Below are 123292 nucleotides of genomic sequence, written 5' to 3' on the forward strand. Positions count from 1 at the left end.
GCGAATTTATGCCTCCTCTCAAAGTAAACTCATCCGATGGGACTTGACTTTATTGAATGTACGGGTACGAGCGGGTTTATGGAATACTCTACGATTTGACGGTACTCGTCTTACCAGGTAGCGGCTGTTTCTACTAGCTCGTCCAAGACGTCGTGGAGCGCGTCATCCGTCGAGCATATTGTATAGGGAATTTTATTTCAAAGCGAGGCAGGCACCGCCCACTTTGGACGCGTCAGAGAAAAGAGGAAGAGATCCGAGAGAAAGAGAGCAAGGTCAGAGTCGCGTTCTTGTCAACGGCGTGCCACTTGAATCTCTCGTCTTCCTTGGCCCGTCTGTTTTGCAGGTACTGCGTACACTGGATGGATGGATGGGCGGTGGGTAGACGACAGACGGACGGACGGGAGGCGACAGGCTCTCGATGCGTCAAAGAGAAATATAACCCGCGTCGACGCGAGCCAAGAACCTCATTAGCTCCGCTTAGCCGCGAACGCGTGTCCTCCTCGCCTCGCCTGTCACTTTTCCATTTTTTTTTTTTTTTTTTTTTTTTCACCCACCGCCTCCTCCCCCTTTTCTTCTTCCTCCCTCCTCGTGTTTATCCTTTGCCGGTGGATTTCTCTCTTTCTCCGGTTGTTTCCTTCTCTGCACTTTTTTTTCTTCCTCGTGACCGCTTGCATCATCTTACGTAGGTACATATAGGTGTGGCTCTTCCTGGTTATTTGTTGCACATCGGGCAGATATTTTTTTGTTTTCATTACTATATTGTTATCTTCGATAACTAACAGTTACTTTTTTTTGTAAATCGTTTTCTATTGTAAATTATCGAGTATCTGTTATCTAAAGATGTTTTAAAGAAAAAAAGTTTTCAAGCTACGAAAGATCTTGATAACGATTGTAATGGGGGAAAAAAAAAATCAATCCCGACACGTGTGCTCTCATTAAAATACAAAACTAAAATTTTTAATACGCCTCATCAAATTTTTCCATTGTTTGTACAAGTGCTTTTTCTAATGCAATTGTAAACTCATTGGATTAACTTTTCCTCAAGCGATTAATTGATCGAGAGGAAAGTGTATTTCAGGAAGTATCAAGTGTGGAAAAAAGCTGACGCACGCACTATTTCCACTATCGATATCTGTTGAGTGTATCGTTGAACAAATCGACAGTAGACTATGATTCGTCGTAAAATTACGGAATTTTAATGAAACTCATCTTTTTTTTCGAAACCCATAAAGTATTCTTGCGCTGAACAAACGTGGCTGGTTACGTAATCGCACATCGTACATTCTGTACTTGTAAGAGAGATAAAAATTTTTTTTTTTTCTTTTCTTGAAAGTATAATCACGTACACGGAAATTTCACATGTAATGAGCAAAGACGACGTAGAATTACTCACAACTGTACGAACGTTATCGCGCACTAATAAATATAAAAGAACACGTGCCAATTAATCGTACGTTACCGTATCAGTATGCTTTTGTTTGTAGGTGGTAGAAATTTATTTAAAGAAGCAAAGGAGTCCAAAAAGTTTTTAGTTTAGTTTTTACAGTATAAGCATCATCGTTTTTTTTGTATGTATGTATACGTTCAAAAATCTGAATACTAAGTTTCCGTAATTAGAACATTAATGAACAAACATTTTCTGTGAAAACTTTTCAATTAAATACTAAAAAAAACAAGAAAAAAAAAAAAACTTGACACGATTCAACCATGGGATTACCAAAAGGAGGACTGACACTCCTAGTACTCACTGTCATAACATTCTGCAGTCGAGCGAGTTCTTTCATTGACAGCGAACGCCAAGAAAACACACAAACTAGCATCAGCCCCAAGGAAAACCAGGAAATCGTCCAGGGCACACTATTCACCACCGATCATCCCAGCTACCCTTACGCAATATGTCAGTGGACAAAGCCTGAGGTGGAAAAAACGTGTCAAATAAACTTAATCAACAGTCCACGCAAGAAACTCGTATGCGACGGAATTAAAATATTTAGGGAAGATCCGGAAAAAGAACTTTTTTACAACGGCTACTTCCAAGTGATGCCCTTCAGCAATGATCATGTCGTTGTAGCCTGGTGGGACACTTTGAAGAACAAAACAGCTCCAAAGGTATTTTTTTTCTTCCAAATACGTGCTACCCGTCACGGCTGTTGTTTAATCTCACAGTGTAAATAGCTTCGTCCTCTTCCTACAAAAGACAAATTTGCATTTACAAAGATTTTCTTGAGCAGATCAAGTTACCATTCTCTTTACAACTAAACTCTAATCATAAACAAAAGTTCAACTATTTAAAAAAATTGTATTTCAAGAAAAAGTCATGGACAACTTTGATATCCATCCACCGATTAGAATCATAACCACCCTACGTTGTAAAGACATGTTAATTGTAAGTTACATGCAAAAAGAGCTACAAACACAACACACTAAATTTTCCGATTAACTTTCCCAACAGAAGCAAAACTTCAAGGTCAGCATCGTGAACATGCAGAGCTGCAAGGCCGCCCATATGGACTACCCCATCGACAACTCGGGCTACGGTCGTTTCCCTAGTCTCCTGCTGTTCCCAACACAGGTGGACGTGATCGTCAACAGCAAGTCGGCTTGTGCCGGTGAGGCCCAGTGCCGACTCTCGTATGACCTCGACGGAAAACAAACCGGCCAATTCCCGTACACCAGTGAACTCCTGGGCTACTCGAGTCCGGTGTCCGGATCAGGGCCCGACAAGGGCTTCTTTGTGAATGTACAGGATCAGACGAGCCTGAGAGTATTGCTCGTCAATGGCGAAGGGAACGGGAAGCTCCTGACGACGGACAACTTTGAACCGGAAGCTGTTAAGCAACGCGTCGCGTTCAGTAGCGCCCACGAGAAGTTCACCATCTGCAGGATGCCCGACATGGTATACAATATAAAAAAAAACTTGAAAATTTGCACAGCCAATTTGTTATATCTATGATTTTTGTGTTTACGTGATGTCTCAGGGGTCCAAGAAACCGACAAACATCTACTGCAACCAGTACAACAGCACAGGGGAAGTCACGATCAAGAAGACAACAACCTTCCAAGAAACCGTCAATTGGTTAGCGGTGCGTAGTTTGGCCGAAGGTGGCTTTTTGCTCGCCACGTCAGGCTGTGACATTGAAAAATCGGCAATGAACTGTCCATATTTCCGCGTGTGGAAGATACAGGATAACGGTCAAGCTGGGAAAATAAATAAAATCACCGGACCGAACGTTAACTGCAAGGATATGGCGAACGATCTGCAGGTGCGAATCACCGAAATGGATGGCCAATTTTGCTTTGATTTTTCATGTGTGGAGGAACGCTCGCGTCTAACTTACAAGAGAAGATGTCTGTCCACAAATCGTCTCACGTAGGATCAGAATTGTTGGAAATATTCGATATGCCCAACAAAATGAAGAAATCGGTTTGTTGGGCTAATCTAGAATATGTAATCAGGCGAGATAAATCGCGCTATTCATGTAATTAATGAATCACTTTGTGCATACATGTATAATATAACATTATGACTATCGTTAGCAAATCTTTGTACTTATTTTCACTGTTAATAATAAATGAATTATTGACATACCCACCTTATTTTTTAATTGTAATGGCTAATTATAAATTGAATATAAACTCAATATTTCCCTGTATTTACTCAAACACTGAAACGAAAATGAGGTCATTGAGGATAGTCACACAAATATCGATAGTACGTCAGATAAAGTCAACTCACTATTCGTTGCATACGTTGGTAGGGATGTAAACTACATTTTAAAGATAACACCTGCAGGTGTAAAACGAGCTATAAGTAAGACCAATGTAAGAAAAGCTTCTGAGCTTGTAGTTCTGCGAAAGGTTCCCTCTTCTTCAGTGGTTATCGTTGTAATTTCGTGAGCATATCATAAAAATATCTAGCACTGATTTAGAATTGACTAGATACAAAGAAAGTTATTTTTATTCCTTTTGTGAACAAGAAATACAATATATCCTACCCCGAAAACGTATACCACAGCATGCATGGCGAGCATTAGTGCTATGAGGAAAAGGGCAAGATTTATAAAGTAAATCAGTTGCAACATTAAATCTCCTGGATATCCGATGGAATAGTTTATTCTTAAATACTGGGAGATATCGATCGTGTAAACTAACTTATTGACTCGACTATCCACTGGTTCTCTTGATTTTAATTGCCCCCCCTAGCCTTGTCTTGTTCTCTTCAAAACTGAATGAGCAACCAAATACAGGTGATTTGATGTTTCCATCTCATGTGTCTAGATGCGCAACTGAGGCATTAGAAAGAACCTTGAAGGTTTAAATTTGGATGAACTCAATTAATTATACCTGTGGTTATCACGAAGATAAGAAAAAATCGTATGTACACTGCATAAATTATCAATCAACACTCACTCGCATGTTGCTACACAATTGGTGATCAAGTATTATTTATTTATTGATTTTTTTACACTCGAACTTTCGTGAATTGTTTGATATCAAAATCAATCAAAACAGTACAGGTTTATGGTTGAGTGCTCTTGGTGCACTGTCATTTTTAATATCAAAACAGTGCAGGTGTATAAATCAAAACATGAAAATTAAACCATTAAGTAAATACAAAGTACTAACAGTATGAATATAACATAAGTATGAATATTGTTATAACAAGAGAAGTTCAAAATTAAAAAATTCAAGTATACATTCATATTAAAGGATGGATAATAAATCGAACGTATTTATCAGTATTTTTACTACAAAATTGAGATATTCCATAAAAAAATGTATTAGATCCGTCAGGTGGGTTATCAAAAAATGTTGCACACGTATTTTGTCTTATTCACGTAAATCAAAAAGTGGCTGAGACAGAGCGTATTGGAGAATTTTGGTTACATGATACATTGAGAAAATTTGGCAAAAATAGTTTCTTAAAAATTGAAAATTTAGTCTTGTAAAAAGTAGCACTTTTTTCGATGTTACTTGCAAAAAATAGTAAACTCTTCAAAAACTTTGTCAAATAAACAATGTATATAAAGATAGCTTTTTTATTTTTTAACACTTGAAGATTTTGAAACATACAGTTGAAGCGATATTTATAAAAGATCGACGAAATTGCAGACATAAACACTACCATTGGCTATGCTAAAGACGTGAGCCTTAAGTGCGAACGTTTTAAAACGATCTAATAAGTTGGGTGCTCTTGGCGTACTGTCATTTTTAATATCGTTAAGTCGTTCATATTATTTATACACCAATGCCATATGATACACAATCACGGCAAAATTAAGTTTAGATTTTTCCAGATATACTCTGTTAAATTTATTAATAAAACATTAATATCGATATTCTTATGAACTATTAAAGATTTGTATGCAAAAATTCACATCCATACAGATGTTTTCAGCATAAAAATAAAATATCTATTCGTGTGCTCCAACTTTTTCCAATGTTTACACGCTACAATACACCATTGAATTAAAATTTTTTTGTAACAACTTACCAAGAGAAAAACATGTTTTCAGTAAGTATGAATGAAATGGGGTTACCTCTATATGGACAGCTTACGTACATACTACTCTCATCACCAATAGCCCGCACTACTGTTTTTAAGTTTGATGAGCGATTGTAAATTATTCGACAGAGGATTAATAAGGAAATTTATTTTTGTCACGAGACTCGGAAAATATTAATTTTTCAAACAAACAACAACGGTTGATTATAAAAGCGCGCAAGTTAAGTACACGATGTATCCACAACGAAAACAAAAAATGATTATCTTTCGTACTAAACAAAAATAATCCAGTTTACGAAAATCTTAAACCTATTGAGCAAAGAAAACGTGTAGTAAGAGTCAAAACTGTGCAAACGTTGTGGCACGTGAATGATTAATAAAGAACACTCAAGTCAGTTAACCTTGGCTTTTCATAAACAATCATGTTTCGACGCAGTAGAATTTCATTTAAATAAGCACGGAAGAGCCAAAGTCAGTAGTTTAGCTTTAATCGTCGGAGATACGAAATCTTGTATATAATTTGCATCGTGGAGTAAATTTTTCATCCGTATGCTCGAGATATTGAAGTAATCATTAACACAGATTAGTAAAAAGAAAAAGCAATGGGATCGCCAAACGGAACATTGATGATTTTAGTGATATTCTGCTACTTTGCGGGTTCAATTTCTGAAAGTATACACAACGAGCATTTAGAAGTGGGCATTGACCCCAAGGAAAATAAGGAAATCGTCCAGGGCACACTGTTCACCACCGATCATCCCAGCTACCCTTACGCGATATGCGAGTGGACTAAACCGAAGGTGGAGAAAACGTGTCAGATACAATTGGTCAACGTTACAAGCAAAAACCTTGTCTGCGATGGGATCAAGGTATTCACGGAGGATCCGGAAAAAGAACTTTTTTACAACGGCTACTTCCAAGTGATGCCCTTCAGCAATGATCATGTCGTTGTAGCCTGGTGGGACACTTTGAAGAACAAAACAGCTCCAAAGGTACTGCAAGAATCTATAAGATATAACTTCTACATTGTAAAAGAATTTAATAGTGTTGCAAAATAGAATACTGTAATCTATTGCGTGTTCAAATCAATTGTTAATAGTATGTTGTTTTACTTTATTCCTTTGTCTGTATACTTTTCGTACTTACCTCGACATAAACTCAACTTGATACAAACAATCAATGTATAATGTGCTTTTTGTTGAATTTAAAAAATCGTTATATAATTTTTATAATACTTACTATTTTATATACATAAGACACACTGTTACTGGTGTACTTCTTTTTTTTTTTTTTTTTTTTTTTTTTATAACAATTACAGAAATTCCCGCGAGAGCTACAAACACAACACACTAAATTTTCCCATTAACTTTCCCAACAGAAGCAAAACTTCAAGGTCAGCATCGTGAATATGCAGAGCTGCAAGGCCGCCCATATGGACTACCCCATCGACAACTCGGGCTACGGTCGTTTCCCTAGTCTCCTGCTGTTCCCAAAACAGGTGGACGTGATCGTCAACAGCAAGTCGGCTTGTGCCGGTGAGGCCCAGTGCCGACTCTCGTATGACCTCGACGGAAAACAAACCGGCCAATTCCCGTACACTAGTGAACTCCTGGGCTACTCGAGTCCGGTGTCCGGATCAGGGCCCGACAAGGGCTTCTTTGTGAATGTACAGGATCAGACGAGCCTGAGAGTATTGCTCGTCAATGGCGAAGGGAACGGGAAGCTCCTGACGACGGACAACTTTGAACCGGAAGCTGTTAAGCAACGCGTCGCGTTCAGTAGCGCCCACGAGAAGTTCACCATCTGCAGGATGCCCGACATGGTATACAATATAAAAAAAAACTTGAAAATTTGCACAGCCAATTTGTTATATCTATGATTTTTGTGTTTACGTGATGTCTCAGGGGTCCAAGAAACCGACAAACATCTACTGCAACCAGTACAACAGCACAGGGGAAGTCACGATCAAGAAGACAACAACCTTCCAAGAAACCGTCAATTGGTTAGCGGTGCGTAGTTTGGCCGAAGGTGGCTTTTTGCTCGCCACGTCAGGCTGTGATATTGAAAAATCGGCATCAGCCAATTGCCAGAGTTTCCGTGTGTGGAAAGTAAAAGAAAATGGTCAGGTTGGCGAACCATTCACTTTTGGTGGACCCAACATTAGCTGCAAGAACACGACGAATAACCTGCAGGTGCGGATCGTAGAGGTAAATTTGATAGAAGATCAGTTCTGCTTTGATTTCTCGTGTGTGGAGGAACGCTCGCACTTACTCTTCAATAGGAAATGCCTGTCGAAAAATAATCTCGAGTAAGTCGAGAAAAGTTGGAGATTGACGACAAAATGAAGAAATCGGTTTGTTATCTAATCTAGAATACGTAATCAGGCGAGAAAAATCGCGCTATTCATGTAATTGTAATTCATATGCCTTACACTTTATCTACGACTTTGTATCTGTCATATATACTTAATCTATGCAATCTGCAATTTTATTAAATTACTCCACTACTATTGTACTTATTATTGTACTTTTTTTTTTTTTTTTTTTTGTCATGTACAAATGGCCAGATGGGGTCCTACCCGTTAGATCAATAAATATTATACCAAACACCATATGTATGTTCATAATCGACATTATAACTATCACTGCAAAACAATAAAAATCACAAAAATCGCTACTAAACATATATGATTGTATTTATTATTGAGAGTAAGTGAATCGTTTACATAATTGTCTTAAATTTTAATTCCAAACAGCTAAGTCGAATCATTGTAGGACAGACGTGTGTGCGATTTTCAAGTAAACAGTGCCCACGTCTATGTATTGGTAAAAGAAAACAAAAAATTCCTGCAAGTCACGGGCCATTAATTCTCTGCCGTTTACACCGATCAGTGTAAAAAGTTCTTTGGAATGATGCACCAGTGACGTGCGCTAATTTAATGAAACCGATCGCAGAGTCTATGAAATTATTCATTGCTCTTTTGGGGCGTTCCGCGTCGTGAATGAGGTATACGACATGAGAGACTGCCAGAAAAAAAATTTGCAAAGTCAAATCCATTAAAATGCTAATAACTGTCGCTTGCACGATACGCATGTATATACACGAGAAAAATACACATCGGAGATCGTTAAGTGCTCTCGCAAAATACGACAAGCCAGAATCAATCTTCATTGTCTTTTTTTCTTTTCTTTGATAAAAACAAAAAAAAATACATTTGTATATTCAATGACAACTGAATCAACTATGACTCATCGTCGTCTATATTTAAGGCTGATTGTAACTTTCCAATATTATTATTCAATAATATTTTTACAGTAAAAAAGCCTTGAAGTAAAACGAGTAAAATTCAATTTCGATCGCTTTGAAAAAGTAAAAACACAAACAGCTTGTAGTATCTCGCAAAGTGAAATTGGTATTTTATGCGTACGCTTGCGTGTAGCTTCACACCGGGTGGCGTGAAACGATCGCGAGAAACTACACAGAAAAAGTGAAAAAAAAGGAGACGCGAGAAGGCCACCCGCGGCGAGTCTCGCGAGCGCCGATCCATTTTGCCGGTTTTTCTTCGGTTATCAAGAAACCATCAATCTTGGCTCGGCTTTTGCTCTCTTTTTTCCTCTCTCTCGGACGTCCAATAGACTCTGATCGTTTCGTCGTTGTCAAACATGATGCAGCGTCTATTTGTACTTTTTAGCCGTCGAAACGTGTTTATCGACACTTGAGTACCGTAGTAACTGGTTATTTTTAATTCATACTTTTTTTACCGTTTGCCGAACATAAGACTTATTTTTAGATCGATATTTTAATACTTAACATCAGTAAACTCGGACAAATTTTTTTACACTCGACTCATGTCATTTGCACAAAATTTTTCTCACCTAACATTGGGTATTCGATAGTTTCACATCACAATTTAAATCCTCGACTGGCGTTTAAAATCGTTTTAAAAACCACCACGAAACACACGTATACATATATACAAAACAGCACGCTTTAATCGGCTACGTTGTTGCCCCTCCGAGATATTTCAATTTTTTTTTTCTTCCCCCTCTTGCTTTGCGCCTCAACTTCGACCCTTTCTCATCTTTTCGCTCACGCTTCCAAGCAACCTCGAGCTTTTAAAGGCAAGAGTAAAACGATAAGCGCAAAAGAAGTGAAAAAAAAAAAAAAAAAAAGAAAGAAGAAACAGCAACTCTCCCAGCATGCAGTACACGCAGTCTTGCGCCTCTCTCGTCTCACCTTCACCTCCCTTTGGCCGGCGAGCGCATTACGTGCGAGCCATATGGATGCATTTGTCGGAAGTGGCGTTCTTCGGCACTTTGCTTTTGATCATCGCCGACGCCTCGCACGCCGGCACATACAAGTACTGCAGCCGCAACACCGAAATAAAAGAAAATAAGCTGCACGCACGTGTGTGTATATTATTAAAGAGAGTCTGCAGCTGCCGCAAAAAGAAGAAACGGCCGTCTCGATTGTTACCCGCGCGTGAAATTTTTTCATCGACTCCTACTATGATGCTTAGTGTACTATGTGTACTCTCTTTGAAGAGTATGTACAGATACATGCATCACCTATGCGCTGGCCTTTGCACTTGACTCAAAGTGACCTCGCGCGAGTACGCGTATACTACCTGTACCATCGCCAAAGATCGGATGGTTCGAACAGCGAAGCTGAGATCGCCGATCGGTGTGAGATCGTTTAATCACTCTTCGATCACGCGAGCACGAGCCCCTTTATTTATATATATGATCGGGCTGACTGGCTTACGGATTGTAAGTGTGGCCGAGACCGACGCGCGGACTGAAAACGTAATGTCATCATTACGGCGGCGCGATCGGGCCCGCCGATCTTTCGCTGTGTTCCATTATTCCTTGGCGCTCGCGATGTCCGATCTGATGATGTCTGAGTGAAGCCTTGCTTGATGATTCAATACGTTGGAATTTTCTTTTCTTTTTTTGTTTCCAGAGAACATGCTCAAGGTGGCAGTTCCTTTTATATTTTATCGTGTATACAATCGGGTCAGAGAGAGAGAAATTTGGAAATAGTTATCTTATCGACGACTTTAACGTTACTATGAGGTACAGTGTTTTTACACGATCGCCTAATTTTCTCCATCACCGCGAATACTATCACTGAACCCGATAAGAGAATGGACAGTCCATAATGCCCCGAAATCCATTTCAACCCACAGGCACCAAAGTACCTCTTTGTACAGTTTGGCGGCACTTTTTGTTCAGCTCGCGGCTGACCTCAGCCGAAAACCGCAAGGTATGATTCATATACGTGCACGTACGACAAGCGACTGTGCGAACTCTGTGGCGGCACAGATGAAGCAATCATCGTAACATCTCGAGGTCTTCATTCCCCATTACACGCTCGTAAATTTTTATCTTCCACTCATACGGTATCTCCGAGTTTTTTAATCGGTAAACTTTCCCCCCGCAACATGGAAAAACTGGAAAGAAAAAAAATAATCCAGAATTTTAAAAATCCCAGAGCACGGAGCAGGTGTCGAAAGTCGAAAACGCTGTAGAGCACGTGTAGGAGTCATGAACAGCAGCAGCTCCCGAGTCGTAAATCCATCGGAACGCGGGGAGGCATATCGGCGGCGTCTCGCCAAAGAGGCCAAAATCTCGCTCCCCGTGTATTATTATAATACGCACCTCCCCACCGGCCCAGCCAATCCCGGGGCCTCGGCACAATCGACTCCCATGCTAATTTCGCAACAACGGCCCCGGCTCCAATGAGCTCCGGCTCCCGTGAATGCAGTTCTCCGAGACGGGCGCGAAATGAGGAAGACGGGGCAAAAAAGGAGAAGCCAGAAAAATGGCTCGGACGGCCATGGGTGCCATAAGGCCGATTCGCGTGGGTGAGGGGTCCCTCCTGCCAGTCGTAAACTCCCTTGGGTTTTGTTTACGATCGACCGTCCATTAACGAGCTCCGATCCGATACTCGTGTATATACCCGTAGGTATTTGAGATTCCAGAAAAATAATGACTCGCGATGTCCGATCAACCCAAAAATGGACGCGAGATCGGTACATAATATATACGTGACATTGATTTTACAAGTCAGCAATAACCGATTTATCTTGGCACGAGTCGAACGAAAATAGAGTTAAAAGTGCTTAGACGAAGAGGGCGGTGCGAGCTGTTGAGAGGCGAACAACGGGGCGTGAAGGTCCGCTGATTTATTAGACGTGATGAATCGCCATTTCGAGAAATAATTTTGTTTGCTCGAAACCTTAAATTTTCCATATTATCTTGCATTGTTTCGGCATCGTGATGGTCTTAGTCGAAATGACCAAATGCACAAGTTTTTCTGCAAACTCCGCGAGCGTAATTATTATTCGACAATAGCCCAATACAACCAAACGATCGCCATAAAGTCTCGGCGCACTCGCGTTAATATTAAGGAAAAAAAACATCCAAGAAAAAGGGCAGCAGAAGGAGAGAGTCAGGTATACTTACAATACACTGAAAATGAGCCACGAGGCTAAAAGCAATAGCGTTTTTTGCACCCGCGTAGGTACCTATACATATAATACGAGCGAGTCCCTCAGCGGGGCGGGGAGTCGCTTTAATGCGAAAGTCGTGATGCCACTAGTCTCCCCCCACCCCTCTATTCTACTTTCGTTATTAAATCCAAGATGAGCAAAGAGAGAAAAAGGACGAGGCGAGCAGGAGGAAAAAGTGAAAAAAAAAAAAAAACAGCTCTGGAGGTGCGCAGCCAGCAGCAACAGCGGCGATGAAGGAGTACGTATTATATGAAGAAGGGAAAGAAGAACGAGAGAATGGGACAAGAGGAGAATCAAGAAATGAAGAGGACGAGCGTCTATGAGATGAGAAAATAATAATAATAATAAGCGAGCCCATCCATAAATTGCTGCGCTCCTTGTTAATGGTCCGAGGGGCCTCCGGGCGACCTCCTCCATATATATATCCATACTTCGTTGCTTCTTCTTCGTTTGCTCTGTTTTCCTCCTCACCGCTCGATCTCTATTTAAAATTTTTTGCCATTCCCTGCTGTGGTGACGTTACATCTTGGGTGGATGATACATTTTCCAAGAACTCGCGGTTTGCCTAAATTATCGCGAGAAATTATTTTTATTTTTATTCTCAATTTTCTTCCTCGATTTAATAAAAAAAAAAAAAAAAAAACTTGTTATTGGCTTCTCAATCGACGCTCTACGTCTTTGCACCCTTGGCACTATCTTACAAGTATCCCCTTTATTTGCAGCGCGCACGCATGGAAGCCTCAATTCCGCGTTTAATGGACGTACAATGCGTCGGCAATGGCCGGCGCAAGGGAAGGGAAGGGCAAAAGAAAGAGGAAACAAAAGGGAGCATCGATCGGGCGTGGCTCCGTTTCGGCGCCCACCTGACGATTTGCGAAAAGCACATATACCTGTTACAGGTATAGGTACCTATACTCGATGGGCTCGCCTTCCCTTCATCAGCCTTATCCGAAATTAGTTTAAAAAAAAATTTTTTTTTGTTTTTCTTAATGAAACTCGTGCTCTTAGTGATTCTGTATTCAATTTATGTTCATATGCATGAGAGGTCCAAGGTATGATGACTAATAATGAAGAAAGATAATGAGTATTGTAGGACATACAAGGTGTTGTCATGGAAATGAGCACGTAATTGTTTTTTTTTGTTGTTCACATATTTTTTTTAAATCTATCAAAAATTTACACCCAATGTATAAAATTGTAAAACGCTTTTTATTACGATTCTAATGAAATTTATCCTTGAATTTATTATTTTACAAATTTTTACAATACTAAAACTTAAGCTTTAAATACGTTTAAATTACTATTTTTATCTCTTTTTACAAGATTTGTAACAGTTTGGATTTTAAAATGTTATGTGACTCCTCAAGTTTCGGCATTAAAAATTTAATACAATATACATAAGCAACCGAATACTTTAAAACCTGTTCTATTTTACATATTTTTTTTTATACACATACTCTGAGAGATAATTGAATTATCCTTCAGATTTGAATTCGAATGAATTTGTACCATTGCATTTAATATTTAATATAAAACTATCGAATTCTCTGTATAGATACTGTCCACTCTGAGCTTCAGGTACCTCGAAGACACTCACTGGCGTGGTATTCGTGACCTGCTACCCCGAAAACCCCCGAGAAAGTACTGATTAGCGACCTTATAAAATTTCGAGCAATGGCAATCGCCTCACTTGCTTCATTAATCATCGATTGGTATTGTCATTGCATTTTGTAGTTTGTAGGTACGGCATACCCTATTGATCGATAATTTGGTTATGGTACAGTTGCAGCTGGTCCGTCATTATGACTCGATGTTTGGGGCATTATGGGTTTTTTACATTAATTCCTTGCAAAAGCCTATTCATTTAAATAGTAATGATAAAGTGTATTCCACGTTAAAACTCAACGAAAAACACGAAAATCATAAACAATTTAATATTTAGACAATGTACGTGAAAATAATTCTTTTATTTTTTTAACTAGGATCCTCACATTATTTTTATTAATTCCATTAAAAAGAGCATCCTCAAATTATCCTAAAGCGACATTTCTACTATAGTATTAATTCTTGCTCAACTTACAATAGACTGTCCAACTTGAATATGTCACTTTTTGTATAAACCATGGAACCATGAAACGTACGTGAGCTCTAATAGTTTGTACCGACTAAGAACTAGCCTAAATTGCAGTAGCATACCTTTTAACAATGTCTCTATAAAAATCAAATAGATGCTGACTTGCCTCTTTACACTTTTCTACAGCTCCTATCAATTCTTCCTCTTTAAATTTTCCACTTGATTGACAGCAGATGAGTTCTTTGTTGAGACTATCAAAGGCAAATGTGAATGTGGCTTTGGATTTCTAAAAAAATTATAGTGATCAATAAACAATGTGCATTAATAATGAGACGATTAATATTTAATATTGTGTACACCTACTTTCAATTGTGTTGAGGATGGATCTATGATTATACTACCCGACTCTTTGTCAATCATACAACACACTGCTGCAAACGTGTATTTCATTGGCACACTAGAATTGATCAAAGCTAAGCATGAAGCATTGATAGCACATGCCAGCAGCTAAAAACCGCAAACCCAAGATTATGTACACGATAAAAATAAATAATTTAATCAACTATCGATTTTACTAACTCCACCACAGTCTTGTAATTCCTGTATATTTACTGTAATAGTAGATGCTGGGTGCAATGCAGTAAGTATGGATCCTTCGCACGTATCCCTAATATACAATTCCATTAATCTGTCATTTATACCTGTTGGTTAATGATTTCATATCATAAAAAAACTGATACACGCTTGCTCATATTGATACGGTATGTGATTAAATTCTTACTTGGAGGGCCTTTAATTGGACCAAAGGTTGCATCCACATTAGCTTTGTTGTAAAACATTTTCTGCTGTTTACCTTCCACAGGACCAAAAACACCAGCTACCACAGTTGTGTCACCTATAATTTAGTTTCAAAAAAACGAAGACAAGTCATTCATTGGAATGAATTATCAAATACAATAACTCAAAAATTCAACAAAAAATATCAACACTAAAACTTTTGCTTTCAATGTCCCATACCTTGCATAAACATCGTCGAGCCATCGGAAACTGTCAAGTAATTTAACTCACAATTCAAGGGACGAAAAGAACACTCTGTTTCACTCATCTTTGCAGTTTATATTGTTTAAAAATTGAACCGGCATTAAAATAAAGCAGGGAAAGGTTAGTTTACGAAGCACACATGCTTTTGCAGCAAAACACGATACAGCGACTCTGCTGCTTTTAAATTCGCATCGTCAATCGGTCGAACTACGAACGATTTTTCAATCGAGCAGCTACCGATAAGAGTTTTCAGACACTGTCTACCGTCGATAAGGCAGATTTTGTTTTTAACCTCTCACCATTCATAGGTAAGCCGGTAAGGTTGCAAGCCCGCCTCTTTCAAATAAACCACCATGTACAGATAAGCTAAATACCTATTTATGGCGCAGCCGGTAAGTAGAGATCACTGATAGGGTGCGTTGCCACTGTGAAAAAGCGCTTATAGGTACGGTAAATAGAAAGTACAAGTATCAGGATTCAATGAGGCTGAGGAATTGACTTTTATTCGGCAGAACGCACCGTCGAGCCGCCAAAATCAGCATATCACAATAGTCACGAAACTCGGTTCGATGAACGTATGTATGGTTAAACAAAAGTCGTAACAAAAGTAAAACTAAACAAAACAAAAAAGTCCTAAAAACTCTTTTGGAATAAGTCAACGAGGGAAACATTGTTGACGCGGCTCATTAAAGTTGCTCCTCCTCGGTGTCCCCGTCCTCCTCTTCGGTCTCCACCTCATCCTCCTCTTCAGCGTCATCTGCCGAAAAACAAGGGACGCGGTGAGCGAAAGCATAATTAAAGGACCTCGGCTCCAAAGTCCATTGTTATACAGCGTACAGTAGCCTTGGGGGGGGGGGGGAGACAGGAGCACTTACCATCCTCGCGAGGCAAGTGGGCGATGCGATAAGCCTCTTCCTCCTCGAAACTCGGATCCCGGGCCTCGACGAGCTCACAGCCGATCGGCACGTACTGCTCCTCCACTTCCGGCATCACCGGGGGACTGTAGTTGTAAGCGCTGCGCTTGTGGCCCCAGCCGATGTACACGTTGCCGAATTTCCTGACGTTTCCATCAAATTATCTCACTCGGCTGTACTCCCCATCGAGTGCGTGACCCATCCGATCCTTTTATGACCGGCAACAAAATGGGAGGAGAAATAAAAAAAAAAAAAAAAACTAACTTGTCAGCGGCAAAGGCAAACGCCCCGGGCCAGACGTTGGAGCGAAGGAGAGCGGCCGCAGCGTCCGGATGGACAGCGGCCGAGGAGAGCCGCCCGCACCAGGCCGGTGTCGCCGCGAACTCCGCGTCCTCCGACAGCGGCCTCAGCAGAGCCGGCCCGACCTCCCCCACGAGCCCCTCCTGCCCCAAAGCCTCGCTCTCCTCCTCGAACTCGGCCCCATCCTCCTCCTCCTCCTCCTCCTCGCTCTCCTCCACGCCCCTCTGGAAAACCAGGTCATTTTCATAGGGCGCAATTTCGAGCTCGACTCCATCTCAATATTGACTTTCGATAAATCCTCCGGATTAACTCGCTCCGAGTGATTCCTCCACGGTAGGGGGGGGGGGGAGTTTTAAATTTACAGTGCTCGGCTCCAACTCGGGGGGAGCTTTTTGAATAATTGATCGGGCCCCGGAGGAACTTTCCGTCTACGTGGTAGGTATATGTAGGTACTCACGTCGCTCGCGTCGTCCGTCTTCCCGGGCTCGAGCCACACTTCTCGGCCTTGCTCCAGTATGGGACGGGCGTGATGACACCAGTTGGACGGCTCGATCAGCTCTTTGGCGGGCAGGGGCTGGTAGCGACGATTGGGCTCGAGGGGGCCTGGAACAATAAAATTTCAAAATCTCTTCTCTTATGTTTCCAGTGTAACGGATGAACGTGTAGTCGGTGCATCGTGTGCTCCCCGGGCGATAAGGTGTTCCTCGAAATTTCGTGCAACGCGTAGCATATATTATCATTACCTTCCCCCCGTTGGATGCTGCCCTCGGTCGCCTCTTCCTCCTCGTCGTCGTCCTCCTCGCGACCGTCTTCCTCCTCTCCTTCCTCGTCGGCCGGAGCGTAGTAGCCAATCGGAGAGACTTGCGTGGCAGCGCCGATGCGCGCTATCTGGGCACGTAGATAATTCTTCTCGCATCCGGGAAACGGCGGAAACGTATGAATCTAGAAAATCGCCCCGGGAGAAAATCATTCGAGCGACTCTGTTGACCGTCCATGCGTGTACCTCCGATTTACGAAGCAACGTTTATTTTTGTAAAATTTTACGATGGTTGCGGGTATCGGAAAATTTTCAAATTTTCGAGGAAAATAACAAAAATGCGGTGTATTTACGTCTGCTTCCAATTCCCCGGTGAACGCGTGGACGATTTGCCGAGCGAGCACAATCTGCTCGGGCATAACTTGGGGTAATTCCACCCAGTCATCCAGCCCCGGGGCGTTGCACACAAAGTATACCTGTAATTTGTCCAATTATCCGAATATTCGAATCCCTCGGCTTGCATTATTTTCATAACCCTGCGGTACAATGTAAAATAGGGGGGAAAGCGAAATTACTTTAATCGTAGCAGAGAGTAAAAAAAAAAAAAAAAAACCGTCAACCCGACGTTGTTTGGTTTGAATGAAAAATAAAAAAGATCATAAGGGTCGTTGACGGTCCGACCTTGGCGTTGAGGCCGGTGCCAAGTTTTTCCGGGGACACTTTTGGCGGTGGGCTCCACGTGTTCACCGGCACGGGAGGCAACTCGAGTTTCAGAGTCTCGCTGTCCTCGGTGCATGCCTTCTCCACTCCCTCGTCCGATAATTTGGCCTCCAGCAGCGATTCGGAAGCCTCCGATCTTTCCACGTCCCCTCCCGTCCTCTGCTCTTCCTCCTCGCGCAGCTACACTAATATCAATGGCACCGATGACCCCTTGTGGCTCGCAACAAGAAACAAAAAAAGGGCCAAATTACCCGCAGCCTGCGCTCTACTTCGTCGCTCGGCAAACTCGCCTCCACCACGTAATAGTTCCTCGATCTGCCGAGTATCTTGCCCCAGAATCTGACCAAACGAAAATACCGATTCCTCGCCTCCTTGTCGGATAAAAAGGACCTGATGACCTTACCGCGCGTCCTCGATCCTCGTGTTGGCGATCAACGTCCGGAGGCTCAAATTCAAGAGCACCACCTCCGCTCGCGGCAGCCCAATGCCGACCAGCTCGAAATGGTAAAACAACTCGAGCAAGTTGGGGGACGCGCACCTCGCCCCTTCAGAGTACTCCTCCTCCTCTGCTCCCGAGTCGTCCTCATTAAGGGCCAAGGTTTCCTTGATACGGCAGATGCAAATTTCTGAACAAAGTGTCCAACGAGATGTTGCAAACACCGACGAACGTCAGCTCACCTTGAACACGTTGACGAGCACCCTGGCCTCCTCGAGCCGAGCCGGGGGCACGTACAGGTCGAGCAAATGGTCGTCCTTCGCCCGGAACTTGTCCTCCCGCAATTTCCTGCTGTACTGGTCGAACGACGCGAAGGGGTTCCTCGGCCGGTCCACTAGTATTTTGCCCAGCACCTCGCTCAGGTGGTCGTACCTGAAGGAGGAAAAAAGAAAAATGCTCTTACGAGCCCCGTATATATATATACACGTCGTGGGGTCGACTCACAGCGTGTCCCCAGCTTCGGGGCAGAACTTTCGCAGGTAGAGCTTGGCGTTGTCGATCTCGCGGTTCACGCAGGGGGTCTCCTCGGCCGGGACCTCGTTCGCGTCGTACGACTGTGCCATCTTTTTTTTTCTTTTTTTTTCGGGGCTTCCCCGCTCACGGCATTTCCTGTCGGCGACCGCGATCGTTACGGCAGAGCCGGATAAAAAAAAACACGATGTTACGGGAGTGGCGTAACCGATTGGCTTATCTAACCTCTTAATGAGCCACCAGGCCGCGACAGCCGGCAGATAAACATGCCGATTTTCGGCTGTTTTCGCACAACGCGTCTCTTGAATGGCAAATTGTGTGTGTGTTTTTTTTTTTTTTTTTTTCATCCTACAGCCCAAAGGAACCTTATCGTTCGTTAATTAAAAAAAAAAAAAAAAAAAAGGATTTCACGATGGGGGGGGAGGCGTAATCGCGAGGCCGGCACTAAAAATAATGCGCCGCTGCTCTATGATAGGGTACCCGATAAGACAGACCCGCGACCGTTTCCGCTGTGCGCGGGCATTCTACAATAACAGCCGGCCGGGGGGGGAAGGCGTTTTTTTATAACTAGGTATCCCACCGCATCCTGGGTACCACGAATTTCGTAAGCTCCACGGGCTCGTGAAACGCGCACACGCATGGAGGGTAGAAAAAAAAGAGCGGAAGAAATCGGCAGCTCGAGTTTAGCCTTTTTTTTTTGCGTCCGTGGCGATAAGGCGATCGGACGGATGTGAACAATTAAAGAATGCCAAGCCCGCCGTTCACGGAAAATAACAATTTTAATAACCAGAGAAAGAGTGTATTACAACATGTTGTATGTATATACTCTATGTAAGAGCGACCATATACGCGGGTGATGATAACACACAATCAGTGTATCCCTCTTGTTATTTTTTTTTTTTCTCATGAATGAATAGTTTCTGAATGAACGCGTCGCATCCTGAAGCTCGTGGCCGCGTGCGCGCTCTGCATCACCACCACGGCGCGCATCAACAGATACATATATATTTACGCGCGAGTGTATCGGAGATGGCCTAAATAAATGCTAGAGAAGCTCGAGGTCGCTGCTCGTTTCCTTTTTACACCCACTCGCGCGTCTACCTATATGTATAAAATACACTTACACTCACACCGGGTTAACACCGTGGTAGCTATCGATGTGACGACGTGTTGTAAAAAATCACGTGAGAGCCGGATGGTGGAAATGAGGGATCAAGTGGCATTTTTCATCGCAGCCGAGTTGAATTTGTTTTTCGGAGATCCAATCTACCTCGACGAGCAACGAATGTTTTTTACCCTGGTGCAATCGCGATCTTTCCACTTGGATAAATAACTGGCAACAGTCGGAAATAAAAAAAAAAAAATAGATTTCCGATCGGGGTCGAAAGCACATCGAGAGTTGGTCAAAGCTACGTGGCTACAGGGCGATGGAGTCAAAAGTCAAAACTAGCTGTTGCCAAAATCACTCGCTGATTGGATTAACTTGTGCCCACCGCAATCGTCGTCATCGGACGCTCGGAGTATCCAGATACCTATGTTTGATTTGTTACTATTAGTGCATTGCTGGGGTCGAGATTTTGATATATTACATGTACACATGTGTGTAACTATTTGCTAAACCACGGGACAAACGTGGTATGTGCAACGATTGCGAGTGATGGGGTGCATTTCCATGTACTCGTATGTATCTTGTTTCGGGAATGGCACGATAAATGCCCCCACCCCTTTTTCGCTCGAGCCGTGCCTGATTGTGATATTATTCATTTAGCTGGTGATGTGGTGGACAATGGATGTCTCCACGCCTTTTGGAACACAATGCCAGGAGTACTTTCTGTATCCTGTGCTGCGGAGAGAGCGGTTTTACTGCTAAATGGTCATCATATATAAATAAAAGAAGAGGCTGGTATATTGATCGGGTAATGATGGATGAGCTTTTAGGGTCGTGTAATTATGTTGCGGAGCCGATTGAACGATTTACCTGAATATTGCCATTTGAAACCGCAACAATGTTCGCCTATACCATAAGAAGGATCAATTATCACACTGGCAAAGTGAGTCAAAGTTTGAGAAGAAAAAAGAAAAGAGATACACATTATTCGCTCAGGAAACAGGAAGCAGTTGCATGCGTTAACTCAAACGTGGCAGATGAAATGTTTAACGCCAACTCGGAAGCTGCCCGTAATAGGATGTACATACGTACAACCTGCGGCGTGTTGGGTGTCAATTTCCAATGTTTGCCTTAATGGTGTAAATTATTTACATGCTCGTTGGTATTAACGCGCGTATAATATACTAACGGAGTCGTTACATTTTGTAAATTAAAAAAAAATAAAAAGACGAAATGATATCTAAAGAGAGGTAATAGGTCCTACATTTTTCCTTTATGTTTGGCCGCTTACACGTATAAAAATAAAGGATAGGTATAGAATTCGATGAACATAAAACATACTTTGTCTTCCCAGGTAGGTATACAAAAAAAAATGGAAGCCAACCGTATGACTTACTTTGCCATGCCTGTATAATAATAAGGAACAGTAGCGAGAGGATCGAATATCCTGCAGTGCCGCGATCTCCCATCCCCGGGCAAATAGCCGATAAAACTTCTGGCCCGGTTATCAAGTCCGTTTTCCCCGTTTCGCGCACGTCTGCAGTTTCACGGAAAAAGGAAAAGTCGGGAAGCAGAGAGTGAAAGAAATAAAGAAAAGGCAATATATACGAACACAGATGATGGTACATATGAGCACGGGCGGGGGTAATTAGTATAGCGAGTCGTCGCGCCACTCGAAAATGCAAAATCGATCCTCAGCATCGCTCTATTACCACATACGGATGCATCATTATACCCCCCACGTAATATATAGATGCAGTTGTATACCCATACATGCAGTACTCTCTCTCTCTCTGCTCTTTTGTGTTCCCGCGATTTCTATAGTTCTGCTCGTGTGTCGTATATACATACATATATAGCTGCATCGGACCAGTCAGCGTGCAGAGAGCGCGGCGCATAATAACCAATGTATAAATCACTGTTGCGCTATCTCCCTCTCTCTCTCTCTCTCTGATGCCTGCTGCAGCCCCCCCGAATCACTTCGACTCGCGGGCAAAAAGCTCTGGATGGAGTGTACGTGTATAGGTGGGTAGCTTTGCCCTCTGAGTGTGTATGTGTGCGGATGTACGATGCAGGCGAGTGTACGAGTTCAGGGATCGCGGGGAATTGAAATGGAGAGAGAGAAAAAAAGGGGTAGAGAGAGAGGGGGGAAAAAAAACGGTTGACTATTGTTCTACGCCGTGCGCTTGGACGCGTGAGGTTTTGTCCCTCTCTCAAAGGACCGCGGGGGTGGGATTAAATTCTCGCTCTCTTTCTGCACGAGCTGTTGGGGACGGAGTGGTGCGTTCGGGGCCTTTTTCCTCCAGAAAATCGAGCCGGGGGTATAAGGAATTTTTGATACATCGCCGGAATTTCTTTTTTTTTTTTTTTTTTTTTTTTCTGGACGTCGAGTGATGTGTAGCTCGGACCGGTGATGGTGAATTTTTCGGCCGCGAGCTCTTTTGTCTGGCGCTTTCTTGTACACATCATCCATCCGGTGATCGCGCGGTGATTGTTGCAGAAGAGCTTTAGCTCGCCTGACTCTTTTTGATTTCGAATTTTAGGTGGAAAAAATATACCCATTAATGTAATTCCCAACTAGAAATCGGTAAAACTCGACGTCGATCGATTTTGAGGGTTTAAACGAGTTTTCGAGATTTGCTTGAAAATAGAACTACATTAATTAGTTTATCAGTTGAGAGCTTTTAAAAATTAAAATTTCCTCTTCACGCTTCAACCATATTATTTCAATACATCAGCATTGAAGGTGTAAGGGTAATATATTTATAATTTTTTTTCTCACTCCGCATGCTGTCGAAATGTGCTGAGCATATGGCAATAAATTCTTGGTGATCATTGAACTCAAAGTTCAGGCAAAATTAGCCTACTTTAAAATGAATCAAATACCGTAGTAATGAAAACTCATAGTTATCATCACTGTGATTGCATTTGCACGTTGATATCGAAGCGAGTTTTGAAAAAAAGTTTTCATACGAATCCGAGAGATATGTTAAATTTGTCTCGTCCATCGGAATTTGCACGAACGCAAATTGGACAGATGAAAAAATATTGAAACAGCCAATTTTAATTAAACTACGGAACAACTAGATTGTACGAAAAAAAAAATGTTTGTACAACGAGAGTTTTTCAATTTTCGAACGAGAATTTCGCAAAAAGGACGAATCGACGTTTCATTCGGAAAATTTTCCACGAAATCGGTGTTTGTTTCCATTTAACCTGAAGCCAAAAGCCCTCGAGAGAAATTAAAATCATCAATAAAAATGTAGATGAAAAGTTGTCCATTAAAAAAACCGTAAATCAAGCCTCGAGCTGACGAAAAAGATGGAAAAAAAAAAAAAGAACAATGTAAAAGGGCCCACACAGCACACTTGGAGCAACTATTTTGACGCGAGTGTCCGCTCCAGCAGACACTCCATCTGTCTAGGGCCCATCCATCGGATTCAATGATCTCGGAGCCAACCGATTCAACCGAGCCAACAGCTCCGGGGTCAAAAATGTGTACACTATACGCTCAAACACCCGAGCACGAGAGGAGGGGGAGGAGCAAGAGAAGAAGACGAAGGAGGAGGAGGAGGAGGAGGTTCGCGGGGGCGCTATGAATGAGAGTCCTCGCGTCGTTGTTCCCTCGTCTCGCTCTCTCTGTCTGTCCCTCCGAGGAAACCTCTCGTCGTCCGAGTGTGTACAAGAGCGGGTCAGTTCCTCGGCGGATCGCCGCATGTACGCGTGCTCGAGACTGTACAAGCGTACCCGCGTTTTTTGTCATACACTCGCTCGGGATAAACGGAGCTGTATACTCGTTGACCAGTGCTCCGCGATTTACATAGATTTCACACGCGAGTATTCAATTTTCGTTGTTACTGCCACTAAGGAGAGTCGAAGGGGCTTTTAAGAGGTGCATATCCTGCTCCTCGGAAGGCAGGATTGCGGACGGACCGAGAACTTTGTCCGCCAGTCGGACTGCTTCATCATGCTTCGCACGCGACCATTCTTTGGGTGAGTGATTTTATTTTCTCAGTAATTCAACTCAGTAATTTTATATTTTTTTAACTAAAGACAAAAGAATAACGTGAAATGTACAGAAAAACAACAAGGATATGTTTAACGACTAGGAACGTGTTTCAAAATCTTGTTTACATTAGCTGTGGTATCTTTTCGTGTCGGAATCAGTTCACGCGGGGCTTGTAAAATACCGATAATAATTTCATCCGTCGCTCTGTTTTCCCGTAAAGAATCATAGTCAAAATAAGTTTATCTCTGCTGTTCAAACCATAGGGGACAAAATATAATTTTAGCTTCAAGACATCCAAATTGGCCACAGCATCCAAAAAACCTCGAAAATTATCACTCGACCGTAACAAGCCTGTACACATGAAACACGCATAATTCACCCTTATGTTTCTTGATTCTACGTCGCACTTTGTTTTTTTAAATTTATACAAACGAAAGTTTCACTAACCACCGTTAAAACGCCCCCCAAATGTTATCAACACCCTGGGTTCGGGAGCAAGACGGACCTACCAAATGGCCTCTTTAAAGTCTCCTACGTCTCCATTACTCCCGAATCAACAGCAAATGCAAAAGCCATCAGTAGCTTTAATTCTCCCTCTCTCTTTGCTCCCATCCACCCCAGTAACCCAAAGACACACTTGTCCCCCTCGCATCGGCCTGTAAATTCGGCGGTGCGCTCGAGCCCGGCAACAAAAACCTCATGCTCGTGCATAGGTAGTATACCACGGCGAGAGACGACAAAAAACGTAACCAGAGAAAGAGAGAAGAAGCGAGGGCCGAGAGCAATTAGCCCGTGTGTGTGTGTGTGTGTAGGACATAGGCAAGGGTCCACGGTCATATGTGTCAGTAGTGTAGGTATAATACATCACGCGGCAGGCATAGAGCGCGCGCAGCATCCCGATCTCTCTGTCGCTGCGACCATGCCGTGTATACATGTATAATACCGGCCCGGCTCTCCTCTCCGCGGTCCTCGGCTCCGGTAGTCGCTCGCCGACCCCCGTCCGCGAAGGTGCTTCGCGCCAAACACACTTCACCCGCGCAAATGTACCTGCACCTTCCACGCGAACGATAAACAATAGCGCGCGCGATATATACCTTTTTTACGAGTGCTCTGATTTTCCATTTTTTCCCCCCCCTTTTTTTCGTTCTCTGGTTTTTACCATTTTTTTTTTTTAATTTGAGTTTCTGAAGTTGAGGGATATACCGAGGTGAGGGGCTTTTTTTGAGTGCCCGGTACGAGAGGAGCCGAAGGACGAGGAGGAGGAGGAGGAGGATTGCGATTAGCCGGAACAGTTTCAGGAGAGAGGATTTCGAGGAAGAGACGGCGGCGCCAGGGGCCCGTCTTCGACGTCAGGTCATGACGCCGGTTCGAAGCACGTGGTTAGTCTTCTTGCTTGCCTTACCGATTTCTTCTGCCTTCCGTCAATGACGATTTTTAACTTTTTTTTTTTTTTTTTTTTTCAATTTCCACTGAGTGGCGTAATTTGTTTGCCTAGAGTAGTTTTTATGCTTAGCCGATTTTAATGAAGGCCAATATATGTATACGGTCTTTTATACCGATTCAATGGAGGCTGAGAATTTCTTATCAAGTGCATCTACGATCGCCTGTTTGCTATGCGATTTTATGGCCGTATAGTGCAAACAATCGGTAATTGTTCTCGATTTTAATTAGTGGTCCATCCCGTTTTATTTTTTTTTTCAACCTTACGTATACGCATAACGATGTTTACACATCTTTTGTAAACTTTCTCGTGTATACCCATCACGAGGTTGCTGTTAGTTTGAAAATTGTGGAGAAAAAAAAAACCCGCTAAGTTTATCGAGTTATTTATAGTTAGAGCGCAAAATCGTTTTTTTCCAAAATTATCCTCCTGACGTTGTCCGCGCCTTTCCTTGAAAGCAAAAAGAAAGAGCGCTTTAACTTTACAGCAAAATTAATTCAGCGCGATTTATTTGACAAGAGGGGAGATTAAATTTTCCGGGGCCAGGTAACAGAATGGCTAAATAAATTCAAAGCGAAGCACCTTTTGCACCGCCTTATCCATAAAGAATTTTAAGCTCGCGGTCTGGCTTACCTCTCGTGTTCTGACTTTTTTTCCGCTCAACCACGTCCTCGTTGGATAACTTGGATGTACACTCTTCGGGAGAAACCGCGTATATTTATGTATTTTCCTGAAACTCTCTGCTGAAAAAATTACTCAAAGTATGACGTTCAGAGCAACTTTCAAAAGAAAAAAAAAAGCAACATCTCCAGACTCCTCCATCGATCCGGAAAACTAAATCGGTGAAAGGTAAATGTTTCTTCGGGGCAAATACACAGCCTGAGTAAAGGGAGAAAAAAGGATCCACGGCGCTCGCATAGTACAAATACTTTTGTCAAAACTTCTTTCTCCCCTACCGGCGGTAAATTCCATTCCGATCGAAATCGATATTTTTACGATATCAGCCGGTGGCCTAATGAAATTCCTGTACCTCGGGCCCTTTCCCCGGAAAGCCGTTCAAAAGCCGCGACAAGAAAATCATCGGGTCTGTCGCGAACAACCGTAATCGTATACACGCACACGCAGCCCCGCGACACCGTCCTTGTCACTCCCATCGCTCGAGAAAGTTTCAAAACACCCTTCCTCTCACGGCCATCGGAGCCGCATACCAAAAAGACCCTATTGTCTTAAGGTGTGCGTATGCGTGTACCCCGCACGATTATACGTCACGGGAGGGCCTAAAACTCGTCGGCTCTGCCGTCGGCTCGTGCTAAATAAAAGACCGCAAGCAAGGAGGAGGAGGAGGAAGGAAGGAAGAGACCCGGAGGAGATCGGCGATCGCGTGTTGTGTGCGCGCGAAATTCCTTGCTCCATTAGCGAGTCTCTCGATGCACGGCCCAATGCGTGTATACACGTAAAAGTTCACCGCGTTGCCTCGCTCGTTTTCGTGGCCGCGCCAAAAAGCAGTCGGTGATTCTCGTCCCGCAGGGATCTTCTCTCACGGGAGGATACACAGATCGATCGGACGTTCGTGGGTGTATAGGTGCATGTACGAGCGGAGCGCTTCAAAGACGCGAGTCCGCGGGGTAACGCGATTTGCGCTCGCGGGCTCGTTAGCGATAACGCGACGAGTCCGGCGAGTCGGTATGGGTGTATACGTACACATGTACATGCACGTGGAGGGCGTGCGGGAAAACGAGTTACGTCGTCGAAGGGGAGATGATCCGTTCCGCACGACTCGGCTCTGATTGATTTTATTATGCACCGCGTGCAGCGGGACTGTATCTCGCAGGAAAGGGACGGCTTGGGAGAAGGGGGCTCTTTAATGCCGCTAATTGAAGTCGTTTTCGTTCGATTATTCGCGTGTCAAGTCGGTAATTCGATCGGTCTACTTTCATTATCGGTAGCCGGTGCACACGTATAGCTTATACATACACTTATGCAGACTCGGTTCGTGATTAGAGTCCAACAACGATTGAGCTGTGTTTTTTTTTTTTTTTATTTCTTCCTGGTGGCGATGACGGTGATCTCTCAACCGAACCATGCAGAGGAGTACACTCGTGGGTACATAAACGGTCGGTTTGATTTTCTTTGAAACAAAAGTCTCTGTTCGACAGGGGACAGCCAAGTCCCAGAGCATTGGTTTTCGGATTCCTCGAGAACACGTGTTCCCAGCCTATAATCGAGTGTCATCCGTCAAAGCACTCCCCCGTTGGGAGAAATCGAAAAGTGATTCTTTATTTTTAGAAAATTCTCTTTAACTCTCGGTCGCACGTGACTTTTTCTTCGTATAAATAGACACATCTTTATTTCTTTTTTCACCCCAAGTTATATACTATTACTGACGAAAAAAAAAAAAAAAAAAACCAACTGGGCCGCACTGGAGCTTCAGCCCCGGAGCGACTGAATTTTCCCGTGAACGAGCGAGGGTGCGTGTAATACACCGGGGCGCCACGGCATCCCTGAAATTCCGCGGCGCACCGTTCCAGCATCCTCCGGAGGGCTCTAATGGACTCGCGCGCTCTTCGTTACGACGTCGTATACCTGTACGTAAACGTGTACCAGTGGTACAAATACCTGCCGTACATTAAGGTATCGGCAGGTATGGGTATAAATATGCCTACCGTGTACGTAATACACGCACGTATACACACTAAATCTCTCGCCACCTGTGGTGCCTGCATATAAAGACTCATTGTCGTCGTCCGTGTAGTAGTGGGGTCCCTTTCTTGTACCATTGGCAGAACAATGGTGCATGTTAATCCAAAGGGCCACGGAAGCATCTCTTGTACGCCCCGTCCTTCCTATGCTGCTGGAGCAAAGTGCGCGTGCTGTGTTTGCGCGTGTAAACGCTCCGCGACAGAAATGCAAATCGTTCGCATGCAGATGTGGGGGCGTAAAAAAAAGTCCGTATACGACGAAGCAGGTATAGGTGTGTACGCGGCCGGGAGGAAATTAAGATATCGCGCTTCTTTTTATTTCATTTCTCTCTCTCTCTCTCTCTCTCTGTGCACCTTCCACTGCAGCTGCGTCCGGCTTCGTTCCCCCGTGCCTACGGGACAAAGTTTGCGGAGATGGGGCCAACTTTTAGCCGATTTCTCGGATGATTTCTTTCGAGAGGAGCCGGAAAAAAGTTCCTCCGCGACACGGTTTCGGGACGCAGTCATCCGGGCGCCTTTTCTGAAAAGGAAGACGCTTCCTTGATACAAATGAAATTTCAAAACTTTCGGAGATGGGGCTTCTTTATACCAGGTAAACGCCGATGACTTTTTTTTTCAAATCAAAAGATAATGCAAAATAATCCGCACTCCGTGTCGGGAGCACTTTGAAAAGTAAATTCCGATCCGCGGACCTCCATGTATACCCTTGTCTTGGTATACCTATGTTGTACATGTGTCTATGAGAGAGCAAAAAGGTACACACATAACTACCGATCTCGTGTCCGATGATCCGAGAAAATAACAAATGATGGCCGATTAATCGGGACACCCACGCCTATTCTCTCCATCGCACGTGTATAAATATACTTGAGCTCAAACCCGACAAAAAACACCTTCCACGGAGTTTTTCACCCTCTAACTCTTCTTCTCCCGCGCCACAAAAATCGCAGATTTATTCTCCGGGTCATTCGGCCGCTTCCTTTGTTCTCACGCAGTGGGACGACGAGGGGGACAATAAAACAGGGCCCCCGAATATGTTCCCCTCGACTACTTTTTGCACGTACCTTCCAACCCGGTCCTCCCTCTTTCTCTGCTCTTCTTCCGACGCACCGAGCGGGCTTTATCCAAACGTGTAGGGCTTTAGCCTCTGGATTACGCATTCCACTCGTCTTTCGCACAACACCCAGTGAGAGTGTGCGTTTCGCTGAGACGGAGCTTCACGCGGCACGAAATTATTTAGGTAAGACGAGTAAACGGAAACCAAGTGCTTTTCGAGTCCCGAGGCGCGTCAAAAGGACCCAAGAGCCGAGAATTCGTAAGTTCTTCCTGAAAAGGATTATACGTGCGTGACACGAGAGAGCTTGCAGAGAGGCTGATAGCACGAGCTTTTCGATGAACTTGCATTTTCACCGTCGCTGACTCTCAATGCACCGAAGCTACAATAAAAAACGTGTAACAATTTTACGACGGATCGTACGGCCGATCTTTTTTATATTACGTACTTTTTTACCCCCCCCCCTTCAACCGTCTCGTACCGTACACCCGGGGCCCAAGATCCGTCCCAAAATTGCTCGCGTTGGGGTTTCCATTACGTCAAAAAGGCGTACCAGAAGCTCAAGGGGATGGGGGGTGGAGTCGTTCTTCTGCAGCGCGTCTGTGCGATACACCGGATATAACTTCGATCCGTCGGCTCGGTCGGGGATTTATGTCACTTCCGCGAGCCAACCGACACACAGAAAACTCGATTTTGCTTTTCCCTCGGCGTCGCTGCGCGTCGGGCCCCGCCTCTATCCTCCGTACGCGCGAATTTAACGAAGCCGCGAGACGAGCTTATTATTGCCTCGGAGCTTCGGAGAAATCCACGGATTACGGGTGATGTTTGGGAAACGTATCGCGAGCCTCGAGGTGTTCCATCCGATGGCTTTGATCTCGGCCCGGGAGTGCGCCCTCCCTTCGACGAGGTGCCATTGGATGATTATTTTTGCACTTGCCTCCGGACTACTATTTTTTTTTCTTTTCTTCTTCAAGCGTTTGCTTCAATCGCAAAGTGCTGTTTTGGTCGAATGATTTTTTGTTTCTTGAAAATGACGTTGGTAATCTGCATCAAGGGATGAGAATTTTCAAGGTGAAAAATAAAACCGTAAAGGCCTTAAAACGCGTTTTCAGTTGGCGCTTAAAAAATTCATCGTTCACGGGTATTTGAGCTCCAAGCACGAGGGAAATTCATTTTTTTTGCAGTCAAAAAGTCCAATCACCCTGACCAAAAAGAAAGTTTCTCTCACCCTGGACCGGAAGAAGCATCCGTATCTCCTCGACCTGTGTGAGCAACAGAGAAAAAACTCTTCCCTTCTCCATCGAGAAACTACACCCTAATACATCTCCGTACGTATATGCTTCGTGGCTCCTTTTCCTGCTCCTTCTCCCATCGGAGTACACACGCAGGCTAGTCTCTCTGTAAGAATAGAGAGGAGGTGCCCAACCCCCTACGGTCCCCCCTATAGGCTGTGTACGTATACCCAACGACTAATGAGCTTTTTCTTGCTTTTAATGTTTCTCTTTCTCCGATGCTTGAACGTATATGTATGTATACCTTTCGATACAGCACACAAGTACGTGCATATATTCCCTTGGCGTACATTAAGAGAACCTACGCGTGCACTTGTGCGCAATACGGCAGCGTGGGAAGCAAAATATTACGTACCTATACAGTATTATGTTCCCTAGCGCGTACACGTGCGCTATAAAAAAATGTGTATAGGTAGCAAAAGGCAAATTAAATAGTACGCGTGTGTAGGTGTACGTGCGAAACGGCGTGCATATGCGGCTTGCGTAAGAGGTAAGTAGGTGACGAGCCGGTGCGAATTTTTTGGCGCAACCGAAGTGTGTACCGCTACTTGGTCTTTTCTTTCAGCTATACCGACAGCAAGCGCTACTACTTTGACGAGCTTGAAAGTGTATACAGGTGTCATAATTGCTAACAGGACAATGGTACCGGTTACTTTTTTTTTCTTTTTTTTTTCAATCAGTGGTCATACAATTTTATGGGTACTCATATCACAATGGGTGTATTCGAGGCAAAATTTTGGATTGCATAGATAGATATTCATACTACATGTCAGTTCTAAATATGAACAAATACCTATCATATGACCTTTCAAAGTCCAGAAAGAGCAATGTCAACGTTGTTGTTGGCATCTAATAACATTTTTTCCATATAATATATCTTTTTTACCTCATTCTGTAATTTTTTTACGTTTTTTGAGATGATTCTTGTAGGACACACAAATTTCATTTGAGTCATGTCCAATACACACCTACGTCAAGTCATCGTAGTCTAATTAATATAGTTGAAGACCCTTGGATCATCTTTTAAAAGTTAATTAGTACTCCGTGCCTACAGGAAATTTTTTGCTATCTTTTCTTAAATATATCAATCATTTGTGATAACCGATCAAAATTCATAAAAAAAAACTCTCTTTTGTAAAATTCAGGAAACTTTTTATTAGAAAACTACATTTACTACTACTGGGTTCTACAAAAACCAAATACATGTTGTGAGAAACTGAAAAAACGAAGCTTTTTCTGTAGCATTTTCCACCTAAATTCATTAGAACTCAAAAAACCAGAGACCATTTAAAAACTTCCCAAAATGTTTGAACCGATCACTCAAAATACACAGAAGAAGCCGAAGGTACCGTAAAAAAAAAAAAAAAAAAAACACAAGGCCCTCGCACATCCCCAAACCTAAGTCGACCCCGATCGTAAACTGTCCATCAACCGCGATCATCACCCCATGCAATATACCGATCCTCGGAAGGAAAAAACCGATTTTCTCGTCAATTATTCTCCCATGTAACCATAAACCGACGTAAGTACACGATGATGCTCACATAATGTATAGAAACACATGTTGCATTCGGTGTCGGCTTTTCGGCGAAAAACGAGCTCCTTAACGACTCCTCTTTCCGATGGAGGTTTTTCTTTCCCCTCCCCCTCTGCACCCTCCACCGCCCGCACACACTTATACCCTTGCACGTATCCAGAGCTGCTCCGTGTATGTATTATGTAATGGGCCGGATATGCCGGGGACTCTTCTCTCCCGGCAAATTTGAATTTACGAGGAGAGCCGAGGCGTATTTATTGTGCCTTCGGTAGGGTTTAGTGCATATACCTATATGCAACAGCAGTAGTGTCAGCTACGTCGCACTGCAGTGGTGCGTATGCACGTACGTAAAGACCGGAGGTCGCCGATACGGGAAACCAAAGGCAAAGTCGGATTTCAAAAGTTTTAGGGGGACCTCGGCTGCGTCACTATGTTCCTCTATGTGCCTCCGAGAGAACATATACACCCCAGCTAGCTGCAGCCGAGAGATGGAATTGAATTGTTCACGAGCCGGATGCCCGTGTGCGTGTTTAATACACCTGCTCCAGCGTCTTTTTTCTCTCTCTCTCTTTCCTCCTGCGATTTACTCTTTTCCGCATTTCTTCGCGGATTGCCGATGCAGCCGGGCTGTTGGAAATTTCATGGCGCTTCTTTTCTTTTTTTTTTCCTTTCCATTCGACTCAAAGTTCGATTAATCATTGATTTTTTCGAATCATCGATTTTTTTTTTTTTTTTTTCGTCATTGCAACTTCGTGTACAGATCTCCGTGTACAGATTTGAAGCATATTGTAAGATACGAGAACTCTGCCTTTTGACAATCCATATCCTTGCGTTGAGTTTATTTGGCATTAGGTGATTTTGGGAAAAAATCCAATTTGTTACATGATTGTTGTATCAAGATGTACGTTTGACGAGTACCGTGAAAAAAAAAAAAAAAAAAAAAGAGAAAAGTTTCATCAGCCCGCAGGCTCGCTGTGAACAATTCAATTGGGCTTGGATGCCCTCGCATCCATTTTAATTGATACATCGCGCGAGATAAGCCGATTTCTTTGAGCCGCAGATAGTACAGGACAATAGGGCGTATCATCAGTCGTAAATGCACGTGCCTCGATTACATTTTATATGAGTTATCTAATGCACGTACATACATGTATGATTATGTGTACATAGGCACATTGAATTTCTAGTTGATATTGTTACCCGATTAATTATTTATGGGCAGATCTTATCGGCAATGCTCCGTCTTGTTTACATGTGTGTATATACATAACAATGCCCCACTCGGATAATGTACTTCGACCTAGTGCTCATTAAAATTTTTCAAGCAGTGCTCCATTGATCGGTTTGCGCTCTCCCTTGTTATGTATAGTGACAATGCGTGGGAGTAACATTAACGTGCTTGCAATTAAATTGAAACGACTCAGGCACGCGATTAAAAAATTCGAGTTGGAAAACCGATTGCGGGGCTGTCGCAATTTACCCATTTTTCCGTCCCCATCAGCATTTCGACAATCCTATCGCGGCTCTTCCGCGCCACTAGCTCGTACAGACTCCCCCTGCAAAGTATAACTGCATGATACACGTGGTGTATTTGTGTGTGTTCTCGGGTGCTGTCGAGATTCGGTGTCGCGTCTCCTTGTGTACTGCAGCATAAGTATTGTGTGTCAATAAGATAGTGTTGTATACGTACACCCAAGGGGGTAGATGACGCCAGAGCACACGACACGAAAGTATCAAGTTGAGTTTTTTATTTTTAGGAAACACTAATGTACTTCGTTACAACTCGCAAGTAATTTTCTCGCTTTTCATTGAAATAATGGGACTTGTGAACAATTAAAAAAAAAAGAAAAAAAAAAAAGAAAAAAATTGCACCGATCCCGTTATTTATTCATCAAGCGATAGGATGCTCGATTGCCTACGGAGCCAAAACCTCCACGTGCCTACTTGCCACCGTACTCGCGTACACCACGGCGCGGCTAAAAAAAAAAGAAGCCGGAGAGGAAAAAAAGACGAACGGGACGGGACATTATGCAAAAACTACGCCCGCGAGTACTTACAGGATACGTATATATATATGTATGGCCGTCGAGAGAGTCGTGTGCTTGCGGGTGTACATCTTACTATGGGCCGTGGAGAGGAGGGTCCCCGCGCGCCCACTTTCCACTAATCTGCCATCGTGTATGTATAAACAAGCTCCTCGTTTGTATGCTAACCGCGCGAGGACTCGAGGGGACCCGCTCTTTCAATCGACTCTGTAGGTATATATAAGGTACGTGTTGCCACGGGCTAGTGCACGTGTATACGTATATATGCACCACAACCCGGAACAATCAAACACGAGCTCTCTGCGTATACTGCATAACATACATCATCACTTACACAGCTGATACACCTACAATAAAATTAAAAAAAAAAAAAGCTGTATAGATAAGCTTCCGTTGTATTGTTTTATTCTCGCGGTTACCCACCCGCAATTGCATGTCTCAAGAGCTTGCAGCGATATCACTTGTAAATATATTTTCCACCCCGTTGGGCGTACATTGTTTCACCGGACTCGTATTCTCTTTGATAATTACAGTATGTGTATATCAGAGTTGTACATGCCAGAAGAGAGAGAGAGAGAGAGTCACCGATCAATTCGATGCCGAGCACGCTTCGGGGCATCCCTGCATCGGGGCATGGATGAACAACAATGCGAGTTTCGCACTAGTGTGTAAATATATAGCTGTAGCTGCTCGGCTTGTTAGCCCTTTGGTATTACAAGTCCGCTGCAGTTGACGCTCTGCAGGACTATGGTATATGTACGTCTCTCCAATGTACCCCCGGCAGTGTGTGCGTGTGTGCATGACATGCCAGCCGATTCACCGACGACGCCCTGGCATGGCATTGTTTGATCGTGGCAATTACGAGTCATGATGCCAGTCGGGCACGGGTATACTATACAGGTGTACATCGTGTCTTCGTCCACGACCTTCATGGACTCGTGGACTAAAGGAGCTTATTCGGAAGGAGACAGCTCGAAAGGGGTGGACGCGCATTGTATACATATATACGGGTACGGGAGGTTGTATCACATAATATGCGGATTACGAGCTGACTCTCTTTGGTTGGAGACGCTATTTATCAAGAGAGAGAGAGAGAGAGAGGCCGATGCTGGGAGAGGGCTTGTACGAGGCTAATACTTTTCACGGTGATAAATGACGACGAATGGGACGAACGTGTGGGCTCGTTTTGTGTATTAATGGGGCTTGTGGCTACGGGACTGCCGGTCACTTTGTAAGTGTGCGTTACGTCGGGCTTTCTTCTTCTTCTTCTTCTTCTTTTAGAATATCTACATGACAAATACGAGCATCGGTATACTTTGGACGCGTGTGTTTAATGTTTTGGATTGTGGGGGGTACGGTGGTTTATAGGGTCCTTCGCGCCTATATATACACCTGTATAAATGTATAAAAGGGCTTACCCATGTCCGGGGTAGGCTGAAAAAGCGATACTCGAGATGAATCGTTGGAAAATTTCATGCGCCATCGAGTCTTTTTTGCGGTGTAGGTTGCTTTGACAAAATGTTTTTTTTTCTTCTATTTTTCTCGATGACAAATTTGAATACTTTATATTTGATGCAAAGATCAAGCGAGAAGATCGTCGAGCTATTCCTTTGACGTGCGGGGGGTCCTATAATACTTAGAAGATTGAACGTGATGGCTTAGCTGCTTCCTAATTGAACGGTAATTGACCAATGAGCAGTAAAGGTCTAGGGAGGGGCCGCGATTAATTTGTCCAATCATCGATTTGTTTGTAAAAGATATTCCTCTCCCACTTTTTTTTCAATCAAACAAATGGTTGGGTGATTTTAATATTATTTTTATATCGCGCGAAAGAGACAGTATAGGTATTGTTGTTCCACGCGATTTTTCCATGAATATATGAACTGCCCGGGGAGGTAATTTGAAACCGTCCTGCATTTTATAAATTAAACTTCCACATAAAACGCATTTATTTCACGATTATTCGATCGAATGATTTTAATTGCGAAATTATTAAATAGTAGCGACATGATGATGACAATTTCATTGTTTACGTATAACGAAAGATGAATTATTACGACGATGAGACGCTCGTCACAGTCCTTGGGATCCTTTTCCATAATATGTTCCTCTCGTACCATCACGTAGCAGGTATATATAGGTATCGTTGAAACAACAGCACGAACAGCTGATAGAATCATGACGGGGTAACACGTAAGTAGACAAAGGGTGGATCACCGCTGTGTAATGTACATGCACCTTATTTCCATTTTCTGGTTTTTGCTGCAAAGGGAAAGCAAATAAAAGGACCTCCCACATCAACACGGGGGTAGGTATACATACTCCCAGGGAGCTGGAACAAAGGGAGAAAGAAATTCGAGGTGCGAGCATGGATGTTTCAAAGCAAAGCCATAGGCCTAATGTATATCCACGTGTTAAAACAAGAGCCGAGACATGTATACACATATATAGAGAGAGAGAGAGATGAAAAGCGTTATATACAAGAACAAAGTCTCGCGAGGTTTCGCAGCCTCCCCCTGGAGATACGCCGCTCTTTAACCCCCGCTCCGCCTTTTTTTTTCGCGACTGCACCGGCAGCACGCAACCTGTTGCCCATCACGGCTCTTTCCCCCCTTTTATATGGGTACACATCAGCCGACTCCACTATATGGAGTCCCGCATCGATCTACTCCTACACACACATCTCTTTCTCTCTCCTCTTCTTGTCCGCAGCACATTCTATACACGCCAATATACATCTCTTTCCCTTCCGTCTCTCTTTGGCTTCTCTTTCTCTCTCTTTTGCAATGTATATATATAGGTACACGTACGTCGGGGTGTAGGGTGGCTCGCTCCCCGCGGGCGCTGCTCGCCTGGTGCCGCGAAGGCCTCAGACGTTGCACTCTGTTGCTCCGCACGGTCGTGCTGGCCTCCTCATCGCATCACCCCACGACAACCAACTCTATCTCTCTCTCTTCCTCCGCGTTGTCCTCTTCTTCTTCTTCCATACTTATTCCCCGGAACTTCTCTCTCTCTCTCTCTCTGCTCCTCTTGTTCTCGTGTGTGTGCGTGTCGACCTGCATATGCACGATATCCTTGTGCTCTTCTCCTTCTACTTTCCTTCGTGCAATATGACGTGTGGAGCTGTATAGGCTCGCTCGCCTCCTCCACTCCGCTACTGATCTCTTGATCCGGGCTCCGATCCTGCAGACGAGAGCGGACACGCCGAGGGGATATTCCACTCTCGCTTTTGTGGTTTCTCTCTATCTCTCTGCTAATACATACATAATATATACTCACCATCGGAGTTTCGGTTATCCCCTGTATACACGTATATACTTTTATATACCCCGTTGTGGGTGTACCCACGAAGAATAGTAATGAGGATCCCAACCCTTTGGCTCTTCGAGGGCTTTTTTTTCTCTCTTTTTGGGCACTTTTCGGATGGCGAGTTTCAAAGCGAAGGATTTATGTTTGGATTCGTGAGGAAGAGTTGGTTTGTTGGTTTCTTTCTTTGCTGATAGATGTATAGGCGGTGGTGCGTCTGTTTACGGGACTCGCGACAGGAATGGCTAATTTGTTTTGCTCAACTTGTATTTAACTTTTTAGCTAAAAGTATCGATAAGTGTGTACATACGTCTTGGTTATAGCTTTTCCTCGTCTATGTAAAATAGAACTTTGGCCGGCGTGTATACGCGAACGTGGATGGTATAGTTTGGTTCGTCTATACCATTGACAACTGGGCGCCACCGAGAGAAAGAGAAACATCCGGGTGTGTGTATGTATAGGAGGCATCGGTATAATAGCTGATGAATATAGAGGTGGACGGAGGGTACAGGGATTAAAATGTAGGAGAGCGACGAGATATTTAAATGAGGGAGGATGAAGTTTTTTTTTTTTAAACGCCAGGAGTTTAAGGATGAACAAAAGGTGGAGGGTCTGTTGCACGAGGGTTTCAATTTTGTACGCTAGATCGGTGGAAATTGACGGCGTCGAGATGACGAGCAGCTCTATCTTTTTTTTCTTTTTTTCAACTGTTGCGGCTTTTCTTGAGTGTCCGTTGTTGGGATCTGTACTGTGTTGACGGGTGCCCGATGGCAACAGCATATCCATGCCTTGGTGGAAAAAAGTGCTATCTCGGTGTAACACTTGAGGGAAAAAAAATCTCAAGGAAATGTTAAAAAAATACACGATACGCTTTTATCTTAACATGTGCTTTACAATATGTAATATTCTTTCAGGCTATGAGTTTTCGGTAGAAATTTTGTTTTTTTTCATCGTATCAATAGCGCGTTTCCCCATTTTGTACGATTTCATACCTAATGAAACTTGTATTTTCTTTTTGTTGCAGGTGAGTCTCGTTTGTCGAATCAATTTCATCCACCATTACACGTGAGAGTAATATTTATCTAAAATATTCATCAACCAATCAATCTCATAACAAAATATACAATATCGGTACACAACCGTAGTGAAACTTTTCTCATCAACTACTATCCAATTTCGACGAGCGATAAAAAACGAACCGACTCATCCTCCCTCGATTCGAAGCAAGATCGAAGAAGAAAAAAAAATTCCCTCAAAGAACTCCCAATGTAAAAAAAAAGGCTCTGTGTTGCAACCACTGGCCAATAGAATCGAAAAGCCCCGCATCACTCACGTGTACCCATAGTCTACACTCACACAGTTTGACCCCAACGCCACAAACACACGTGCGGTAAAACACAGCCGATAAGAGCGCACGGGCTAGATTTGCACTTTTGTTGTATACGGAGCCCCGCAACACCCGTAACAGCTTTTAACATCCACCCGCGCGCACCGCAATCTCGATAAAACGCGCCACAATAGGGGATTACCGGTCCTACACTGGAAATTAAAAACTTTCAAAACGCACTGGTACCTACACCACGAGGGCATCGAAACAGCGCACACACGGATGGCGAATGAAGAGTCCTTCGAGGGAATTTTAATGATAAATTCCACCCAAGTATGGCGATGGGCAGTAAAGGGCCACAAGTGGACGCGGACGCGCGTGTAATACCGGCCCAAATAAACCGATGAAAATCCAATAGCCTCTCGGCAGCTGCGGTTCGAAGCGTCGAAGCGATCGGCGGCCACACGTAGCGGCTATTAAAATTTTAAGAGCCGTACTATACAAGCGCACGTTCATCCTCCCAAGGACGAAAGTCATCGCCGATGTATATACGTACATATAATCCTCTCGCTTCCTTCCATCGCGGGCGTTTTATTTCTCGAGCGCTTAACGCCTCCCATTTCACGCGCACAGCCGCGCTCTTCAATCTCTCAATTCTCGGTTTATCTCGCGCGCCCCCACGGCGTGTTAATCAACGCTTTTAAATTATTCGAGGATGCGCGAGGCCCTCGTCCTTTGCTGCGATGCTTTTAATCAATTCGAGAGCGAACGCGTGATGCGCAAAAAACCTGGTAAAGCAATTTATTTACACGTTGGTTCACCTATATAAATCTCGATGGAGAGAGAGAGCGGTTTTATCGGAAAATTAATTTTCATCGCGTATCCTCTTTCAGCGGTAACTTTAACTACAAGTGCCGCGATCTTATACTTTCGATTACAACAACTATTGCGTCATTGCCGGTAACTCGAATTTTTTTCCACGATAATAACGTATATACACATACCATTGAGGTTACAGAAAAAAAATCCACTACACGTCACGAATATAGATACACCGATTGGTGTATATATTTGTGTACCCTCGAAAAAAACCGCAGCCCATCGGGGACGAGGTAAAAGCGATATTTGTTTGTACGATACCTCATTCGCCCAACACCTCGGATCGGTTTATTTTTCTTCGATACACACATGAGAAACAGCATCGTCATTTCAACTGCTAAGCGATGAGTAGCAGCAATCGGTCCTATACATCGGCTCCCTTCCGTCGCACCTCCGCACAAACGAAACGTAGCATATACACGAACCGTGACAGCTTGGCTCTGTACTATAATATACACTCGATCTTGGCTCGGTGCAACAGATTTTTTCGGGGCAGGTCGCAGGGATTATCGCGCGTGTCTGGCACCCAAGCAGCTCCAATATCCGCATTCTGTGGATACAGGTATATATATACATTACCGAAGGCTTTCCCGAACCCGAAGGAGTCAAAGTATATATACCATCGGGCCGATTAATAAACGTTTCATTAGCCTCGAGATTAGCCGGTCCCTCGTAAATCTCTACTCTCTCGGGCTGTTTGGCAGGGGGAGAAAAACATGGGCCAGCGTCTGTATTGATCACACACGTGTATATATGTATACACACATTAGTTTCGTGCACGGAATTCCAGCAATCGGCAATCGAACTTTGATATAAACTGTATATATACGCGAGCGAAACTTGGCTCTATCGGACAGGAGGAATTCGAGTGTGTGTATGTATACAACATCCTTGCCAGACTCAGGTACAATATATAAACTATAGACGTACGTCTCGAGGTCCATTAAATTTATAATCAATCCCTTGTACATTCAAGAGCTAGCTTTCCTAGAAGAGGAGTCTGTCGCACGCGCATGAACACCCTTATAATGCGTGTATCCGTCGTCGCAGGATCTCGATGTCGAACGTCCCTCGAGCGCCAACGGAGAAAAACAAGGGGCCATCGCGTGTACAACGCACTCATTTGTTTCTTTTTTTTTTTTTTTTTTTTTTCTCTCTTCACAGTGGCTCTACCTCGGGGTCCTGTTTCTCGCCCCTCTGACGCCGGCCCAAAACAACTCTCTGAGAGCTCGTCTCCTTTGACGAGCGTCGGATAGGCAGGAGCGAAAACAGAGAGACTTGGAGCTCTTTTTTTCTTCTCGTGTTTTCGGTACCATCTCCGGGAGTGTTTAACGCGAGGGAAGGAGCTCGCGCGAAACAACTAAACGACAAGAGAGATTTTTACTCTCTCGAGGATGTGGAACAGTAGGACCTGTTTCTCGTGGAATGCTAAGGATATCCCATTACGCCGATCCCCTCGTCCCCCATCGGTGTTGAGTTCCGTGTGTGTACTATACGTGCTCCTCGGCCCCGAGACCCCACTGTCTCTACCCGCGTGATCGACATCCTCCTCGCGCACTTACTTTCACTTTGTTCGATACTTTGGCACCCCGTGCTCGTACATGAATATTGGCCCTTTAAGCTATGGCCCATTGATTTACGGATGCGGTAAAGCGCTGATTTGATTAACAGCCCGTGAAAATTATTAATAACAAGCGGCTTTGGGATTTTCGAAAAAGACCCCCATAAATCTCTCGGCGCGCGCGGGGCGATTTAAAAAAATAATAACGCGCTCGACGAAAAGTTATTTATGGGGTGGTCAAAAGTGCGTGTTATTATGCATACATGGGCGATCGCGTGGGCTCGTTTCGGGAGGAAACATTTGAACTTTGTTATAGTGAATGAACGAAAAAAACAAATTTTTCTTTTTCTTTTTTTTTTTTCCATGCATCCCGCTAGCGGCTGCTCTTTGTCTGATCGTGAAACGGACATTAACAGAGCGAATAAGCTTTAGATTTTTCTTTGAGGCTTTAGCGATCCAAATAAGTTCACACGAATTCTTGCACTCGAATGGAAATTGTTTCCGTGTTCGCGTATACATAATTAATTACACCGAATAAAGCTCGTCTGCGCTAACCGTCGAATCAAACATGATGCCCAATGGCAACGCAGATTAAACCCGAGCCTTGGAAGAGGACAAAAAAAAACCGTACACACACACAGTAAGGGCAAGGGGGGTGCTTGTAATTAATCGGGCAAATAGAGGCCTCTCGAGCCCTTTATCCTAATTGGAATCTTTACGACGGCGCGCCGGTCATCGTCACGACTCCTCTCCCTTTGAAATCCGCACGAAAAGCTCCTCGCCGTTCGCAAGCACGTTTACACGCCGATTCTCATTAAAGCTCACGGCTCGTATAATTTTTCGCAACGGCGGCGCATTATATACCGGCACGAGCCGATCTCGTTAAAACCGAGCTCCCTTGCGCTCCATGGATACATCTATATGCCCTTTCTTTTTCGCTTCTGTGGCTCCGTGCATCTATGCTTTCGTACTTGCAAATTAATTACACCAGTCGTAAACGCGCGTCCTACTCTATAAGTATTTCCTCGCCTGGGAATAGCGAGAATCTTAATTGGAGGAGTCGGTGTAACATCTTTCGGAGGATAACCCGAGGTAGCTTACATTTAGTGCTTGTTAGGACAAGCCACGAATTTCGTGTCTGATTTATTTACTTTCCCCTCTGGCTTTTTGCAATAACCGTGTATACGTACCGAGGAAAGTAAGAAAAAAAAAAATCCTCAACGAGCCGGGCTTGTGTAGCAAAACCCTCCCAAACTCTGGACACCTGCGAGTTGTTAACCACGCCGGTTGCCAAAGACGACTACATAAATCGCGGTGAAACGATCGTGCTCGTGCCAGGAATGTTTGAGCTTACAAACTCTCTGTTTCAGCACACTTCGAAGCTTGCGGTGGTCCAAGATAAAAAAGAGCGTAAAATATGACAAGCAACAAGTACATCGTCAGTCTAGAGGTGCGCACACACGATTACACCGTCGGGAAATCGGTAAGGGCCGCGTAAGTGTATATACATACACGTGTTTCCGAGAAATGATCGATAAATGCGCTTGGGAGTATCGCGGAGAGCGACCTTTACGCTTCTAATGCACACACACGTCGCATCGTTGGCAGCAAAGTACATACAAGCAACATTAAACGCGCGAGCGAGATAGAGCGCGTAGCTTACATGTACACGGATTCGCGATGATGCGACCGGTATATGAAATTCAGCGAGGGTGGCTGCTGGAAAGATGTACATGGAAAGGAAAAAAAAAAAAAAAAAAAAAGATGGAATACGAGAAAGATCGAGCGATTGCCACCCACCCCCGGGGGGAGCTCGTGTTTTCCCCCCTTATCTGTATAATTAACGGCAACGCGAGAGTATATTCCTGGGAGGCCGATAGGCGCGCTTTTTATTGGCTATCGATTTGACGATATTTTATTTTTTATCCTCCTTCCTTCCTCTCTGCTCTTTCTCGATATATGTACACACGCGAGTTTTCCGGGAGGAAAAAAATGCTGCTTTCCTCATCCACTGTATGCTTCATACGCTTGACGATTTTTCGACTCGGTTTGATTGGACAACTTTTTATACCTGAACGAGGGGCTACTACGTCATTGCTCAATTTTCCAATGGATGTACAGAAAAAAAAAATGAATAAACAATCGAGCAGCGTCGCTTGAAAAACTTTTGAGGCGAGGGGTGGGTTATTAAATTCGAGAATTTCGGGCCGCGTGATCTGCATAAACAGGTGTGGCTAATAGTCGTAAAATTACTCGGTGTCTCGCTTTTCATGGCGAAAGCACGAGAAATGCAAATTAATGCGGCGTATTAATTAAATGGAAATTTTTTTCCCCCCCTCGACCGTATACCATGCAAATGCGGCCTCCCCCTCCTACGAACTAAATCATACGCCGCGCCCTGAAATTTTCCCTCCCCCCCCCCCCAGTGGTATGTATCGTATACGTACCTGTGTTCAATACACCCGACAGCGAGCGGCGTATTATGCACAAGAAAACACTTACTCTCGGCCGATCGAAGCTTTGACGATCGTCATCAACTCGCACAAAGTTACTCCAACTTTGTACCATCGACGGTAGGTCGTGCAAACTTCATCGCCCAATTAGAGCCGACGTCTTCGGGACGGCTGTCATCCTGTGGCGAGGGGTAAAAGTCGACGGTCGACCTTCAAGGGGGAAAAAAAGGGGCTCGGGAAAACACGCGGACGGATGAGAGATGTATCGCGGTCCACCGCTCCCATCTGCCTGAAATAGCTGCCACGCATCTTTGGGTAAGAATGTGCTTCTCGCAGTCGATATATCCCTCGAACGAAAAGAGGAAGCCGTGAAAAATCGGCAAAATCGGGTTTTTCCGGAATCGAGTGATCGCGAAAATTTACACGGTGGGACCGCGAAAAAAGATCCGGTCGTTGATTTCGCTGCCGGTACGTATATACATACCCAAGTTGCAGCAGAGTGTAAGGTACACATACCCGGGGTAGGTAAAGGGGACTTTGATTGCGCGTCGGCTAATCTGTAATAGAATCAGCTCGGGCTCGAGTGCCTCGTGTGCTGCAGGTGAGATAACAGCGCGGGAGTCGGCTGCCGAGAGCCAACATTCATACCCATGTGTATACACACACGGGTCGGTAATACCTGTAGGTATGCGAGCGTGGGGAAAGCGTGTACGATCTTTTCCTCCTCTCGTCTCGGATGTAAAAGGGCCGAGATAACAAAGTGCGTTTCGCCCGAATGAATGTTTTACCTTGTGATTAGATTGCACAATATGTACTTACATACCTACGGAAAGGGTTGTTGAACAACGAGTTTTTAAGGGTTTTACCCTCAAGCACCAATATCTCTGTGTTTTCAGAGGAGATTAATTCATACATGCAAAGGACTGGATCGTGAATAAATAATTTTTTACGAAGGCAGTAAAAATGCACGCTTGCCCAATCGGAAGCCAACTCGATTTTTTTTTTTTTTTTTTTTTTTTTTCACAAGGCCGCCGAAATGTACACTTCGTGTCTTCTGTGTTTGTTCCTTTGCGAGCCTCTACCACGCTTTTGTCGAGCCGGCCGGGGATTACGACACTTTTACGCGCGGCTTTTACCTTCGTCCGATCGTTTTGGACGTTTGTCGCTCCCGAGGGACTGCTTTCATGCACAAACCCCGCCACGTATATTATATGAGCGGGCGTTTATGAGTTTAGTAAAGATTGCGCGCATCGACCGATGCCAGCGTGGTTATTATATCCACGAGCTTTTTTTCGAAGGAAGGGATGTGTACACCGATGGGCGGTCCTCGTCGACCGAATCTCTGGGATAGAACGACCGCGTTTATATGGGGGAGTTGGCGTTCATCGACACCCTCGCAGCTGAAGGGGTGACAAAGAGCCCACAGATCGGAGACTAATTTTGACTACGTCACGATTTCTGCGTATCGCAGTTTTTTTTTCTTTTCCTTTTCCAATATTGCTCCCTTTGGTCGAGTCTTTAGAGGAAAATATTTATTTTATTTTAATGACTTTTTTGGGGGATATGAAAACAAACGGGCTTGTTGGTGATTTATTTTATTTCTTTTCTTTTTTTTTTTTTTTTTTTTTTTTCAATCGTTGAAATGACGCAGTTCCCGTGGTTATCGAACCATCGATCGTTTTATTTTATTATTTTTTTTTTTTTCACATAAAACTTTCAAAGTCAAATGCACCACGTCCTTTTAATACGTCAGGAAATATGGTTGAAATACGGAAAACAGTTTTTGAAGCCAACCAACAGAAGCTCCGGTGAATCGTGCTCGATGACAAATAAACATTTTTTTTTTTTCTACAAAATTACTTGGAGCCTGCAGAATCGTTCCGCGATCTGGAAAAAACAATCACCAAAGTGCAAGCGAACACAAATACAAGGAGCTCTAGTTTTACCCCCTGCGTTGCACTTACTCTAGTTTGCCGTAGAAAGTCTCCAGAAGCTTTTTTTTTTTTTTTTTTTTTTTTTTTTTTTTTTTTTTTTTTTTTTTTTTTTTCCTCTATAAGCAGACGCCACAGTTAGTAATACACAAGTTCTATAGACACGGAGTCTGGTGCATGTGTGTCCAGCGCATTAACAGTTGTTTCGCTCCACGAAAGTCTTCCTGCCGCTGCTGATGATCACTTCTTCGACCCATATACGTGCCACGCAATTCTCGCGGTTCTCTCAAAGATTCCCAGCTATACGTCGACACGTATTTTTTCGGAGTAGCGGTGAAAAACATGCAATTTCACAAATGGCACTTTTCCCATGTACATACGGCTCGTAAATCTCGATGCCGTCGCCTCGACTATGCGCTAACGAACTGGTCAAAGACATCGGCCTGTCACTAGTAATAACAATCCTAGATCTACCTGTACATACATTTTCCAAAAACCCGCGCCATCCTCTCTCGGTGCACGACATTTTTCCGCGAATGAAAAATACGTGGAAAGAGTCTTTAAAAGAAAACAAAGAAATTGGCGTCAATTCAGGAAAAAAAAAAAAAAATACGCTTCATCAAGCTGATGCATCGCGCGCAAAAAAACAAAACCATTACTCGCACTCTCCGTTTTCATTTGAATTCAACAATGGCGCAACCATATATATATACCTTTTTACCCACGTCACACCCACACAACGAACTTCCTTCCCTCGTACACAAAAAAATAAAACCTCCCCTGCGCGGTGATCTATACACTCTTTTCCTTTCCCTCCCTCGGCCCTTTTTTTTTATCTTTATTCCCTGGTGGCCTGCTTTCTTTTCTCCAAGAGTCGGCGGTGCACACCTACAGGCGCTAAGTCAAATCCTCGGAAATCGAGAGGAAGCTCGCGTGGTTTAAATACACGATTTACAGCCTCCGGAGATGCAGGACGCGCAACAAAAGGTCGGGAGCGAAGGGGTGTCGATGGTGGCGGTCGTCGACGACGAAGAAACAGCGTTTGTCATATTTATACGGCTCTAAGCTCGTGAATTATGGGCGTATCCTATGGGTGTGTTTGAGTGTACACTTACATTTTTTAGAGATTTAAAATTTGGCCCACTGCCTACCTAAGTCTGTTTTGATGCTCAATCGTGTGCATTAAAATTATAAAGGAAATTTAGCCATTATTTCCAAATCAAATTTCCCAAAGCCCATCTCGATGTACGAACTTAACGTGCATAAATATACATTGCCGTGGAACGTGTGATAATAGAGTGAGAATCAGGTAACATCAAAGGATTAAAGGGGAGGAAAAAAAATAAAAGCAAACTAGGTGTCCGGTAATATTTTACGTGCACCAGGACGAAGAAAGCGCGAAATGGAAATATACTGTGTAAAGTGTCTCGTTTCCCATCTCTTATTGTCCCCTTGGGATGCATTAACACCTGAATCGACTGCACTCGGTCGTCGTATCTTCAATCGACTCGATTCAATATAATGGAATAGGTTGTACATACACGTACGTGTACATATAGGTCGAACGTGACGCTACGAGGAGGAAAAATGTGCGCCAAGGCGCGCAAATAGTTACTTACCGTGATGTATTTGTATTCAAGACGTGAAAGAAATAGAGATGAACGGGCGTACGTATCACTACCGACACGCTCGTATCTTGCACTTGGAGGTATACACGACCGAGAGATTTGTTAAACAGGGATCTTGGGGGGGGGGGGGATGTCACAAGATGTGTAATACATACTCGTACGTATAAGCTGTACGGAGCGAAATGGATATTTGCTGATTGATTTCTCGCATAGTAATAATTGGAAGACTGAGAACGCGTTCGAATGAAATTTAAAAATAATCCTCATTTCTGGATCACGTACTTTTTTTTCCTGGGTAGTAACGAGCACGCGTTCAGTCAGGGACCTTGAAATTGTAGAGCAGGTCTGCATTTGTGTCAATTAAACAATTACGCGAGGTTTTTTCAGTCACCGCGTCCTTGGATTATCAAGTGAAATAATAACTAGGAAACATTAATTTTGGTTGAAGAATAATCATCGACATTCCTTTTTAAATGAAAATTTACAGAAAGGACTTTTCACGGAAAGTAGAAACAAAAGAAAAAACACTCGCTCCTGGACTCAATTACAGCTTCGGAAGGCATCAGGTGTACGTTGATCTTTTACTCATTCTCTTGGGAAGGTCTTTTGTTTGTTCTTTCGTCGACTTTATATGTCTCTCGTTTACAGCCGATTGGCCGTTTTGGGCATCCTCGTGTCCGTGTATCTCTTACTGCCGTGGCTGTCTGCTTTTTCCCGATTTTTCGATACCGATCCACGAACGACTACCGATCGAACGTAAAAGGTCCTCGTAACGAAAAGCGATAAAATAAAAGAGTCGCGAATGACGTACAAATTAGAGGTACCGTCCCCATTCAACGAAATGAAAGCAGAAATGTAAGTATAGCGATCAGAGATCGGGGAGTGATCGTTTTACCAAAACAAGAAAATCTGTATCCTTTGTGTGCCGTTTCAATTCACTTGCGAATGATCACTAAAACTTGTGCACGGAACATCGAGCAGAATAATCAAAAATAATTTTTGTTCCGTGCGCGACACATTTTTTGCAGTAATTACACGATCCCGGTGTAGCAGATGTAAGGGGGTCAAGTTACAAAACGCGAAACATATTGTTTGTTCGTTACGTCAAGTGCAGTCGAAACCGCAGTGGCACGTAAAAGAGTGCGAGTGACGGCTGGATTTGTGAGATGGCTGATGAAAAAAAAAAAGAAAAAAAAACAGCTCGATGAGCAAATTTGCTCCCGGCAAGCATTAGCCACGGCCGATTGGCTGTTGATTTTGGCTTTTGCGTTTCGCTGATCTCATCATCGACACACGAGCCGCGCACTTGCATGTGCTACTTTGTTGCTGAAAACTCGTATCTATGGATTCCTTGTTGTGTATTAATCATTACAAAATACAATATAACACTCTACTGTCACGATAGTAAACAAAAAAATTAAAAATATTTAATTATAATGGATGCATTTATTAGGTCCATTAAAACTGGTGAGTAACCAACCATCATCCACCGCGGCCATGAACAACGTTCCAGCTAAACAAATCCTTTCATCTTTTTTTCTTTTTTGCGATGAAAAAAATTGCATCCTACCAACGAAACCTCAATGCTCCGCTGTTCAATTAGGTTGTAACTCTCAAACAAATCCGCGTGAAACGTCAACAACAGCAAAGCCCGGTTTGATTTTCGTTTCCGAAAAATAAAAAAGGGGGACACACCCAACGAAATCAAGCGACTCATCCCCGCATGGAGGAAAAACAACGGGAGCGGCGGGAAAAAAAAAAAAAAAAAAAAAGAAAAATCAGAGACACAAGCGCAAGAAGTAAATCAAAGGCCGTCCTGCCGCTCTCTATTATACATCCCCGCGAGAGCGAGTGACTGATAGGCACGCCGACTCGACGAAACAATACGCCGAGATTTAAGTGAGAAACAAAGGCACCGGTGCGCCCGTACCGATAAATCATCAGCGTATCCGTTTTAAGGGACTACGCGTGTCGGGGGGTGGGGGTTGGATTCAATCGATCGGGGCTCTCCTCGTTGATCCCCCGCACGGAGGTATATACGAGCGTATATATATGTTGTGTACAGCGCAGGTGCCAAGGGAGACACGTATAAAGTCGGCCGTAAATTAGCCCCTTAAGTGCGTTTGGCGTTTGGCGCCTCTCCTACGCGGGGGGTGTCCGCAAGTTCGGCTCCCATCCTCCCCTTCGGCGCTGTCTCTCTATATCCTCGAAGCTCGTGGCGCGACTCGCGTCTACAAATGGCACTGGCACGCGTAATTAATCTTATTGATGTCGCGCACCCGCAGCTGTTTACGGTATACAAGACCCTAACTTTGGATGGCCGCGGCGGGCCCGACAGAACTGCGCGTGACATTTATGCACGAGTTGTGCAAACGGAGGGGAATTGGAGTTGCTGTGCGCTGTCTTTGGTAATTAATATTTTAGCGGATCGAGCCAGACGCGGATGTATTTGCCAGAGCGAAATTGCCGCCTCTCGAGGTGAATCTTCATGGTGGGGACTACATTTCGTGTCTGTACCGCACGAGTCATACGTATATACTCTCAAAGAACAGCAGATAACAGCTTTGAAGTATATTCGTGTCTGTATTTATCTTCAGTAGTGTTGGGTGAGATGATACTACGGGAAAAATCGTGGAAATTTACTTTGCGATTCGTGTAAGCGACCATTTGTGGCATCCTAACGAGAGGGTCAACGGTTGGTGTCCGTTTGCCTACGATGAGCGAAAAAAAAAAAAAGGGAAGCAGCTCCGAGGCAAATTAATTCGCAATAAGAGTCGAAGCGAAGAAAAACACGGGAGGAAACCGGGTCTCGCTCTTTTTCTCTAATTACGCGAGGTCCCTTTGACACAGCGCAACGAGCGTCCACCGCTAGCCCGGAGTGCAGTGGTGGGTCAAGGAAAGAAGAAAAACGGGACAAAAAGCCCGACGATTTTAAATTGCGCATCGTGTTTTTGTCGCTATAAATGGATATTTATATGTATTCATACGAATCAGACCCGCGAACTGACAATTCGCGCTTAACGAGGCGACCGTTTGGTGCATAATACGCGAGAGCCCCTTTTTACCTCCAAAGGAGCTGCGCCTCCGGGAAAACTGCGCACAGCACCTCGATTTCGCTGATTGTCCGGAGCTTACGGCTTTTTCGTCGCTTCATTACGAGACTCATTAAATTAGTTTAATTTCGCTACTTCCTCGTGTACAGGTGTGTATACCTATATATGCAGTTGTCGGGGTAAATTGAACAGAGAAAAAACGGATGCGGGTGTCAAGGGGATTTGCCATCGGAGAGTGTCCTTCAAAGGACTCGAAAAGGTGCATCCGCGACTGGTGTAACGAGCATTTTGATGAACCGTTCGAAGCTGCATGATTATTGCTTTTGGAGTACATCAATTTTCACTGGAGTTGCTGATGAAACGCCGCTTGTTTTCAATGGGTGGCGTTACGAAAAAAATCCAGCGTAGGTTTATTGAGAAAACAAAAATCTGATGGTACGAAACAATGAACCTGCAATGCGTTCTTTTGATAAATGAACAGTAACATTGCGAAACAAATCGTTGTAAAAGGGTGACGTTGACCAAATAAGAGAGCACGCAAAGAGCTCGTTACCCGCGAAAACATCGCGAAAAGAGAACCACATGTATACGCAAACGAGAAGTGTAAAAAAAAGGGTACCTGAAAGTAACGAAAAAAAAAAATACACCTCACGCGCACCCGCTTCTGATGTCATATACAGGTACAGTTGCTTATGCGGATGCGCATAAATGTCGAAATCTCCGAAAAGAACCCATTTACTCAAATGAAAAATCCTAGTTTTCAATTGTTGTTTCGTGCTTTTGGAGATTTTAACATACTTGTCAATGAAAAAAAAAAAAAAAAAAAAAAAAAAAAAAAAAATCCCACACAAAGCTTTCAGTAAGGGACGCAAATATACGTCCACGCTGGAGTGCTCCCTCTTCGCATGGTCCGCGCAGGCTGCGAGCAAACTATTGCCTCGAGGCGGCCACCGATGTAATTGGAGACTTTATACGCTCACCGCGTTGTAGGTATAACCCATACGTACACCCACGCCGAGCTTAATTTGTACATACTTATGTATACACATCCCAAACGCGTATCTACACGGAGTTGGCTCACATAATAAATTTGATCCCTTTTAGCGCTCCTTAACTACGCGCGATACCTTCCCGTCTTTGCCTCCGACTCCTCCACTACTCTGTCGTCGTTCCTTGTTTGGTATAGGTGTATATGGTATATGGTGATACATAGGTACCGTGCAGAGTATATAGGTACATTATGCAGCGTATACCCTCCCGCTGTACTCCAGCCATAACTTCCCTCGTAATCCGGCTATAAAGTGCGCGAGGTATACCTACATAGGTGTACATCTACTGGCTGCTTCCATACACACGACTCCGAGCTCTAATTTTTTACCTTCCTCGTCCGTGTAACCTGTAAGTCCTCTGGCCTGTTAATTTTCGAATGCGCCCCACGAATATTTACCCGACCGATTCAGCCATCGCCGATTCCGCCGATTGGTGTGCATACCACTGATGATTCTAATATCTATAAAAACAAAAGAGGTATGCTCGTGAGCTAACTTCGATCGGATATGGTTTTACGGAGCAATTTCAACCATCCGAGCGCCCCGTGCGAGCAATGCAAATGTACAAAAATGTTTAATAAACCCCGCACTGTCGAGGGAAAGGAATAGCGCAAGTGTGTACTATATATAATACACGGACTCTCTCTCTCTCTCTCTCTCTGCATCGGCAGCCTTTCGCGGATAACACCCATACCGGTTAATTATTAGATTTTTCATGCCTCGTGGCTTACCCATAGATATATATATATACAATATACGGGAAATAAGAGGCTCGTCCGCGAAAAAAAGCTCCGCATATTCCGCGCGTCCGGAATATCGTGGATTCCATGGAGCTCTATGTATGTGTATTATACCTTCGGCACGACCACGCTCGCTCATATACACGGGCGTGTTATTAAAAGCTGCGACGAGAGACTCGACCTGAATATATTTCAGCTCTACAAAAAAAATAAAAAAATAAATAAATAAAGGTGGAAGGAGAGGGCGACGACCGTGAAAATTTGGCAGGGATTTCGGCGTCGAAAACAAGCCTCCGCCTCTCGGCGATTACTCTTCCGATGCGCCTCGGCGTGTGGATGAATGGGCCAGAAAAGTGCAGGTTGCGGCGTACAAACGACCGAACGAGCCAAAGGGTGTGTGGGTAAAATACCCGTTACGAGCTCCCGACACCTGGGGCCCGAGTAAGAGTGTTGTTGTTATTACGTGATTACAGAGGCGTGCGCGTACACATGCGGTCGCTCTGCGGAGCCGGCGAGTGAGAATTACCCCCTTTCTTTTTCTCCTTTGCGCTCGAGTGATTTGCACGGTAAATACGCCATTAGGGGGATATAATTGGCTGATGAAACAGTGTGTTTATCGTGAAAATGACATCTCAACTTTGGTGCGTTGAGTATGACAAATGCATCATTGCAACACTCACAATATCAGCTGCTGAAATTCAGACGGACGTTTTTTGGCTTCACCGGGCATCTGTAGTACAGTACCGATGAGATTTACATTTTTTTTTTTTTCTTTTCTAGTTCTATAAATAGACATGGTTGTTCGAGCACGAGCAGATATTGAAATGTTGATAGCCAATTAGTATAATTAATGACGTTCTTGGAGACAATTCTCGTTGCTCTGTCGATGTCGCAACAATGCGTCTCTCTTGCTTGCGCGTCATCCGTCACTGTCTTCTCCGCGGCATTGAATTGTAAAAGCACACCCAAGCCCACGGCTCATTTGCCACTCCAGCGATACGAAAACTGCACTATCCAAACGAACATCAGCATCTTTACAATTTCTCGCTTTTAATTAAGAGGAAAGGAAAAAAGGATCCAAAATTCTGTTCCCCGCACTGACTTGTTTCGCTGAAAGGGGCACGTCTGGCGGAAAAATTTAATTAATCCCGCGTACTCGCAACGCCGGCGCTGATCGTTAAAGTGACACGGGAGATTAATTAAGGACGCGTAAACATTGGTTAAACCGCGAGAAGGAGAAGAAAGAAAAAAAAAAAAAAAAAAAAAAAAAAAACCCAAAATCCCTATTAATTTGAATTCCGTTTGGATTAGGCAAAGTACATGCGTACGAATATTTTTTCTTTTCTAAAGCGCGCGAGGGAGCCTTTTTATAAATAGATTTGGCCTAAATGGCCATTCTGCCGTGAACTTGCGCGCACATATACACACACCCGTGCGTGGCACAAGTCTGTATTTCGTCAGATTAAAGTTCAAACATCGGAGGAGGAGGCTGCGCCGTCGAAGCGAAAGCTATTTCCAGGCCGACTGCTTGGATAACGATAAACCGAGCAAAGTGTACGGCGGACGCTTAATTTATGGGGGAGGGGTAGCGGCTCCTCTCTCGGTCTCGTTTCGCTTTGTTTTTCCCTCCGCGCAAATATCCAAGGGGGAGAGACGCTGGTCTCGAGGTGGGCATGGAAAAAAAAAAAAAAAAGTCATTCCGACGAATTTCCTGTGTGTGTACTTTATGAAAAATCGTAAGAGCCGAAATGAAAATAAACAGGGACAGATGTGTGTACATCAATTTCGAATCGCGGAATCGTGATGTTTACTTCCCGTGGATATGAATCCATTTTAAGAATAAGAAAAAAAAAAGATAAACATGGCTTTGGACATATGGGCCAACGCTTGGATGATTATGTGGAATCAAACATTTTTCACACACAAAGATAATTACGTTTGATAAATACTCAAAAATGCTTTGGTGATTAAAAAACTTTTTGTTTGATTTTGGATGAAAAATTTCAATAGTGAGTTTCACTACATCAATTGGGTTTTGATCAAAATTTGATTAAACGTTGGTTATATAACATTTACTTTTGAACAAGTGTAGGGACTACAGGGAAAGAAAAAACTATTCTCATCCCAGAAGTTATTGAAAACAAACACAGACCCGCAAGTTCAATCGAATCGCGTAATCAAACCTTACCTCTCCCCCCCCCCTCCCACATCTCCCAAAGTCAAACAGAGATTGGTAATAAAATTACGTTCGAGCAGAGAGTTTCCATCGCTGCAACCAACAATCGACCAAGAGAGAGAAAAAAAAAGAATTGTTAAATCAACATTTCATCCGCCTCGAGGCTAGCCACGGGAATCACTTCGTAACTCTCGAGCTAAAAATAAACCACACGTAATCCTCGCGTCGGAATTTTTGCTCCTCGCTCAAAGTATAAGCCAAAGATCTCCGGAGAAACATAATGGACACACCATCTGAAACGGCGTCGCGCCAGCGATAAATGCACAAGACAATAAATAGCGTGGGTGGGCGCATCGAGTGTCACACGCGAGCGTCCAGCTTTTGGCTAACCGTCACTTTGATTATTGTCTTGTTCTATATTCACTGAGCTGTTCACCCCACTGGAATCAACTATTTACACTGGTCGCTTCATTCTCAGGGATTGCGTAATTACGCGTGCTCGCGAAAAGTGCATTTAGGATTTTTGTACCTTCCTTTCAAGTACAATTAATGACGTTACGGAGGAAAGCTACGTTATAAATAAAAACGGCTCTCTTTCGCGTGCGCACTTGTATTTTTTAATATCTACTTGAGTATTTTATGAAAATTAATAGATTTATGTGAAGATTTACATGAATCATTTGCTCACTGTTCAATTGTTTATTTATTTACTCATTGTGTGTCTGTAATTAGTAGCTTTTGACTCGTTCATATAATTTTATGCACAAACATGATCAGGTAGAAAGTAAGCAACCTGGAGCAGCTGGATATCAAACATGTCTATTTACCATCCCATCCAAGTGGATACGAGTAGACTGATTGAAATTATTGGATTTACTGATCCATTAGCGCCTCATTTTGCATATCATAAATAGCCTTTATTTCATATCAACGGAGCTTTTTAATACTTCAATCGGCAATAACAAGCACTAATATTTTCAGCATTGTAAATACAGGTATAAGATTAAACTTTGACCAATGAATGCATTTTGAGAATAAAATGTTTTTCATCGAATTCAGGCTGGGTCGGGAAATTAAATTTTATTGAAATGTACGCGTCCATTGTTACAGGAAATAAAAAAAATTAAAATAAAACAAAATCCAATTAGCGAATTTACGCTCACGGCGGAGAAGCATCGGTGGTGCGAACAATTCTCTCCGGAACGAATTAAAATATCCCGCTATTGTTGGTGCTGTCGCGATAGTACGTAATTAAAAATTCCTTCGGCGTACAATAGGCCAACCCTTTGAACGCCACAGGTATCGATTATTGATTATTTTTTTCAATTATATGGCACTTCCTGCATGTCTTTATCACACGATGAAAGGACATGAAAAGATGATCGATCCAAGAAGTCAAACAGACACGTTTTGATTGTAAAGTTTCTCAATCAGGTGCAATCGTCAATCGCTGAATAAAGTCCCATCAAAGTTTCTCACCGAGTAAACACGTCGAACGAGAAATGACACGATCGTCGCCGCACCTCATCATCGGATGGAGTATGAGTTCTTACGTAGTTCCGATAGAACTCTGGACTTGATCAAACGCCAAGTCGCGATTAGGCGAGAAATCTCTTTTCTCGATTCGAGCGATGGATATTCCGCTCTGGACTCAAAACGGATGAACTTTCCTTTGTGCCACGCGTCATTTTCCCGCGGAGTCGTTACCACGAGTCAAACGAGCCGCCGTCGACAGTCGGTTACAATTGCCGATACTTTTTTACCCTCCCGAGATATATAAATGATGCTTTCCCTCCCCCTCCCCATCGAGACTTCACATTGTTTGCAAGAAACAAGGAAAAAGCAATCATAGGGAGTATTTGTTTCGTTTGTGGAAAAGTCCGACCGTAAGGGGTGGATTCGACGTATCGATTAGACGAAAAAAATAGGAAAAGCAACAACAAAAAGAATCGCCGGCCGAGAAGCCGTAATGAGAAAACTCATGGACTCCCATCCGAGGGGAAAGGCTTCGCCGGCCGATAATTGAAAAGTACAGCTAATCGAGGGCGCAGATAATAATCAAGACGCGTATGTAACGCCTCGAAAGAAAAGTGTACGTTTCTTTGTAAAAAAAGGTGTCGTGCTGTTGAATTATTATTTTTCCTGCCGCGAACTCCACCTTCTCCCCATTGGCATTTAGCGTTGGTGCGAGCAAAAAAAGGAGGAAACGAGCTGAGGATATTTTGTAAGGAAGTCTGGCAATTCCGGCAGATTTGCCTCTGGGGGGGGGGGATAGAACAGCCCTTGGGGCCGAATTTCAACGAGTAGAGGAGCGAGAGGGTAATATCGTCGCCATCCTGGTAAATATTCCCGCGAAAACATTCTCGCGGCCCACTGCGGATGCAAATCTCTTCATCGCTCGGCGTCGTCGTTTGCTTCGCCGCGGAGGAGGAAAGCGCGGCTAGGAATGCGAGGGGCTTTTTTTTCACCGCCTGCGTCGACGGCTGCTAAAAGAGAGAGAGGAGGAGGAGGAAAACTTTGCTCAGCCGAGCTGAAAGCGGGGGTTTCTTTTATATTCGCTCGTAGCGGCGTACTTTTCAGATGGCACGTCTATAATACGTCGGTGCGCTACGACAGTCGTCTCGTAAAGGTTTAGCCCTTCGTCGTCTTGTCCGCGTGTACGGCTCTCCGGCAATAAACTATTTTTTTTTATAACTCTATAATAAAAAATTTCCTGGTTTTGGTGGAAAAATCATTGCGACCGAGAGAGTTTAATTGTACTCGGAATAGAGTGTGTCTTTCTCAGTTTTATCGAGAAATTACAGGAAATGTTGTCAAAGACGGCAAACACCTGTAGGCTTGTACCGTTTTCTCGACAACCATCCAAGAGATGTCGGAGAAATGTTGGCACAGTTATTACAGAAAATTTGTCGTTGAAAAAGACAATTAACCATAATTATTCTCGCGATTCAATACCAGAGAGCAGAAATAATATATTATAGGTATAGATACACGTGCAATTAAGATCAACAGAGAGAGAGAGAGAGTAATTAGTTCTTCCGTTTTGTATTTAATTAACTGTACGTAACGTTGATGCTTTTCAAAATCATTTTCCACTTCTTTGAACCCCATTTTCTTCCCTCCCGCGAGAGTTTCACGTTTGATGCACGTTTCAACCTTTTTACTTTTTTTTTTTTTTTTTTTTTTAATTGCTTCTTTTGTACAATGTTTTTCATTTCAGCGAGTTTTCAAAAAGAGCTCCCGTGGCAAATGTACAAATTTACAGCTCTTTGTAACGAATTTAATTAAACACACAGATATAATACGTAAATTCTGGAAAACAATGAAATCGCGCATAATTATACATTCAATCTGCGCAAAACCCATTACAATAACTCTCGAGCGAGAAGCAATCCAAAAACGAAGAAAAAGGAAGGCTCGATTGTATACTTGTATTGTATATTATAAACTCGTAAAGAGCACACACGCATGGCCCTAGTCAATATTGTATTTTTGTAAAAACCGCTTATTTGCATAGCGCAAATAAAAGAAAGGAGAAGCGAAGCTGATGCCCCACGGCACCTCGGGGCTCTTCTATATACTCACTGCGGTACAAAAGAGCGCCAGAGAAGGAGAAAGAAAGATTTACACCGCCCGCACTTTATGCGCTCGCGTAAGAAAGAAGGAGGTGGAGGAGCGGCAAGGAAAAGTGTTGGTATGTACGCATACAAGCTCGGCTCGGCCGTTACGCAAGAGGAGCTCCATTGAGCTTGTGTGGGCATACTCTCGCGCACTGCAAAAATTTGTACTCGTATGCACGGGAATACTTACTGCACTTATGTATGTAAGTAAGCGCCGCGCTGTCTGGGCTGACGAGACCGCGAGGCGGCTGCAGTTGGCTCTTTGCACTCGTTGCAGAGGAGCGTGTGTCTGCGCTGATGCGTCTGTACCAGGGGGGGGGGGAGACACCCGGGGCCCCGGCGACGGGCTCATTTATCGGTGTGATCATGGCAAGGGGGGTGGTCAAGGGAGGGGGGGCTGGATTGTGCGCGGCTGTCACTATCGCTGAATGAGCAAAGATTAAGGGGGAGGGCAGGGAGGGTGAGAGATTCGCGTTGGGCACCTACAGCGGTCGAGAGGCTGTGCGTTTTTTGCTTTTAATTTTGCCGAGGAGGGAGAAGCCGTGGAAGGGCCGTTGCGTTGCAGTTTTTTTTGCTGTGCTGGTGGTCGAAACGAGGAAGGTATGCATGGAGGTCGGGATGCATAGGGTTTCGGTACAAATTTTTTATGATTTTTTTTTTTCATTTTTTATTTGATTTTTTCCGAAACAGACTGATTTCACTATGGGTTACTGAGCAAAATAAACATAGTCTGGGTTCTGCATTTTCATTTTATCCTGCAAAGAAAACTTTACTACTCAGAGTTGTTTCCAAAAAAAAGTTGCATTGTACATTTTGCACATTTGATGAGCATGAAGAAGACAATTTTCATCCCTCATCGCGATTTTTGTTTCGTTAACAAAAAAAAAAAAAAATTCAAATTGATGTAACATAGCATTACTCGTTGTGTTTTGTCATTTCCAGGGATATTGCTGTCGCAACTATATACAAATTTTTTGTTTACAATGCAATTTGCATGGAAAAGAATTGAAATTTTAGCCTTTATATTTATGATGTACTCCATACCGACTTGGCTGTATCAATAGACACGATTCTTAAAATACTGTATTGACATATTTTATTGCGTTGTTATGAGCAAAGTCACGAAAGGAAACACATACGACGAATTAAGTATATTACAGATAAAAAAAACCATGTTTGAAAAAACTTTTTGACCAAGACTCTGATTAATCTAATTTTAACTCTGGCTAACTTTTCTTTGCTCTTTTTTTTTCTGTTCCAGGTAAGAGACTTCTCATTCAGTCGTAAAGATGGTAAAATTTACCGCATCACCTACACCCTGTCATCACGATTGAGGCAATGACACAACAATTACGGTAAAAGAGTCTGAAAAAAAAAAAAAAAAAAAAAATGATACCAAAAGGTTCAAAAATCAAGATGTTTTCACAAACTTTTTTTTGCTATCGAAAATCTTTTCTGCCCATCGAACAATAGCAAGCTACGTTAAAAACCCTCCCTCAACAATTCAGAATCGTGGCTTGAAAAAAAAAAAAAAAAAAAAAAAATGCCCTAACAAAAGAATTCTCTCAACGATGCAACGGCGCAAAAAAGTCCCAAGCGCAGACTGTTGCATAAGGAAGACAGAGCTACCAACCTCGCACTCGTCACCAGGACAGCGAGACGTATATACACATACATAGCGCAGGAAAAGCTCCCGCAGGGTCCCCGTGAAATGACAAAAGAGATTTTTAATGGGTTGAAATTATATTCGGCTGTTACTCAGAGTCGCCACCATAATACGGCACAACGGAGGGAGAAGGGGGCCATCCTAAAGACTCGTTTTGATATCGTTCTGCGGGCGAGTGCAGCGGATGCCGACCACATATATAATACTCCCCCATCCCTCCGTCTCGTACCCACACATATACAGGTATACAAATATGCGAGCCCCCTGGCCCTTCTGCCTATCTCGTCTTTTTTTTCCGTCTGCGCGCAACCTCTTTTCTCCCGTTGCTCCTTTTTTCGCCTCCACTCGTCTCCTCTCCCTCGTTTTTTTTTTTTTTCTCTTCTTCCGTTTCGCTTTCGGCCGAATGAATTATTCTCACTTTCTTGCCCCGGTGATGCACCTGCAACACACGATACACACGGGACTACCCAAGCTTTAATGCAAATTTTCTTTCCTTCATTATTTCTTCCCTCGCCCCCCCCCCTCCAATGCGGAGTGAATGAATTTTTCCTTGAAAATGTTACCCAAGAGCCGATCAGCGAGTTCGTTCACACGCGGAGATTGTGTTTATTCAAACGCTAAAATCGGAGCTCGTGTATGCAAATGCAAAAGCATTTTAAAAGCTCCCTCCCGACGCTGATTAATGGCAAGACTTTGGTCCGCGTCTGATTTCTCACGAGAGTTGGTCGGTGTCTTTTTCCCCACCGAGATCGATCGGACAAATGTACAAGGTATATATGTACATGCGCATCGAGCAAAGCTTACAAGCCCGAGCGAGAAGATAAGCAAACTACTGCTGCTCGGAACAGATAAATCCGAGTTAACGGCCTTTGGGGAGTTTGTTCGTCGGGTTACACTTGCGTATATTAATCTCCTGTTGCATGTTTCGATGGTATTAATTTGATCGTCGCTGCGTTGAATTCGTTCAGGCGATATGAGGGGTGGGGTGGGGGGCATTCTATCATTACGTAACTCAATTAGAAAGATGCATTGTTCGACTCTGCCGGGCAATGGTAATGATTAATCAACGAGAGTACATATTATATACTTGTGAGTGACAAGTTAAATGAAGGTGTGTGTACATTACCAAGTAGAGGGTTGGGGATCAAGTTGTTCGTCGATCTCGAGTGATTCTGTCGGGGGATAAACGGGATCGAGCAAAGCCTCCGCGATGAGGTGGGATAAAGAAGCACGTCCCGAAACAATTTTCTTCGATCCAACGCGCCAACTCTCGCAGCGAGAGCTTTTGACGCAATGAGATACTAGATAGACGCGCTCCCTGGTTATTGGGTATACCTACTTTTGTAAAAGTCCATTTGGTCTGACACGAAAGTAATAAACTATACATCATATTGTCGACCAGTGCAGTAATGTCTCCCTGTCGCGTTTTGCGTTCCGAAAAAAAGTGAACAAGCTTTTTTGATTTTCAAATCTTCATTACTCCGTTTGAAGACGCCCCAATATGAGAAACTCCATTATTCAAAGCAGCACTTGACTCTTGTACCTTCAATAACCACAATATCCCGAAGCTCATTCAACGGCACACGGTGCACACATCTCACTGCATCTCAAATTAAGTGGTCAAAGTGGCCGTAGCGAATCATCAATCAAACCATAGGCACACGGTCAAAGCTGTTTGCAGGCGCATCGGCTTACAGTGATCCAACGACGCCAGCTTACTTATATATGTACAGATGCATCGTTAATTTAGCACATCCTTAGAAAAGCATACACCTTCAGCTCCGGTGAGCTGCAATCTCGATTGGCCGGTTAGATCGGGGTGTATAGGTGCACCATCGCCCGCCCGTCGTTCCGCGAATTTGACTTTTTTTTTTTTTTTTTTTTCTTTGTCACCCTCTTGTCTCTAACGCCTAGCTTAATCTTTCCTCGAAATAAATTGATGAGGCACACGTATGGGCCCTTGCGTGCAAGTACGGATGGGCACAAGGTTCTCTCTCTCTCTCTTGACCGTTACTTTTTGCGAGAGATGCTATCTGGCGTGGGGGAAAAAAACCAAACGATCGATCGTTAACGAGGAAGAAGACCTTACGCATGGACGCTTGAGTGGCATCCACTGTATTTCAAGGGAAGGTGTTGGATAATTTTTACTCGTGATTAAAAAATATTTCCATTGCCTTTTTTTGTTCCAAAAGCTTTTGTCGATGCTTCATTATTTTCGTTTCTCAACGTTATTAATGCGTTGTAGGAATAATTAACAGCAGCAGGTATATACATATAGCGTGTAACGAACGAGCTTTTCCGCGAGTTTTCGTTTTTTTGTTGTTTTTTGTTGTTTTTTTTTTTTTTTTTTTCTCATTTTGTTCGCCATAACGAGGCAACGTTTTCATTAAAAACACGTAGCTGTATTTTACGTGAAATTTTAAACAAAAGATAATAAAACCCGGATAATAATATTTTTATTTTTATTTCCTTGTTTTTCAAACACCGAGAATCATTAAAAAAAGCTCTGACCCTCGAAACATGAAAATTCTCCAGACAAATATATAAAAATATATATCCACGAGTAACACAACGAAAAAGCTTTCACAGCTTTTCGGTATAGCCGTCCCCATCTGTGAACTATCCGAATTGCAAGCACAAAACACCCCAAAATGATAACTGTACGCACCGTAGGAAAAGAGAGCCGCGAAAAGTCAGAGCCTATACATGTACGTACCGCGAGAAACTAATGCCTCGTACACAGCATATACACAAAAGAGCTCGGTAGTTGCTCGAGGTCAGTATACACTTACCCCCTCTCGAGGCACTTGGCGCATGAATTTACACTCGCCCATTCATCTCCTCCCCTTTCGGCGCGTGCTTCCAACGTGTGCAGGTATACATACACGCGCCAACACACTCTCTCTCTCTCGAGAGAGAGTGTAAGTGTACTCCAGAATTCGGGTGTGTACGTGCATGTGTGTGTATTACACTTGCTTTACGTAACCGCGAGCGAGAGCGCAAACAAATTGAATTTCCCGTTTTTGCCGGCTCTGACTGACGCCCTTCAATTGCGATGGGAATCCACGGCCGAGCGAACGAGGCGCGTCCGGCGTTTTTTTTTTTTTTTGTTACCCTTGACTGTGTAAGTAACTATACGTATTTAATAACGCCGGTGTAGCGAAGCTGCAGGACGGTCCTCTCTAGCGTATGTACATGGACGCGTTTCCGCGTTTCACACGCTATATACGTGTACGCAAACACGTACGTGGATAAACTGAAATCACGTCGCAGTTGGCCTACGCGTATATATGGGGTGCGCAAGGGCCCAATTTTCGCTCAAATGAATTCCAAAGCACAAATACCCAAGCTCTCGCCCGTACACGTGTATACACGCACATACCCGGGGCTTTTGTTGTTGTTTGGGAATTTTAATCATGTAAACTGCGTGTATACGTGCTCGAGCGCAAGAACAAGCCCCCAAAGGTATACGTCGAGCGTTTGCCCGTTTGCGCGAAAATAAAAGTCGTTCCCTCCTGACTCGCGGGCGCAATGTAATTACAAAACTTTAGCGCATCAAAGCAGAAAAGCTCTCGCGTGGCTTTTAACTGCGCGCTCGGTGATGCTAGTTGCCGATTCTCAAACGATTCCCGCGAGCTCTCGCGCGTATAAACACTTACTCCCCGGGGAGAGGAGATCCGCCAACCGGGGGGGGGGAGAATTTTTCTCGTCTCTCCTCCCCAACGCATTGGAAAAACGCAAATCGATCTTTACTTTGATCAACAAAGTGTGATTAAAATTCACCTCATCATCCCTGTGCTTCCTCTGTACCCCGTGTACACGACAGCTATACCAATGTACACGAGCCATTCAACCGATTCCTCGCCAATGTATGTATACGCATTGTGCAGATTCTCTGTTCAATCAAACGGGGCACGGGCCTGGTTGGCGCTTCAAGTGCATCGCGCACAATGTATGTGTATATACTCAGCTCGAGGTGCGTGCAGCTTCCGCGGGAACGTATGGGAGCCAAATACGGGGGAGTCGACGCCAAAGAGACAATGATCACGTATACACTCGTGTACGGCTCTCTCTCTCGCGTGGCAATATAACGTGGCGGCCCCGATAACGCTCGACTGACTAATATTTCACGGCAGCCGATACAATATATAGGCATCGGCCCGTTCCTTATTATTACACCGGCGTGTGTACGTACGGAAGGGGAAACACATACGCGTCAAAAAGCTCGCTTGATTGCGCTCCAGTCGCGGTGTCAAAACGCATCAGCTTTTCCAAAATATAAAGTGGTGCCCTATGTATATCATACCGCCACATCGATGTGATTGAAAAAACCATGCTTGCTTTATATACACCAGTGGTTTTTTCTGTTTTCGGCGACGAGAGGGAGGGCCAGTCTCGAATGCGTAACGAGCAGCGGGCAATCTCGCTGTAGGGATACAATTTATAGCTCGCAGCGCGGATGTACATACGTATATACATGTCTACACTCGTGCACGCGCATCATTGTGAATTCAAAGAAAGGAGACGAGAAGCTATATGTATACATGTACTCTCCGGGGGGAAACCATCATGCGCGCGGCTGTAAAGTTTGCTGAATGAAAGGGAGCCTTTTTAATGGCGTATGTGCATATATAAAATTGTAATTGAGTGCGCATCGTTGGTGCGGTACATAATGTATGTGCCCCATCGGATGATTTAAAGGAGCTTTGTGGTCCTCCTATTTTTTTTTTTTTTTTATTTATGGGTAAAAAAATAGTAATTACGACTCGAAGGGGCAGGGGGTTGCGTGTGCGTACAAGAGCAGTTACGCTGTCGATGGAACTTGCTGCCTTATACATTCGGCGGGAACTGGGAGCCGTACATGTATACACGCTGCTAGAGTTGAGGTGCACACCTCCTGTCCGCGCATGGGAGCCGTGGAAAGCCGTAGCCTCCAAATGACGTAAGATCTAAACTAGTTTGCCGTGCGGGAATACCGTCCATTTGCCTTCCAGGTATGTATATGCATATAGGACACCCTTAACGATCTCGAGCCGACCGCGTTTGTGTAAGCCACCGAGCTTGAAAGTTCAAAAGAAACGCGTCGTCCGAGCTTTTTTTTTTTTTTTTTCGTTCGTTTGTTTGAAACGTAAGTCAGTGTAGCGCGGGCAGTGCTTTTTGGAGCGTGAACATTTTTTTCGTCAAAGAAAATAAAATGTGCTCTCAGCCGAGAGGGTTTTTTCGATTCACTCGTCATATTTTGAACGACTGTCGGGGTCAAGCGTTGATGGAATAAAATTACGGCTAAAGTGCAGCCCGCGCGCGTCGAGGGATTTGAAATTCAACTCGAAATATATAATGAAGCGTTTTCGGAAACTGACCATTATATGGGCCAGGGACTACTACAGTACATCTTCGAAATGTTATTTAGTTGCGAGGACTCGCGTTAAGGACATCGCCTACAGACGCGTATTCAGATTCAACACTATTTTACAAAACACACTATTTTTAAGCACCTCAAAGTCAAGAGACCTGATAACATTATATTATATTATGCTTCTCGTAAGGACTCGCAGTATCGGCCCACTGACTAATGCTCTCATTGATTTAGCACAACAAACTCAAACTCAACTTATGCACTGCGTTGGACACGTTTGCCGATAAGCCGAAAACTAGCCGTAAAGTAAATCAACATCGGTTTGGACATTTGTGGTGCCCCATATTCAAGCCAAACTCTCTCGCACGAAAGTGTAATTGATTAGAATTCGATGGCAATGCCAAAAGGTACTTGTAGCTCCGCAGTGACATTACTCCGACAAACGTTCTATTCGCGCTCATTCCGATACCTCACCAAACATTACAACAACAAAGAACCACAACTAGTCAGCAAAAAAAAAAAAAAAAAAAACTTCGTCAGCAGTACTTGAAAGACCTCGAGGCACTCTCTTCCTCTTCGTTGCTTGGCCTCTCTACTCCCGAAGAAGACGGCGGGAAAGCCTTGCACTGTCCTAAGCCGAGGAGCGCGAAAAGGAGAAAAGCAAAGACGAAAAAACATAAAGGAACAAGAAGAACCAAAGGGAGAGGAAAGAGCGTATACGGTGCAAAGGGCCGATCACACGGCGGGTGGTCTTTATACCTATACATGTATATATATATATATATATATATATATATATATATATATATATATATATATATATATATATACTCGTTGTGAGTATCCGCGGTATAAAGAGGGAGCCCCGCGACACTGGCCCGTAGATCAAGAGCTGGGCACGTTGTTATACGGCCCGAGCCCCGCTTGCGAATGTTTTCACTTGTATACATCTATATTGTACGTACGGATGCAAGAGAATATGGGACCTCGACTTTTGGGCCCTTCCTGACCATATCCTCCTTCGTAATTAGTTTGTTTGAGAAACGAGTTTGGTCCCTCTGGCCCTGTGGCGTCTTTCGTACGCGCTCGTACGCTGAAAAATAATGATGCACAAGAGATCGCGCAACTGTGGTTTACAACTCTGTTTTTTTTTTTTTTTTTTCCCTCTTTTTTCGAGGGGATATGATACAAGTTTTTAAACCAGGCAAGGAGGCAAAGACCCGTGGGTTTGGACTCGGATTTTTGCTCGTTGCGCGTGTTTTTTTAGAAAATAAGATATTAAGAGCTGGTGATGGGTAGGCTTTGTTGGTTTCTTTTTTTTTTCTTTTACACGATTCCATCGTTAAATCTCTAAGGTTATTAAAATCATACTCATTATATTATCCAAAAAAATATGCTGGTTTTTTTTTATTAAATAGTTTTTCCAATGGTTTGGTCAGAGGAGCAAAATCCAAGAAAAACTCGGGAGCATGTATAATATTACTTTGGACTGGAGAAAATTATTTTGTGGGCATCAGTCAGTTGGTCAATGCGTAGGCCGCAGAGATACGAACCGGGTGTCCGTTTGGATAGGAAGAGCAACATCCCGGACGTGGAGCTGATAACATTTCCATCCCCCGCATTTCCTCGCGTTTCCGCTTAACGCTTTGTACTATGTTTCAGCTACAATTACACGCTGTGTATCTTCGCTCTCTGTTTCTCCGAATATTATTTTAGTTCGCTCGTCTAACAATACCCACTGCCAATTATTTGCTCCAACCTCTTATCTATCGCTATTTTTTTACGCATTCTCGTGCCTAATTTCGACTTTATCATGAAGTTAAAAAAATATAGCACTTTTTCCTACACTCGTTGTTTCATTTTTGATTCGTTTGGCTCATTATTTTCTTTTTTATTCACAACAGATTCAACTGGTATTTGGACATAAGCCTCCGAGCACAAATGCATAAAAAAAAAATAAAAATAAAAAAAATACAATTTTGCAGTGATGAAGAAAAACCAGCAAAATTGATTGTAACTCTTTGTAACAAAAATTAAAGTGTACCGAGAGAGTAAATGTATACGTGTGAAATTAAAAAGACTTGATCCAAGTGTGCATGGGATGAAAAATCAATTTCCAACATCTGAAAACTCGCTTGAAAGAGAATCAAAGTGTCACTCGTACGTACCCATGCGTCTCTACAACAAATAGGATTCGAGCGAGATTCCGAAAAATTGACAATGTTGAACGTATTATAGTTGAGCCCCTTGCTTGAAATTTCTCTGTCACGACTTACATTTATATATAGGAGAACAAGATCGATTTTACAGGTCACGTAACACGTCAGTACACGGATGAAGGTTACTGGCATCCAGTTACCTTGTATGAAATGCGTAGTTGGTTTTTTGTTCAATTTCACTCTAGCTGCAAAAAAATTTGCGCTGATTTGGAAGGAGTGAAAAAGCCTGTTGTTTTTTGACGGTTGACCAAGTGCGTGTGCACAACTGGTTTTGAGGGGGACGCACGAAAGAATTGAAAATATTTTAGAACTTTTCTTTTCATCTCGAAATACAATGTATGGTGGATGACGATAGAGAGGAAAAAAAACCTCCAAACCATGATTTAGAGCATCACCGATTTTCATCTCAACTCATACGCATGCAGACGGTGGTAGAGAGCTTTATTTTTTTTATTTTTTCGTGTCGCATGAAATTTTTGCTACGTCACTTGCGCTTCGTTCGCCGTTAGCGAGAAATACGTCCGATCGCTCTGCTCCGCCAGACTCTTTGGAAACAAACGGACTCGCGCACGGAAACATTTTCCACGCGATGGACGAATTAATTGAAAAACCAAAATAAATTCGTTTGGCCAAAAGAGCTGAAAAAAGGCAAGTCCCGGCCATTTCGATCGCAAAACCGTCCCTTCCATTCCAATTTCTCTTTCAGCGTTGCATCGGAAAAAGGAAAAAAAAAAAGCTGCATCGCCCGTTAAAAGCTCAAGCTTTCATCCCCGTGGCGCTTGTTTCAATTTGTAGCGGACGCTCGTCCGTTTAAATCACGCGCCCGGCGCTTTAAGCAAAAATTCATCAACCCGCTTGGGAGAGGGGACCCCCCCCCCCGTTTTGTGTCTTTGGCAAACTCGGCGGCGACAGTGAGCGATAGGGCGCAACGCCCCCCGGACTTTCTTCTTCTTCTCCCCCGTGCTCTAATGGAAAGGGCCATAGCCGGTGGCGAAATTTACACCTCCGGGCCTTTTTCTCCGGTGTATACGTGTACACTACTCACTTGTTCAGGGACGCGTTTCTTTCTCTTTGTTTTTCAGCCACTTCTCCCCTTTACTTTTCGGCTACTTTGGACTTTCGATGTTGCCCGAGTGCTCCGCTGGAGTTCTAATGCACGCGCTACAAAAAGTTCCATCCGGCAAACAAAGTTCTGTTTGTTTTATCCGGGGATTTATTGAAAAGAATTTTCGGTTTTCATGGCACAATGCACAATTTTATTCATTTTTCATGTATACATAAACGTTTTACAATACAGAGCTATGGTTCATCAAAGTGTCAACTATACGTGTTGCAATTTTACTCGTTAGTGGAAAGGGCATTAATATCGTTGTCACGGGGAACCAGGTAACCCTTGTTGAATACGGCATTCTTAATGAATCCTAAATAAGAAGACACTTTGATGAAGACTGAGGATGATTTGGAATCATCTTTTTTGTTGCAATACAAACTTGGAGAAACCAGCACACCGATGACTTTGTTCCCATCAACTAATCCGCTGCCAAAATCGCCCTGCAAATGGTCCCAAATCAAAGTTTTAGAATTGTTAGCTTATAAATTGCTCGTGAATTTCGAGATTTCTTTCACTTACGTGACATGATTTTCCATTCTGCACAACGTATCCGCAAATCAAACGGCTGGGCTTGATATTAATATTGTTGATCGATGTTGAGGTTTTGTTGGTGCAATAGTTGTCAGTTTGGACTTTTAACTGGTACAGATTGTTTTTTTCGTGATGAAATACTGTTGCGAAAGTAGCGGTTCTATCATTCTTTTTTGGTAAACTGAGTTTACGCGATAGACGATTTAAATAGAGATTCAAACTTTCCGTTAGCTGAAAAACATACGGTGGCTTTAGAGAAAATACATCACATATTAAATACAAGTGACATTTACAAATCTTACCTCTACAATGGCAATGTTGTAGTTTTTTCTGGGATTGACGGTAGTAATGGGCGTCTGTAACGATTTAATTCCAAGTTCGATGTCCTTTTTTAAGCCCAAATGACTTCCTTCCACGACAACTGTAAATCCCAACAATTTATGTTCGAAATGAAGGAAACATCTAACAGCAGTCAGCACATGCTTATCGCTAATAATACTGCCACCGCAAATGGGCTTGGAGTCTTTTTTTATGACTACTTGATAATTGAATTCGCCTCTTCGACCTTCGGCACCCTTGAACGCACCTGAAACGAGATTGTTGCAATGATGATTTTTTTTTACGGTTCACATTTTTGATATTTTATTACGTTATTTCAATATCAGAACAGCAAATGTCGCTTCTTTGGAGACTCAATAAATTTAATAAACTTGGAGTTTTAATAGATTAAAAAAAAAAAAAAAAAAAAAAAAAATTCGGTAAACTTACCTGAGCTCAAAAAAATAAGTAAATACAGCTGGCACACAAGTAGCATCACTTTGACGTGACTCTTCATTTTTGTTTGATATTCAGAAAAGAAAAAATGATTGAAAAACTCTTGATCACCGGCCACCGATGTAACTCCCGTGCAAATGTATACGCTGAGAGAACAAATTTTGGTTTAATGCAAGTGATCGACTGCATACTCTATTTATACTCCAAACGCAGTGGACTTTCGTGCATCTGTCGCAACAATGAAAAGCTTAGACGAAAAACTGTCACATGCAACGTTGTTTCACAAATGTACCGCTTAAAGAATTTGGTTACAATGATTATTATGATAATTAACCCTGCACTAATGATGTGTCGAAAGCCACTTTCAAACTTTTAAAACTCATTGTAATTTTTTCTTCTTTTTTTTGACAAATATCAACAATTAGTAGTTTCTGTAATTATGCGAGTTGTTACACGACACGTTGCTAAACGGGTGCTGAAACACGAGTTCCAGAGACCCTTATCGATTGTTAAAACGGTGTGCAGCTGACACCCGAGTACAATGACCCGCGAGTTTGGTAATCCCACCCCGTACAAAGTTATTGCAAAGTAACGTTTTGTGCTAAAATTATTTAAACAACAAATAACAGAGTGGTACTCTTTAATCTGCCCAACTGGCATGCCAACGGGAAACAGTGATGCTGGCAAATACAATACGTTTAAGACCGACTGATAAACCTGTCATGGTTAAATTACAAGTTAAATTTTGTATCAATCTCCCTCGTAATTATTGATTCGTATTTTACACTTATTGTTATTAATACTATTAAATAAATTCACGTCATAAAAAGGATAATAATCAGTTTATAGTAATTGTATGGTAAAACAAATTTCTCCAGTAGATACTGTGTATTCTTAACACAGCATGTTACGTTTTTGATTTTTTTGATGTACAAAACGTGAAAACATTTTTTGGGACAATCGTAAGTCAGAAACTCATTCTCTTTCTCTGATACATATAGGAAACCTAATCAAGGAAGAAGTTGATTTTATGTACATATGTGCTTTGTATTTGGCAAAAGTTATTTACTACTTTCTCGACGATCAAAGTTCAGGAAAAATGCCTGAGGTCATACAAAACGCTTTCGAAGAAATCAAACATTTAAGATGATTTTTGAATACGTATACATCACTGGAGTTTTTGTTCAATGATTGTGCCGGTTTCTAGTTCCATCCCTTTTCTGCTGCAATGGGCCATGTCTACTACATGACCACTTATTATAAACAAATAAACGTCAAACTAATTTTTTTACTTGTTCTCGGCCAAAATTTCAACTTCCTTTGCATCCACTCTCAACATTGTCTTTATCATAGTTATGGTCGACCTTTTTACCTCTGGTCATTCATCACGATTGCAGCCACTTTCTGCTCTGTACCAGCAATTTTTCTCCACCAAGCTCCGCTATAAACTTGAATTTTCACTTCATTTCAATCGGCAATTTAGTGTCACTCAACTCTCGCTAACCGAGTGAAAGCACTTTTTCGAGCGCATTACCGCTATTCTCGATCGTCCGCGTGCAAGAATGCACCCTCCCTTTGAAAAAAATTTCTCGGCTCTTGGTCGCAGCCCCTGCAGTCTGCCACCCTCGAAGCTTTTCCTTCGATAAGTACACCCTACACCCATATGCGAGATGAGGCCTTTTTTTCTCCGCACTTATCCAGCAATCGACTTTTCCCTCCTCTCCCTCCACGGCCCATTCCACTCGGACGTAAAATCGCGTCCCTGGAGGCCACGCTTCTGTAGCGGCGAAAGGGCAGAGCGCCGGCTGTGTACACCGAGGAGTGACGTTTCAGCGGATCGGCTGTGCTCTCGTGGTCGTCAGCGTCGCCTCGGCTTAGCGCCCGAGTTGAAGGGTTTCGCCCCCCGGGGCTCGAAGGAAGACGTGACTCAACTCTTGGAGTAATGAATCGCCGGCACCGCGAGAGGGGGAAATAAAACGCGAGCGATGAGCCAAAGGGTGGAGTTTTATAGTGAAAAAAAAAAAAAAATGATTTCATGGGAGCTGATTTTATTGCCACCGCGTAGGGATGTGTCCTCGTTGGTATCTTTCGTAAAATCAAAAGAGAACAAAAATGGCTTTCACATGAAAGAGCGATGAAACTAATTATTTCTTATGAACGAGACCTTAGTCCGTTGCGAAAGTGCATCGAGTTATCACACTTGGGATATTATTGCGCTCTCGTAGTCGTTTTAATGCTATTTTTTCACAATAGTTCGTCGGATAATCAGCCTCGCATTCACTTTGAACGATCGCCGAGAGCTGCGCTCGTGAAGGAAAGAAAAAAAAAAAAAAAAAAAAAAAAAATTGAAAGAAAAGATGAGAAATACTCGTAGAAGACGAGAAGAGGGCGATGAAAGAATCCACCCCGAGAAATGAAAGGTTCCATCGAGAGATTGGATATACTCCGAGGATATCGTCTCGAGGCGCCCCAAGAAAGAGCGTCGATTACTCCCGAGTTTTTTTTTTTTTTTTTTGTCTCGAGCTGTCGACAAAGCTCCTCTTCTTTCCTATCTCGATGATCATTACACGCTTTGGTGTCGCGTGATCCGACATTACAAGGCTCCCGAGACCATTGCGTCTCTGCTACTCGACATACGATTGTTTTCAACGCAATTTTCTTCCGAGTGATCGGCAATACGGCGAGTTACCGATCGCGTTTTCTTTTTCTTTTTTTTTTTTTCCAATTCAGACATACACGTGTCGCACATAAGTAACGCTTAGCTCCGCAATCGACGTTGAAAAATGTTGAGAAGCGCACACGAACCTTTCATCCAAATCCGTCCGTCCGGGCCATACATTCCATCAATCCATAACCGAGTGGCGTCAGCGTCGCGGATCGACGGAAGTCTCCCCGGTTTAGCGCTGTCACTCGCGTCGACGACGACTCCGGAGGTCGGGGGGCACACCAAGACACGCGTGAACATCTTCAGTCACGGGTAATCTATGATTAGCCCGGTACACGTGTACACGTATCGCCTCCGTCGGCCCCTGTAATTAACAACCGGAACATGACGTCTGGGCGTCGCGGAAGTTCACGCGGAGTGCACATGTTTGTATGTGTACATGTGCGCAAGACCGCCAAGGCGCGGGTGTATTATATTTGACGCGAGGGGCCCCGTCGTAATTGGACCGAGCTGTAATTGTTTGCGGGATGTGCCGAGTCTCGTTGCCTCCCGCTGACGCGCCGTGGTGTTTATTTTTCGTCCAAGTTTACGACGAAACTCGCTTCGTTACGTGGCTTGCGCCCCTTGTGTGACGCCTAATTTAGATGAATATTTCACCGCCTCGGGTTACTTGGGTGGAAGAATTACAATAATAGTTATAATAATCATTTGAAAGTCAAGTTTATGTGTACGGATTGTGGAAGCTTGCGGTTGCGTTGTTGGTACGATTTTTCACGTGAAAACTTTAGATGGATACTCCACTACTTCCCTTAACGTTTAACGTACGTGGGAACAGAAAGTTAGACCTTTTTCACCTCGCAACTGATGAAATTCGTGTATGATTTAATTATGCATCACCAAAAAAAAAAAAAAAAAAAAACCATTTGACGAGCAAGTAAAGCCCCAGCAGTCACGATCTATTTCCCGGTAATCGTACTTAAATATTTAACATGCCGGCATGTACGTTACATATAAAGCAGCATAATATATATATAATCTCCCGATCGGATGATCCTCCAAGTTTACACGCTGTAATCCATCCAGCGGCTGCTGTACAGAGAGAGAGAGATTTCAAATATACGACGTACATGTATACGTAGATATTCCTATATCAGCCGTGTGCTTTTCTCCGTCACGCGTCTCTGCCAATCTGTAACGATTGCATCGCTCGACGCAACAGTCGCGGGCTGCTTTTGTATATATAATATACTGTGCACGCAATCAAAGCTCGACCCATGCCTATTATCTGTCAAACAGCTGCGAGCACAAGCTAACAGCCGAAATGAATATTTTTCTAATGTAAAGACGTGCTTTCAATTAACGAGCGCGTCAACTGTACACATATATAGATGTACATGAACGGGCGTCGGAGCGCGTGGTGTACACCAACCGCGGACATATTAAAGAGACCAACTTTTTTTATTTCGGTTGGATGTCACGTCATGTAAAAATACCAGATCGCACATCATTGTACGAAAAGTAATCATGCATGGATCGACGAAAAGAAAAAGAAAAATGTACGAGTAATTAAAAGCGCTCCATAAAGTATATCAAAATGCGAGAAGCGAGCCAAAAATCGCAAGCTGTTGTGCACGTAATATACACGCGGAAAGTGGTCGACAACGCTATCGGTAGATGTGCCAAAATGCACCGTATGGCAACGACGACCGGAAGGGCAAAAGGAGTTGAAAAATACCGCGCCACGTGAGATTTCAATGTGCTCTCTCTCTCTCGCGGTGTCATCGATCGACGTGATATCCATTGGATGCACGCTGTTAATTATTATACCAAGCGACGCGATGTGCGCACAGCAGCTGTAAGCGATGCGCCGGGTTCGCGGGCTTTATTACCCCCGCCGCTTTTGCCATTATATGAAAGGGCAGATGGGGCCGTGTATAGGCATCGGGACACAATATCGCGGATTAATGCCTGGAAATTAATGCAGATGGATTATGGGCTTTTGATTTGCGCGAAAGGGTGAGACCGATCTGCGCGCTCCAATACCTATAGGGTTGCATCGTTATGGAAACAAGTTATATTTTGACCTCTACTTGTGTGGATACCCTTACGTTTTTCCGAATGAATTTTACACGCGTATGCCAAACCTTTGCGTTAAATTGTAATTTGGAAATTTCCTACGCGAAAGAAAGCTCACTCGCAGAGAAAGTTATGCATTTGTTAAAGTCCGCTCTCGAAAGTAACAGCTAAATCAATAGCCTCCGCGAACTACGCAGCCATTGAAAATAACGAGAGCACATTTAAATCACGCCACTTACACGTCCAGGAGCTACGCGGCCAACTCTATGGGTATACATTAGGGCGTATGCGAAATTAATACGGGGTACATTACAGTTGTACCCGGGTATACATGTACGTGAAAAGGTTATAAACAATGGGCCGTCCATTCTCCCTGGCATACACCTGACTTTATGGCCCCGCTCAATAATAATACACTGTGTTATAACACATGCAGCGCACAATACGCTCCAACACGTCATTCGCAGGCGGCTCTCCCGGAGCTTTGGAAATTAAACGAGCTCGTGTATATAGCGCGCAAAAGCTCGAAACGACCGTCCATTTGGGACGCCGGCGATCATTAGCTCAAAAATTAATAGAAAAAGGCGTCCCTCGAGGCAGCCCGTGGGACAAGAACTCGTTTGCCCTCCTTGGGCGAGCCGGATAAGCGCGGCCGCGAAATTAAGGTCCGTCCCGAGACTGTACCGGCAACATGATTGCTCGGCGCTTGAAAAACGAGCGCCCGGGGACAGGTGCAATCAACGAGCGATTTTCGGGAGCAGAGGTTGTACCCGCGAGCGCTTTACCCCCGGGTAATTGACGTTTTTGCGGGGAAGCTTTACCTCGTTAAACACGCCCGCGTTTACGTGGCTTGTCGCTCTCTCTCTCTTGACACGGGTACCCGTTTGTATAATTTGACCTTAGTGCCGGGTGTGAAGTTTCACCGCGTTTTAACGCCCATCGGGTGAGGCTCGAGATTCAATTTGGACTGCGATTATTTTGGCGGTGCCCAAAGGGACGAGCACCAATCGGTGCACTCTACGCTTCGATCGACAAACGAGAGTGTACACCGATTAGAGTGGCGTTAAAATTTCATACCAAAAAGAGAGGAAGAAAAAAAAAAAGGTTGACAAAAGCTCGCGCGAACTCGACATTGGCCGAAAACAATATCGAGGCCCGGTGTCGTGAGAGGGTCATTACGCGCGGGGGGGCGCGGGCGTAATGGAAATCGATAATTGATCGGTCGCGCGCTCCCGAGAGCAGGTGGGCGTGAGAGCTTTCGGGTGGCGGGCGGATACCCTAATTGACTCTTGAATATTTATAATTAAGGTATTACCGGCGAGAGTGCGATCTCTTATACTCCATACCGTTTCGCGAACGTTAACCCTCTCTTCGGGTGGTGCCCTCTAATGCGCGTCACTTGATCACCCTGCACGTAATAGTTTTACTCGAGGGGGGTATATTTTTTTTTTTCCATTTTATCGAAAGATTATTCAGAGAAGAATGAGATTTTTTAGACCGCGCAAGTTGTACCGTGGATACGTAATTTTGTAATTACAACGGGTAGGGTATCGAAAAGTAATGAAATTACATGGTTTTCCGTGGTAATCGAGTATGGGAACCGTTAGTGGCTGCCGATTTTATTAAAATCCACCAGATTAACGAGAGGAAGCACCCATTTATTAACGGCTGATACAGCGTTAGCTCCATGAATATCGATCTCACGTGGATTACGTATGTGTATACAATATGTATGCCCGAGAAGATTTCGAACGTCGCGTTGATTACACCTGAAGTTACGGCGCCGTTGATCGATAAATCATCAATAATTAAATAATTGCATCACCACCTTGTGTTGCTTCCAGCGAGGTTATACCGCCCGTGTGTGGGTGAGCGTGCGGTTTCGCGACCAACCATCATCCGATGTGATGGAAACCGATCGAGAGTAACACCTGCCCTCGCGCGTATTCAAAAGCGATTAATTCTAGAGCATCTACAGTCAAATTACTTGTACATTTACAAATAGTTTCACGGTACTTACATTAATTTGCTGTTGATTTTTGTTTAGTTATCCAACTTTTATGAAATACACGAGCCCTCAAAACGTCAGAGATCGTCTGTCGATCCAGAAAAAGAAAAAAAAAAAGGAGTAATATAACGCGTCTGAGCTCTTCTGCGCCGAAAGTAAAGCACTCATGACCTTAAATGGACGGCAAAGATTTTGCGTCAATTTGTCTGGCGACTAATTGCATTCCCGGTGGCGGACGTCGGGACGAGTTATAGGAAAAAATGTTATTCCGCTCCATCGACTCCCCCGGCCTACATAATTTTCGTCCTTTCGGCGGAAAAGATCACCGGTGCATTTTACACCCCGCAAATACCTGTAATTAAAGGCGATTTCTTCCCTGGCAATTTGAAAAGTGACGCGAAACAAATTGTCAAGCCTCGTTGACTTGACTATACACTCTAAAATGTCCTTCCAATGACTGTGTATTTCAACAAGGGGTTTGGCCCCGTAATTTCCTGCATAATAACGTCAACGGCACTCGCCGCAGCCCCTATATTATGAACTCTCAATCAGAAGCTCAAAGCCACACCGAGCGAAAACAAAAACAACACGCGTGGGAGGGGGGAGGGGTCATAAATATCAGGCGCGCCGACAGGCAACAAGCCCAAAGTGGTCACTCTCCCTCTCCTCCCCCGGCGCGGGATTTTCAAGTCCGACAAACTCGCGCGATCGTTCGGCGGCCGATGTACGTATCTTACCTTTTGCTCCCACTCGGTGAACCCGTGGCGTGCAGGTATATATACCCCCGAGGAGAAGAAGACGACTCGCGTACACGCGCGTAAATTTACATATTCATGCGATTGCAAACTTCCCTCGCGCGCTACACTCTGGCAACTTTGAGTTTATCGAACTCGGGGGAGTAGGTCGGAGGGAGTATCGTATTAATAAAGTTTGAGCGCGGCGGAGGGGGCAAATCTACCCCTCTCCCTTGGCTCTGCGATTAAATATTCCATAAACAAATGGCCGGAGCGGCTGCGACTCGCGCAAGTGATAAATTTCTAAGCATCGGCGCGAGTTTCGTTGTTGCGAGTGGACGAGGTGGGCTTCCGCGTGTGGCTCAAAAGTTTAGCCTATATACGTACACGCTGTGCGTTGCGGTTATTGGCTCGGTCCAGTGCCGATTTTATGTCTGTACTTATGGACACGGCTTTTAAGGACAACCGGTGTGTTCGATATGCTCGATATTGGATTTCTATGATGTAGGCGAACTCTACATTGAATTCATTTGCAATACTACACGCCAAATGGAATGTCCTCCATTACTTGGGATCTTCTCTTTTTTTTTGGGCATTTAATGACGTTACCCAAGAGTTCTGCTGCTTCCTTATTGTAGCGAAGCCTACGAGCGCTTCGTGAACTAATTCAGTGGAGCTGCGCGTGCGGCAAAGGGACACGTTCCTTTGTCTTGTGCCAAAAGCGTTTCATTATCGTTAGTTCCTCCTCCTCCTCCAGCTATCTGTTTCGCGAGAAATCGTCGCAAAGTCAGTTGCCACTTGGTAACGAGAGCCAAGGGGCTGGTGCACCCTGGCAGTGCGTAGCTGATGCTCTTTGGGCAACATTCCAGAGAGTCAACGATCGGCGTGTTTCGTGCTTTTTTCCCCCCACTGGAGCTTTCGTCATTGTATTGCCTGGCACAGGTATAACTCTCACGGTAAAACGATTCTCGACCCCGTTTTCGTCCTCGCGGATATTGAAAGCAACGAGGGACCAACTGCGCTCCTGCATCTTCCTCCGCTTCAATTTCATTAAAAATATTGCCACTCACTTCGATCGCTCGAGCTTTCATCCCCTCCCTCCCCGCGCTTACATCGACGGAAACTCCTCAAAGTCCGATCAAACAATTTCCCGGTCCGGAAAGACATATTAGCGCGAGCAATATACTCACTCCCCACCGGTGCGATGTATACTTTACGAGCGAGCAATCGGTTAAATCCGCTCTGTGTTTTATACGGGCGTCTGTATGTACCGCGCGTCTCTCGCAACTTTGTTTGTCCGCAAGGTCGATCCAAAGTGAGGTATTGACGCGTGAAAAAATAGTGAAAAAATAATAAACGTTACGAGCCAAAGTCGCGCGGTAGACGTCTGCCATCGAGGGCGAAAGCTGAGGTCATTTCCTATATATCGGGGGGAGCGGGTCAGCGTGTTATATTGCGCCGACGTATGGAGGGGCTTATAGGCTTCTCTCATCGGGGCGTTGGATCTAAAATCCCCGGCTTTCCTCTTTCGGCTCCGCCTGTCTTTCCTCGATGCTCGGATATCCGGGAAAATGATTTTGCTCTCGACGCCTGTTGTGGACTACCTTCTCACATTCTTGGTGGGCAAAAGCTCGGTGGGCCATGATCTTTTCTTTTCATCCGAAAGTTGCAGAAGATTTCACGGACCACCTGAGCTGAGTCTAGTTTTTCACGTAAAGGGATCGTGTTTGGTCATTTTTTTTCTGATCAAACAAAATATATTGTATTTGTTTTTTTTTTTTTTTTTTTTGTATCAAAAGTACTGCGAAAGAAATTTATACAAGTATGAACCGAAAAAAAGTTTATCAACTATACCCTTTGATACGGTGTACCGATAAGATAAATTTTAACGATCGAATGAAATATTTTAGGGGGTCCTTGGCGCGATATTACACCGATACAGTAAAAAAAAAAAAAAAAAAAAAAAAAAAATCACCCTTTACAAAAGCCACACCATATTGTCATCTTCCCCGGCAACACGAATGTTCACGCGACAGTAAAATGTCACTTGAGTGCCAAAAGCCTCGCACGGTATGATTCCCGGATACAATCAAGAGCGCTTGTCCCCACCACAGTCCGAAACTCCGCACGGTATGATGTACTAACCAGCTGACATATCTAATTGTTTCAGGTCGCTGCTGGTGCTCCTCGTCCTGGTGGCCTCGCACGTCACAGATACCCAGGCCCGATACGTAAGTACACATATATATACATTGCACGCAATGGCCAGTCCCCCTTCCCTCTTCCCTATCCCCACGACACGTATAATTATGACGTCAGACGCAGACAAGACTTTGAATTCAAAGTTATCCGCGAGATTGAACAATCGTGGAGAGAGCGTATATTGTAATGTATGACCCTCTGAACCATAGAGATGTGCCTACGCCCGCACATTTACCCAGTATACGTCTCGCGACAGTGGGAGAGAAGAAAGGAAAGAGAGTCGTAGCATATGCACGCGCGTACTTATACTTCTTAGGTAACTATACTCGCGGCCTTGGCGATTGCGGCCAATGGTATGCTCTGGCGTGTAATTTTTTTTTTTTTTCAGCAAGCATCAGGTACACAACGGACTCTCCGAGCTAGCTTTTATTGCTCTCTTGCTCCGCCAAGCGCCTTTCAGTATATACGTATATGATTTCATACTCTCGCTTTCGTCTCTCTGTATGTATACGTGCTCCTTTTTTTTTTTTTTTTTTTTTTTTTTTTTTTTTTTTTTTTTGTATTCCCCCTTACTTATTGCAAACGGAGCCTTTGGTTGAAAAATTACACGCGCCGCGAGAGCAAATGAATTTGATTTCAGCTCGAGGATGCACGAGCGTATACGTTTACGAGTTTCCGGGCGCTTGAAAATTTCTCATTAGCGCAGCGCAGCGTAAGATATATCGTATATTTAATATGACTGCGTTCCACCTTGCCCTCGATGGGAAAATTTTAATTACCAGCGTGCACGGCATCCAAATAAAAACATTGGGTGTGTATATATACTCGAGGAAAACGGTGGGTCATCGTGTGCAATATCTGCCGGGACCTCTTCCCCGCGCGCACGAGAACCACTTACGCAAATGAAGAGGCGCGCCCGCGAGCTCTTGCTTCTCGTATCTACGGTTTTTTTTAAATAATTTCACGTATTTGCTCCACAAATGAGGGAGAGACGGTGAAAAAGCCAAAAATAATCTCGGATGTGTATATTTATTCGAGCGTGCTATTAAAAGAGAAAAATCGCGCAAAAAAAGAACAGCGTAGCCGAGCGTGTAGCGCGATTAATCGATGGTAATTCAAATCTATATATACCTATATTATGGGCGCGCTTGCACAAATAATTTATCTCTACGTATATCACCCACGTATCATCGGGCTTCGAGTCCATTGTTTACTCTGCGCGCATGTTCGTTCGCACTCTATCGCGTCATCGCTTTGCTCGTGTTTTTTTTGGCTCTGCTCGGATTTTTTTGGATCGCTCGGTAATTACCTGTGTGGTAAAAATGTACATTTTTTCTTTCTTTTTTCTTTTTTTTTTAGAAGAAGAATTTTTCATAAACTTTTTACAAAAATCTTGGCCTTGTACTTTACTGCACTTACCAAAAGTTGAACCATGTCGAAATTGAAAGATTTTCCTTTGACTTGTACCTTAGCAAAGTGTTTTAATTTTTCAATTATTGGTTTGAAGGTTAAAAAAAAAAAAAAAAAAAACTTTTAATTTCATTCGCGTAACATGGCCGGAACATCAAAACAAAAAGCTTTGCTTTTGTGAATTCGTTGTCTTCGTCAGATCCTTACACATATACAAGTTTAAATGTTGAAAAACATTATAATATGAAGATAAATAACACGTCTTATGATTGGTTCAATTTACACGTAGATAGTTTTCAAAGAACGCCCCTAATTGGTCTCACCCGGGAAAGATAAAAAACGAGCAAAAAGTTGAGATGAGTTTAATCAATCTTTTGGGAAAAGAACACCTGCACCCCAAGGCTCTCGAGTAGACGGTATTCCCCTTAATAGTCACGGGCGCATTGGGAGAGGTACGCGCGTTGTGCTCCAAAACTTTTCGACTTCTACGGGCGGGTGTTTGAAAAAATTAATTTTCATGAAAACGCGAAAAAGTCGCGCTAAAAAGTTCACCCAAGGTAAACGTCACATTTATTTTTGAGAAGCGCCGCCTACGATCGCGTAGGTGTATACGATCGAAACTTTCGTTGTAAAGGCGCAAGTGAAAACTTTTTTTACGATTTTTATTTTTCCCTGTACACCCTATATACTTCATTGAAAAACTAGTTGGCAAAATTCACTGCCAAGGAACTAAACTTTTGCTACAACTTGTACCAAAGTAAACGTATTATATATAAATCGTACACTATGACATTGTTAACACTCTACTCGTGGGACCAACAAAATTTTGTACTATTTTTTGCTTAAAAAAAAAAAAAAAAAAAAAAAAAAACGATTTCAATGTAGTCTTTTTGCCGTGGTAATGATGTTACCTACACGTATAATGGTATACACCAGACGCAAGTGACCTGGAGTCCGAGCCCTTGTCATAAGCCCGAAACCGGCGCCACTGTAGGTACACTTGGTAGGTTGATAGTAGGTACACAGGTATAGGAATTAAGCTCCTTGTGCGGCAAAGACCTGCGAGGAGCTCTCGAACGCACGCCCTCCTCGTGGTAATCTCTGGCTTTCGCGGCGCTTAAGGTTGGCGCACACACGCACACGTGTACGTATCATGTATACCTACCTAATGTTATCTCCACACGGCAGAGTTACCCATAGGTATACCATGGAGTCCTCGACGAGGAGATTGGCTTACAAGTGTGTGTGTGAGCGAGTAGTCCCCTCGGGGGGAGAGCACTTTGCGCATTTGCGAACACCGGGGAGATAATAGAATAAGAGGCGCACTAGCGGGGACAGCTTATACACGTTTGCTGTACATAATATTATGTAGGCTTGGTGGTCTTGCGACGATTTTTACTCACTTTAATTTGCAACGGAGGCTCGTTGGTGCGTAACCAGGTAAAGTCTTTAAGAGCAAAAGTTTGCCCAAGACTACAAAAAACAAAAAAAAAACAAAAAAAAAAATCGGAAACAATAAAAAAGACCATGGTAACCTGGGAGGTGGGGAAAAGAAAGAAAGTTCCCTCTTCGTGGATTGGATGAAAAATGCAAGGAGCTTTTTAACGTAAAAACGAAAATGTTAAAGTTGCATGAAAATCCGAACGGAAAAGTGTATAATCCGGTTGCGGTGAACTTTTTACTCATCCCGGAGCTTTTTCACGTCTCCCCGGCCGCGGATGTACAAATTAATGAGCCATTACGCTCGAAAGAAGCTCCCGAGGTTTTTTCTCTTGCATATACTTACAATGCGAAATCGGCACGAAACCTGTCCGAAAAAATTATGCCACATTTTGCGTACGGCACAAGGTACCATTGTTCAATTTACATAATTATTTGTATATATATTGTTTTCTTCGTGTTACGGTATACAATATTTAAGATAATGATTTGAAAAACAACGGGGCATGAAACAAAGACACTATTGTACCGATCTCCAGTAATATCGTTCGGATAGAAATTTCGATGAAAGACAGGAAAAAAAAGCCTCATGTAACCCAACGACTGGAGAACTCGGTTAAAAAAAAATCCACGAGTCCAGATACCCTAATTACCGTGTCGGCGATCAAAAGCCTTGTCAACGAACCCTCGACTCACGCGTATATGTATATACACGTCAAAACAAACCGTCTCGTTTTACGTATCGTTTGCACCTCCTCCTCGTGATAAAAGCTCTCCAGATTCAACATTACTCCATTGGCATCGAGAGAGCGAAGGAGAAAAAGAGCCAGCCCCGCTTGGGGTGTCACCCGAGGACGGGTACTTGAAAAGGCCCCGACGATGCGTCGGATCGCATCGTGACCGTGTATAATATTGTGTCGGGTTACGTTTCAGCGCTCAACAAGGTTAATTCGCCTACACCCTCTCGTGTACCTAATGCGTATCGTATATTATACGCAAGGCTCGTTTCAGCCGTCACGTACACACGTGTCGGTATATTATACAACGCCGCAAAGTCATTGCCACGCGCTCGCCTCACTGGTTGTATATATAGCAGCGGAGGAGCAACGCTCGCAGCGATGCCTCAGTCATCTCCTCGTTGTCTGTCCGCGCGTCTCCCAACGCGATATCGTCTTGCGCATGAATTTTCTCTCTCAGGCGACCGCGCAACGTTTAATTCGTCGGATTAATTGAGTTTTCTTCTTTCCCCCCCCCCTTTTAATTTACGTCAATTGAGCTGATGATTTTTATTGGTTCAAGGGTGTGGGAAGAATTTCTCTTTTTTTTTTTTTATCTCATCGTTGATAGAAACGACAAAATACTTTACAAGATTTTTAAAATAATGCATTTCCAAATGAAGTGACAAAATTTGAACAGGTCAATGAACTTTCTCAGGCGTATCGATAATCGTTGAGCGTATACATATAGACTCATAAAAAATGAGTTTAAAGCGTCCCCCAAAAATTACAATATAATACGCTCATTGAATACCACGACATAGGAAATACCACCCAAGCGAGGCGCGAACGAAGCACAAAAATAGCCCGAGACGTCTGTCGAGTGAAGCGTATAGAGCGTCATGTCACGCGGTGTATTAGTCATCGCTCGAGCGTCAAATGGAACAATTGATTTATGGACGCGAGCGAGTTTCTCCGTTTCACGAGAACAATATCTTAATTGCGCCTCGTCGAGGAATGCGCCATGTACCATATCAAGCGCCGAGAAAACCACGCGGTGTTCGCGGCAGCAGCAAATTATTCGGGTACCACCAGAAGCCCTGCTCCCGACATAATTCACGAGTCATTCGGCTCCGGCGATTTTGGCACTGGCCTCGGGATGAGTACACCGCCAGTACCAGGCTATCCCCAACGTCATCATTTCGCGCCCATCCTCCCGTAAGTGTAGGTACGATCTTGTCGAACCGTATACCTCGCGAATGAGCAAAATAACGCCGGTCCAATGCACAAGCGGCGCGCAACGAAACTCTTCCAACAAAAACTCATTTCGACTCAACTTTCGAGAGATGGAACGACGGAGCTTGCAGAAAAGTTCATCCACCGGCGATTCAATTACAAACAGCTCTACGTACGAAATTTTTTTTTTTTTTTTTTTTTTTCCAAGCACGCACATGACAACCTGTACAAAGTTGCCCGGAGCATCTGAAATTGAAAGCTGTACTGCACATATACACGGGAGTACATAGCCACGACAACAGCAGCGGAGAAAATTAATTTTCAGCGCCGCATATTCCGCAAGCTCGCAACGAAAAATGCCTTTCTCGGACAGCACGTGCGATAAAATAACATCCACGACCGCCCCCCCCCCCGTCCCTCCGCTCGCAGGATCTCGCACGAAGAGGAAGATAAAGGCAAAACCTATCCTTTGTGCGCGGTCCCGTGCAGGAGAGGCTCGAGTCATCCTTGTGTACAGTATGCAGCCGCGAGAACCCTTTATATACGAAGTGCACGACGAGTTAGCGAGTATATCCACAAGCGTGTGCGGCGGTCCGTGAAAGCTCGGCCGTAAAGAAACGCGAGGCCGAGCCAAGGAGTTACGCAGCAACAACAACATTACGACTCTGTTGTGTATAATATATACGTGCCGGTGCCGAGAGTCGGTAAGTACATCTACGAACGAATAGAAAAACTGGAAGGGGGAAAAAAAAAACGGACATTCGCCTCTGACCGAGGGGGTATGACGCTTATACGCACAGTGCATATATCTGTATGTAGTCGTGGAAAAAAAAAGATGGATGGATGTACAAGAGAAGCTGCGCCACACGTGCTGGAAAAACGCGTGGAAAAAGGGGGGAAGAGTGAACGTATATATATATTACGTTCTCATATTCTCTCGCGCAAGCGTCTACACGTGTAAACGTATACCGTGCGCCCCCCCCTTGGAATATCTATACTCATCTCCAGGCTTTCATTAAGCTCGTGTGTGTATATACTTACGGTGGCCCGGCCGCGGGAAATGCACGACTTATACATCCAGCAGCACGTGCTCTCCCACGCTCGATAAAAATCACACCAGCTGGTGCCGCTTGAGAGGCGACCAACGCGACACTCTTACACACCCTACTCTTGTTCTTCCAGGAGAGCACCGCGGTATTTACATCCCTCCCGCGTTTGCTTCGTTCTCTCACGAGCGTTTTGTATACCGGCCGGCGTCGTGTATACCCCGCGTGCTGTACACCGGGACGCCGAGGGAAGGGTCTGCGGCTTTCGTGCGAGAGGGCAAACGCTCGTACATTATGCACCCCGAGCTCGCTCTCTGGCGGTTTTCTTTCTCTAATTGCATTCGCAGGGAGGATCAAGGTAACGCTTGCTTTAACTTCGAAAACGCCCCTCCACCGCAGGTTTCTTTTTTATTTTTTTTCCCCCTCGTTATATTTTACAATCAGCGTCTCTCTCTCGTCTATACGAGCAAGGGGGAGAGCGCGGAGGGCCAAAGGTTATTACGAATCGGTTTATTATACCACCGCCATCGGTGTTTGTCAACGCTTGAGCGGGACGATTGCCACCATCTCTCTTGGCCTGATGGCGTTGACGCGCACTCGAGAGCTTGAAATACGGCTGCCGCTAAACAGAGCTGGTTCATAAAATTTCCACCGCGACGGAGATCAAAAGCACGCGATTCGAAGAACGTTGCAATGAGCTAATGTATAGCCTCTATACGCTTCGTTGAGGATGAGTGCACGGGAGGGCGCATCTTCGGGGGGCGTACACGCCCCGGTGGCGAGCTGGACAGGCGCCAGAAGGACCTCCGGCCCACCTATACGTATATGGGGCCACTTGGGGTCGGTTTGCTTTGAAATTAGCTCCTCGGCGGGCTCGTATTTATTTGAACTTGGGCGCTCTCCCCTCCATTGGCGCTCTAATTGATGAGTCTCTCGACGCGCAACGATTAAACGACTTGGAGCTCATACGCGGTCGCTTGGAAATAATAATCCTTTATGCGCCTGAATACTTGTGCGTGGGACGTCAAAGAGTTTGAATAAAGAGGGAACGTCCCGTGTACTGTACGACGCGTTGCGTCACGCCCGAATGCCAGGGATTTTCTTCGGGTGGTCGAAAATGCGACGGTTTTGAATACGGGAAAGTTATCGGAAAGCCGTGAAAAGCCGTGAGCGATACGTAGGAATAATGCGGATAAAAAAGTCGATCGGTAGCTTTTCCACCAACTGTAGCATTGTTCTCTCGCTAGACTATATTGTTCAAGGATGTAGTTTCCCGCTGAATTCGATACTGCATTGGCTCTAAAATTTACGAAAAGCATCGCTACAGGGCGCATATAGGTACAAAGGCACCAAAGTTATTACCCCTACGTGCACACGTCATACCTATATATAATATATACAACACTTTGTTAAAGCATGAAAAAAGACTTTGACCGAACGTATCTTGGACGACATCAGGCAAACATTTGTACATTACACCCGTTCTGTTGCAGCACCACATAAGACTGAGGCACGACAGGCACAGGCGGCATCAGGGCGAGAGCTACGCTCCCCACAGCTATGCCCTGGACAGCGACGAGCCCGAGTCGGGCAGCTGGGGACCCTGGACCCATCCAACCCCCTGCTCGAGGACCTGCGGTAGTGGGGTTGCCATCCAGACTCGCGAGTGCCTCGACCGAGAGTAAGTCTTTATCATATTTATATACGTATGTACCTATCTTGCACGAAACTATACACGTCCCTTGTTATTATTATACACCTACTGTTATTATTGATTGTTATCAAGGTACTCATATGTCGATCAAACATCCATCGATTACGCCAAACTCTTGATGAAACGGTAACAAATAACAGTAGCCACATTGATGAAATTGCACGAGTATTCAATACCGATTGTAATAGTATAGAGGAATACATATATAATATCAAATCAAACGTAGGCGCGCTACAGCAGCTGAAAATTTTACAATATTTGGGCGCTCCGGCATACCGTAACTCGACACTCACCGGAGAACACAACACCGGGCATTTTTGCGTCGATGAAAACGAAGACCCTCATATTTCCATTCGCGAAACGAAAACAAAAGTTTCGAAAACACCCTGCTTGCATCCAAACTCTTTGGCTTGAATAAGTATATGTGGATACACTTTTTCTCGCCAAAGTGAAAAGATGGAGCGAAGCCCCGTGTTTTCCCGGTCGTTTAGCGCCCGTGTTTGTTATTCGTCGGACGAAAAAACACGGGCGCCCCGTGTGTACATATACCGTACGCTTTTTGCTCTGTTTGTCCCTCGGCAAAGACGGGAACGCAGCCTCGAGTGCATCTAACGATTTAACGGGCCGTGAAAGCCCATTAGGCGCCTGGGGGGTGTTTGCCGTGGCCGATTTCCCCCTCGGAATCGAAGCTCCTCCTCCGTCGTATCTCCCGGATGGGCACGGATCTTTGAATACATAATGCACGAGATGCAGCTCTCGCGGTCCCGTAAAACCCCTCTCTGCGCTTATTTACCGAGGACTGCGCGTTTGTTTTTTGCTAAAGAGCTTTTCCGGCAACCGATTTTTTTTTTTTTTTTAACTTTGATGTATACCACCTAAAATGTTATGGTTTTTTTTTTTTCTTTGTCTCGTTTCAGCGATTCAAACAACGAAAGCTGCACCGGCGCGAGGAAGAAGTACTTCTCGTGCAACATCCACGTAAGTCCCAACGATTACTTTGGATATACTCTATTGAATTTTCACGCAAGTGTGTAAACGAATGAAGGATGAACCTTGTGATATCCAGGTCGAGATGTCTCGCGTAGCACTTTTTGTTTTTCAAACTGTATAATATACGTCATCTTATTGTTACAAAAGGCGGCTATGAGCACGTATATGCGTGCAACGGTGTCGTTTCGAGTTTATGTACGTTTCCTAGCGGGCGCGTCCTTGTAAACGAGGCACGTAAACGAAGGAATTAATTTTTAAAAAAAGGATGACACACCGAGATTTCTCTCATTCGTGCCTCCTTTAACCCGCAAGTTTTTCAGAATATACGGAGGGGGGAGGAAGCCGCGCAAAAAACGAATTAAATCCAGCGGAAGGAGGCCGAGGGAAAAGTTCTTTGCTTTCTTCGCGTCGTTTCCACCGGTCCCGCGAATAAGCGCGACAAACTTCCCTTACCAAAGAGTGAGAGAGAATTGAATTTAACAAGATTTATTTAAATGCCAAGGATGATAGACATCCGTATGGCAGAAGCAATTATTACAAAAAAGAAAATAAGAAAAATATATAAAATTACATTGATTTTTTCTTGAACGCAAGTTAGACGCACGATTACATTGGCAAGAAGCACAGGGAACTAGTGACACAATATAACTCGTTTACAATTACAAAGAGAGAAAGAGAGAGTGACCTGGTGAGCTTATTCCTGGCGTGCCCTTACACACACACACACACCTGCAGCGTAACGCAAAGCTCTGCTTTCGTCGGCGCGCGCTCCTCTTGATTTACTCGCGTGGAGGAGGCTTGTGTCTGACGTGAACGCCCTGGAGAGCCGACACCCGAGCTACCGCTGCCTCTTACCCTTTCGTACGTTATGAGTCCTTTTTGTCAAACGATGTTTTTGAAAAAGGGAAATGAGCGAGGTGGGACTAACAATGCGTTGTCGGAGGTTTTAAAACAGGTGACGGGTTTCACGGCTCATAAAATTAAATATCAGATTTCCCCGGTTGGGACGCTTCAATGCAGTATTGTTCCGGCACGGACAGCGCGTATTATGTGCCAGATGTCAAAAATCCACTCCGTCGCGCTCGTATCTTACACGCGGACGCTCCAAAGGAGTGAAAAAATTACTCCGAGCATATACTTTCACTAGGTCAGACCCTTTTTTTTTGTCTTCTTCTTCCTTCGTCGTCGTGCCACACGCTCGTAATATTTTATCTTCTCGCGACTCGGCTGATCTTTCATCTTTTTTTTTTCCCCCCCTCCTTCGCCTCGTCCTTTCGGCATCGTTGGGTTTTGAAGCGCCGAGGTGACGACGACGATCCGAGATCGTATACTTACTCGAGTGCACGTGCGTTCGCCTTTGATGGCCCACAAGTCATTAAATCTTGTCAAATGGGGTGTCAGCTGTGGGGGGACTCTAAAAAGTATCCTTTTTCTTCTTTCCGTATAATACGGTTTTGTTTTTTCCCCACAAGGTACATTTTTTCTTTTTTTTTTTTCTTTTATTTTCAAAGAGCGACGGTATTACTTTGGAGTGGAAACATGCATTGTCCTTTTTATTCTTCCAAAGCTGCCGCACATTCTAATCCTACCAGCTCCGTGGAGTATGAAAAAAAAAAAAAAAAAATTCCCACAACTTCTATCCTCCTCGTTCATGCGTGTACAAGACCCGAGTACGTAGACGAGACATGTTCAGTTAATCGGCCTTACTTGTGACCTACACATCATAATGCACTAACACGCGTACAGAGAGTAGCTTGCAAGCTGCCCGTAATCGCCTTATGCGGCGCATCAATTATTTAAAGCGCTCTCCCTCGAGAGTCGCCCCGAGTTGAGTTGCATTATGTACGTGAAATCGACGTGCATCGGAGAGAGAGAGAGAGAGAGAAAAAGTGGCTTGGGTCCAAAGTGTCGTTAAAAGCCTCAACGTTCTCTTCACCTCTTCCTCCTAAAGCTCCGAGGTCTAAATTTCGCGTTAACGAGACAATTTGACTGCAGAGAAGAAAAAAAAACGTACGTAAATATGTACACGCACTATACCGTAGCCTCATTCGAAAGCTTGGCAAAGAAAAAAAAATCTCTGCTGAATGCTCCCAAGGACGTTTGGAAGATAAACACAGCAATAACAGCAAAAAAGTAACGAAGCCCCAAGTAAATGACGCGAAAAAGGGCACACGCGTGGCTGGATCTCAATTCCAAGCTGTTTGCACACCCGGGGCATCTTCGAGCAGTGATCGTGGGCAAATTTGCTCTTCGAAGACATACTCGCACGTACGTGCTGAGAAAAAAAGAAAAACACCCTGTCATAGTCTCGAGAGGGAGTTTTTAACGATACGCGGCTCCACGTTGCAGAGCCGGTGCGATGGGTTTGAAAGTAAAAGAGGAGAAGGGGTGTATACCACGTGCTCTTAGCGGGACGACGATGGAGAATAATGGAGAGTAAAATATTCGCGCTCTGCTCTTCCGCAGTTACGGGGGTGCTCGCGCTCGCTGTAGCTTGGAATATCTTGTGCGCGCGACAATGGGAGTGAGCAAACGCTGCGCTTGAAGATGATTTAACGCGTGTGCGTTTTGTGTGTATTCCCGAAGTTGGTGGGGTACGGTGAGGGAGAAAAATATTTATCAACTGCGGCGCGCACAATGTGCCATTGTGCGTTTTGCCCCCCGGAAAAATGAAATGGAGGCACCTCTAACGGTGCGAAGCGTTAATTAAAGATCCCCTCCATCGCTCTTCAGTTATACCCACTTTGAGGTTTCGTTCGTATATTTGCGTATTCATAGGTACTCGTTACTTATGCGGAGATCATAAGGATGTTGTTTAATCGATTGCATTGCTCCTCTCCTACCAATCGACGTTGAAACGCTGACTCTTTGAATTACCTAACTGGGGGGGAAAAGAAGCTTTTGTTCAGGTTTTTCTTGTCCCTACTCTCGTGAAAAATGAAGATTTTTTCCATTAAATTATTCAGTAACATCCCCAAGATTGCCTCGTGACTCGAAATTCCCTTTGGAAACTTCACCCCCGAAAAATTGGCTCGTTCAATCTCGCGTAAATAAACTCACGAGAGCTGTAGACACCCTCTCACCTCGGAGTCTCGTAACAAAGGGTTATGAACACAAGCAAAAGTGGCCTTGGGTATACGTGAGGAGGCCTTCGACGGTAAGTCGTTTTCGTAACCCCCAGCTGAAATGAGTAATCTGCTCGCAGTGTGTACATGAGATACACCAATGTGTTTGGTCGACCGGTGATATTGACCGTACTGGTACAGCACGGAGAATAGGATGATTTCCGCAAGACGGGATTGGTTTTTTTTTTTTTTTTTTTTTTTTTTTTTTTTATTGGAAGATGGAGCGGATCGAAGATGTATTTGACAGCTTTGGGAATTTGTCGATGGCGCGTGTAAGAAAGTATACGAGGCAAGGGGGTAGCTTGATTGTTATCCGATGGGTGCGCTGAGGCGTTGCAAACAAAGTTACCGAGATATTGCGGTTTTTTCAATCCATGCGAAAAAAAAACAATTGTTTTCTGATTTATACAGAGTTATATACCCACGAGCGTAAACTTTTTTTCTCCTTGGATTGTTACGGGTTATCTATAATGTTGAACTGCAGCTTTTCTTTTACTGCATTAAAATTTTTTTTGTTTTTTTTTTTTTTGACGGAAATAACACTCGGAGACCACTTTGACTTTTCGGAACTAAAACTTTGCCGGGTAAGAGAAAGAGCGAACAAGTTACTCAAGTCGAGTCAACTAGTGCAGCAAATTCTTTATTGAAGAAACGTACCTACTCTCTTCACTTATAATTTCTCGAGGCGGAAAACTTGGTGATCGCCAGAATTGCAAAATCAACGTGAAATTTTAACGCCCTCCGTTTTAATGAAAAATTCAACGACGTCGACAGTCAACCCCTGGCGAAAAGGAAGAACCTACAAATCAGCCGATGCGACGTAAAGTATAGAAAAAAAAAAAAAAAAAAAAAAAAAAGGAAAATCTCACCCCGTACACGTGAACCACATCTAAAAGAACCAGAAGAAAAAATGGCACAGCAACGCGAATAATTTCTGCTTCTCGGCGCTTCATCCGTCACCGATTCGAGCAGCGCAACCCGCCTTCCCTCCGACCCATTGCTCACGCACCAGCTGCCACGATTCCACGCCCGGCCATAATTCAACCTGACCAGCTCTTCCTCCCGAAATAAGAGCACTTTCCCGCTACAGCGAAAGGTAAATCGCTCGCATCGCCCCGACCTCATCGGTATTCCCACCCCCTAGACCATTTTTAAATAAACATATATACAGGGTACTATATTAAGGCTGCGCGAATTTCACGGAGGCTCGTTTTCAATAGTCGAAGGAAAGTCTCGATCACAATAGAGTCCCTCCTGTACAGGGACGGAAGCTGGAAGATGGTCGTGGGCCTCGTAATGATTTTAAATTTGCGAGGATTTAAGGGAAAACCGAATTAACGCAGGGATCGAAATGAATCGTCGCTCCGAACAGCTACGTATACACTATTTCATTCACGAGGACGGTATTTACGACTCGGGCGAACGATTTATCAGCTGGATCGACCAACTATACCAGCGCAGAGTTGTAAATTTTTAATTTTCAAACAATGTACGGTAGCCATCGGTGCGTCCAAACGTACATTTTTAAGGACTCTATACGTACCCGTGCGTTGTATTGTGGTTCTTGCTACAGCTGTGTCGTAAATCCCTTCACCCCGAGGATTGAAATCGACAAAACGCCTCGATATCTCCCTCCAGGACGTTCAATTTAATGAGGTCGCGATGTACGAATGATATTGCAGGGGGATTGAAAAAACGTGGCTGGAACTTGGGAGTCTTTGCCATTTTGATACGGCACGCATTGCTTTCTCTTTTTGGTCAGTGAAGAAGAAACAGAGAGAATTTCGCACCAGGTGGACCATATAGGTCCATGGATCTGGAAGCGCAGGTCGCGAAGCCGCGGAATTTCACCGAGTTTCATAAATCGTGCTGCACGTATACGCGTATAGATCACGCGAGTTGTCGATTCCCCGGCCGGATCACCCACCCGTGTGTGCTCGAAGTTACTTTTTTTCCGCACCCATACACGTGTATATATATATATAGCCGCGTGCATTCAACCATACGTGCACATATACACGCGTGCTCCGGGTGTCAGATTCGCGCGCACTCGTGCCCATGTATGTTTCACCTCGAGCTTGGTACACTCAAATGTGCACGAGCTATACGGTATATGTAGCTCGGAGGGCCCTCTAATTCCAGCGAAGGCGTGACTGCGAGGCTACAGATTCTCCCACGGCGACCCTTATTTTTATTTATGTTCTTCTCTTTTGACATGTACGCGCAAACTCTCGTTCCCTTTCACAGCCGTCTCGCGGGGCTTGATTATCTATTTGCCCACCCCCCGTTGGCTTCTCTTTGGTTTGCCATTTTTCCCGTTCTTCCTTTGACTCGGGCAAGCTTCTCTCATTTCGGAGATGCGTTATTTTTTTTCGCTCTAATTGGAGAGCTATACCGTTGCAATCAGAGGCTTTGCTCGGGTCGACGCTTTTTGTTTGATATCGCGTTTTCATCGCCGTCCCGGGGAAACCCTCGAACCGTCAAGTGGAAATGTACGCCCTCGTGGAATATACACCAGCGACTTTTTTCAAAATCACACTTGCTTCGGCATTTCTCGATATTTCGAACCAGAGAGAGAGAGAGAGAATTGTTTGCAAAACGTGTGTGCGCTGCTTTTGCAAGTAGATACAGTAGCGTGCGAGGCTGGTGGGTTATTGTATTTGGTTGAATTTTGTTGAAGCCTTGCCCGGGAGAGCCCAAGGATTTTCGAGCCGAGCAGTGCACCGAGTTCAACAATCAGCCCTTCGACGGTATCTACTACGAGTGAGTGTTTCACCATTGAGTCTTCAAACCACCAAATGTATGGTAAAACGAAAAATTAAAAAAATGTTGGCACTCCCTTGCAGGTGGATACCGTACACGGGCGGTCACAACAAGTGCGAGCTCAACTGCATGCCAAAGGGCGAGAGATTTTTCTACAGGCACAAGGAGAGCGTGACCGACGGCACCCTCTGCAACATCGAGAAAAACGACGTCTGCGTCGAGGGCAAGTGCATGGTGAGTGCGACATTTTTTGATTTTTTCCGTTAATCATACAATAAATGGTTCATCGTCAAAAACCTTGTACCGCGACAACTCGTGCGCTTAACGACTTCGAGTGTTAATAAATTACACCCCTGCAAAGTATACGTACGCGGTAAGTACCAAAGTTCAAACTACGTCCCACGAAAGGCAGTGAAATGTAAATGTAAACGAGAGTGTTGTACGTAAGTGTAATGTGCCGAAAATTAACAGCCAGTGGGATGCGACATGATGCTGGGTAGCAACGCGAAGGAGGACACGTGTCGCGAGTGTGGCGGCGACGGCTCCGACTGCAAAACCGTACGTGGACTCTTTGACGCGGACGACCTGCAAGTTGGTAAGTCCTTGATCTTTTTTTTTTTTTTTTTTTTCACTCTTACACATATCCCCTCTACGGGTCGTGTATAACGACGCGCTCCCCGTTTTACAGGATACCTCGACATGTTGCTCATCCCCGAGGGAGCGACAAACATCGCAGTCAAGGAGGTCCGACCCTCGAATAATTACCTCGGTAAGTCTCATCGTCGCACTTTTCTCTCCCTCGCGCGCGCTCCGACGCGTCCTTGGGTTACATATAAGATTGGAAACATGCTGATGCACCGTGTAAATTATACATATGTACGATGTTATAATTTGGCTCTGCCCGTGTTTGGTTTACATACACTTTATCCGGTGTCTTTACTTTATTTTTTCGTAACCAATGACATTTATTTAGCTCGTCGCGAGGTAAGTAATTCCTGCCTATAACCTGCGTGTATATCATGAAATGAATGACAATGCCGTGTATATGTGAATTTATATGCGGGGCGTGTGTGATGGTGAAACCCGTAAATCCCGGTAAAACTAACGAAAAAAATCGCAGCCGTGCGAAACACGACCGGACACTACTACCTCAACGGCAACTGGAGGATCGACTTTCCGCGCAGCCTTCGATTCGCCGGCACGATATTCCACTACAGCCGAGACCCACAGGGATTTTCGGCCCCGGACACGATAACCGCCCTCGGACCGACCAACGAGGCCGTATACATCGTGGTGAGTATACAAGGGACTCTTGGGGACAACGAGTTAAATAAAATATGATACCCCTTGCTTGGTGCCCCTCGTAGCTGCTCTACCAGGACCACAACGTCGGCGTCCACTACGAGTACAGCATCCCCAAAAAGTTTTCCCAACAATCCGACCCCGACAGCTACACCTGGATCACCGACGAGTTCTCCCCGTGCAGTACGACTTGCGGGGGTGGTAAGTCCCTTCGAAAACAGTAAATCCCCAGGGTATAATGAGTAAACTGTACACACCCACCCATGTGGATGTATCATATACAGGCTTCAAATCGCGGCGAGTGATGTGCGTGAAGCGGAGGACGAACGAGCCGGCCGACGAGAAGCTGTGCGACCCGACGCTGGAGCCGGCGGACACGGAGGCTTGCGGTGGCGAGCCCTGCCCGGCCCAGTGGGTCGAGGCCGAGTGGTCCGAGTGCAGCAAGCCCTGCGGCGAGGGTGGCGAGCAAACGCGCGACATCAAGTGCCAACAGATCGTCTCGGGTGGCGTGCCGACCGTTGTCGACGAGGCCCAGTGCGCCAAGAGCCTCGGGCCCAAGAACTCCACCACCCGCGCGTGCAACAAGGAACTCGAGTGCCCCAAGTTCCACATCGGCCCGTGGAAGCCCGTGAGTACACTAGTACCACGTACCCGAGTCCAATGTATACATGCAACTGCTGAATCTTGTTTTATTTCATTCAGTGCGACCACCTGTGCGGCGAGGGCAAACAAGTGCGCAGAGTCACGTGCTTCAAGAAGAACGACCAGGGGAGGATCCAAGTGCTGGAGGACTCGGCTTGCGGCAGCCAAGTGCCCGAGCGCGACAGGACCTGCGAGCTGAGGCCCTGCGAGGGCGTCGACTGGGTCATCTCTCCGTGGAGCGGTGTAGGTGTTTTCAATTTTCTTCTCAACGCTTAACGGCCCATCCCAACTGTTGCCCCTTTTTTTTTCTTCCGTGTTCTTCCAGTGCTCGGAGAAGTGCGGCCTGACCCAAGAAACGAGGACCACCCAGTGCGCCACGCAGGACGGCACCGTCTACCCGGATAGCATGTGCGACCCCGAAAAGAAGCCGCTTCTGACCAAAGAGTGCGACACCCCGCAGAACTGCGAGTACCAGTGGATCAAGACCCAGTGGAGCAAGGTAAGCCGTTGCTGATCGACACGATGGACGGACCCATTGATCGGGGGGGGGGTGTATGGGAATCGCTTTCAGTGCTCGGCGGAGTGCGGCACGGGAGTGCAGACGCGCAAGGTGTTTTGCGCTACCTTCGAGGACGAGGACACCATGAAGAAAGTCCCGGACGGAAAGTGCGAGCCATCCGAGAAGTTCAACGCGACGCGCGAGTGCGTCACCAAGGGAGCCGAGTGCAAGGGCGAATGGTTCGCCGGACCCTGGAGCAAAGTAAGGAGACACGGTGCTTCTTTTTCTTTTTTCATTTTTCTTTTAACACTCGACGCGTTCCAGTGTTCAAAGCCATGCGGGGGTGGCGAGAGTACTCGCAGGGTGGTTTGCCTGAGGAACAACAAGATCGTTTCGTCGGATGAGTGCGATTACAAGACAATAATGGAGGAAACGGAGTCGTGCCACCCGCACGCCTGCGAGGAAGGTACGAGAGCGAGAATAATAGAGAATTATTTGATAACTAGAAGCGCAACCGATGTCCTATAACGATTGTCCAATGTGTTATTTGCATGTGATTCCTTGGTCCAGACCAAATGATACCGGTCGAGCCGGAAAAGGTGACAGCTCTGATGGAAGAACAGGGTGAGGCGGACGAGGAGTGCGAGGACGAGGAGGGCTTCGTGAGCGTGAGCTCCCGGTTCAACACCGACGTAAGTATATAATATAATTATATACCCGTGTGACCGCAAAAAAATACCGCAAGCGCTTGATCCTTGCAGGACCAACCGTCCGATTCGACCGAGACGTCGCCCCTCAGCTCGCCCATCGGGAGCTCGAGCGCGGACGCCTTCGCCAGCACCCTGGACGACATGATGTTCAGCGACGCGGCGTACTCCCGTGGCGATGTCTCCCTCCCCACCGACAGCGGAAGCGGCACCGGCAGTGACGACGAGACCAACCTCTACCCGACCATATTCACCCTGGACGAGGGCAGCGGGGCCTCCCCCGACGAGGAGTTCTCCACGCCCTCGCTCGGCTCGGACGTCACGGAACCCTCCGGTCTGAGCGACCCCACCGAAGGCTCGGGAGCAACGGAGACCACTAGCTCGGGTACACCATTGCCGCTCGACAAACCACGCAACTTGACGTCAAACTACAAACTTTTGATCCGTACAGGCTCCGAGGCGCCGACCGAGGCCGCAACCGGTGCAAGCGACTCGTCCACCGAAGGAGCGACGGAAGCCACCGAACACCCGACCGACCTGACGACGCAGCAGTCAACGGACGTACCGAGCGAAGCTTCGGCTACCGTCGCCGGCACGGATGCGACAACCGACAGTTCGGCGTCATCTTCGCCGGACGCGAGTGAGGCGACCACCCCCGACACCACCCCGACGTCCGACACCGAGACCACCGAGGCTACGTCGGACGGTAGCTCGCCGGTCGACACGAGCACCTTGGCCACCGACGACGTCTCCGAAACAACTGGTATTGAAACTTACTTTTGGCGCGTATCGGTCGAGGGTGGTTTTAACCCGTGTCGTCGCTTTAGTGGGAGCGACATCCGAAGGCTCGGAGTCGCCGGGGGCGTCGAGCAACGCCGTGGAAACAACCGAGGCAAGCGGCAGCGGTGCAACCGAGAGTACCGGCTCGACGGATTCCGTGACCACCGAAATGACGGAGTCCTCGGCTACCGGAGCGCCCTCGGAATCGTCGACTATGGTGACCGAGGAGACCGAAATGGCCACGGAGTCCGGGCCGACGACCGAAAGTGGGTTCACGGAGGCGAGCGGGTCGACGGAAACCGGGGCTACCGAGGAGACGACCATGGCGGAAGTCACAGAGTCGGGAACGACAGAGTCTGGAGGGACGGAAGCTACCAGCGAGCTGAGTACGATCGCCAGCACCGAGGAGTACACCGAATCGAGCATATCACCGGCTACCGAGTCGGACTTGAGCGAACAATCTCACAGTAAGACATCGGGGCCCCATCGCCCTCCCACGCGTGTAACGTGTATATATGATATCGGATTGTGTTTGTTTTTTTTAGTCACGGAAGTGTTCACGACCGCCAGCCCCGTGCAAACGGCGATAAAGATCGAGAACAGGTTCGGCGGGAAAAAGTGCAAGCCGAAGAAAAAGAAGACGTGCAACAAGTCCGAGTTTGGCTGCTGTTACGATGGAATCACGGCTGCCCAGGGGCCGTTTGGCAAAGGCTGCCCGACCCCGCACACGTGCGCCGAGACGACTCACGGCTGCTGCCCCGACGGGGTGTCCCCGGCCAAGGGGCCCAAGTTCTTGGACTGTCCCGATCAGCACTGCAACGAGACGCTCTTTGGTTGCTGCCAGGACGGCGTTACTCCCGCCGAGGGCAATGACTTTGAGGGCTGCAAGAAACCCTGCAATCAGACCGAGTGAGACAGACCGAAAACCCTTCGTACACTTTGCTTCTTTGATCCAAGTGTTTTGTTAAAAAAGTAAAATGTATCCCTCCTACTAGATTTGGATGCTGCCCGGACAAGGAGACACCTGCCAGTGGGAAAAACAATCTCGGGTGCTGCAACACCACCAAGTTTGGATGCTGTCCGGACAACATCAAGCCTGCCTCGGGTCCCGATGGAGAAGGTAACAATTGTCTCTGCGAAGGCAACAGCTATTGTAATACTACAAAGGATTTGCATCTAATCAAAGGTTGCGAGGAAGAGGTCACCGAAGTATCCGTGGAAACGACAACCATCATCCCGGAGGACTGCGCCAACTCGACTTACGGATGTTGTCCTGATGGCCGAAAGACTGCCAACGGCACGAACTTTGCGGGCTGCGACATCATCAACACCAAGAATTGCACCGCCTCGTACTTTGGATGCTGCCCGGACAATGTCACTGCCGGTAACTACATACACGTTTGATTCTTGTTTGAAGAAAATACCAACTCACGTTGGAAATTCCCCGTGAAGCTCTGGGTCCGAACAACACGGGCTGCCACATGCCGTGCGACAACACGACCTACGGGTGCTGCGAGGACAAAAAAACCCCGGCTCACGGGCCAAACAGGGAGGGCTGTTGTTTGTCGATGCCGTACGGCTGCTGCCCGGACAACGTGCTGCCGTCCCGGGGCCCGAACTTTTACGGCTGCGGCTGCCAGTACTCGCGATTCGGGTGCTGCCCGGACAACGCGACCGCCGCCCGCGGGCCAAACAACGAGGGATGCGGCTGCCAATACACGACCCACGGCTGCTGCCCGAACCGATTTACCCCGGCCACTGGTCCGAACTATGGGGGCTGTCCGTGCTACACTTACCAGTTCGGATGCTGCCCCGACGGGGTCACCGCGGCCAAGGGACCGAGGAGCCAGGGCTGCGGCTGCGAAAACACCGAGTTCAAGTGCTGCTCGGACGGGCGGACGCCGGCCAAGGGCCCGAACTTTGCGGGCTGTGCCTGCGACGCGTCCAAGTACGGCTGCTGCCCCGACGGGGTCGAGGAGGCCCAGGGCGAGGACTTTGAGGGCTGCCTCAATCGGCCCTCCCATCCCGGGGAGGCGTGCGGCATGCCGCGGGACAGGGGCACCTGCCGCGAGTTCACCGTCAAGTGGTTCTACGACACCGAGTACGGGGGCTGCTCGAGATTCTGGTACGGTGGCTGCGAGGGCAACGACAACCGATTCAAGACCCAAGAGGAGTGCAAGGCGACTTGCGTCGAGCCACGAGGAAAGGGTCAGTTGGTCCGATAAATATGGGGGTCAAATTTGTCGGGAGCGGAGATACCGAGGGAGTTGATTTTTTTTTTTTTTTTTTTTTTTTTTGGATTCGCAGACATCTGCTACTTGCCCAAGATATCTGGGCCCTGCGAGGGATACCAGCCCACTTGGTACTTTGACGGTGAAAGGAAGCAGTGCGGTCAGTTCATCTACTCGGGCTGTCTCGGAAACGCCAACAGATTCAAGAGCCGCGAGGAGTGCGAGGAGCGTTGCTCTGAGACTGCTGATACTGGTAACATTTTTTTTCACGATGAACAATACGGTAAAACAAGTGGCGATTGACGAGTAAAAATAAAAACAAAAAATCGTTACCGCAGACCCTTGCACTTTGCTCAAAGAGCAGGGACCCTGCGAAGGAAACTTCACGAGGTGGTTCTTCAACAAGGAAACCCAAAATTGCGAGGTGTTCAAGTACGGAGGCTGCAAAGGCAACCACAACAACTACCCGTCCGAGTTGGCTTGCCGACAGCAGTGCCTACAGCCTGGACGCAGTCGAGGTACGTTTGGTATTCCCGTGTTTCTCGTCCTGGTAATTAAATAGTTGACAATTTTGTGTTTTTCCCCGTGAGTATACTAAGCGTGTGTGTAATCAATAATTCATCGCTAATAGTGTTTGGCGAAAAATCTGGCATGTCTAATTACCGTTGAAAATATTTTAGTATACGTGTACACCCGTAAAGATAATCCTTTCAAAGTAATTCGATTCAATTCAACAAGAAAAAAGGAAAAAAAAGATGCATCGTATGTAACCCCAGGTGTTTTCAGTAATGCAGGATCTGTGCGACCTGGATAAAGAACCGGGACCGTGTCCTGGCTCTTTGCTGCGTTGGTATTACGACGCTAGTCAACAGGCGTGTAGAAAATTCATTTTTGGCGGTTGCAAAGGCAACGGCAATAAGTTCCGTACTAAGGCTGCCTGCGAGCAGCGCTGCTTAGACCGAGGTATACGCAATACAATACAGATCGGTCGATGATACGCTTTTTTTTTTTTTTTTTTTTTTTTTTTTTACCTAGATACCCATGCGTAGTCGCACGCGCGTTTTCCTTGCACACGCTGATTGCGAACAACAACAAAAATCAATAGTGGTGCTGGATCTTTAGCTCCCCACTTTCGGTCTGTGGATCCGTATGGCTCGTCTGACCGAACGTTGATTTGTACTACTGATACATTTTTCTAGCCTCGGCGCAGTCGCAGCTATGGATCTTTAGCGATTTTATTTGAAATATAAATAGAGCTTTGTACATCCCATTACGGACAATAAAAATCAATAGTGGTGCTGGATCTTTAGCTCCCCTCTTTCGCTCTGTGGATCCGTATGGCTCGTCTGACCGAACGTTGACTTGTACTACTTATACATTTTTCTAGCCTCGGCGCAGTCGCAGCTATGGATCTTTTTAACCCTTGGCCATTATGTTTGAAATATAAAAAAAGCTTTGTACATTCCATCACCTATAATTGAGCTTTGTTTAAACAAAAAATGTCCATTGCCTTTTACACGCACTTATCGTGGTGGTTGAAGAAAAAGCGGTATGCAATGCTTACTCGAAAAATATTCGTGTATCGCTGATTCTTTCGTGATTGTGCAATAATTTAGGAAGGATTAACAATATTTAGTTGGTATAGAAGCACTATGCAAACGCAAGTACAGCACCACACTAATCAAACAACGCTAATTAGATCTCAATATCTTGTAAGGAAAACCACCTTAAATTTGTATTAGAAAGCAGTTGGAAAGCTTAGTTTGTAAGGAAAGAAAAAAAATAAATAAATAACCCGAGTTTGATAATTGATGGATTAACAAATGCATGGTTGAATTTTTGAACTGACGATTAAACAGACTCGTGCTCGCTGCCACGCACCGAGGGTAACTGCACGGACAAGTACTCGCGCTGGTACTTTGACCAGCAGGAGAATCGTTGCATGCCATTTTATTACACTGGCTGCGGTGGAAATAAAAATAACTTTGCCTCTAGAGATGCATGTGAGTCCGATTGCCCGCCCAAGATTGGTAAGAAATCAATTGGATTGTTTTTAATATGTGTTTATACACCTATATAGACATTAGTTTGCGCATGACAGTCACTTATAGTTTGAATCGCTTCGCAACAATTTTGCTTCAAAGGAAAAAAAAAAAAAAAAAAAAAAAAAACTTAAACAGCTTTAAATACTATATTTATGCGTTTGATGAACAAAAAAGCCTAACGATAAGTAAATCTCACCGCAACAGAGCAGGACATGTGTCTCCTGCCGGCGCTACTTGGCGAATGCCACAACTACACCCAACGCTGGTACTTTGATTCGTACGAGCAGAGGTGCAGGCAGTTCTACTACGGTGGCTGCGGCGGTAACACCAACAACTTCCACACCGAATCCGAGTGCCAGAATAGATGCGAAAATCCAACTGCGACTCCCACTGCTCCCGAAGTAGAATTCCAGACGGGTGAGTTTTCCATAATATCCATACGAATCGGCAATAATCGACAAATAGACTTTTCAATCGACAAATGTTCCCCTTTCTAGAATTCTGCTTCCTACCGGACGAGCGTGGCCCGTGCACGAACTATGTGAACAAGTGGTTCTACGACAGCCGAGAGGGCATATGCAAGCAGTTCGTCTACGGCGGCTGTTCTAGCAACGGAAACGCCTTCAACTCCCGCGAGGAGTGCGAGTACAGATGCGGGGACGTACAAGGTATCGAGAGAAACGACGATGATTTATTTATGTAAACTCATCCAGCAAGATTAATGCCTTTCTTTGCCAGACCCGTGCACGATGCCCGTACTGGTTGGCCCGTGCAACGGCTCGGTGCCGCAGTTCTACTACGACCGACGAGCGGACGCCTGCTACTCGTTCGACTACAGCGGCTGCCAGGGCAACAAGAACCGCTTCAACGACTTGCACGTCTGCGAGCAGCGCTGCCGCAAGCGGCCACCCACCGAACCATCGACCCAACCGCCCGCCACGAGCCGGCCGGCGCCCTCCGGCGGCCTCAGCCGGGCATGTCTCGAGCCGGTCGAAGCCGGGCCCTGCAATGGCGAGGTCACCGCCTACTTCTACGACGGCAGCCAGGCCAAGTGCCAGGCGTTTATCTACGGGGGCTGCGAGGGCAACGCCAACCGGTACGAGACCGAGGAACAGTGTGAGAGGCTCTGCGGCAAGTTCCGGGATCAAGGTGACGATGCGATTTTTACACGTATAATATATCCACACGGATTTGAAAATGAGGCATTGGGGTGTACGGAGGAAGATTAAAATGGCGGTGCATGTATTGATCGTACAGACATCTGTCACCTGCCGCCCGATCAGGGTCCCTGTCGCGGTGCCTTTTCCAAATTCTACTACGACCAGAGGTCCCGCGTGTGCAGGGAGTTCACCTACGGTGGCTGTGACGGCAACGCCAACCGGTTTAGCTCGCGCAACGAGTGCGAGTCCGTCTGCATCCATCACGAGGAGCCGGCCCAGTCCGGCAACAAGACCGCCCTCTCCGATCTGAGTAAGCTACCCCGATTGCGCATGTATACACGATATATACATATTATTCTCATTTTTAACCAGGGTGTTGTCGCGTGACGTTTATGGTATAACATATATACATATTACATGTTTTGTGATGATACCGATGACTGTCTGTTACTTTGAATATAACACGTTTACGTACTTAGTTAATATGCATCGCATGTTTCTACAAAAGTTGATAACAATAACAATGTATTACAATGTGTGTAACGAGGGTGTACTTTGATACTTGTAATCCAGCTATCTGCAAAGAGCCCGTCGATATCGGCTCGTGCACTGTCGGCAACTACAAACGCTTCTATTACGACGACGAATATCAAACGTGCCGAGCTTTCATTTACACCGGTTGCGGTGGCAATCGTAACAACTTCAAGACTATCGATTCTTGTCTTAAAGTTTGTCGTCGTAAGTCCAACTTATACCTATAACCAACGAACAATCGCATAGCAACTTATACTTATTTCTCGCTCATCATCATTATCATCATCATAGTTACATTTTACGCGTGTAATTATGACATGCATTGTGTGTGCGCTATTGTGTATGCACGTGTGTAGTTGAGATGTCAGTTGTCGTCACTTTTTCATTTAATTTATCCACTTTTCGCCTTTTAAAAAAAAAAAAAAAAGAAAAAAAAAAGAAAAAAAAAACCTACGTGTAAATATTTTTTTGGCTGCTGCATTGTTAATTTTATACAAACTCCTTGGCCCATGCTGTAAATATGTTTTTGTCGTAAAAATCAAATTTCCGTCTCTACTCTGGTATACATACTCATTCGGTTGGGGTCAACGTTTCAGAAATCAACAGCATCCCGGACGACAACCAAGACACGAAAGACCCGTGCGCCGAGGCCACCGAGCACTGCAACCAGCTGCACTGCCCCTATGGCCAGGAAGACTACGTGGACTCGCAAAACTGCCAGCGCTGCCGATGCGTCGAGCCGTGCCAGTCCATCAGCTGTCCCGAGAGCACCAAGTGCGCCGTGACCCTCGTAAGGACGAGCGAGGGTACCGAGTACCGAGGCATCTGCAACCCTGGTACGACCCCCAATCAAAAGTCCTTCCGGGCATTCGTATACTCACGATCGGTTCTTTTTTCCGCTTCAGTGAGCAAGCCCGGCAGGTGCCCGGAAGTGTCGAACAGCACGAGGTGCGACCAGGAGTGCTACTCGGACGCCGACTGTTCGGGCGAGCAAAAGTGCTGCAACAGCGGCTGCGGCACCTCCTGCCTGAGCCCGCCGAGGGAGGAGGAGCACGCCCCACCGGACTCCAACGACTACCGGCAGGAGACGATACCGGCCGGTGCGGTGGCCGCCAGGATCGAGCAGCCCGAGTCGCCCAACGTCGTCGCCGAGGAAGGCGGTTACGTCACGCTGCACTGCGTCGTCATCGGGAACCCAGCGCCCCTCATCGTTTGGAGGAAGGACGCCAAGACCGTGAGACTTGTTTGCTGGTTCTTTCTTTTATTTGTGGGGTAAAGGGCGAAAATAAAATTTACGCGTTTGATCGGAGACAGATCGGCCAGAACGAGAACAGGCGACGCATCCTCGGGGACGGGTCGCTGCAGATCATCAATCTCTACTCGTACGACAAGGGACTGTACGTCTGCACGGCTGATAACAGGATGGGCCCGCCCGTTCAGATAGAGTACCAGCTCGAGGTCACGGGTGAGTAATGTATACTTTTTTTGCACACGTTTAAGGTGATGAGTTCTCTGGCATACGAGTGCACCCTATATACTTATCTGCTGCAGTAGTGGTAGTATTATTGTTGTGTTGTACTAACTAAGATGCGTAGAGTATAAAGTTTTAACAAACGTATATAATATGTACAATCCTGTTGAGCCTTTACTTTTTTCTTATTTCTCGAGACTTGGCTATACATACAAATTAATGGTAACTGTGACTAATCAATATACACGAGACATGGTTATAACGGTTAGAGAGTTCCCAGCAGTATCGCTAATACAAAAATCTAACCGCTCTAACGGCCACTTGGGCTTTGCCTGCTAACTATCGCCCCTCTAGAGCCGCATGACTGCCCGCCCAACGTGATAGACGAGCCGAACCGTCCGACCACGGTGGCCCTGAACTCGCCCATGGTGTTGCATTGCTACGCGATCGGTTGGCCCCGGCCCACGGTCACCTGGTGGCGCAACGACAGCATGCTGCCCCTCTCGTCCGAGCACTACGAGCAGGAATCCGACAACACTCTGCGCATACGCTCGGTCACCCTCAGCATGCTCGGCGTTTACACGTGCCACGCGTTCAACGGCGTGGGCAAGCCGGCCGAGTGGTCGACCATACTCCAAGCCCTGGGACCCGTGACCAACGTCCCGCCCGACCAGGAAAAGTACACCCAGTATCTGGTCCAGCCGCCCCAAAGGCCCGAGAAACCGAGTTACCCCTACAGGCCCAATCGAACGCAGAGCCACGACAACCAGACTTACGCGCCGTTCCCCACGACCACCAGGCGCTATGGTATACCGCAGGTCGTACCTATCGACCTGTCGACCACTAGGGCACCCAGAACCGAGTACGCCGGTGAGTATATACCACTCCGGCCTATCCTTGCATAGATTCCCGAAGCTTTGTTTATTCACTTGTGCGATGATTAACATGGTTTTGGATACACCGAGCTTAACTTTGCATGCGACCATATGCGGTGCTTTACAATACAAGGCAATAAAACTATATATATTATATACATTGTAACTTTGTATTACTTTTGTTTTTTCAGTTCCGAAAGATTATTGATATTATACGTGTAGTACGGGTAATTTAGCTTTGACGAGCAGTGGGTAATTGTTTGTTTTCTTTCGTTTCAAAATAGCTCCGGTGCGCGTCAATGTGTCGGCACCGCAGGCTCAATTCGCCGAGGGTGGTCCCATCACCTTGCGCTGCAACGCCACGGGATATCCACCCCCACGCGTCACGTGGTACAAGAACGACGTTCCACTACAAGAGGACGATAGAATCAGGATTTCGGGTAAACTCATGATAATGTAATTATACCATGTGTGCCGTGAAGGATAAATAAATGTTATTGTACACTGCGTTGACAGAATCCAACGAGTTGACGATATCGCCGGCGAATTCCAACGACACCGGCAGCTACCGCTGCGAGGGCGTCAACCAGTACTCGAATAGCGCCGAGACTGTGGAAATCCGCGTAGCCGGTAATTATACGGATAATACATGCTATAAATAATTCTAGGTGTTGTCGGATGGTTTGGCTGATCGCGGAGACACGTGTTTTAGGCATGTACATCGATCCGAGCTGCCAGGACGACTCCCGCCTGGCCAATTGTACTCTGATAGTCGCGGCGAGATACTGCCACCACCAGTACTACACCAAGTTCTGCTGTCGGTCGTGCACGGAAGCGGGACAACTGCCGGCCCGGCCGGTGCCGCCTTACGCTGGTCAGAGGACGAAGAGGTCGCTGTTTTCGTTTTTTTAATTGACGAGCGCGTTGATCGCTTTTCCCGCATCCGGTCTCGACGACTCGATGAGTAGTCGATAAGAAGGAGAACAGCATAAGTACGACAAATAATCGAATTTCCACACTGCCGAAGCCTTGGGTCGTCTATATATACACACGCACGAATGGCAATAACTGACGCGAACAACATTGCAACTTGCAAGGAAATGAAATTTTTTTTTTGTATAATCTGTATTAACAAGGTGGTAAGTAGCATATCTGTATGTATAGACTGATCCAATGCTGACTCCTAGTCCAAAGGGCCGGTTTTGTAATTATAAGCGCAAGCCCTGTGAGGCCACCAAAATTGCCTCAACGACAAAAAAACTTAATTCCATACGATCACCGCACAATAGCCGGATGGTTGATGAAGAAAAAGATAATAACTTTTTCTTTTCTCTATACTTACGTTCGATAAGTACAAGCTACAATGATTATTGTTGGTCAAAATTTGTAGTCTTTGATTTTTTACCTCGTCGGCGACAAAGATTATTATACACGTGGACCTCGAATCGAAGGTTTTCCCGATCTTTACAACTTAAACTAGATACTTATTGTAGTACAATCATTGTACCATTTGTACCTCTGCCATACATCTCAGATAATAGATATATATATATATAAGAATATATATGCGTAGGTTAATATTGACGAATAGAGTATTGTACTGACATAAACATTGACGATATTATAATCCAGAAAGTAATAAGATAAACATACACGAGTATGATTTTTTCAGGATGAATGTTTACAATTTTTTATCAAACTTTTTGTTACGCGCACGCAAAAAAAATATAAAGAAATAAAAATTGATTGCCATTTACAGATTTACATAACGACTGGTGGTTGAACCTTCGCAGGTATGCAATATATTGTAAAAAAAAATTTTATAAGCTCGTTACATTGTTGATACATTCAAAGTATATGAAAAAATTTTAAAGCATTTTCAAAGTTTTACGTGCAAAGCGTTTGATTTTTTTTTTTTTTTTTTTTTTTTTTTACATCGATGTCATGCCTAGTGTCAGTACCAATGCATGTTAAGGTAACGATATTTATATGAATATGTGTTAAGCTTACAGCCATGTTACAATGTAAAGTATTAAATAGTCTAGGTTTTTGTTTCCCCTTTTACTTTTCAAGTTTTTACGTTAAACTACTGTAATACTGTCGAGCAATGTAAAGATTTTGTCAAACACTTTTCATATAATGTCGATTAAAAAAGTTTAAAAATCGATTCTAATAGAAGGAATAGGTCGTGTATTTGTACAGTTACACAACAAAAACAGGAGGCTTCGACATCTAAATAATGAAAATTTATGTATGACTTTGTTTCTTAAACGCATTGGTAGTACAGTTATTATTGTAAACTGATGATAATAATTGTAAATTTGATCAAAATAATTCATAATTTTTTTTTTCGTCACTGTGGGCTGGAAAAATAATATTTAGGCGAGCTATTCCATTGGTGATTTTTTTTTTTTTTTTTTTTCAGTTTACACCAAGTTTATAGAATTCAAACTTACACTCAGCAAAGTCATAATCTTTTTATGATGATAAGAATAATAAATAGTAAACTCAACACTTTGACTTGGAATATTAGCAGCGTTTTTTCATTTCAGTCACGAATCATGTGCCTTATTAGAGACGATGAGAAAATGTAATGACTATTACCAAATGTTGAGAATAAGTCGTTTTTCTTTAATTTGAGAGGTTTAACAGCACGAATTTAATGAAAAGTACCCCAAAGTTTCTTTCGTTACAAACGCAGTCGTAAACTACAAAAATTTTACAAGGTTTTTTTTTTTAATCAAAAAAATCCGTGGGGCTTTTCGTTTTCAAAGTTTTCTCGTCGCGTATTTTACGTATTTATCAAGAGGAAGCCGTGACCATATTAATTATAGTAAACACATAGCTGTAGTGTTATATTGAGATAATATATTTATTATGTATGAAAATTGATCTTCCAAAACTATAATGACCTCCTATAAACTATTTTATACTTTCTTTTACTTTTGTACGAATCCGCCTATAAAGTATGTAATAATAGTCGTATACCCATGAAACTTTCAATCCAAATTTGAATTACGTTTTCGACATTTCTAAAAAATATATACGTAATACGAAAACCAACATATCGATAACGCTTATTTCATTATACGAGATATCAAACGAAAGACAGTTCAAATATTTATGTCTCACCTATTAATCTATGATTAGTTTTAATAACAATAAGAGTTTTTGCAAATCCGTAATGTCGACCGTCAAGGCGTCGGAAGTATACTTCTTTTTTTTCTATTTCCTTCATTTGGGAACTTACCTCGCGTATCGATATTATTGGTAAATTAGTCGTTAAAAAAAAAATCGATTCATCAAATTTAAAAGAGAAACATATAACAAAATGTATAACAATCAATTTTTCTGTGCTCAATAAACGAATAACCATATCTCTAAAGCATATGACGTGTGTAAAAGGTTTCGGAAGCAGCGATAATGCGGATTTTCAAGGAAGGGGCTTATGCGTCGAGATGAAATGATGAGAAATGTATATCGAGTGTATGAAATTTTAACTATCAAGTCTAAGATTGAAGAAATAAATAAAAAAATAAAAAAATATTATTGTTAGACGTATAAGACGAAGAATTATTATCATACGCGCACACTTCAGTGCTATACCATGAAATCTTTAAGTAAAAATCTCTATTGTAATTGTTAGTACGTACTATAAGATTAAGCGATTAATATATTGAAAAGAAATTCAACGACGATGACGACGAGTAAGAGACATACTTATAGGCAGTTGGCGAGCGAGTGCCGCACTTGTACGGTTATATTGTATTATGGACAATAACAATTATATTATTTAAGCTCCTCAAATGAATAATTTAAACATGTAAAAAAAAAAGGAATAAATAAATAAGTGAAAAAAAAGAGTCCTGGCGCCTCTGTAGCCCTCCTGCAATCGCACGGAATTCCGGGTGTGGGACTCCATAAGCGGTAATCAACGTTACCGCTTATCTAGTTGACTCTACGTCAACTTTGTTTTTGAAATTACAGAATGCTGCCTTCGTCGTTGATTCCGGCCTCTATTGAACCTTTCCGCAGCATATTGATACCCGCACTCTCATCTCGGTTAAACGTAATTTTACAGTGGGGACAGTTGGTGTACCGATCCGGCGAGTCACTCACTCTCATCCTCCTGTTGCACCGACGGCAAAGTACAGTCGTACGAAATTCGTTCGTACTATGAACTCTTATGGAGCTTCTGTACTTTTTAGCCTCGTCAAATAAACGTTTAAAGATGAGGGTGAGAGGAGAGTGCACGTACCCCTTCTTTGCTTTGAAAATGTTTACCGAACCAATAGCCACGAAGGATACGGTACTCCGTTTGGCATCCTTGCCTTTGCAATGCCTCCCGTACACCATGTCGTTTACTAATGTATCGACGATGGACCTTGTTCTCATGTATTTATCCAACTTGAGTCGAGACACAGTTCGAGACGACATAACGGGTTGGCGCTGCTCGAAAGTCACGGGGCGAAATTTTGTTATCCTTCGATAGTCGTTGCCGTCTTTCAGCCGAAGACCTTTGTACTCGTCCGACTTTAACAAGTTTTTTTGGAAATTTAGGTACTTGTCCAGTCGGACGTCAACTTTCATTTTTCTCGCGTAGTGACCAGTCAAAAATCTCAGTCTGCTCGATTTCAACAAATGTCGCTGCACATCATGTTTACCAGCTGTGCCGATATTAGATATTTATCCGCAAACGATCTTTTTCATAGAGCAACCAAGGTTGTGTTGGACACGACAATATGCTTCAAGCTAGTTTCATACACAGATGACACTTGAAAAGAATTTACCTCGTCTCGTGAGGATAAAAATTTCTGCAGCGTCACCATCAGAGGCAGGAACAACCACCAAGTTTCGGTAACTTTTCTAAAATCGAGTTTTTCACTCGCGTCCAACAAAGCTTTTAATTCCGGAAAATCTGAGACGTCATTTTTTGTGAAGAGAATATCGACTATTTCTCTTTTTCTGACGTATTCTTCCTTTTTTTTTTCTTCTCTTTCGCACTCATTTTCTTATTGTACTTTTTGTTCGATTTCGATGTACTCTTTTTTTTTTTGCCTTTCGAACAAGATTTTGCCGACTTTTTTTTTCTTTGTCTCTTACTGCTCCACAAAATAGGTTTTTCGTTTGACAGCTTTCTAATTTCCGTCTTTTTTTCCTCTTTTCTTCGTTTTCTCTTTGATCGCTTCTTTCTTTTCCATGCTTTCATTTTCTTTTCCCATTTCGCTCTTCTTTTCCAAGCTCTAGTTGTACGATCGGCTTGCTCCTCCTGTACGCGTCCACCACGGTTTATCCGTGGAAACAATAACCGACTGACTCGAGCTCGGAAATGCGTTGTAATGTTTGTTTTCAAATTTGTAACGAATGACCTGTAGGCTTCACTAACCAAGGACGATCTTAATTGCATATCAAATCGTGGTATAATATTTTCACCCATCGCTTTAAACTCCGTAACGATAGGGGCAACTTGGCGTGGAACATTGGAGTCGGAGTCGTCGGCAATCGATTTGAACAAAAATTCAGTTTGGCACAATTTTGTTGTTGTTGTTGTTGAAGAGTCGAAGAAAAGCCGAATTTTCGTGAAATATACAAAATTTGAACAAGTAAGAACAGAGAATTAATAAATCAGAAATGGTCTTAACAGAGTCTTTGATTTCTTCTTTAAACTCTTCCTTGACTATCAAATGACTGACACCGCATTTTATGACACTCTTTGCGTAGGCCACGCCCTCTGTTGTTTCTCGATGCCTATTATTCGTGCCTCCATGTATTTAAGCAAATCCGTTAATGCATAAAAAATTAAAAACAAGTTTTTTTCGCTTGGTTGGAGCTAATTCTTATTTTTAGCTAGTGACGAATATCAATAAGTACTTGGCATATCGTTCAGCCGCAACAGCGTAAAAAATTTCTATGAATAAGTTTCTGTGAACCATTATCGCGTTCGTCGGCGTCACGATGGGCACCGCGAACGTAAACATGCATCGACAAGTATAAACGTGAAAATTATCCATGTACATCTACATGACACAAACATATCGTAAGACAACGTGTCGGTGCATGCTCGCTATGCCCTTACAACGAAAATTGTTCTCGAAAATGGTGCGACATATCTCTACTACCAGAGGCAAACGCTAAGGCGCGAGGGAGCTGCGAGGACCAATGTCGGATTAACATGCACTCACGATTACGATCGAATGCGAATTTATAGTCGCAATCGAGATGCAACAAAAAAAAAAAAAAAATACTTTACCAATGTCCACATGAAAACGTGACCTTGGGGCAGGTGGGCTGCTGCAGATTGAAACGGGATCGAAATGAGAGCAAGATAAATATAACACGTTACGTATCGCACCGGCCGGGGGTGATGCAAATCGACCTGCTCGCCGAAGACAAAGATCTTCTTTGGCTCGCACAGGAAAAAATTTCACGCGTTGTATACTTACTCGTCACAGCTGCTTATTACAGAAAATGCGCGGATTTGAGGTGATACTTGATAAATTTTACAAATGTCCGATAGGTACATACCGTAACATGTTGAACCAGCAGTCTGAGCTATCGGCTATACACATGCGTCGCCGCCGCCGCCGCCGCGACGGTGGCACCTAACCAAACGTGTAAAATCCACCGATGCGCACTTTACTCGCTCGACCACCGATTCACTTTCTTACCGACTGTAAATTTAAAGAATTTAATTAACTTTTTAATGCGATTTATTGGAAAATTTTGTGCTAAACATTTTTTAAATATTGATTATATAAAGTAGAAGAAATGTATGATGATATAAATATAAATAGCAACATACTTATGAATTAGAATGATGAACTTTAGAATTAGAATTGCTGTTAGCAACATACTGACAATTCTGACGAAGGTTCCTTGAGGTTCTAAAGATGAACAATTCGAATTTCAATCCAAACTATCTGTGATCAATTAGCATTAAAGGCGGTTTAAATTTAAACGAGAAATGAAAAGATGTATTAAACGAATACTAACATAAAACGAAAATTTTTGCTTACAATTTATTTTATTTCAAAATAAATGATTGATACAGATTTAATCGCACTGATTAATATTCTATTTCAATGTGTTTATGTCAAACTCCTTCTTGAGAGCCTTGGCGTGCAGATAATAACGCCGGTGTTGTTCCTCGATGTGCGAGGTCCGCAGCATGCGTTCGGTAGCGATGCGCTCGATTTTGGAAAACAGGTCGCTGTGCACGGCTATGCACTTACGAAAGTCCTTGCGATCGAGCCTGTACACCTCGCACACCTCGACCGCCACGACGCTCGCGACTCGCCTCTGATCCTGAACTAAAAGAGCCACTTCCCCAAAGTGCGCCCCATCCTCCAAGAAACAGACCTGCCGATCGAGGATTGGATCAATTGTTGTCGAGCCGCACAAGTGCGCATACTATATATGTACCTCTTTGCCGGTCGGCGTTAGAATGGCGACGGTGCCACTGGACAAGAAGAACATGCAGTCCCCCTGCGTCCCGGCCTTGATGATCATGTCCTTGGCGAGGTACAGCTCGGGCTTCAAATTGGCCACTATCTGGGTCAACGTGTGCTTGGGCAGGTCCTGGAAGATTTCCACGTTCTCGACTAGCCGCCGACAGGAGTGCAGGATCACCTCTTCCCTCAAGGAGGCTTGAAATAGTCAAATTGTCTTTCATCCCTCCAGCAGTACATTATGTGAAAAAAAAAGAAAAGAAAAATCCAGTTACCGGACAAGTTGGACAAAATCTTATTTTCCCGGAAGTAGCTGTCTCGGAAGCGGTAGTGGTAGTAGGCCAAGAGTCGCTGCTTCATGTACGGAGGCAACTGTTTTTGCCTGACGAAAGCGGACAGTTGGTTGACGATCTGCTCGTACTTGGACGCCGAGGCTTTTCGCTCGGCAACTATTTGCAGCAGCATGACTACACACAGGATGTACCAAAAGTATTAAACAAATGGGGGAAAAAAAAATCACATCAACGACAATGTTCTTGTAGTCACCTATGATGTAGCTTTCGAACAATCTGCCGAGGACCATGAGGATGGTGCAAACTGCGATGTGGCCCTCGGTTTGGGGCGGGAGACCGCCGTAACCGCTGGCGGTGAAATTTTCGAGGACGATGAAAAGCGCGCGCTGGTACCTTTGCGCGATACCCTTGAATCTCAAGCTCAGCAGCCAAGTTTCGCTGTCCTGGGAAATTACTTCGTTATAGATTTTATAGCGCTGTAATCGACGTGAAATCGGTTGGACGCACATCTTGCGCTTCCTCCAGCACGTGAACCATGATCCGAGGTGTGATGTTGCACAGGCAAGTGAACCAGTGCACTATGAATGTGTAGAGCAGTAGCGTCAAAAACATGTGGCACGATATGTCCTCGCCGTAGTTCTGCAAAATTAAATGGCCCTCTATCTTATACTCATGCAATCCAATAAGGAAACAGTATATGATCAGGTTTGTGTATGTATTTACTTGAAAGAATTGCTGTATGTACAATCTGAAGGTGAAGTATCGGCTTAATCGCAACAGAGGGATCATATTGATGTATACGAGGGGTCCGCTCGGTGACAGCGTGCTCCACAGAGTTAAGTAATCGTAAACGATTGTGGACGTAATATCCACGAGCATGTACCTTTTCGAGTAACGCCTGTGGGTCATTGCGTATATTTTTCTTTGTAACACAACTATATATCTACATAGGTAAGTTTATCGTTGAATGAATTGATGTATAAATAAACAAATCGGTGTATTTTACTTGAGAATCGTTACTTGGTCCATCACGAATTCGTCCTTTTCTCCATCGTAGTAGCCAGTGATGCAGTTTCCGAGTATGTCGATCCAGGAGAAGATAGACATGATCAGGTTTAGTACAAAAAAATGGCGCGTCTGGTGTTCAATTATGACGAAACACATCATAAACGGGATGAGGGTGAATTGGAAAAAGTACAAGACCACCATGACCATTTCCCAAAACAATCTGAAAGTGGCGCGTGATTTCGAGAGTTTATGAAAAACAACAAAAAAACTTTGATGGGTTGTACCTCATCTTACTGAAGGGATGAACGATCCACCACTGCTTGTGGGACTCGTGGCGTATTTTTTCCTTATTCGCCGCGGCGAAGCTGACGAGATACTTGTGGCACTTTGGATGGTTTTCGGATATGGTGCTCCACGAGCGAAGCAAGCTTTTGATCGGTGCTAATTTACCCATGGGCTTTGTGATTATGAAATCGGATCGCCTGGTCAACTCACAGCGGTGCGTTCCAAACATCTTTTTTTTTTTTTTTTTTTTTTTCGCTTAATAAGTAGCCAAAATAGTTACTTTTGCGTGTCGTTTTATGGTTTGGCTGTACTTTAACCTTGAGTATGTGTTGCACAACTTTTAACGAAAACAATTGAAAAACGCGATGAATCAGAGGGACAGAAAAAAATGTATAGATTTCAGTGTTGAACGTTTCATCAATTTATTTAAAAAATTTTCTGATTTTCCATGAGGAATCTTTTTTTTCGTCATTTGTTGATTTTCGCATTGTGTAAAAACATTAGTTACAAGGAATTTTCAAAAAATTCTAGCAAAATGTTTTTTTTTTCTCACTTTTTTACATAGTTTATACATACGCATCTCTCGGACAATCCAATCCATTTAGTCGGGCGATTTTAAACGAGAACTTTTTGAGCCATTGAAAGCTACGTACATTAAAATTTACTAATACAATATGTAGAAACGACTATTTGGATTTTTTATCGTTGATTCAACTGTGATTTTATTTTGCTAAACAAATCGTTCATTCCTCTATCACCGGGCGGGAAGCTAGAATTATTCCAAGAAACTGCAACGATTTCGTATGACAGGGATCTTAAATAGTCATAACAAACCGAGAACGGGCCCAATAATTCGCCAGTATTGCGGCCAAACATGTATGGTGGTAAATTCAATAATATGACACTGAAAATGTAATAATAAGAGTATTAATTTCAAAATAAAAAAAAGATAAATAGTAGTGATCTTTCTTACGCTTTACAATCATCTGGAACATTTAAATCTTCAATGTATTTAATGTCTTGGTCGATGATTTGAGGAGTGTGGTTTTCATCATTTTTAAATACAAAAACGTGATCTACAAAACAAAATTTAATACAATTAATTTTGAAGGTATGATAGTAGTTTTATTATTGTGCCAATATCTTACCGAGTTGATGATATAATTTACTTCGAAGGTTTGTTTTAAAATATTTTGGACCATTTAACATCTTTTCAAGACTGTAATAAAACTGGAAATCTTTTTTCGGACTTTGATTAACTTTTTGTAATGCTTCTAGTGGCGGCTTAGGCCCATTATAATTTGGTAACGTTTGTAATATTTGCCACAACCTTAGATATGTGTACTGCATTCTTAATTTTGACCGGCTAAAATCTGTTTTAAAAACTTGCTCCAAAGCTAATGAATCGTAACAACCAATGCTTGCTAAGTGAAAGGAATATAAGAGTTGTGTTTCAGCGCTGCTTCCAAGTATTTCGCCGTTCTGATAGTATTTATATATGGTGTCCCAAAAAAGTGGTTTATAATTCATGTATGATAAGCCAGTTAACAGGACTAGTAACTTGTGAAAGTTGTACAATTTTGTTGTATCATTCATTTCGTATTCTTCATAAAACACTGCTGTTAAGTAATTTAGCAAACCTTTGTTCACGTGATTTACTTTGTTAAAGTAGGATAAACACACAATACCATCATCAAAGTTGAATTCTTCTTTTAATATTTTTTCTGCAATTTTGTTGTACAAAGTACTGTTATAAAATTGTCCATCTCTGAAAAAAATTATAAATAACACTAACGAATAAAACAATTTTTCAATCTCAGTAATGATTCAATGAAGTTATTTCAAAGTTTCGACTTACCTATCGACAACAATTTTTTTATTCAACAGATTCAATAAAAAAAGAATATCTTGTTTTTTTATATCTTGAGCATTCTGTATCAATTTTTCATGAGTTTGATGAATAAGTTTGTACCATGTGGTTGGAGTTTGGTCTAAAATAGACATGTCTTTTAATAACGTTACAGCTTGATTCGTTGAAATTTTATCTAATTTGCAATCCTTTAAAGCATTTACAATTGGAAAAATAATATTCTGACTTCGCAAATATTTAGTTGCATAGTACAAAGCATCAGCTAAAAACCTTTCATCCTGTTTTTCAAAGTCAACATTTAATTTAACAATGAATTTTTTGTTCAAACTTGCAGATATTCTGTGAGTTAATGAGGATGGTTCCATTTTTGAAAGAAGTTTGGATAAAATATTAAAGTCTTTCATTGTTGAAGTGTCTAAAGCGGATTCTATTTGTAGTAAAAGTACCATAATAAGTTTAGAGTCACTAGGTGTTTCCAGTTTCAATAAAATATTTAAAATATCTATAGCCTCCTTAACATGTATTTTTGAAACATTTTCAATAATAGTTGTACACAAGTCCTTAAAATAAGGTTGATCATGTAGCTGTTCTGTCTTTAATCTGTTGTTTCTTGACAAATTCCATATATCCTTTAATACTACAGTAATACTATATCCACTAATATCTTCTTGTTGAGCTTCTAAGAAAGTTTGAACACTTCGTGGGACAGGTGCAGAAATAATTTTATTTTCATTGAAGAAATCACTGGTACTTACATTTTGATTCAGTATTTGATTTGCTAATAAAAAAAAAAACAAATATGTAATATATTAAAATAAACATAGGATTAATAATCCTGAGAGTACCTACCTTTAAAATGCTCATATCTTTGACATCGATTAATAATTTGAAACTGAGAAAGAGACACTAAACTGCTTAAATTTCTTGATAAACCAAATATCCTTTTAGCTAACATTTTTTATAATGAATTTTTATTTCTAAGTAACCCACAAGTTTTTTTTAAACTATAACCATCTTGGTGCTACCATATTCTTTAAAAAATACGATCCTTTCATAACAATCGTGATTTTTGTTGAATGAGGCAAATTTTTTAACCAATTAACCACGTGTGCTGTACAACAACACACTAGGGCATTATCTAATCAACTAGCAAGTCGTAGCCACATTATTTGTAAAACGATTTTACTACGTGAATTTGACAAAAATGAAAGACATTTACCTTGTCAAGTACAATTGAATAACAAAATCAGATCTAAATATATATATATGTATATTTTTCAAATTACCATTGCATCATTACAGTTAGAGCAATGATGCGTAATTATAGCATCAGCAAAATAACCGGATGACACTTTGTAACATTGCAGTAGAAGCGATTTCCAACCTTTCGTCCACTTAAAAAAAAATTTTTTGTTGTTGTTTGTTAACCGAACCAAACTACGGTTAACAAAAAGGTTACACCTAACGTGTATTACACAATTTTTACCAGCCGAAACGTACCGGCTGATTTAAAACACAGAATTATTTAAAAAAAATAATATTGTCTATGCTGTTTGCGGCAAGTTTACAATGTCTTTTACCAAAAAATCGACCTCCTATACATTTATACTTTTGAAGGTAGATTTTTAGGTAAAAGATAAATTGCAGACTTGCCGCAAATAGCACAAACAATGTCAACTTTTTATCTTCTATCCATAAGATTAGTTGCGGCTGGTTTATAATTGATAACATGCCTCTACTGTAAGTTGTTAGTTGTAATAATTATTTGGATCAGCGCCATCTAGCGGTCTTTATTTTTTGGCCAAAAGTGGCTCCTAAAATTCTAAACCAAAGCATTCAGGATTAGAGCCATTTAACCAATTATAAACCAGCCGCAACTCATCTTGAAGCTATAAAATAAAAAAATAACGATACATATGTTTTTAGCGGCAAGTTAACAATCTATTTTCTACCAAAAATTGACCTCCTATGAATTTATACTTTTAAAGATAAATTTTCGAGTATAAGATAGATTTTTTACTTGCCGCCAAAAACACACGTATTGTTATTTTTTGATTGTATAGCTTCAAGATAAGTTGCGGCTGGTTTATAATTGGCTAAATGGCTCTAAGCTCTTATGCTCAGTTTCAGAATTTTAGAGGCCACTTTTGGCGAAAAAAAAAATACCGCTAGATGGCACTGATCGAAATAATTATTACTATAACTTATAGTAGAGCCATTTAGTCAAGTATTAACCAGCCGCAACTGATCGCATAGATATAAAATATAAAACAAACATTGTCTGTGCTATTTGCGGCAAGTTTACAATATATATTTTACCCAAAAATTGACCTATATATTTTTACTTTTGGAAGTACATTTTAGGTGAAAGATAAATTGTAAACTTAACGCAAATAGCACAGACAACGTTAACTTTTTATTTGATACGTACACAATTAGTTGAGGCTTGTTTATAATCGATTACATGGCTCTACTGTAAATTGTAATAATTACAATAGAGCCATGTAATCGTTGGTATATTAGCATGAAATAATACAAGGAAAAAAGTTTAACTCATTAAAGTTAAATATACCCGATGATAACACGCACGATTTTTCATATTCTAGAAAAAATCAAAGAAAACAAATTGATGGATGATGATCCAAAGCTTGTATAAGTTTCTTGTAGTTTTATTTTTTCTGGTAACAAGTGTACCCATGTACATGTCTTATATGTAATTCTTACTGATATCGGAAGATAATTTAATAATTATAGTAAATATATAGCTTCTTAAGTAACAGTAATTTCCCTCGACACACATTTATACGACTAAAACTTGGTAACTTCCTTAAGATATCGTACTTGAAATCATGAACTTTTCGGAAAAAAAACATTCTTGAATTTTATTAATATAATTTCATTGCATTCAATTACAGTACATTAATTCGTGTGGTACCTCGTGATGTTTTTCATTTCCTAATTATCATCACAACAGTAGTGTTTAAATATAAGTATGTTTAGTTTGAAGTAAACGTTTGCTATGGCATGCAAACATACCCATCAACATAATTTTTCTCAGAGCTACGCAAAACCATTGTATATTATATTTGCTTTATTCAAACACGTTACTTATAGATAATAACAACAGTTTAAATACAACGTAAGATATCTCTTGTCAATCAATTAAACGTGTGTGCAATGCAATTGTCATCTTGATCCTTGCACCCCCCCCCCCACATAAGGCACCCTTGTATAAACAAAAATCATTAATTGTAGTATAGTAAAATAGCAGTACTTGTAGTAATCACTACTAAGTAGTCGATCTTATAAGCCGAATAAAATAAGTAGAACACTTATGGTTTTGGAGGTCGATTCGCAGGTAACAATAAGATTGTAAACTTGCCGCAAACAGCATTAATCACGTCAACTTTTAATTTCCTATTTATAAAATCAGTTGCGGCTGGTTTATAAGTAATGATATGGCTCTATTTACTTCAAGTAGTAATAATTATTTTGATCAGCGCCATCTAGCGGTATTTTTTTTTTCGCCAAAAGTGGCCTCTAAAATTCTGAAACCGAGCATTAGCGCTTAGAGCCATTTGGCTAATTATAAACCAGCCGCAACTCATTTCGTAGCTAAAAAATGAAAAAATAACAGTACGTGTGTTTTTGGCGGCAAGTTAACAATTTATCTTATACTCGAAAATTTATCTTTAAAAGTATAAACACATAGGAGGTCGATTTTTTGGTAAAAAATAGAATGTTAACTTGCCGCCAAAAACACACGTACTGTTATTTTTTCATTTTTTAGCTACGAAATGAGTTGCGGCTGGTTTATAATTAGCCAAATGGCTCTAAGCGCTAATGCTCGGTTTCAGAATTTTAGAGGCCACTTTTGGCGAAAAAAAAAATACCGCTAGATGGCGCTGATCAAAATAATTATTACTACTTGAAGTAAATAGAGCCATATCATTACTTATAAACCAGCCGCAACTGATTTTATAAATAGGAAATTAAAAGTTGACGTGATTAATGCTGTTTGCGGCAAGTTTACAATCTTATTGTTACCTGCGAATCGACCTCCAAAACCATAAGTGTTCTACTTATTTTATTCGGCTTATAAGATCGACTACTTAGTAGTGATTACTACAAGTACTGCTATTTTACTATACTACAATTAATGATTTTTGTTTATACAAGGGTGCCTTATGTGGGGGGGGGGTGCAAGGATCAAGATGACAATTGCATTGCACACACGTTTAATTGATTGACAAGAGATATCTTACGTTGTATTTAAACTGTTGTTATTATCTATAAGTAACGTGTTTGAATAAAGCAAATATAATATACAATGGTTTTGCGTAGCTCTGAGAAAAATTATGTTGATGGGTATGTTTGCATGCCATAGCAAACGTTTACTTCAAACTAAACATACTTATATTTAAACACTACTGTTGTGATGATAATTAGGAAATGAAAAACATCACGAGGTACCACACGAATTAATGTACTGTAATTGAATGCAATGAAATTATATTAATAAAATTCAAGAATGTTTTTTTTCCGAAAAGTTCATGATTTCAAGTACGATATCTTAAGGAAGTTACCAAGTTTTAGTCGTATAAATGTGTGTCGAGGGAAATTACTGTTACTTAAGAAGCTATATATTTACTATAATTATTAAATTATCTTCCGATATCAGTAAGAATTACATATAAGACATGTACATGGGTACACTTGTTACCAGAAAAAATAAAACTACAAGAAACTTATACAAGCTTTGGATCATCATCCATCAATTTGTTTTCTTTGATTTTTTCTAGAATATGAAAAATCGTGCGTGTTATCATCGGGTATATTTAACTTTAATGAGTTAAACTTTTTTCCTTGTATTATTTCATGCTAATATACCAACGATTACATGGCTCTATTGTAATTATTACAATTTACAGTAGAGCCATGTAATCGATTATAAACAAGCCTCAACTAATTGTGTACGTATCAAATAAAAAGTTAACGTTGTCTGTGCTATTTGCGTTAAGTTTACAATTTATCTTTCACCTAAAATGTACTTCCAAAAGTAAAAATATATAGGTCAATTTTTGGGTAAAATATATATTGTAAACTTGCCGCAAATAGCACAGACAATGTTTGTTTTATATTTTATATCTATGCGATCAGTTGCGGCTGGTTAATACTTGACTAAATGGCTCTACTATAAGTTATAGTAATAATTATTTCGATCAGTGCCATCTAGCGGTATTTTTTTTTTCGCCAAAAGTGGCCTCTAAAATTCTGAAACTGAGCATAAGAGCTTAGAGCCATTTAGCCAATTATAAACCAGCCGCAACTTATCTTGAAGCTATACAATCAAAAAATAACAATACGTGTGTTTTTGGCGGCAAGTAAAAAATCTATCTTATACTCGAAAATTTATCTTTAAAAGTATAAATTCATAGGAGGTCAATTTTTGGTAGAAAATAGATTGTTAACTTGCCGCTAAAAACATATGTATCGTTATTTTTTTATTTTATAGCTTCAAGATGAGTTGCGGCTGGTTTATAATTGGTTAAATGGCTCTAATCCTGAATGCTTTGGTTTAGAATTTTAGGAGCCACTTTTGGCCAAAAAATAAAGACCGCTAGATGGCGCTGATCCAAATAATTATTACAACTAACAACTTACAGTAGAGGCATGTTATCAATTATAAACCAGCCGCAACTAATCTTATGGATAGAAGATAAAAAGTTGACATTGTTTGTGCTATTTGCGGCAAGTCTGCAATTTATCTTTTGCCCGAGAATGGACCTCCAAAAGTATATTCTACTTTAACTTGACTGCAAACAAAGTGTATGAACTTTTACAGCATTCAGTTAAGTGATTCAAATTCAATCTGTACATAAAAACTAGCTGATTGTTCCATATTTCCCGCATATTACACTAACAACGCCATACCGCCAACTTAAATTCATACAATTTTGATGCGTACCTTAATTAGTAGCATTATTTAAACAGCATATTTTTATATTAAGATCAAACGTTATATAAAGTTATAGAGCTAATGAGTTTTGGAAACTTCGGTCATCAAAATGCGTGTCTCCAAAGATTATGTGTATGTGCATATTATTAATTTAAGAAATCCCCACTTTTATTATTAAATTTTTCTTTTATTTAGTATGAGTATGGGTGATAAGATTATAGTCATTCGAATTTTAGATTTTGTATTAATTTAATTTAAAAAAATCTATCAAATACGAAGCAAGCTTTAATTGTAACCATTTTTAAAAATTAGGTAATTACAATACTTATGACTTCAGATTATTTTTAATTAAAAAACACTGAAAAAAATAAAAAAATATAGTCTGCGATTGTTTTGGCATAAAAATATGAATTGTTTTTTATATCCTGTAATATGTATCATGCCTATTCCATAAGAAATTTTTCTACCAGTTCATTAAATTCTTCAACATATTGCAAATGCAAGTTGTGACCTCCATGTTTGAATATTTCTATCCTATAAATAAATAAAATAATAAACCCATGAAACATCAGGAAGTATTTCTAAAATACTTATAACAAAAGGAAAAAAAAAAAAAAAAAAAAAAAAGTTAACTGAATACCTTGAATCGTTGATTTTAGATTTTAAGTAATATGGATGTTCAGGTAAAATCATGGCATCT

The 123292-nt window shown here is 43.5% G+C and overlaps 7 protein-coding genes across 8 annotated transcripts; 3 read left to right on the forward strand and 4 right to left on the reverse strand.

Annotated features, from left to right (window-relative positions):
* The first annotated feature begins 1707 nt into the window (after positions 1-1707).
* On the forward strand, positions 1708-3451 carry LOC106645829 (uncharacterized). The gene is made up of 3 exons (XM_014361777.2): positions 1708-2109; positions 2453-2896; positions 2979-3451. The coding sequence occupies exons 1-3, from the start codon at positions 1708-1710 to the stop codon at positions 3372-3374; spliced, it is 1242 nt and encodes a 413-aa protein (XP_014217263.2). The 3' UTR covers positions 3375-3451.
* Positions 3452-6006: 2555 nt separating this feature from the next.
* LOC106645828 (uncharacterized) lies at positions 6007-7956 on the forward strand. The gene is made up of 3 exons (XM_014361776.2): positions 6007-6498; positions 6885-7328; positions 7411-7956. The coding sequence occupies exons 1-3, from the start codon at positions 6109-6111 to the stop codon at positions 7816-7818; spliced, it is 1242 nt and encodes a 413-aa protein (XP_014217262.2). The 5' UTR covers positions 6007-6108; the 3' UTR covers positions 7819-7956.
* Positions 7957-13232: 5276 nt separating this feature from the next.
* Rrp46 (exosome complex component Rrp46) lies at positions 13233-15289 on the reverse strand. 2 transcript variants are annotated; one of them, XM_089591384.1, is made up of 5 exons: positions 15112-15289; positions 14897-14989; positions 14674-14795; positions 14458-14601; positions 13233-14380 (listed from the first exon to the last, which is right to left on the reverse strand). In XM_089591384.1, exons 1-5 carry the CDS (start codon positions 15197-15199, stop codon positions 14198-14200), a joined length of 630 nt encoding a protein of 209 aa, XP_089447510.1. In that variant the 5' UTR covers positions 15200-15289; the 3' UTR covers positions 13233-14197. The 2 variants fall into 2 exon arrangements, with proteins under 2 accessions (XP_089447510.1, XP_014217264.2); XM_014361778.2 differs by having other exon boundaries at positions 14876-14989.
* Positions 15290-15821: 532 nt separating this feature from the next.
* On the reverse strand, positions 15822-18885 carry Rsph4a (Radial spoke head protein 4a). The gene is made up of 11 exons (XM_089590776.1): positions 18767-18885; positions 18506-18694; positions 18230-18436; positions 18078-18165; positions 17788-18006; positions 17460-17582; positions 17111-17291; positions 16807-16952; positions 16314-16573; positions 15983-16192; positions 15822-15900 (listed from the first exon to the last, which is right to left on the reverse strand). The coding sequence occupies exons 1-11, from the start codon at positions 18883-18885 to the stop codon at positions 15822-15824; spliced, it is 1821 nt and encodes a 606-aa protein (XP_089446902.1).
* A 4889-nt stretch (positions 18886-23774) lies between these two features.
* Positions 23775-106641, forward strand: Ppn (proteoglycan-like sulfated glycoprotein papilin). Its single transcript, XM_089590968.1, has 38 exons — positions 23775-23894; positions 79012-79072; positions 86385-86572; positions 87523-87583; positions 93401-93483; positions 93567-93717; positions 93955-94078; positions 94172-94252; positions 94604-94776; positions 94851-94986; positions 95070-95413; positions 95488-95670; positions 95753-95926; positions 95999-96187; positions 96251-96392; positions 96497-96618; positions 96688-97018; positions 97085-97396; positions 97461-97865; positions 97959-98322; positions 98409-98533; positions 98600-98797; positions 98866-99621; positions 99721-99897; positions 99983-100162; positions 101504-101674; positions 101894-102106; positions 102187-102357; positions 102428-102838; positions 102947-103159; positions 103423-103587; positions 103980-104219; positions 104289-104617; positions 104698-104848; positions 105209-105724; positions 106014-106169; positions 106246-106359; positions 106442-106641. Exons 1-38 carry the CDS (start codon positions 23869-23871, stop codon positions 106639-106641), a joined length of 8136 nt encoding a protein of 2711 aa, XP_089447094.1. The 5' UTR covers positions 23775-23868.
* A 6162-nt stretch (positions 106642-112803) lies between these two features.
* On the reverse strand, positions 112804-114932 carry LOC106645821 (potassium/sodium hyperpolarization-activated cyclic nucleotide-gated channel 2). The gene is made up of 8 exons (XM_014361765.2): positions 114763-114932; positions 114477-114698; positions 114194-114368; positions 114005-114109; positions 113724-113946; positions 113453-113644; positions 113152-113375; positions 112804-113088 (listed from the first exon to the last, which is right to left on the reverse strand). Exons 1-8 carry the CDS (start codon positions 114930-114932, stop codon positions 112804-112806), a joined length of 1596 nt encoding a protein of 531 aa, XP_014217251.2.
* A 242-nt stretch (positions 114933-115174) lies between these two features.
* Positions 115175-118192, reverse strand: LOC106645823 (uncharacterized). The gene is made up of 6 exons (XM_023391035.2): positions 117920-118192; positions 117483-117818; positions 116622-117411; positions 115912-116531; positions 115737-115839; positions 115175-115667 (listed from the first exon to the last, which is right to left on the reverse strand). The coding sequence occupies exons 2-6, from the start codon at positions 117586-117588 to the stop codon at positions 115463-115465; spliced, it is 1824 nt and encodes a 607-aa protein (XP_023246803.2). The 5' UTR covers positions 117589-117818; positions 117920-118192; the 3' UTR covers positions 115175-115462.
* Positions 118193-123292: the final 5100 nt, after the last annotated feature.

Source organism: Copidosoma floridanum, unplaced genomic scaffold, assembly GCF_036245765.1.
Source record: "Copidosoma floridanum isolate Cflo_tuat_1 unplaced genomic scaffold, Cflo_Japanese_pri ptg000013l, whole genome shotgun sequence".
NCBI classification, from domain to species: domain Eukaryota; kingdom Metazoa; phylum Arthropoda; class Insecta; order Hymenoptera; family Encyrtidae; genus Copidosoma; species Copidosoma floridanum.

What these genes read in the sequence shown, in the direction of transcription:
- Ppn (XM_089590968.1), top strand. Translation starts at nt 23,869, where the DNA reads ATGCTTCGCACGCGACCATTCTTTGG. An exon ending in ACTTCTCGTGCAACATCCAC is followed by an intron (nt 87,584 to 93,400) that starts GTAAGTCCCAAC and finishes ATTTTGTTGAAG; the next exon opens with CCTTGCCCGGGAGAGCCCAA. An exon ending in CGATTGCCCGCCCAAGATTG is followed by an intron (nt 101,675 to 101,893) that starts GTAAGAAATCAA and finishes TCACCGCAACAG; the next exon opens with AGCAGGACATGTGTCTCCTG.
- Rsph4a (XM_089590776.1), bottom strand. Translation starts at nt 18,885, where the DNA reads ATGGCACAGTCGTACGACGCGAACGAGGTCCCGGCCGAGGAGACCCCC. An exon ending in GCACCGGCCTCAACGCCAAG is followed by an intron (nt 17,583 to 17,787) that starts GTCGGACCGTCA and finishes GACAAATTACAG; the next exon opens with GTATACTTTGTGTGCAACGC. An exon ending in AGACGGACGACGCGAGCGAC is followed by an intron (nt 16,574 to 16,806) that starts GTGAGTACCTAC and finishes CTGGTTTTCCAG; the next exon opens with AGGGGCGTGGAGGAGAGCGA.
- Rrp46 (XM_014361778.2), bottom strand. Translation starts at nt 15,199, where the DNA reads ATGAGTGAAACAGAGTGTTCTTTTCGTCCCTTGAATTGTGAGTTAAAT. An exon ending in CTCGACGATGTTTATGCAAG is followed by an intron (nt 14,990 to 15,111) that starts GTATGGGACATT and finishes ACTAAATTATAG; the next exon opens with GTGACACAACTGTGGTAGCT. An exon ending in AATTACAAGACTGTGGTGGA is followed by an intron (nt 14,602 to 14,673) that starts GTTAGTAAAATC and finishes TGCGGTTTTTAG; the next exon opens with CTGCTGGCATGTGCTATCAA.
- LOC106645828 (XM_014361776.2), top strand. Translation starts at nt 6,109, where the DNA reads ATGGGATCGCCAAACGGAACATTGATGATTTTAGTGATATTCTGCTAC. An exon ending in AGAACAAAACAGCTCCAAAG is followed by an intron (nt 6,499 to 6,884) that starts GTACTGCAAGAA and finishes CTTTCCCAACAG; the next exon opens with AAGCAAAACTTCAAGGTCAG. An exon ending in TCTGCAGGATGCCCGACATG is followed by an intron (nt 7,329 to 7,410) that starts GTATACAATATA and finishes GTGATGTCTCAG; the next exon opens with GGGTCCAAGAAACCGACAAA.
- LOC106645823 (XM_023391035.2), bottom strand. Translation starts at nt 117,588, where the DNA reads ATGTTAGCTAAAAGGATATTTGGTTTATCAAGAAATTTAAGCAGTTTA. An exon ending in AAAAAAATTGTTGTCGATAG is followed by an intron (nt 116,532 to 116,621) that starts GTAAGTCGAAAC and finishes AATTTTTTTCAG; the next exon opens with AGATGGACAATTTTATAACA. An exon ending in GTTCCAGATGATTGTAAAGC is followed by an intron (nt 115,668 to 115,736) that starts GTAAGAAAGATC and finishes TTACATTTTCAG; the next exon opens with TGTCATATTATTGAATTTAC.
- LOC106645821 (XM_014361765.2), bottom strand. Translation starts at nt 114,932, where the DNA reads ATGGGTAAATTAGCACCGATCAAAAGCTTGCTTCGCTCGTGGAGCACC. An exon ending in ACATACAGCAATTCTTTCAA is followed by an intron (nt 114,110 to 114,193) that starts GTAAATACATAC and finishes TTAATTTTGCAG; the next exon opens with AACTACGGCGAGGACATATC. An exon ending in TAACGCCGACCGGCAAAGAG is followed by an intron (nt 113,089 to 113,151) that starts GTACATATATAG and finishes CTCGATCGGCAG; the next exon opens with GTCTGTTTCTTGGAGGATGG.
- LOC106645829 (XM_014361777.2), top strand. Translation starts at nt 1,708, where the DNA reads ATGGGATTACCAAAAGGAGGACTGACACTCCTAGTACTCACTGTCATA. An exon ending in AGAACAAAACAGCTCCAAAG is followed by an intron (nt 2,110 to 2,452) that starts GTATTTTTTTTC and finishes CTTTCCCAACAG; the next exon opens with AAGCAAAACTTCAAGGTCAG. An exon ending in TCTGCAGGATGCCCGACATG is followed by an intron (nt 2,897 to 2,978) that starts GTATACAATATA and finishes GTGATGTCTCAG; the next exon opens with GGGTCCAAGAAACCGACAAA.